At 50.7% G+C, this 101,302-nt stretch overlaps 4 protein-coding genes across 6 annotated transcripts; 2 read left to right on the top strand and 2 right to left on the bottom strand.

Annotated features, from left to right (window-relative positions):
* The first annotated feature begins 646 nt into the window (after positions 1–646).
* ANKLE2 (ankyrin repeat and LEM domain containing 2) lies at positions 647–24,814 on the top strand. Its single transcript, XM_079941955.1, has 13 exons — positions 647–875; positions 7,804–8,274; positions 10,841–11,047; positions 12,081–12,274; positions 12,352–12,540; positions 15,329–15,451; positions 17,095–17,161; positions 18,364–18,536; positions 19,900–20,006; positions 20,850–21,040; positions 21,341–21,983; positions 22,530–22,661; positions 22,968–24,814. The coding sequence occupies exons 1-13, from the start codon at positions 692–694 to the stop codon at positions 23,131–23,133; spliced, it is 2,847 nt and encodes a 948-aa protein (XP_079798081.1). The 5' UTR covers positions 647–691; the 3' UTR covers positions 23,134–24,814.
* Positions 24,815–26,331: 1,517 nt separating this feature from the next.
* Positions 26,332–33,331, bottom strand: PGAM5 (PGAM family member 5, mitochondrial serine/threonine protein phosphatase). Of its 2 annotated transcripts, none has more exons than XM_079942942.1 (6): positions 32,942–33,331; positions 30,413–30,591; positions 29,333–29,458; positions 29,177–29,265; positions 28,893–29,026; positions 26,332–27,199 (listed from the first exon to the last, which is right to left on the bottom strand). In XM_079942942.1, exons 1-6 carry the CDS (start codon positions 33,130–33,132, stop codon positions 27,049–27,051), a joined length of 870 nt encoding a protein of 289 aa, XP_079799068.1. In that variant the 5' UTR covers positions 33,133–33,331; the 3' UTR covers positions 26,332–27,048. The 2 variants fall into 2 exon arrangements, with proteins under 2 accessions (XP_079799068.1, XP_079799067.1); XM_079942941.1 differs by having other exon boundaries at positions 28,893–29,023; positions 32,942–33,259.
* Positions 33,332–37,461: 4,130 nt separating this feature from the next.
* PXMP2 (peroxisomal membrane protein 2) lies at positions 37,462–45,683 on the bottom strand. Its single transcript, XM_079943316.1, is given in 5 exon segments — positions 37,462–39,065; positions 41,919–42,034; positions 42,037–42,080; positions 43,591–43,707; positions 45,394–45,683. Coding segments are annotated over 5 exon segments (507 nt in total). The 5' UTR covers positions 45,516–45,683; the 3' UTR covers positions 37,462–38,957.
* A 142-nt stretch (positions 45,684–45,825) lies between these two features.
* Positions 45,826–101,009, top strand: POLE (DNA polymerase epsilon, catalytic subunit). Of its 2 annotated transcripts, XM_079943185.1 has the most exons (49): positions 45,826–45,921; positions 51,050–51,191; positions 51,636–51,716; positions 52,148–52,192; positions 52,346–52,438; positions 52,749–52,903; positions 55,530–55,671; positions 55,798–55,878; positions 56,617–56,724; positions 57,045–57,155; positions 57,430–57,515; positions 57,693–57,812; positions 59,281–59,413; positions 59,507–59,620; positions 59,731–59,943; positions 60,220–60,327; positions 64,543–64,671; positions 64,746–64,848; positions 64,940–65,086; positions 65,496–65,641; positions 69,364–69,512; positions 70,565–70,657; positions 70,901–71,045; positions 73,279–73,436; positions 73,814–74,009; positions 74,646–74,860; positions 76,349–76,451; positions 76,885–76,965; positions 77,079–77,201; positions 82,638–82,850; positions 83,070–83,279; positions 83,540–83,683; positions 85,062–85,202; positions 85,405–85,558; positions 85,635–85,741; positions 85,965–86,141; positions 86,248–86,471; positions 86,603–86,823; positions 87,074–87,278; positions 88,398–88,571; positions 89,494–89,619; positions 91,328–91,460; positions 92,942–93,125; positions 94,139–94,270; positions 94,385–94,578; positions 98,689–98,889; positions 99,253–99,378; positions 100,055–100,144; positions 100,268–101,009. In XM_079943185.1, the coding sequence occupies exons 1-49, from the start codon at positions 45,860–45,862 to the stop codon at positions 100,379–100,381; spliced, it is 6,852 nt and encodes a 2,283-aa protein (XP_079799311.1). In that variant the 5' UTR covers positions 45,826–45,859; the 3' UTR covers positions 100,382–101,009. The 2 variants fall into 2 exon arrangements, with proteins under 2 accessions (XP_079799311.1, XP_079799312.1); XM_079943186.1 differs by lacking the exons at positions 94,385–94,578; positions 98,689–98,889; positions 99,253–99,378; positions 100,055–100,144; positions 100,268–101,009 and having other exon boundaries at positions 92,946–93,125; positions 94,139–94,268.
* The last annotated feature ends 293 nt before the right edge of the window (positions 101,010–101,302 follow it).

The raw sequence follows: 101,302 nt of genomic DNA, 5'->3' as shown, positions 1-101,302 counted from the left end.
AGTTAACAGGAGTCACGCTGCGGCTGGAAAGTCGGCTTGCTTCGGCGGAGAAACTCGTTCTCTAGAATCCCAAGCTGTCAGAACCTCTGCTGTTTGAAAGTGTGTCCGTGAGAGTAACATACCCGACGTTCGCCTGTAGGATCTTGGTCGCTTTTACCTGCCGAAGCAGCCAAGTTTCCACCCAGCGCAACACAAAGCTGGTTGTTTCCAGGGAAGCCGGAGCGGTTCATTTGTGGTCCCGCCGAGACCGTAACCTGGGCCCGGCCAGCCTGCGGGCTGAAGCCCCAGCGCGGAATCCTCGCGGACCGCATGGCCGCGCGCCGAAGCCCGCCCGGGACGACCCCTCCCCCGGACACCCCGCCCCGGGCCTCTGGGACCGCTGGACCCACCCCGGGGGGCCGTCCGCCCGCCCGAGGACCCCGCGTGCCGGCTGCCCGCGCCACTGCCTGACAGCGTCCTCACCGGCCCCGCGCCTGCAGGGGCTGCGGTCGCGCTCCTCCGTCGGGCCGCCGGGCGCGGAGGCGAGCGCCCTGTCTCACGCGTGCAGACCCGGCCCCGCGCCGGCCGTCCCCGTGCGCGGCGCCGTCAGGCAGTGGCGCAGGCAGCCCGGCACGCGGGGTCCTCGGGCGGGCGGACCTGGGCGGCGGCGGCGGCTGCGGCGACGGCAACGGCGACAGGACGAACGGCGGCGATGCTGTGGCCGCGGCTGGCGGCGGCCGAGTGGGCGGCGCTGGCCTGGGAGCTGCTGGGCGCCTCGGTGCTGCTGATCGCGGTGCGCTGGCTGGTGCGGCGGCTGGATAGGCGGCCGCGGGGCCTGGGCCGGAGCGGGCCCCCCGACCCGCCCTGCGCGGCCGCGGGCCCAGTCCCTGATCCAGGTAAGGCCGGTCCGCCGGTGGGCCCGCGCCCCTCCCCGGCCTGGATCCTCAGCCCCCTCTTCCCCAGGCCGGGACCCCCTCCCCTCCCCTCCCGCCTCCCGGGGCTCTCCTCCCCGGCCTGAGTCGGGGGTTCTGGGAAAAGACCTGGAGTAAAAGTCACGAGTCCTCCGCGCACAGACGGTGGGAGAGAGTAGAGGGTGGGAGCCTGGGTGCCGCGTCTGTGCGCAGTTTTGCTGGTTTGACCCCCTGATTTGACTGAGAAGACCGTGTGCGCCCTGCGCGCTTCCGGAACGCGCCTTCGTTCAGTTTTCATTCACCCTCTTACCCGCAAGTCTGGTTTCTTCCTGGAGGATAAGCAAGAGCTCCTCAAGTACCCTGATAAGATGAAATTTTATTAGCAGAAAGCATAGTTGATGACCTACCTTGAACTCTGAGGGCTAAAGCTGTCCTTATGGGTGACTTAGTTTTTACAGCTGAGGAAACAGGCTCCAGGAAGGTCCTGCTCGGCAGAAACGACACAGGTCCAAGGCAGAAGCCAGGTGGGGACGTAGGCCTGTTGACACGAGGTCCAGCTTGCCTTCCACCCTGTTGAGATGCTGATTGTCCTACCTTCTCTCATCCCCTTAAGAAAGTTTCAGGTGGTACTTTTAGGAAACAGCATGCTCAGTTGTCCAGTTACACTGTCAACACCGTGCCAGAGAACCCAGCGCAGGACGCCAGAGTCGAAAGGCTTGCAGACCCTAAAGCTAAAGGACGTGTGAGGCCAGTGGGGTCTGGGGCTACGAGATTAGAGTTTCGAGTGACTTATTCATTAAATTCTTTTTTAATTTTTAGCTTTCATTTCTAAGTCATTAATACAGAGCAAATAAACACATGTGAAAAGATGTTCGACATCACCAGCCAGTAGTGAAATACAAATCGAACTTACAGTGAGATACCACCACACACCTATGAGAATGGCTAAGATAAAAAATACCGACGACATTTGGTAATGCTGGTGGAAATGCTGAGAAACTGGGTCTCATTTACTGCTGGTAGAAATTTTAAAGGTGCAGCCATTCTGAGGTCAGACTGCCAGTTTCTCAAATAGTCGAACCTGTACTGCACTCCTGCGCATTATCCTAGAAGGACGAAAACTTATTTTCACACAAAAACCCATATGCGATTGTTTATAGCTTTATTTGTAATTGCCAAAAACTGGAAACAGCCCAGTTGTGTCTCGAGGGGTGAATGGTAAAACTGGCACCTCCGAGCTGTGGAATGCTGCTCAGCAGTGAGGCAGAACTGTTGATCCATCAGCAGCTTGGGTGGAGCTCAAGGGCATCGCGTGAAAAAAGCCGGTCTCAGAAAGTCTGTAGTGTACAATTCCATTTATGTAACATTCTTGAAACGGAAGTATTATAACGACAGAGGACAAGTCAGTGGTTGCCGAGGGTAGGGGACAGTGGCGGAGGTTGGATATGACAGTAAAAGGTCAGCAGGAGGGAGATCTTTGTGGTGATGGAACAGTTCAGGAACCAGTCATGTCCATGTGAAGCTATACGTGTGATAAACGATCATGGAGTTACATACAGAGAGCCACAAGAGGAGAGTGGCTGCAGAACCTGGTGAGGCCACGGTCTAGTTCGCTATGCTGCGCCAGGGTCAGCTGCCTGGTTTGGATGACGCACTGCAGTGTTCACGGTGTGCCACTGAGGGAAGCCACGTGATGGGTCCACAGGACCTCTCTGTACTGTTTTTCAACTTCTTGTGTTTATTATTATTACAAAATAAGCAGTTAATGAAATCCACTTAGGTTCCCCAATGTTAGTATCTTACATAATCACTACAAGTAGGAAAGCCAGGAGGTATTATCCAGTCTGCAGACCTACCTCAGTTTCCTATACCTGTACCTTTACATCTCTGTCTATCTATCAGTCAGTGGATGGAGGTCTGGCAGACACTTCTAATTCCAGCCCAGGGTCAGCAAACTGTGGCCCACGGGCCAGATCCTGCCCGCACCTGTTTTTGGAACACAGCCATATTCTTCCTTCTGTGGCTCTTGAGTGTTTGGGGGGACTTAGGCTCACAAAGACTCAAAATTTACTCCCCAGCCCTTTACAGAAGTTTGCTGAGGGCTTCTCCCTTCTCAGTGAGGAGACTGGCTCTCATTAGCCACAGTGTATCCAATTATTTGCTGGTTCCTAGAGCACACATAAGATAGCTTCGGAATTGCTCACCTATACCACTGTGAAAACCCACCTGCCAGCTAGAGTATAGTGTTTGTCTGTCCTTCCTCTGTCTTTACCCTTAGAGGACGTGGTCACGTGCTGTTATCTTTCAGTTAGTACATTCCTTCTCTCCCACTCATTATGATACGAACTTGTAACACCCTTGAGCGAATTTGTTTTGGTTTGCGTTCCACTTGGGGGTCTCCCCCTGTCTATTTGTTTATCCACGTATTTTTTGTGTATGTGAATTAAACATGCTTCTAAAGGTCAGAACATGTAAAGGCGTATTCAGAAGTGCTGCTCCCCCTGCCCTCTGTCCTTACTGTCTGGTTCACACCCTCCCCTGAAGCTAAGCAGTCTCATTATTTTCTGCTTTATCCTTTGTTTCTTTTCCACACGTGAGCAGATACTTGTTTATTGTATTAAGAATATTAGTAACAGGGTGTCCCTGGTGGCGCAGCGGTTAAGAATCCACCTGCCAATGCCGGGGACGCGGGTTCGAGCCCTGGTCCGGGAAGATCCCACGTGCCGCGGAGCAACTAATAAGCCCGTGCTCCACAACTACTGAGCCTGCAAGCCACAACTACTAAGCCCATGTGCCACAATTACTGAAGTCCGCGTGTCTAGAGCCCACGCACCGCAAGGAAGAGCAGCCCCCACTAGCCGCAATTAGAGAAAGCCCCGCACGCAGCAACGAAGACCCAACGCAGCCAAAAATTAAAAAAAAGAAAAGAATATTAGAAACAGAGTGTACATGTTTGTCTTTATTCAAGTTGACTTTCTAGCATGCTATGTATTCTCCAAGGCTGATAAGTCTGTATTACTTGATAACTTCATAGCCCTAACTGACATTAATGGATAATTTGTCAGTGTCAAACACATCCATTATTTTATCTAATTCTCATTACAAGCTAAGAAGTAGAGCTGTTGTTATGTCTTTTTTATAGATGAGGAAACTGTGGCTTAGAGTTACATAACTTGCCCAAGCTCACCCAGTTAGTGATATAATGTAATGTAATTGTTCCATTTGGGGCTTGCTTGATTACAAGGACAGAACCCCCTCAGACTAGCCTGTCTTAAAAAGGTAGCTTTTAGGACTTCCCTGGTGGTGCAGTGGTTAAGAATCCGCCTGCCAATGTAGGGGACATGGGTTCGAGCTCTGGTTTGGAAGGATATCCCAGGTGCCACAGAGTAACTAAGCCCGTGCGCCACAACTACTGAGCCTGTGTTCTAGAGCCCGCGAGCCACAACTACTGAAGCCCGCGTGCCTAGAGCCCATGCTCCGCAACAAGAGAAGCCACCACAATGAGAAGCCCGCGCACCGCAACGAAGAGTGGCCCCTGCTCGCTTCAACTAGAGAAAAGCCCACTTGCAGCAATGAAGACCCAACACAGCCATAAATAAATAAATAAATAAATAAATTTACTGGAAAAAAAGGTAGCTTTTGAGTAAACACACAGGGAGGGTATGCAGAAGAGAATATTACCAGGATTGGGTGGATTCCTCTCTGTTTATTCCTGGCATCTGCCCTAGTCGCCCCTACCCCTCAGACTTTGCCTTGCATGTGGCTTCAGCCTGTCCTATACCTTTCATATCAGTTCCTTATCACTTCTGTTGCCCTTATACCCAATATTCAGAGACTGCCCTTAGGGGTGCTCCCTGAGTGGAATCCTGTAGTCAGTTGGCCTCCCCCTTCATGTTCTTTGGCAGCTCTAGAGGGTGCTGTGCAATACATTCACTGTTTAAAATAAGTAATAGCCATTTTTGAAATCTTGGAGGGGGGAGGGTGGTATCATAAAAAGTTATTAAAAAAGAAATATGCAGAAATTTCCATCATCCAGCTGCAAGTATTAGGTATTAGTATTTTGAGTCTTGTTTTATCTGTCACTGCCCCCTCTGCTTTGCTCTCCTGGAGTAATTTAAAGCCAATCCTGGGATATCCTATAATTTCATCTGTAAACACCTCCTAAAAGCCTCTACTCTAGCTTCACTGATAAACAGTATTAACACGTCCGGTTCTTTCTTGATCGCCTCTTCAAGTCTGTCTTCTTTCTCACCTGTCTTTCAATCTCTGTTGTTACTCAGATCCCATTCTTGTCTTACTGGCCATGTGTGTTCCTTGTTATCCCTGGGTTATAGCCACCGCCTATGGGCTCATGACTCCCGGAGCTGTTTTTCTCACTCTGAGCTTCTCTTCTGAATCTCAGACTTGAAAATCAGAATGCCCACTTGATGTGCAGTGGGTGTTTCTAATGCTCAACGCCTAAATCCCCATTTGTTCTTTCATATTCTCTGCCTTGGGCAGAATCTCTTTCTAAGCGTCCAGGCTGGAAACCTAGGTATTATCTGTCGTAGGCTGACTGGAATCCCTCAGACACCCCCCCACCCACCGACCCCAGCATCTAATCTGTGGTCGAGACATCCTTTTTCTCTAGTCTGAGCACTCATCTCCAGCCCCATTAACTGCAGCAGTGGCCTGTACCCTGTCATTTCTTACCTTCTCCCCAATTCTGGCTGACCATGCTTAAACCTCTACCCCATAGATTTAACTGCTCTTTCTGTAAATATACTGATTAAAGCTCCAGCTGCAGTTCACATCCGCTTGCTTGGTGGCTGAATAACTTGAACAAGTTTACTTAGCTTCTCTGATTTAGGATCTCCATCTGTACAGCAGGAGTGAGCAGTGGTGAAAAATCTCCATGTGGAGTTATCGTGAATTTTAAATAATTTCGTGCAGGCAGGGTGCTTAGGACAGAGCCAGGCATGTGGGAAGCCCCCCAGACGTTAAACATTAGCTGTTTGTTTTCAGTATTAGCAAAATGACTGTGGAGCTATCTGTACGCTCTTCTGTGTAAATCTTTGCATAATTTCTCATGACTTATGAGATAAAGTGCAAATGTATCCGTAGGATAACTTTCTGCAGTTGGAGTTTTGACGCATATTATCCAGTTGCTTTCCTGGGAATTTGTTCCTAATCACACTGCAGGTGACAGCTGATGGGTGTGCCTGTTTTCCCCAGCATGCTGACCTCCCTAGAATGTTGGTGTGATCAGATCATGTCATGACACTGGGCTGTAAGATTCTTGTCCGAATGAACCAGACACTGCCTATCTTAATCTTGTTTAGATTGTTATAAATCCGGAAACAAAAACCTAATGAAAATTCTCATAGAAAGTTCATAGACTCCAGAGAATATGGGGAAATAGTGGATTGAAATGAAAATTTGAAGCCAGCTTTTTTTTTTTTTTTGGCTGTGCCACGAGGCTTGCAGGATCTTAGTTCCACGACTAGGGATTGAACCCCCTGCAATGGAAGCATGGAGTCCTAACCACTACCGCCAGGGAATTCCCTGAAGCGAGCGTTTTTGCCACTTTTTAAAAAATTGAAGTATAGTTGATTTACAATATCATATTAGGTTCAGGTTACAGCATAGTGATTCAGTATTTTTAGATTGTACTCCATTAAAAGTTAAAGTTATTACAAGATAATGGCTATAATTTCCTGTGCTGTACAATCTATCCTCGTTCCTTGTCTAGTTTATACATAGACATCTCTTAATCCCATACCCCTATCTTGCCCCTCCCCTCTCTTTTCTCCCCACTAGTAACCACTAGGTCCCTAAATCTGTGAGTCTGTTTCTTTTTTGTTGTATTCACTAGTTCGTTTTATTTTTTAGATTCCACACATTCGTGATTACACGCAGTATTTGTCTTTCTCTGCCTGACTTACTTCACTCAGCATAATACCCTCCTTGTCCATCCATGTTGCCGCCAATGGCAGGATTTCATTCTTTTTTATAGCTGAGTAGTATTCCATTGTGTGTACATGCCACATCTTTATCCATTGATCTGTTGATGGACACTTAGGTTGCTTCCATATCTTGGCTATTGTAAATAATGCTGCTATGAACATCGGGGTGCACATAGTTTTTCAAATTAATGTTTTTGTTTTCTTTCTAAGAGTGGAATTGCTGGATCATATGGTAGTTCTATCTATTTATTTATTTAATTTGGCTGCATCGGTCTTAGTTGCAGCACTTGGGATCTTTATTGCAGCATGCGGGACCTTTCGTTGCGGTGCATAGGCTTCTCTCTAGTTGTGGCGTGAGGGCTCAAGAGTGCATGGGCTTAGTTGCCTGGCGGCATGTGGGATCTTAGTTCCCTGACCAGGGATTGAACCCACATGCCCTGCATTGGAAGGCGGACCACCAGGGAAGTCCCTATTTTTAGTTTTTTGAGGAACCTCCATACTGTTATCCACAGTGGCTGCACCAATTCACATTCCCACCAACAGTGCAAGAGGGTTCCCTTTTCTCCACACCCTCTCCAGCATTTATCATTTGTAGGCTTTTTAATGATGGCCGTTCTGACCAGTGTGAGGTGATATCTCATTGTGGTTTTGACTTGAATTTCTCTAATAATTAGTGATGTTGAGCACCTTTGCATGTGCCTGTTGGCCATCTGTATGTCTTCTTTGGAGAACTGTCTATTCAGGTCTTCACCTCCTTGGTTAAGTTTATTCCTAGGCATTTTATTCTTTTTGATGTGATTTTAAACGGGATTTATTTTTTACTTTCTCTTTCTGGTAGTTCATTATCAGTGTATAAAAAAGTAACAGATTTCTGTGCATTAATCTTGCATCCTGCAACTTTGCTGAATTCGTTTAAGAGAAGATGTACTTTACAGCCATCAGACTGATTTTTGTTGTCTTGGGCCTAGGTGAAATGACAATGGATACCATCTTGGCTCGATTGAAACTCCTGAATCCAGATGACCTTAGAGAAGAAGTTATCAAAGCTGGATTGAAATGTGGACCCATTACATCAACCACAAGGTTTATTTTTGAGAAAAAGTTGGCTCGGGCTTTATTAGAGCACAGTACACTGCCTTCGCACCCTCCAGACCACGCCACTGCAGGTGCCCCAGCCCTGGGCCAGGACACACAAAGCGTTGTGAAGTCTGCGGTAGGGAGCCCGGCTGAGCGGGTCAGCTTTTCTGAAGACAGAGATTTTGGTTATAGTGTGGGCTTGAATCCTCCGGAGGAAGATGCCGTGACGTCTGAGACCTGCTCAGTGCCTTTCAGTGCCTTGGCCGGGGTCGGCAGCCACGAAGCCATGCTGCGGGCCTCTGCAGAGCCGCCTCTATACTATGGGGTGTGCCCAGCGTACGAGGACGCCCCGGCGAGAAATGGTAATGTGACCAGCGCCGTGGTTCTTACACAGGTGGTGCGTGGACAGCAGGGGGAGAGGGGTTTTGAAAATCACAGACTACAGAGGAGAAGAAAGAAGACTTTAAACACCATAATCTTATCACTCCAAATTAACCATTGTTAGCATTTTTATATAGTATGTTCCTGAATTTTTTGTAAATCTATATAGAAAGTTTTAGAAATTAAGAAAATTGGATTCTGTGGAGATATACTTCACTTACAGATATTTATGGGCTGGTTCCATTTTTTGATTAACCATCTCCCTCCCTTTTTTTAAAAATAAATTTATTTATTTTTGGCTGCATTGGGTCTTTGTTGCTGCACGCGGGCTTTCTCTAGTTGCGGCGAGCGGGGGCTACTCTTCATTGCAGTGCGCGGGCTTCTCATTGCGGTGGCTTCTCTTGTTGTGGAGCACGGGCTGTAGGTGCACGGGCTTCAGTAGTTGTGGCTCGCGGGCTCTAGAGCACAGGCTCAGTAGTTGTGGCACGTGGGCTTAGTTGCTCCATGGCATGTGGCATCTTCCTGGACCAGGGCTGAAACCCACGTCCCCTGCATTGGCAGGCAGATTCTTAACCACTGCGCCACCAGGGAAGTTCCTCTCCTCCTTTCTCCTTTTTCCTTTTTTTTCAAATTCACTGTAACCTGACCACCTCTTATATTAATGAATGCAAATGGCCAATGAAGGTATAAATAATTTTCAACATTAAAGAGTTGTAATTTTAAACAAGACTAAAATAGATAGGATTGGAAAGAAGTAATGAAAGCTTGATGTTGATCAGAATGAAGTTGCATTTTGTAAAACAAAGTATATATGATGTATACATTTTATAGTCTGTAAAGTAAAAGTGAAATTTCTTCCTCCCCACCAGAATCTTACTCTGTAGAAGTAACCACTTAATAAGTACTTTTGTGTATCATTCCTCACCCTACTTACTCTGTTTTATTCGTATATATAAATTTACATTATTTTTATTTTTAATATATTTAAATTTAAGAAAAAATATATCTGTATGTATGTACATTGTTTTTATTTTTATAAAATTGGTAACTATAAGTGTCCGGTCAAAAGGTATGCATTTTTAAAACTTTGAGGGCTACTGCCCTCCAAACGGTGTTACCATTCACTGTGGATGAGAGAGTAACTTTTCCAGTCTCTCTGCTATACAATATGGAATGTACATTCTTATCTATCTAAAAACAGAAAACGGGCGTCTTGTTTCTATTCCATCAACCATACTGCATGTTATTAAACTTCCCTTTTTGTCTTTCAAATAAGGGAAATCTCTATCTTGATTTAGGTCTATTACCTTTTTTTTTTCTTTTTTTCCTTGTGTATTTCATTCCTGTGACTCATGTATTTTGTAACTGGAAGTTTGTGCTTCTTAATTTCCCTCAACTTTTCCGTTAATCCACCCACGCACCTCTGGCAACCACTTGTTTTCTGTATCTGTTACTCAGTTTCTGTTTTGTTTGTTTTGTTTTTTAGATTCCACATAAGTGAAATCATATGGTATTTGTCTTTCTCTGTCTGACTTATTTCACTCAGCATAATACCCTCCTTGTCCATCCATATTGCCGCAAATGGCAAGACTTCATTCTTTCTTTCTTTCTTTATTTGTGGCATGCGGGCCTCTCACTGCCGTGGCCTCTCCCGTTGCGGAGCACAGGCTCTGGACGCGCAGGCCCAGCGGCCATGGCTCACGGGTCCAGCCGCCCCGCGGCATGTGGGATCTTCCCGAACCGGGGCAGGAACCCGTGCCCCCTGCATTGGCAGGTGGACTCCCAACCACTGCGCCACCAGGGAAGCCCCTATTGACCTTTTTTTTTAAATAAGTAAATAAATTTATTTATTTATTTATTTTTGGCTGCATTTGGTCTTCGTTGCTGCGCGCGGGCTTTCTCTAGTTGGGGCGAGCAGGGGGCTGCTCTTTGTTGCGGTGCACGGGCTTCTCATTGTGGTAGCTTCTCTTGTTGCGGAGCACGGGCTCTAGGCACGTGGGCTCAGTAGTTGTGGCTCGCGGGCTCAGTAGTTGTGGCTCATGGGCTCAGTAGTTGTGGCTCGCGGGCTCTAGAGCACAGGCTCAGTAGTTGTGGCGCATGGGCTTAGTTGCCCCACGGCCTGTGGGATCTTACTTCCCTGACCAGGGATCAAACCCACATCCCCTGCATTGGAAGGCAGATTCTTAACCACTGGACCACCAGGGAAGTCCCTAGTCATAGTTTTTTACTTACTTTTTAAAATTATTTTTATTTAGATCGTTAGTCCAAAAATTTTACTTTTTGGTATGGAATAGTATACTTGGATATAAAAACTACATATACAGGTACAAGATATGTATCACTTATATCCGTGTACATACATATGATCAAAGTTATTGTGTTCTTTTCACTAAGTAAACCCTTTTTTCTTGAAGATTAAAACTCTGAAATATTAATAAGAGAAAAACCAGACCACTGGCTAACAGTCGTTAGTTACCAAACCCAGGGCTTCAAGTGTGAACTAAGTGACGGTGGCTGCAGTTCCTCGTCTCTGCTTTTCCCACACAGAAAGGATTCATGTTTATGAAGACAAGAAGGAAGCCTTGCAAGCTGTCAAAATGATCAAAGGATCCCGATTTAAGGCTTTTACAAGCAGAGAAGATGCAGAGAAATTTGCTAGAGGAACTTGTGATTATTTCCCTTCTCCAAGCAAAACCTCTTCACCACTTTCTCCTGTGAAAACGGTGCCGCTCTTTAGCAGTGGTGGGTTAAGAGGTAAATTGTCTGGCATTACTGTCAGATTTACTCCTGGGTATTTTGTTCCCTCTTTCCTGGTAACTAGTTCTCTCCACCTTTGAGAGCAGCCTGGTTTGCTGGGAACAGAGAGCTGAGGCCCAGGCCATGGAGCAGCTGGAGGAGGGTGGGTCAGTAGGCTGGTCTGGGTGGAAGTGGCAGGGGCCAAGTGGGTCAGGCAGCTGCTGAGGGGACCGTGGGAGAAGCCGCAAAAGGGCCTCCATCGCCTTCTGTCCTGTCCCCTTTGTCACACTCTTGTCCCTGTGGCCTGTTGGGTTCAGGGCCTTTTTAGGTGCTGAGACCTTTCTACTTCCCCCCGTGAAGCTACACTTCCTTCTAGGACTGTGGCACCTGCTTGGCTGCAGACGATTCTGCGGTGGCTGAACCGTCCAGCCAGAAAGCTGGCCAGCGCCACTCCTAGCTCAGGACCAGGGTCTTGTGAGGGGCCTTTGCTGTCAGCATCGTACAGAACCCCGGCATCCCAGCCTCGTCTGGTCCCCTCCACTCCATGGGCTCACGGCTGCTCTGCTCCCCAGGCTGGCTGGGGCTCCCGAGGATGCGCCTTTCCTTGCAGACGGTTGGCCTTGGATCGAGAGTCCGTGTGCCACCTCACGGAGGCCAGAGTGATTTGGGGCGCTTAGAGGCCCCTCACACTTGGTGAAGGTTCCTCAAGATAGCCTTCCTACCTCCGCAGGTGTCGTGATTCGGCAGAAGTCCCTCCTGGCTCCCTGCCTTTCTGGGGGGCGCTCCTGGCTCTTGGAAGGCCCCTCGCGAGTGTGGGTGGCGTCCTGGCCGCGTGCCCTCGCACTCCTCCCCCGCCTTCTCCGCAGAGCCCTCCCCTCGCTGCCGCGGGCTGGGACACACGTCCGTCTGCTGTGGATCAGCTTGTTTCTTACTTTTCACTACAAGGAGATCGTCAGCCTCCGTGGGAAAGATTTTCTTGCCCTCAGTGAAGCGCATAGTGGATGATGAGAAAATGTGAACTTAAATGTTCTTAAATTCTGTCTCTTAACAGATGGGTTGTACTTGTCTGATTCAGAAACAGCAAGCAAAGAGCGAGCAAACAGTTACAAAAGTCCTCGTACACAAGATCTCACGGCCAAACTTCGGAAAGCTGTGGAGAAGGGAGAGGAAGACACCTTTTCCGACCTTATCTGGAGTAATCCCCGGTATCTGATTGGTTCGGGGGACAACCCGACCATCGTACAGGTAAGCCTGCTTCCAGCATCATAGCATCAAGACTGCGGTGATGAAAGTGAAGCCCAAAATCTGTGGTTTTGTTCCAGGAAGGATGTCGGTACAACGTCATGCATGTTGCTGCCAAAGAGAACCAGGCTGCCCTGTGCCAGCTGACCCTGGAGACGCTGGAGAACCCCGAGTTTATGCGGCTCATGTACCCGGACGACGAGCCGCATATGCTGGAGAAACGCATCTGCTACGTGGTGGACCTGTACCTCAACACCCCTGACAGAGTGGTGCGCCTCGTAGCCGGGCTCAGGGTGGAAACAGTGTTTGGGTGTTTATTTACCATGTCTCTGCACTGCGTCAGCTCAGAGGAGATGTGCGTTTGTTGAGGTCAGAGAACTCAGAAAGATACGGTTGGACCCAGACCCGCTCACACGTGAGAAGTGCACCCCGCTGGCTGGCGCGCCGGGGTCCCAGCTGGGGTGGAGCCGTCCCCAGGACACGTCCCTCCTGGCCTTTGTTCAGAGAGTCCCAAGCTGATAGGAGGGTGGGCGAGTGCCACAAAGCTAAAGGGAGAAGGACGTAGGAAGGTTTTGGTGCCTTGTAGTCTAGTGTCCTAGATACGTCTTTCTTTAAATTTTTATTTCATTTATTTATTTATTTTGGCCGCGTCAGGTCTTAGTTGCGGCATGCGGGATCTTTCGTTGCGGCGCCCGAGCTTCTCTCTAGTTGTGGCATGGGGTTTTTCTCTCTCTAAGACGTGTGGGCTCAGTAGCTGCAGCATGCGGGATTAGTTGCCCCGTGGCACGTGGCATCTTAGCTCCCCGACCAGGGATCGAACCCATGTGCCCTGCATTGGAAGGCGAATTCTTTACCCCTGGATAACCAGGGAAGTTCCAGTGGGGAGATGGTGCACAAAGCTTAAGTAAGGATTCTTGAAACAGAAGAGTTTTTACATATTTATATGAGGGAAAACCCAGAGATGGCTGAGAACCAAGGATTGTTTCTGAGAGAAACCTAGGGGTGTGAGAAGTCGTGGTGGGCAGGAGAGGGAATTTTAAAAAGCCTATTGTATTATTTCGTAACATACTGAATATGATACATTGAACCCCAGAACTGCAAGCAAGAATAACTTCTCAATTAGCAAGAAAGAAAAGGGGGAATGGAGATAAATTTGGCCATGCTAGCAAAATTAAAGAAGGGCATAAAAGAGAAAACGGTAGCTACATGAAAGCAATAGTAAGTGTGAAATAGGGCAGAAGGAACCAAATCCAAGTGTATGAGACTAAGTGTGAACACAGTAAGGCTGTGCGACACTTCAGTCGGGAAGTGGAGCTCCTACACGCGATGCAGGACATTTGCCCGGCGGGAAATACAGTCTTCTCTTAACGCCGGCAGCGCTTGTTGAAAATACGCATCTGTGGATCCACAGAGACCGCTGAATAAATTCTGGAAACTAGATGTTACAGGTCACGTCCCCTGACCATAGGCGCTAAGAGTAGGAATCGCCTCAAGCGCCTGGACTGTGTAGCAAGGCCGGGGGCTCCCCAGAGGGTGTGGTGTGGAGGAAAAGCGGGGTCACCAGGCGTGGCGGGAGGGCCCACAGCCCGCCGGCTGCGCGGGAATGGGGCAGAGGCTGGGGTCAAGTTGGCGGGGGCTCGGAGCAGGTTAGAGAAGGACGTTGTGTGGGTGAGGGAGAGGGGTGGCCAGGAGGAAAGGGGTGTGGGGGGCATGTTGCGGTCTGATGCCCTGAACGCCGAGTGGACGCGGCCGCCCCGATGTGCAGCGGCCCCGGCCCCGTGGGGCTGGCCGGGAGCTGTGCCGATGCTGGAGCCTGGGCCGCAGGGCTGGAGGCGACTCAGGTAGACCATGGACCAGGAAGCGCCTGACTGGAGCATAGCTCTGCTCGTTCTTCCTGTGCCGTCTGCAGCTGTGGAAGGCCGGCCGGAGGTGCTGACAGGGCCTGGGTGGCCCACGGAGCCCCGGCGGCTGACTGTGTGGGAGAGGGAGTGGTGGTGCCGACAGGATGTTGAGGTAGCGAGATGCCCCTAGAAGGTGTGGAGCAGGGATCGGAGCCGGCCTGAGGGTATTTGCTTGCACAAGGCCCCGGGGTCGCCTAGTGGAGTGGGGGCTGGAGCTGGGGGAGAAGCTCTGGGCGAATGCAGCATGGCGTCCGGAGGGAGGGACCTGAGGGCTGGAACGTGCGGTGGCCGCAGGTGGACTTGAGCGAGTTCTGTTTGGGATGAGCTGCCTCTGAGCCTGAGGCTGTCCAGGTGAAGGTGCCGGAGGTGGTGGTTCCACAGCTCGGGGGCTGCTGGCCTGCGGGCAGCCCGGGGAAGGATGCCACCAGGGACAGGTCCGCACTGGAAAACCTCGTGAAGTCAGGAGGGGAGAGTTTCGTTTGCTGCAACACTAGCGACTAGAGAAAGTTCTCAGCACAGACCGGATCGTGGTCTTTGCTTCATTCTGGAGGTTGTCTTCATCTGTTTATTTTGCTTTTGTTTGTTTGTTTGTTTTTGTTTGTTTTTGTTTTTGCGGTACGCGGGCCTCTCACTGCTGTGGCCTCTCCCGTTGCGGAGCACAGGCTCCGGACGTGCAAGCTCAGCGGCCATGGCTCACGGGCCCAGCCGCTCCGCGGTATGTGGGATCTTCCCGGACCGGGCACGAACCCCTGTCCCCTGCATCGGCAGGCAGACACTCAACCACTGCGCCACCAGGGAAGCCCTATTTTGCTTTTTGAACATTGATTTTAAGACATTGTACAGGGCCCTGAGTTGTTAAAGCTGCCGTTTGCTGAGCAGGTGTTACACCCTAGCTCTGTTGTAAGCTTCCCACAGGCACTAGACACGCAGGAACTGGGACGTTGTGCCGGGCTCACGCCCTGGCATGAAGTGGGTGTGTGCCAGCATGCCAGTTGCTTTTCAGTTATAAAAGCACTGTCTTCTTATAGTCTTTTATTTTTGAGTGTTTTTGTTTGATTGTTTGTTTTACTAAATACCTATTTTTACCTTAAAGCAACCTTAGGAAGCAAAAAAGTATGTATAAGAAGTAAGTGTTCTTCCTTTTCATCTCTCTCAGGGCTACGACACACCATTACATTTTGCTTGTAAGTTTGGAAACGCAGATGTGGTCAATGTGCTCTCTTCACACCCTTTGATTGTAAAAAACCCAAGAAATAAATATGATAAAACACCTGAAGATGTAAGTACCTATTAAAATGCTATTACTACATAGTGTTAGAAATGAAAATACATAAAATTACAGTCTGCGATCACAGCTGTTGTGACCACGCAGGTAACTCTGTGTGACTGTGTGTGCCTTGTGGCACACCTTAGAGCCCTAATTGTTGAGTAAGATGCACTCTGTGAAGACGCTGCCTCTGTAAAGCCCGGAGGGAGTGAACTGCCTGTTTGCTGATTTTATTTTCCTGAAACTGGTGGTCAGGTTGTTCTCAGCAGCTCACTGTCTTTTGTCAAGTTCCCTCTGTGAGTCCTTCAGCTGACTAGGGTCAGAGAGAGCAGAGGAGGTGGCACTCACGCTGCTGCTGCTGCTGGTGAGGATGGTGGTGATGAGGATGGTGCTGGTGAGGATGGTGGTGACTGACTGATGGATGGTGGAGATGGTGATGATGGTGGGGTAACGTGCTGGTGAGGATGCTGCTGCTGCAGGTAGCTGACATGTGTTGAGCTCAGTGTGCACCAGGCGCTGTCCTGAGCCCCTCCCCGGTGTTCTCACCTGGCCCATACAAGCCTTAGGAAACAGGCCTTGTCATGATCTGTCAGCAGTTGGGCACATGTGCCTTAGAGAGGGCAGAGGTGCCTCTGTGCAGTGAGGTGGAGAGGAGAGTGGGCCTGAAAAGAACTGGAAGATGGTTAATTTGTACCAGGCATTGGAGTTGTGAGCTGGCCTGGACCTGCCAGCCCTTTGGAAGTAGAATCTGTAAGGTCCGATTCTGGCAGTGCCACTTCCTCTGTAGTTGCTGGGATTATGTAAGTCGTGCCCACTTCTGTAGAAAGTTTAGAATACAGGTAAAAAGGATAAAATTTACCGGACAATTCCGCAACTCAGAAATTACCATTATTTTGCATAAATCTGACTCAACTTTTTGTGTGCATGGGTATGTGTATTTTCTCAATATAAAGTGCTATTTGGTAACACGTTTTTAGAGCGTTGGACATCTCTCACAATCAGTTACAGAATTTAAAAGAAAATACTTGCACTACTTGAAGGGTCCACTGTGCGGCTGTAGTTTGTTTCTGTCACAGGCTGGCAGGAGGTGGTAATTTTGTGGTTCCTTCCTTCTTATTTTAAGGTTATTGGTTCTTTTGTTTTTTTTTATTGTTTGTAGCTAAAATGTTCACAGTTCTCTAATGGCTGAGAACATCGATTCCTGTAGTTGCAAGAATAAAACTTGTGTTCGTGTTAGATGCGAGTTGTATATCAACCCAGCCAAACCATAGCGGACAGGCTCCTAGCCAGGGAGGCGCCCAGACCGAAGGTGCGGGCGTGTCTGCATCTCTGCTCTGACTTGATGGTGTACCTTAAGATTTCCTTTCCTTGCAGAAAATTAGGAAATGGAGAGCAGCATGAAGAAAGAAGACAAAATTCGCCTGTAATCTCAGAGCTGGTTCTTCTTTGTCCTGGCCCCTCGAAGCCGTTACAGAACGAGAAGGAGGGCTCCGCTGTTCCACACGCGTTTTTATTGTGGGCTTTATGAGATGCTCAGCGTTAGGACACTACCCTTGTTTCACCGACTTTACAAGTTGCCCTTATGAAATCATTTTAATGATAAGATGTGATCAATCAGATTTAGAGCGTTTACGTACTCTGTTTTTTTAAAACAGGTTATTTGTGAAAGAAGCAAAAATAAATCTGTGGAACTGAAGGAGCGGATTAGAGACTATTTAAAGGGTAAGTGGGGAGTGGGCGCCCGAGGTGTGGCCCACGGTGGGGCAAGTCCTGGGCGGCATCTAGGCCAGGCCTTGTGTGCAGGAGTGAAGCAGGGGCTGCTGGGAGCCTCCGAGCTACCCTGTGCTGCACCTCCCGCTCCTGGGAGACCGACTTGTCTGTCATTTGTCTGTTGCTCACGGCCTTGCCCCTCGACCTCCGCGGCCCTCTTCCTCGGGCACAGCCTGCAGGGTGGCGGGGAGGTGGGAGGGGCCTGCCTGGAGCCCCTTGGCCAGCCGGTCCCCCGCCCTGCGGCCTCGCCGCCCCGGATCGCCACACTCCAGGCCGAGGGCCTTTCAGACCGTGGCCTGCGGGGCAGCGCTTCGCACTCGGCTTTCGGGGCCTGGCGCCTCTGGACCCAAGCTCCCGGCTCGCAGGCCGCAGGGGCGCGAAGGCAGCCAGGGGCGGGAGGCATTTCCCAGCCCTTCCTCTGCCTTGTTTCCGGGCAGTTTGAGGAGTTGGCCCCGCGCGCTGGAGGGCCTGGCCTCGGATGCTTGAGGCTCTTCGGCCTCCCCCGTCTGCCCGTCCTTACTTCTCTCTCGGCTGCCATTCCTACCCGACTCCCCGTTGGTCTCCGTTTAGTGCAGGGGTCGGCCAGGCCTGCGGTGGCGCCCAGCGGCCACCACTGTCGCTCGCCCGATGTCTCTGGGCCTTTCCTGCCCCCCGCCCCATCCCTGTGGCCTCGCTGCCTTTCTTCTTTCCAGGTTGTGATTCTAGGTCTGTTTGGAGACGGGTGTTCAATGATACAAAACTGTAACGTACGAAACAGAAGAGGGAGCTGGGGAGGGAGGGGGTCAAACGTGTCTTCTTTGTAATGTTCCTCTGCTTGGCTTCCGCTGCTCTGGTTCACAGGTCCTGCCTCATAAGAACCTGGGGGTGAGCAGGTGTTTGCCGCCCCCCCCCCTCCTTCTTTTTACTTCCCTGCAGAGGAAGAACGCAGGGCTCGTTATGTGCAGGAGTCTGGCGTGGACTGGCCTCTTGCCCGGGTCCTTTGGCTCCGGGGCTGTGGCGGCCTTTTCATTCACCGTTAGCATCGCTGACTCACGTGCAGAGCCCGTGGGGTAGCAACCGCGCTGTTGCCCAGGCTGGTTCCCAGGTGCCTGGCATCCACTGGGTGTGGGGCTGTCCACGCAGATGGTCCAGCCCTGGTGTGTTTCCTCTCCCAGGTCACTACTACGTGCCCCTCCTGAGGGCAGAGGACACGTCTTCTCCCGTGATCGGGGAGCTGTGGTCTTCAGACCACCCGGGCGAGGTCTCTCACATCAGCCACGGTGGAGGTGGCCCCAGGGACCCCGTTCTGACCCTGCGAGCCTTTGCAGGGCCCCTGAGTCCGTCCAAGGTGAGCATCTGTGGAAGCTTCTGGAATAGCTCCTGGCCATCCCACCAGCATGCTGGGTTGTTCCAGCCTTTTGCTTTGTGTTTGGTCCTGGAGACCAGGACCCCAGAGAGTTGTCAGTGAGGCTTCAGAACTTCCCTGGAGAAACGAGTGTCTTGACCCTGTTCTTTCTTTCTTTCTTTATTTTTTAACATTTATTTACTTATTTTTAAATTTATTTTATTACTTTTATTTTATTTTTGGCTGTGTTGGGTCTTTGTTGCTGCACATGGGCTTTCTCTAGTTGCAGGTAGCGGTGGCTTCTCTTGTTGTGGAGCACAGGCTCTAGGCGCTCAGCCTTCAGTAGTTGCGGCACGTGGGCTCAGTAGTTGTGGCTCGTGGGCTCTAGAGCGCAGGTTCAGTAGTTGTGATGCACGGGCTTAGTTGCTCCGCAGCACGTGGGATCTTCCCACACCAGGGCTCAAACCCATGTCCCCTGCATTGGCAGGCGGATTCCTAACCACTGTGCCACCAGGGAAGCCTGCCCCTGTTTTCATTAGCCAGGGCAGGTATGTGATGAGCCGTGCTTCTGAGAAGCGAGGTTTACCTGGGCTAACGCTCCTCACACCAGCGTCACCTGACTCCCCTCCCCCAGGTGCCCATGGCCCTTCGCACACCATATTGCCCAGGTGGCTAGGCTGTCCATTCCAGGGTCCTTGGATTTGTACTGTCACTAGGAAACTTCCATTTGCAGACTCCGGTGTTCACCTTCCAGACTGAGGTACTTCATACACTGACCTGTATATAATCTTTCCTCTTAAAAGAAAGTTGTAGCTTCCCTGGTGGCGCAGTGGTTGAGGGTCCACCTGCCGATGCAGGGGATGTGGGTTCATGCCCCGGTCCAGGAAGATCCCACATGCCGCGGAGTGGCTGGGCCCGTGAGCCATGGCTGCTGAGCCTGCGCGTCCGGAGCCTGTGTTCCACGACGGGAGAGGCTGCAACAGTGAGAGGCCCGCAAAAAAAAAAAAGAAAAGAAAAGAAAGTTGTAACTATCGATAGTTAGTTCCCTGAAACTATAAAAACGTTAGGATTAGATTCAGCTGCATGAAATACCGAAAGCACAAATATTTATTTTCCTGTCATGTGATGGCAAGGTGACTCAAGGCCCTTGGGGTGACAGCTCTGCAGTGTCTCCCTCGGGGCCTCCTGGGTCAGCTCTGATCCTCAGCCCAGCCCAGGCCTTGCCAGGGTCCCTCCTGGCCTCACCGGGACGCAGCCACGGCCCCTTAGCTCCAGGGCAGTGGGCATGTTGCGCGCGCTGGGTTGGTGGGGGAGGGCTGCCTGGTGACGTGGATGCCTAGCGCAGCTTAACACACTTCTGTTCTAGGCAGAAGATTTTCGCCGACTCTGGAAAACCCCGCCTCGAGAGAAAGCGGGCTTCTTCCACAGCGTCAGGAAGTCTGATCCGGAGAGAGGCATCGAGAGAGTGGGAAGGTACTTAAAGGGCACGAAGTGACAGAGGGCCAAGTGCTGGTGTCACCTCGCGTGCTGTGCCCTCGTGTGCTGACTGGGGCTTTCAAAACAGCAGTTCCCAGAAGGCGTTGACTGGAGACTTTTAAGGCCTTTTCACTAAGGTCTAATTCCTTGCGAACGTGCCCCCTGCAGCTTGTGCAGCAAAAGTCTCCGTGAAAACAGTCCCTCCCGGGGGTGGGGTGGCCGAGGGGCATGACAGTGTGTGGGAGAAGGCGCCGCACCGCCATGGAGAAGATCAAACGCAAGAGGGGGGCGTGGCCAGAAGCTGCTAGTGAAAGAGGCCCCTGAAAAGTGTTTTCCACAGTTCAGAAGCTAATTTACAGTGTGAGCAAATAAAGCTCAATTGAATCATTTTAGAACTTTTTCTCAAAATATGTGCCCAGCCTTAGGTTTACGACTTGAAAGTGAAAAGGACCTCTAAATGTTCATGTCTGGCCCAAACCCGAATCATCTCCGACTTTGTACGGTTTCATGAGAACCGAAATGTCCTGTTAGTGGAGTTTCACCGTTTGCCCTTTTTTCGATGCTCGTGAGTGTCGGTGTGAGCACTACACTTCGGCTGGCGTCTCCTTTCTCCCCGTGACCCTGGCTTGCTCTGTAACAGGGTCCTGCCCAGTGAGGGGGTGCTGCTTCAGGAAGTGGAGTGCACTGATTCAGCCCCAAATTTAGGATAACATGGAACTGTAGCCAAGGTTGCAGGTGCCGTTTTGGCACTTCCAGTGTCAAATGGCCCTTTTCTGTTTAGTTAGTTCTGTGAGTTTTTCTTCTGGTCTCACAACTGGTTAATTTGCTTTATTCTTACAGGCAGCTGGCTCATGAGCTGGGGTATCCCTGGGTCGAGTACTGGGACTTTCTGGGCTGTTTTGTTGATCTGTCTTCCCAGGCGGGCCTGCAGAAACTAGAAGAATATCTCACCCAGCAGGAAGTGGGCAAAAAGACCCAACAAGACATGGGGGAAAATGCCGCCTGTCTGCAGGAGGACGCCTCAGCCCTCGGTAAGAGCATGCAGTGCGTCTGCGGCCGGCGGGACTGGCAGCCCGTCCTGTGGCCGCATCCGTGGCAACCAGCCGGCTTCCTTCTCCTTTTCCTGCCTGTGAGGGGGAACAGCTGGGCCTGGAGCCTGGCATTCTGTCTGCGGGCTCCTGCTTGCCTTTCCCAAGGCATGTTGCAAGTGGTTTTCTGTCGTGGAATCTGAGGAGGGAGGAGGCTTGGAATGCGGGAGTGACTCGTCGCAGGGTTTGCGCTGTGCGGGGTGACACCCCACAGCCGCCATCCATACCGTCTCTCCCTCACAGGCCGTCACAGGAAGTGCAGCAATTCCATCTCCGTGAGGGCGTTTCTAGATGAAGATGATGACATGAGCTTGGAAGAGATCAAAAACCGGCAAAACACAGCCCGAAACAACACCCAGCCCACGGTGGCTGCTTTTGGAGACTCGGGGTGTGACATCCTTCCCTTGGAGCAGAAGACAGACCTCATAGAAGCCTCAGCCCCGACCAGTCCCCGCAGCAGCAAAAATGGGTTTTGCAGCCCCCCGAGTGACAGCAAGACCCTGGGTGGGAAGAGGCCAAAGGCCCCAAGTGGGGAGGACGCCTTCCTGTCACCTGTCTCCGGCTTGACTGTGGAGTTTGATAAACTGAATTTGCAGAATCTACAAAGTAGCTTTTCTAATAAGACACCCCGTCCAACTGTGAAAACTAGAGATAAGAGGATCCTGACATCAAGAGTGAACCCAGCAGAAAGTGACATGTTAGGACCTCTTGCTGCTGACAAACTCGGGAATGACCAAGGAAGGACAGAGCACGGAATGTCAGCTGGAATGGCTGACATGTGCCTGGACCCCGACAGTCCCACGCAAGAGGCCCGTCACGGTGGCAGTTCTGAGCCCTCGGGGGTCCCTGCCTCGAAAGAGTCCGTCCAGAGCCTCTTCCTTTTTGGGTATGAGTCGGGAAGCACACACGTCGAGGGGCAGTGGGCACGGGCGCCACTCTGTGATTCCCAGACAGTTCCCTCCACGCTGGCCTGCCTGACGAGCACTTGTGGTTCCGTCTCCCTCGCGAGTCTATGTGGCTCCTCGGGTGTCCTCCAGGCCGGTGGGAGATGGCGGTCTCCTTGCTCACTCGTCCTTGCAGCCTCTTTGCTTCCCACAATCACTGAGCTGTCCTGTGGGTTTAGTTTGTTTTTGGAAGAAAGGTCGTCTTGGGGTCGGTCTCAGTTGCCCGGCTGATGGCCCGTCCCACCTTCTGCTCCATCATCCTGGAGGGGGGGTACGCAGAGCGCATCTTCCCAGCAGGGCTGGGGCCGGAGTCTCCTCCTGCGGGCAGTGCGTCCCCCCGCTGCCTGGATGTCGGCCGGACCGCCGGAGCCTGCGGTGGCGGTGCTGGGGCCTCACACACGCCTCTGTTGCTCTGCTGGTTCTGAAGGGGGCGGTGGCGCCAGGTGCGTGTGTGGTCACGGCTGTTCTGCTTCTCTCGCACCTTCTAGAGAAGAGCCGTCAAAACTGGATCGCGATGTTCTGGCGGCCCTGGAGTGTGCGGACGTGGACCCTCACCAGTACCCGGCCCTGCACAGGTGGAGGAGTGCCGTGCTGCGCTACTCGCCCGCGGACAGACAGAGGTACCTGCAGCCCGGCGGACGGTGTCGCCAGGTTCACGGGGGAGCTCCCCGCCCTTGGCCGGGGGTGGCGGAGCAGAAGGAGTGCTGCTGAGAGCTGAGGGGGGCGGGGTGGGGCAGCCAGGGTTCCGCTCCGGTCCCGCGCCCCCCGTGCGGGACGCAGTAGTGTGAGCTTGCAGTCACGTGGGAGGCGTCTCTTCCCGGAGCCCCAGTGGTCCCCGGGTCGGGGGCGCGGCTCTGGTCTGTGGCCTCCGCTCTCCCCACCCCGCCCCGCCGTCCCTGCTGACCGCCCGTTCTCTGTTTCCTCAGCTGGCCCAGCCCCTCGCTGAAAGGGAAGGTGAAGTCTCAGCTGCCGGACATCGGTGGCCCTCCTAGCGGCGGCAGCCCCGGGCGCTGCAGCCCCGGGCGCTACAGCCCCGCTCGCAGGGGCCACCTCCACCGGATGGCGCGCCTGGCCCAGCTCGCCACCTTGTAGGGCCCGTGCGCGCTGCTGGGGCGGTCGGCTTTTTCTTTGGGTTTAAAAAAAAAAAACAAAAGGAAAAAAGGAACAAGGAAAGGTAATGTGTTTATTGCTAAAGTTTCACCCAGAGAAAGAATATCAGTCCTCATTTAGAGGGTGAAAGAATTTTAGAAGATGCAGGTGTCCTGTATAAAATGTCGCTTTCTGATACTTGGAGAGAAGTGGGTGAAAGCGAACTCAGACGCAGATTTCCTGGAAACCGTCAGTGTGGTGGCGACAGGCTCGTTAGCTGCCCCAGGGGCACAGGAGGGCACCAGAGAGGCCGGGGCGCCCCGCGGGCCCCCGTCCCCCGAGAGTAGCTGCATTCACTTCAGCTTTGTTCCTAAAACACAGGTGACTTTCGTGCCTCTTCCTTTCCTGGGGAGGGTCTTTGACTTCCTGGCTCGTGACAGAAAAGCCTCTCTGCTTTGCTGCTCGGCCCCGCTGGTTAGACAGTGGCGAGGTGAGCATCCAGGAGTGAACGAGCCTTCAACGTGTTGGGGACTTGCAGCGACACTTACAAGTTGAGTCATTTAAGTGAGTGACCAGAGGATGAAACTAGCTTTTCTCTTGGAAAAAGTCTAGCCGTTGGGAGCCATGCAAAGAGTCACACACAGCTCCCTCACCAGCGGTCACTGGAAGGGGATCTCCTTTTCACCAGCACTTGGCCTTTCACAGTGCACCTTATTTAGCTGCCAGTGCAGTGGTAACAAAATAATCTGCAAGGCGTTGCCTAGTTTCGAGATGTAGCCCGTAGTTTAGGACACGTTCCAGCTGGGTTTGCTTTATGAAAGAGCATTGCGTGTTGGTGCAGAAAAGAAAGGTTTACTTTGGAGGACGTATCTGATGCCAGCTCCGTTCCTTTAGTGCAGTTTGTCGTCCCTCCCCCTTGGCTGTACCTGCTGGAGGGTCTGCGCACAGAGCTTTCTGTGCCAGGACGCTGCAGCTGAGCCGAGGGCTGTTTCTCTGGGTGTCACCAACGACTGCTCACAGCGGTGTTCTGGGGACACTGCCAGTGTTTTATCCAAAGTGAAAACTTCTAATGCTTCTGCGGAGTCCAGTGCCTTTTGTAAACCGCTTCTGGTTTTCCCGAACTTACTTTTTGAGAATATACAGTGACAGCAAGTAGACGTGAGATTTTTTAGTTGTAAATATTCTGAATTTAAATTTATGTAAAAAAAAACCCAGAAACTTATTTCTTTCACACGATAATGAGAGGCAGGTCAGGAATATTGGAACCAAGATTTGGATTTTAAAATTCAAAAGGTTGTTACACAGGGTGTTTTCACTTGTGTAGCAGATGACTTAAGCCTAAGACAGAAAAATACATTCTGTTCTAAAAACCAAATGGCATTTAAAAGACATCTCTATTCTCAAAGAAATCAGAACACAGATGTAGTCATAGTGATGATCTGTTTTGTCTAAAATTTGACCGTGCCGTCCTATATATTTTTGTAAATATTCAGATGGAAGCTAAAGTGATTTGCCCGTATTTTGCAGACTTCTGCTCCTGTTTTCTGAAGTTTAGGCCTTCTTTGATTGTTTCTCCATTTGTTTGTATAAGTTGGCCCCGGTTCCACTGAATGCATAGTCATGTGTCCTGTGGTGATTTTGTCTTTTTAAAACTACTTAATGAAATAAATTATTTTTAAAACCATGTGATCATCATTCTGAGCTTTCAGGAAGACCTCTCTCGCCTGTGCCCAGGCAAAGTGTCCTTTTTAGCAAACTTTTAAGCAGTGTTTTGGTTAAACGGAACATTGATCTGAGAGTGGTTTATCTGCTGTTTGGGGCCCTTTCCTTCCTAACAACACGGTTGTGAAAAACCTTGGCATCAGTTCAACTATCGAATATTTTATAACTGCCCTGGGAAATGGGGAACCTTTTTCTGACATTGACAGTGTGTCGCTTCTTCAGTTGGGAAGAGGTGACAGGAACCGTCTGAGCGGGGGGCAGCGGCTAAGGTGCCACGGGCTGCATGCAGGCGGCTCCGGAAGGTTCCCCGCTCCTGGATCCAGACGGACCCTCCGGGATAGTGTTTGGAGGTTTCCAGAGGCCTTTGCGGCTCAAAGGGAATAGCTGTGGGGTGACTGCCTCGTCAGGCGTCCCCAGCCGGGTTTGCCCCCCAGGCTGCTGGAACCACACAGGTCTGTGTGCGCGCAAGGCCCGCAGGGAGGGGTTTCTTCTTACACGTGCCCTCGGCCTCCTTCCTCAGCCGTCTCAAAAGAAAGAAAATATTTTGGAACAAACAAACAGCAACACGGTCAGTAGGAACCACTACTGTTCCCACTGCTGTCAGCTCAGGATCCCTCCTGTCACACGGGCTCTTGGGGTGGTTTTCCACCTTGGTCAAGCTTAGGATGACGTTCCCGACGTTTCAGAAGTTCTCGGTCATCTGTCCTACCTCGGGGCGGTTTCCAGTGCGACCTCCCTGGGCCCCTGTAACTAACTGACCCCGTCCAAACACCACTGTCCTGCTCCTGGGCTCCTTTCCTGTTTCTAAAATGCTGCCTTGCTTCTCAAAGGTCAAGTGTAAAGGGTGGACACGCCACGGAAAAGCCAGGTCTGCAGACAGGACAGCAGGGTGGCCGCGCAAGCCCGAGGGTCCAGGGGCCCAGGGCCCGGCCGCGGGGCCTCACAGCGCCCGGGGCCAGACACGGTGCCGCCTCTGGCTTTTCTGGTCTCAGCCGTTAGCACAGCCCCTGGGTAACTTGTCTCAACTATTTCGCAGAATGGTGTGTGTCTGCTGCTTTTACTTACCGAGCTCACTGTCCTGGGTCAGGGCCTCTCACTGAGGCCCCTGGCGGGCAGACACCCTGCAAAACTGTCAGCCCAGGGCGCACAAAATACTGGGGAAAGAGCCTTCTGCCCAATCTGTCTCAGCAAGTTTGCGGCTGTTATGCTGCACAGGCTTCCTGCTTCCTTTAAAACACTCACAATTAGTACTTTGAAAAACCAGTAAAACACAATTTCATTTTGTAGGTATTTCCAAAATTGACAGAAATGGATCGAATATCCCAATTAGTTGCACTGATTGCAAAAATGTTCACAACCACTTCATAGAAATTGTACTTCCGTCTAAATAAATGGAGATTTGGGATGGACGTGTTGTATCTAAATATTTTAATCCACAAGCATAAAAGATTAATAGCCACAGGTAAACAAGGACTGAACTGTCAGCCAGACACTTTATTGAAACAGGGCCCCTCCTGGTCCGTCACTGCCCAGCCCCTCCCACGAGAGCAGCTGGTCGAGTCACCTCCCTCACCTGCTAAGGTGCCCCTCCTCTGTGTCGGAAAGGCCTAGCAACACACGTGAGTTCAGATCCAACAGTGTCAGGGCTGTGTGACTCGGGAGTGAGAAATGGGTTTTCAAAACAAGAACCAGATGAGGAAAATCTTCAATCGATGAAAACTTAAGTGACAAAGAGTTCTAGGAAATGAAAAGAGTGTAAAAAGCAGCGAAATAAGTTACGAATGGAAGAGCGCTGGTGCCCACCTCCTCCTGCCTGACGGGCTCTACTGACGGACAGCTCTCTGCGGCGTCTGCCGCGGCCCCTGTGGGGACGGCATCTGGGGGCCTCGTCCAGTCCCTGAAACAGGCCTGCTCGTTCCTGTTCCTGAAACAGGCTCATCCTGGTGGACAAGAGTGAGGCAGAGACACTGCGAGATACGAAGCTGATCTGACCTGAGTGCTTCCCTTCTGCATCCTGGGCCAGAAGCTCAGCGCTGCAGCACTGCTTCGTGGATCCTTCTCTCCGGCTGCTGCGCCCTGGAGCCCTGGCCCTGCGGCGCGGCCTGTGTGGGGGCAGGGGAGGAGCCCGCGGTCTCGGTGGCACCCACACCAGGCCGGCATGGGGCTGAGGAGGAGAGCGGGGCCTCGAGGTGGCCCTCAGGAGCGAGAGATCTTGTCAGGAGGCATGAATCCCGTGTCCCCGAGGGTCCTGAGCGCCACTCGGCCATCTGGCCGGACTACCAGGTGCGTAATGCTGCCGTTGTTGAGGGAAAGGCGGAGCCAGCCTTCTGGAGGGAACTGCAGCGCCCTGGAGGAGAGAGCACAGGCTGGGAAGGGGCCCACCCCAGATGACAAGGCCTCAGGGGACTTCCCTGGGGCTGGGGCCAACACCTGCAAGTCCCTCCCATTTTCAAATGGGGTTTCTCAGAGGAAGGAACTGTCTGGGGTGGATGCCAACCCATCAATCAAACAAGGGGGAGGTGACAGCCCAGCCCCTCTGGGACGGGGGATCAACCCAACTCAAGGCTTGCATGTGAGTCACAAACACTAGTTAACAAATGCATGCAACTGAATTGTTCTTCCAGTGTCACCAAAAGTGGACGGGGGGCAGCCAGAAGGTGCGGCAGGGGCAACCCACAACCCCGGAGCATTTCCATGCGCTTAACGCTTCTTAGGCACAGTTGGTATCTGCTGAAGAGCCCAGCAGGACTATGGCCTCCGTCTGAGCCACCGGACCCCTTTGTGCCCCAGGACACTGGGGTGAACAAGCGGCACCCCTGTGGCTCGCCTTCAACTGGCACGCCCTCTGTCGAGAGTTTTGCCGACTTGAAGGATTAACTACCTACACGCTGATTTTTCAAGGCTCGGCGTCACCCTCACCGCTTTCAAAACTGCCCTAAGTTAGGGAGCAGAGCGCCCTCACGTGTCCTGGGGGCACAGGCCACTCCCAGCCCTGACGTCTCCGGCCGGCCCTCAGCACTGGGGTCAGTGCTGTCCCGGGATATGGGAGGACGCGTGTTCACACAGCCCCGAAGTCGCCCTGAGCGGCACACGGGCTGGGGCTGCCCCCGAAGCCCAGCCCCTCCTCCCAGCAGCTCTCAACCCGGCCGGGAACCTGGCGCCGCAGCCTGCTCCTCCGGCGCAGGGCTGCTCGCCCCGGGCCACGCGGGCGGCTTCTGAGGGCAAGCGAATGGGCCCTCGTGAGAAGGGGGACCCCCTCAGCTCCTGAAGCACCTGCGGAGCACCTTGAATGGCCCCGGGGGAGGCTGGGTCCCCACTTGCACTAAGTGGGATATGGTCAAACACACTAGCACCCAGCTGGCCTTCCCAGGTCCAGGGCCCTCCGTGACTCTGCCCGGGGCTCAGCGCAGGCATCACTGTGAGGGCCCTGCACCTCTGGTGCCAGGACGAAGGGACCTGGTTGCCCCACGGACACAGGAGCCCCGCAGGAGCAGCTGGAGCTGCCAGGGACTAAGGCGCTCACAGGTTATCACCCTGCACAAAACAGATCCGTGGGTCCTTCGTCACACACGTTCCAATTAACAAACAAAGGGACATACGAAACCATTAAGCGAACACCACGCACAACCACGGGGGCAGGAGCCATCGACAGGTGCTGAAACCAGCTGGGGGACCTCAGGGAAACGGGCGCTCGCGTTGCCTCCTACAAAGTGGGACTTCGCGTTGGGAATGGCAGCGCACAGCGCCTAAACCAAGCGACCACGGTCAGCATCGCCCGGGAAAGGCCGCCCACGGGGGGCACCTCAGTCTGGTCTGTTCCCAGCAAAAACATGCAGTCGTGAGAAAGCCGTTCTACCAGACCACCGGCTGGGCCTGGCGGGCACCATCAGACAAGAGGAAGGGGAGCCGCCCTGGGGGCACAGGCCGGCGGGGGAGGGGGGAGGCGGGGCCGTGATGGGGTGGGGCAAGGCGGGGGGCGGGGCGGGAGGCCGGCGGGGGAGGGGGGAGGCGGGGCCGCGGGCGCCCCGTTGGGGCCTCACCTGCACACGATATAGCGGATGACGTTGGCGTGGCAGATGAAGATCTCGTAGCTGTCCTCCTGCTGCTTGGTGTCCGCCCGGTGGATGTAGTTCCGGAAGGCGGCCTCGATCCGCGCCCCGTCCTCATAATACTGCTGGGGGCAGAGGGAGGGATCGTCCGTATGGAGGCAGTGCGCGGGCCCGCCGCCAGGAGCCCAGGGGCCGCCAGGAGCCCGGGGCCGCCAGGAGCCCAGGGGTGGAGTGGAGGCCGCTCCCGGGGAAGGCCGCCCGGGGGGAGTTTTTACCACAGCCTCCGGCTTCCAGTGAGACACGGGGGGGTCAGGCTCGATGGGGGCGCCTTCCCTCAGCAGGTCTGTGCTGACCTTGCAGACGCCTGCGGAGAGACACAGGACTCAGGGCCCCTTCAGGAGCAGCCGGCCCGGGGGGCGCCTGGCACTCACCTGGCAGGTGTTTGCTGATGATGTCAGTGGTCTCTATTGCACGGGTCATGGAGGAATGGACGATTTTATTAAACTTCAACCCCAAGCTTGCAAGTCGGAGACCGGTTAGTTCAGCCTGCTCACGACCTTGAAGGTGGAATACACTGGAGAATTACACGTCGCCGGAGTCCCTGTTTGTTTACTTCACAAATACTTCAGTCCTTACCAAGCACCACTAGGTTTGGGGGACAAGACGGGCAGCCCCTCCCGGGGCTCAGGCCTAAGGAAGGGGTCAGGCTTTCAACAGGTAAAATCAATGAGACAAACCAGCCACCTTCAGCCCCATAAGGAAGAAACATTGAAGACAACGGCCATGGTGGAGGCTGGCTGAAGTTTGGGTGGGGTCCTGTTTACTATTTCTGGGTCCCCCACACCATTCCTACTCAACTTTGTCCAAAGATTGGGTGTCAGTGCGCCAGTGACCACCTGCCGCTCAATCACCACCACCAGGTGTTAACACGTGAGGACGGACAGCCTCAGCACTGCTGCAGCCTGGGTGCAAATACAAATGCTTTTCCTCAAATGTATCTTAGAATCCAGTCGAAACGCCCTTGGAAAGTCAGTCTCAGCTGGATGCACGATACCACAGATGCAGCTTTACTTCCACCCGGGCCTGAGGACAGGCCAGCAAGCCCCTTCACACAAGTGGCTGCTATCTCATTCACCAGAGAGATTTTTTTAAATGTAAACTCTATCTCCAACCTCCCTGCCGTTTCCTTGCTAGGAATTTCTCCTACAGACACATGAGCACAAAGACCGAGGCGGTCCCGCCCGGCGGGGGCGGCTGAGACCCGCCACCGTTTATGAGGAAGGCTCTCCAGCAACGAGGTCAAGCCAGAAGGAGCACCGGGCGGGGCGCCTCCGAGAGCCTCGGGCCTGCGGGCAGGATCCACCTTAACGAGGACGTTTTCAAAGCCTGTGTCAGATTTGGCTGATTATTACTAATAATGACAAGGCTCGCATCTGGGTCGAGAACACCCGACACAGGTCCAAAGATGCCCAGCGCCCCAAGGGCACCTTCAAGGAGGCCCAGCCACGTACCCAGGGGCGTCAGCGTGCGGTCCTTCTCCAGGGAGGCGTCCACGTGGTACTGCGAATGCCTGATGAGGAAGATGTGCCGTGTGGCCTTGGCCTTGTAGTGGTCCAGCCTGGACGCCAGCTCTTCTTCTCCAGGCTCCAGGTTCCTCTTCCGCAGGTTGACCAGGGACAGTGGTTCTCTCCTGATGCAGAAATACGAGATGGTGTGTCCTGTGCCCCTGCTCACAAGTCACCCCCAGTCTTTCTGACAGAGGGGCTTCCTGGGTTGGTGAGGCACAGGGGAGGAGCCAGCGCCCCCCTTCTCTTGGCGCCAGGCCCGCCCTGGGCGGCTGGATGTGAACAGGACAGGCGAAGCTATTGTGCTGCCCACGTCCTTGTGAGGAGACTGACAGTCACAGCAAGGGGACCAGGGACGCAGAGAGGAGGAAGGAGTGTCTGTGGAAGGGCAGGTGGGAAATGCCCACAGGGTGGCCTCACTGACGGGGACGCTGTGCTGCCCAACAGTAGCCGCTGACCATGTGGCTACTTAAATTCAAAATCATGAAAATTAAATACAATTAAAACTCCATTTCCCCAATCACACTAAACACATTTTCAATGCTTGGTAGCACATGGGATAGTAGGCATCACATCGGACAGTGAGGAAAATGCTCCCGTTACCATGGAAACCCCCTGGATGGCCCTGCTGGAATGCTGGGAGGGAGCTGCAGCAGAAAAGATGCTGAGACACCAGCAAGTCTGGTGAAGACAGGCACTCTGACGGCTCATTGGCCTCAAGCTAACAGAAATTACATGCCTGTGAGACCGGCAGAGCTGGGAAAAGAATGTACTCAGCTGAGGCAGTGCTGGAAGAATAAGTTTTGAGGGGAATAATGGTGAATTCACGGGTTCTGCTTGGGCCGTGCGAACCTGGGGAACCTGGGGTGCCTGTAACATGGCCAGGCCGATGCCACACTGGCGGTCACGTGGGAGCTGGGGCTGAGCCAGAGCAGACATCTGGGACCTACAGGCACAGATGCAGGAAGCCTGGCTCCTCAGAAAGAGGCTGGAGATTTCACTGGATGAGGCCCTGGAACTTTCTAGCATGGACACCACCCCCCTCACCCCCCCATAAATCTAGACTTGGCAAGTAAATACAGCAATGTTGGCCTCATACAAGGCTGGAGTCCGGCTCTACCTCAAGTCAGTCCTTTAACCTGAGTGACTCTGTTTCCTTAAAAAGGCCCAAGAAATTCACAAGATTGTACTGATGTTTGAAAAAGAGAATATGACCCCAGTCTTATCCCAATTGAGGAACATTCTATACAATCCCTGATCAGCCCTGCTCAAAACTGTCAAGGTCATCAAAACAAGTCAAGTCTGAGAAACCGTCAAAGCCTGACTGTCCTGTGGGATCCGGGAAGACACAACGGACAACATGTAAAAACTGAGGAAATTTCAATAAAGTACGGACGTCAGTTAAAAATATCGTATCTATACTGGTTCACTGATTGTGACAAGTGTCCCATAGTAGTGTGAGGTGTTAACAACAGAGGGAATTAAGTGTGGAGTATACAGGTACTCTATCATCTTTTTCTGTAAATACAAGATGATTCTAAGGTAAGTTTACTTTTCAAAAATTAAAGGTTAAAAAGAATACCTATTTAGTTCCCGATACAACTAGGCCAGCAATAAATATTGGATCTGTGCCCCACACTCAAGATCTTGTGTCAAGGAGTGAAGAGCTGGGACTGGGTAAACCATCCCACAACCCAGAGCAGGGCTGTCCAATAGAAACAGAACACCGGCAACATACGTAATTTAAAATTTCCAAGTGGCCACATTTACAAAGCAGGAAGAAACTGGTGAAATTTCAGTAACTCACTTTATTTACTCCAGCATACCAAAACTACTATCGTTTCAATACAGTATTTTAAGATCTGCACTGCTCTGGCTTTTAAATTTAATTAACGTTAAGTAAGACTAAAAATTGCTTCCTGATCACAGGAGCCACACTCAAAGGGCTCAATAAGAACACTGACAGCGCGCGGCCAGGTGGGACCGGGACCCCTGGACCTCACGTTCCTACTCAAGATGGCTGCTGGTCCTGTCCCCGCGAGGCCGCCTCGCGGAGGCCCCTTCCAGGGCCCATCTCCACCTCGCCGTCTCAGCTGTATCGCAAATATGGGACCAACGTGCCGTCACCCAATCTGAGGATTCAGAAGTTGGGAAACGGAAACAAGGACAAGAGCCCTACAAAGGTCCAAGCCCTCCGTCTAGGACTGAAAACGACCACTTTGGGCTTCCCTGTGCGCCAGGCACTGTCCCTGGCATCACGGTGCTCCTTCCTCAGAACGACTCCCTGGGCAGACGAGGAAACTGGCGCTCAGAAGAGGGGTCGAAGGACGGCCCACGTCCACAGCCACCCTTGTGGCCAGAACCGAAAGAGAAACCCGCACGCAAGCCTGCCCCGCCCGCCCCTCCGCGGAATCGACCACACCGACCGGCCGGGACGGCCGGGGCCCGGGAAGGCTCCCGCCGCCGGCCCCGCACCTGTCCCAGTTGGGGTCCCAGACGCCGGGCCCGGGGCGCGCGGCCCCCGCCCACGCCGGCGGCTCGACCACGCGCGGCTCCGCGTCCCCGCCCGCGCGGGGCTTCCCCACTGCCACCGCCGAGAAGAACACCGCGGCCGAGCCCCCGGCCAGGCCGCAGGCCGCCAGCTGCAGCGCCTGCCGGAACGCCATGCCGGCCCGTCCCACGCGGGGCCGCGTCGACTCCGCGCAGGCGCCTTCGGGCGCGGACGGCGCGCCGCAAGGGACAGGCTTCGGCGGGCGCGCGCTTCCGGCCGCCGGGCTGCGCGGGAGTCGCCGGGATGGCCCTGCCTGCCGCGGGCGACTTCCGGGAACGAAGGCGGAGCCCGGTGGTAGGCGGTGGTTCTGAGACCCTTCCTTCGACCCGCTGCGGGGGGCCCGGGGCGGGAGTCGTTCCTGCCTTCGAGCAGCTACTGCTTACGCGGCGCCCCCGGGGAGCCGCTTGGGCGGGGGCGCAACGGGAGGACCGAAGCCGGCGCCGAGCGGCTGGGCCGAGTCAAATGCGGGAAGAGCCCATGGGGAACCCGTGCCCCGCAGATGACTTGGGGTTCTGGTTTAAGTGAACTGGGAAACTCCCGCAGGGTTTGCTGGTTGCCTTGTTTTTACTGTGGCAAAATACACATAACGCAAAATTTACCATCGTAACCGTCTTTTAGGTGTACAGCTCAGGGGCATTAAGGACATTCTCTTTGTTGTGCAAGTGTCACCACCATCCCTCTCCAGAACTTTCTCATCTTCCCAAACTAAAATTCTGTCCCCGTTAAACACTTAACTCCCCATCCCCTTCCCTCAGCCCCTGGCACCCACCACCCTACTTCCTGTCTCTATGAATTTGCTCCAGGGACCCCAAAGAAGTAGAGTCAGACAGTATTGTCCTTTGCGGACTGGATTATGTCACTTAATGTCCTCAAGGTTCATCTGAGTCGTAGCATGTGTCAGAATGTCCTTGCGTTTTTTTTAAGGATGAATAATATTCCATTGTATGGATGGACGACATTTTGTTTATGCATTCATCCATCAATGGACATTTGGGTTGTTTCCCAGTTTTAGCTACTATTGTGAATAACACTGCTGTGAACATGGGTGTGCAATATCTCTTCAAGTCCCTGCTTTCTGTTCTCTTGGGTGTATACACAGAAGTGGAATTGCTGGATCATCTTGACAGACTTTTAAATGGGGAAGTGATACGATCTGATTTACATTTTTAAGTCACTCTGGATTTTGAAGAATAAATGTATTCCACAGAAATACCCCGACCTCTGCTTAAGCATGGTGTCTTGAACCCATATATTTATGTCTCCTTCTTCCAGAAGGTCGCTTATTAAAATGATAGCAAAAAAATTTAAAAAGACAAATCTACAAGGACATACTTGAGTCCACAGAAGGAACAAAGCCAAGAGATCAGCTGACAAAATTTTGGAAGCTGTAAATCAGATTGTTATTGATCTGAGGAGATGGAATATCTGTCGCCTGCACTGAGGGAAGCCAAGAAGCAAGTTCATCTATTCCGGTGAGTCTGGCAGAGCCTGGCCAGTTACAGTTACTAGCCCCACCTCTGAGCTCTGAGGACACAGCAGGACTGACTGAAAACCTGAGAGGTTGCACTCTTCGTCCCCTCCATCACCAGTGTATTCAGGTGACTACCTCACCTCCAACATGGCAGAAGACTAGAGAACTTTCATTACAGAGGATCTGAACCAGAAGGCCTCTGGATCTGAGAACACCTGACAGGTGAGACTGGGCTGCAGTAATAAAGATGAAATTATATGAAGTTCACATACTAATAGTAGGACTCTAACCCCTTTTCTCCAGTTAGCCACAAGAATGTTGGCCACTGTGCTTATACCATGCTCCCCTACAGCCACCACTCTCCCTGCCCCACCCCCCAACCCTGGGCAAGAAATGAAAAGATTCCTCTCTGGGTAAACTGACCAGCCCAGGAGAAAATACCTCAGTTATTGAAAATGGGTGGTCCCCAACAAAACTGGGTCCCAGGCTTCCCTGGTGGCGCAATGGTTAAGAATCCGCCTGCCAATGCAGGGGACACGGGTTCAAGCCCTGATCCAGGAAGATCCCACATGCCGTGGAGCAACTAAGCCCGTGCGCCACAACTACTGAGTCTGTGCTCTAGAGCCCACTAGCCACAACTACTGAAGCCTGCACGCCTAGAGCCCGTGCTCCGCAACAAGAGAAGCCACTGCAATGAGAAGCCCATGCACCGCAAAGAAGACCCAACGCAGTCAAAAATAAATTAATTAATTTTAAAAAAAGAAAAAAAAGATCAACATGGACTTCCCTGGCGGTCCAGTGGTTAAGACTTTGACTTTCAGCGACTTCCCTGGTGGCACAGTGGTTAAGACTCTGCACTCCCAATGCAGGGGGCCCGGGTTTGATCCCTGGTCAGGGAACTAGATCCCCCATGCTGTAACTAAGGAGCCGGCAAGCTGCAACTAAGACCCGGCACGCTGCAACTAAGACCCGGCACAACAATGACGACAACAACAAAAACTTCGTCTTCCAGTGCAGGGGGTGTGGTTTTGATCCCTGGTCAGGGAGCTATGCCTCTCAGCCAAAAAACCAAAACATAAAACAGAAGCAATATTGTAACATATTCAATAAAGACTTTAAAAATGCTCCACTTCAAAAAAAAATCTTAAAAAAAAAAGAGAAAGAAAAGGATCGATAGACATTTCAGGAAATCCCGATAGGGTAACACAAAGATCAAACAGGGGAAAAACAAAAAGCAAAAAACCCTGAGAAAATAGAAGCAGCACGCGAGACAGAAAAAAATTCAAAAAATATATAATTAGGATCCCAAGAGATATTGTATCCATGAAATAAGGATGGGAGGCAATCAGGAAGCAATGTTCTAAGAATGAAAAAGCAGGGAGGGAGGGCTAAAGTAAATGACCAACGGGAAAGCAGACCCCGCTGCTGAAAGGGTGGCATACAGGGCCGCTCAGCAGGTCAGGGCAAGCCCTGGTCTAGAGGGGCCCGCGTCCTATGGGGCCAGGTAGCCAAGCAGTAGTACTGTGATATATGTTACCACAATTTCTTAAACGTTTTAAAAAATCTGAGGGCAGCCCTCTGATCACCCATTTCTTTCAAAGCAACAGCAATTATTCTGAGAAATTAAAATCACCACTGAAAAAACTACGTTATAGTTTATTGTGATCCTAATTCAATCCAAGGTGAGAGGTGAAATCATCTCTACTGTATTTTAAGTTTCTTAGGGGAGCACCACCTGAGGACAGGGACCACCTTTTTAAAAACGGATTCTGACATTCAGAGATTTCTGTTTCTCCATCCGTCATTTTAGGGTCATCTTGAATCACATGATCTAGAGGCAGGCTGGGTTGTTCCTGCTCTCTCACCCGCACCCCCCTCCCCCCTCCCCCCACGTCATCAGTGTGTCTGAGGACCTCTCCCGGTCATCTGCACTTCCGCAGAGAGGCCAGGTAGGTGTGCCAGAACAGAGCTGCCAAGTCGGCACAGAGCACCCGGAACTGCCGGAGAGAACACGGGCTGCAGCAAGAGCAGGGCCCTGGGCACACTCATCAGGCACCCACCCCCCAGGACAGAGCTCAGTCGCGGGTCAGTCACGCACCCACTGCCGTACCTGCTGAGCCTTTACTGCGTACAAGGCACTGTGATGGGGCCCAGCAGAGAGGGGTGAGGACAGTCCCTGCCTGATGGTGTTTACGGGACAGCAGGGAAAATACTCCTTCACTGAGCACTTCGGCTCCTGGCTCAGCCTCTCACCCCAGGACCAGTCATGCAGGCGGCCTCACCCGGCTCCTCCCTGACAACCCCACGACCTGCTCTTCACCCTAACCCATCCTATGCCACTACCCTGCTTCTATGATCTGACAGGCATACTCCCACCTGAAATCACCTGTAGTCAATTACTGGGTCTCCCAGGCACATAAGCTCCATGAAAGTAGCAGTCTGGTCTATCTCATTAGTCACTGTAGCCCCAGAGTCTAGAGCAGCAGGGCATACAGCAGGTGCTCAATACATATGTGTTGAATAAACTCCCTGCCCCTTAAGCACGCGCCGGCAACCACCTTTTAGGAAGGTCTCTAACCCCAGGCTTGCAGCACTGTCCCTACACTAGTCAGAAGGACTCCATTTTCCAGCCTCTCTACTTTCCCTGCCATAGACCCTTCCACGTCCTCAGCCGGTCTGTCTTCTCATGTCTTTACTTCATCTTCTATATGCCTTAGAACCACAGTGCATAGCCCTGGTTTCCTTCCCTTCTTGTTCCTCAGATGCACTCCCTGGAAAAACCTAGATCCTCCTGCCTTCTCACCTGCCTCAGGCCCCAGGCCCCTGCACGTAAGTCTTCAGCCTCTCCTGGCTCCCCCGTCTCCAATCAGCTTCCTCTCCTATCCTCCGCAGCACCAAGGTGACCACTTCTTTACTCCCCTCAAAATACCCATCCCCCCAAGCCTCCCCACCCCTCCCCCTCCCAGAGGGAAGACAAGGTGTGGCCGGGGTCCCCAGTGAACAGTGACCTCCTCTCTCTGCTGTGCTCACAGGGGAGGCGAGCCTTCCACCTGAAGTGCCTCTCTGCTTACGCTGCAGTCCCACGCCCACCCCCGGCACTGGGGCAGCCTGGGGTGCCACCTGCATGCAGCGTGGCCACTCTTCTCCTAGCTGCAAAACCTTCTCCTCCCCTGGCCCACGGCTAACTGCCATTTTCCCCTCCGCTTCCCAACAGTCCGAGAGACTTTTTGAGACTTGTAGTTTATCTTCTACCTCCCCACCCACTCATCAGTTCTCAGCCATCTGGCTTCAGCCCCATCGACCCACTGAAGCTGCTCTTGGGAAGGCCATTTTTAAAGCCAATGGAAACATTCCGATTTTTATTTTGATTTAACTTCCTGCAGCATCAGCTATTGCTGTCCATCGCTGCCTCTGGTTTTCTGCTACCCCTTGGGGGGTGTGTGTGTGATTACCAAGCCCGTCCCCTCCCTCTTCCCACCCTTGCAAGGTACCGCTTTCCCAAGGGGGCTCCTGCCCCAGGTCTCTTTCTCTCCTCTCCCTAAAGCAGGATGGAAATCAGCCTGTATGAGCTAGTTTCAGGTAGGTCACTTAAATGGTGTGCAGAAAAGGGTTAGCACAGCAGGCCTGAGGCCTGGGAATCCCTGGAAAGGCCTGTTTGAGAGGCTGGTGCTCGGCTGGTGTCTAGGAACTTGGATTTCATGTGGGGTTCCGCCTTTCCTCCCGGGGTGTAGGGAACTCTGGTGCAGGGGGCGGTGCCCATGTGTCCAGCCCCCATTAAACCCTGGGCAGAAACGCCACGTGCCTGCGTTTTGCGGGTGGGTGAGGGCTTGCTCTGTGTGGTCCTCAGGGGAGGGAGGGAGGGAGCACAGGATGCCAGCAATGGATTCCCAGGATCCAGCTGTGCATCCTGGCTGCGTGGCCCTCATAAACTTAGGCTGTGAGCCCGTCCACCCGGCAGTGGTCTTGGGACCCAGACACACAGATGGGCTGTACTGAGTGTGGAGGCAGTGGACACCGGCAGGGCCTTCAGCAAACCGGAGGGCGGCCTCACCGCAGCCTGCCTGCGGCCTGCGGTCCCGCTTGCAGAGGTTCCCCACCCAGACGCTCCGACCCTCAGCTCAGAGCCCCTTGCCCCGCCCCGCTGTGGCCCTGACGTCCCTGCAGGGGATCCTGCCCTCCCGCAGCTTCGTGGGCACGCGGGCTGCAATCCAGCCCTAGAAAGCCGAGCGCTGCCCGGGAGGAAAGGGCGCAGCGTGGACGCCGCTTGGGAGGCCCCTCCTTCTATGTCACTTTGCCTGCCAGAATCCAGACCGGTAACGATTCCGGGCGAAGAGGAAAGCCCCAGGAGGAATCCGGAACGTGGGGTGACCCTGAGGCTCGAAAAGAAGGCTGGCGGGGGTGGGCTTTGGGGGAGCTCGAAGCCCCTCTCTGGCCCCGCGGTGCCGGGCTGGCCTTACTTGCAAAGGGACTTAGTTGACGTTAATAAACTGCACTGGAGTCCAGACTCGCCAGTTCATCTGCAGTGCCGGCCAGAATCCTCTCTTCATCTTCGCAGTGAAGGCGGCCGCGTCCTTCCCCTGGAGAGTGGGGAACGCAGGGGGAAACGCAGACCGTGAGCAATACCGGGGCCCCAAAGCCTGACACAGTGATTTCTTTAAAACTGCAGTTTGTTCCATTTACATGGACACAGCACACACGTGTGCTTGAGCGGCGGTGCAGCAAGGAGCTAACAATCCAGCAGGAAAATCATCAGAACAGCGCTCACACTGTGCGCGACCTTCGCCCAATGACCCCTGAGAGCTGAGCTGACGATGTGATTCACGCTGCTGGTCTGGGCACCAGAACTGCTCTGCTGATGGCTCAGCTGTCAATTCTTTCCAAAATAATCTCCAAAGCTGATGCATTTCCAATCGAAAGTTGTCAGGAGCTTTTAAAAAATGGACCCCAGTAAATTGATTCTAATTGTCATCTGGAAGGATAAATGCATAAGAATAGCCATCTTGAAAAAGAATAAGAAAGGAAGGCTTACCTTACTAGAAATTTTTTAAAATGCTGTAAAATTATGGCAATTAAAAAGTCTAGTAGCAACAGCCCAAAACAAACCAAATCATGGAAATGTGGAAATGAATAGAATCCAGCAAAGAACAAAGAGCCCAGATAATGGCCTGTACACATGGGAATGAGAATATGATAAAGTTAACATTTTCCTATACTGGGGACTGTTCAATAAATGGTAACGAGACAGTTTGCTATCTAAGTGGAAAAAACTAAGACTGAAGTATATCTCTCACTATATTAAAAGCAAACACATAATACTAGAGGAAAGTATAGGGGAATATTTCTATTATCTTTTGGCCTATCAAAATGTACAAAAAAAATCACAAGAGTAGAAGAAGAAAATATAGGAGAATATTTCCATTATCTTCCTTTAAGGAAGCCTCCAAAGGAAAAGAATGACAGATTTGAATGCATGAATTTTTTAAACTCCTGTATGGAGAAAGCCACCATAACACCCTTTATTTATATAACTTATGCAAACAATTTAACTTTATATGAAGTTAAAAGACAAACACCTGGGACTTCCTGGTGGCACAGCGGTTAAGAATCCGCCTGCCAATGCAGGGGACACGGGTTCGAGCCCTGGCCCGGGAAGATCCCACATGCTGTGGAGCAACTAAGCCTGTGCACCACAACTACTGAGCCTGCGCTCTAGAGCACGCGAGCCACAACTACTGAAGTCCGCGTGCCTAGAGCCCGTGCTCCGCAGCAAGAGAAGCCCCTGCAATGAGAAGCCCACGCACCGCAACGAAGACTAGCCCTGCTCGCCGCAACTAGAGAAAGCCTGCACGCAGCAATGAAGACCCAACGCAGCCAAAAGTAAATAAATTAATTAATTAAAATAAAAAAGTGTAGGGAAACAAACTTCACACAGAGGGAAAAGCCACAAGGGTTAGGAGCTCTCAAGAGTCACAAAACCTGTGTCTGAATCCTGACTCACGGACTCGTTACACGACCTCAGGCCAGTGTTTACCCTGCAAATAACTGAAGGCCTCAGCTTCCTCAACGGTCAGGTGGGGTTGATGTGAGGCTCAAAGACCTGAAGCACTGGATGCAGAGCTTGGAACAAGGCAAGTGCTCAATAAATGTCTGCTGATGCTATTATTCTGCACCACTGCAGGGAGGACAGAAAACGACAGCCTTTTTGGGACAATTCTAGGAATTAACCAAGCAGGAATCCTTACACAAAAGGGACAGGCATACGGTGGGTGGAACGGTCTGCAGTCTGTAACACAACGTCTGCATCACAGAATGCTGGATGCAGAAGCACCTGTAGCGTGTGTGCCGTATGGATAGTGTGGTCCCACGTGTCTCATGATGTGGTGGGTACTTTATGCACTTTGGTAACATTTGCCATATACGTAGAGGCAAATGTTTTTGTTCTTTAATGGAAATATACTCCCTTCCTATTTGGAAGGAAGAAAAAGGGAGAAACTGCTGTGGTACCCTCACTCCTAATATGGGCACCCTCTACTTTCTCCTACCTCTGATTTCCCAAGGACTTCCCAAATATTTCTTTTTACTATCAGGGATTTATTAGCAATCACAGTGAAGTTTAAACATCTTTTCTACTGCCCACCAGGGTCACTTTAGACAGCATGGGCGTTCTCCTTACTAATAAGAACTTGAGGTGAGGTTTCAAAATAAAACCCAAGTGAGAAGCATTCACCTGCTGTGACTGGTTGAACGAATTACTTTCAGGGCAGAACATGACACGTCTCGGGCACGGAGGTGGAGAGGGGATGGTGAGGGAGCCAGTTAGTGGAGTGAGGTTGGGCAAACACACCTCCCAGGTCTTCCGTTGTGATGTTAAGTCTACACTGGTAAGTTGCCTCTTCAGAGCACTTGTGATGTCCAGACCCTGAGTGACCACAGGCTTCTGCAAGGCCACTAGGGGGCTGGAACTTCTGTGCCATGGATCTCTCTGGCAGTCTGGTGAAGCCCATGGACCCACTTCTCAGAATCATGTTTTGTAACGTATAAAATAAAATATGTGGGACTACAAAGAAACCAATTATACTGAAGTACAGCTATCAAAATATTCAGAAAAAATTTTATGACAGACCAGTATATATGCTTCTTTACTAACACATTCAGTGCTGAGACTTGCCAGCAGATGTAAGGAGTGATAAGCATCACTGATACTCTGGGCTATAACTGTGACAATGGACGTGTGACAGCCCACTCTCTGGGACGGCCACCGCAGGCCAACAGGTGCTGCTAATACGACTGTGCTTTGCTTCTGACGTTCACAGAGGACAATGTGAAACTTAAGTTTGAGTGTAAAGTTCACAGAGCCTCTGCATTCCAAGCACAGCATCCCTGTCCAAAGAAGAGCTGGCCTGCATGAGTGCTATATGGAAGAGACCAACCTCCAGGGAGTTCACGATGAGGAAGAACGATGACAGGAAGGCGGGTGCGAAGAGGAGGCGGCCCAGCAGCAGCCTCGTGACGCCTGCCGAGGGGGCCTCGGGAGGGATCCAGTCCCCACGAAGAGGTGGAAGGAGTGACCCAGCGGCCCTGTGAAAAAGAACCTGAGGCCTGCGGTGGGGCTGAGCTGGACACACCCATCCTGGGGCCAGCTTCACCCCCAAACCCCAGACCCTAAACCCTGAGTCCCTCAGCACTGACCACACAGGTCTGTGTGGCCCTTCTAGAAAATACGCTTTCTATGACTCCTCTCCAGGCATTCTTTTTTGCCTCTGACAGACCAGGCTCGTTCCTGACCCCAGCTGTCACATGGCTGGCTCCTTCTCAACACGTTGGCTTGGAGAGTTCCTTCCGACTGTCCTGAATAATGAACCCACCACCATCACAGCCACTCTCTACTCCAGGCCCTGTCTCATTTTCTTCAGAGCACTGATCACTGACTGTCACGGTCTCATTTGCTTAGTTATATAGTGCCCTCTCTTCACCCCTAGAAGGTAAACGCCACAAGACAGGATCGCGTCTGTCTGTCCACTGCTGTGTCTGCAGTGCCTAGAACAGGGCCTGGCTCAGAGAAGGTGCTCGGTAGATAATGGGAGCATCCCTGGTGTCAGAACTTGTCATCAGTCTCTCTTGGATCATTATCAGGGCTGAAACCTGGTGCTGTGCACTGGCTTGTCTGTATCAGGATTATTCATTGCAAAGAGCACAGAGCACTCAGGAGAGAACTGAACCCAGCCACCACGCCTACAGGGAAAACAGACCTGAGGCCCCACAGAGTCCAGAATCAAAAGATGGGCGAGGGCCCAGGGGCCTCCCAGCTCGGCAGTGAAGAGTCTTTAAACGAGCAGTTCTCCCCTGTCTTTCCCCACCCTTTCACGGAATGTTAAGTGGCCCAGGGCAGGGCTGCTCAGGAGGAAGAGAACGGAAGTCTTGAGGATGGAAGATTGTGATTGGATGACCTCCCAGGTGATTCTGATACACTCCCCCTCTCTGGGGGGATTAGGACTTTAAATATGTTATGGAAAAAGCTGAGGTAACTCGAGTTAGCATGCTTACAAAATGTTATTTGTGAATTCTGAACTGAAAAAAATCACTCTTGTTGCAAAAGACTTCAAAATAATCCATCTATACAAACACTACTGTTCGGCAGAGAACTCAGGGTGGATTTAATAGGTAAAGCTTCTGAATCTCTGTGCTTCTGCGATTCAAAAAGTGGTTCAGAAACGACAGTTGTCAGGATACGTACGTATTTCTCTTCTGGATGTTTATGCCATGAAAATAACAACAGAAACTAACTGGCCATATTCGAGTCTGTTTTCCTCTTTCAGGGTCTTTGGGTCTTGAAGTCTGATTTTAGGTTCAGGTGACCTATCTGCTCTCAGGTTTCTCAGCCCAATTACAATGGCCACCCTCACCCATGCAATTCAAAACAAAAACCAAATGAAGCTATAAAATAAGTGAAGCTAATGTTATCCACCATTCTGACTTTCTCCCATGATGACTTCGATGCTTCTTAAAAAACTTTTTCTGAGGTAGATAATTCCAGGTCTTGATATCCTAGCTTTGTCACACTTAGCCTGCTACTGGGTAAACCAGCCCCTTTATGGAACTCACCTGTAAATGGCATATCTGAGAGGCCCTCTGACATCTACCTTTTGAGAGCAGTCTTCTTTTTCCTGATTCTTCTCAATCAACTGGGCCAGGAAGTTCCCAAGTGCTGACAAAATGCCACTGTGGACAGAGAGGTATTCAGAAAACGTGCAGGAGGGCATCTGTTCTTGCACGTAATTAGCATGGCGGTTCTAAGAACATGCTGGGGAGGGGTAGAGATGAACCCTTATCAGAGCAGCCGAAATGTGAGGTCCCTACATGAAAAGGTGGAGACGGCAGAATTTAATATACACACACAGGAGCACAGTAAGATTTCCATCTGGTGGGTGGTATCAGTGTCATATCCTGATTGTGATGTTATCCTATAATTTTGCAAAAGGTTACCATGTGTGGTTATAAAAGGGCAACAGGAGGGATCCTTATGATGAAACTTTTCTGTATTTTGACTATGGTGGTGGATACACAAACCTATACATGTGATAAAACTGCATGGAATTAAACACACAGTCACTCATGGACGAGTACAAGAAAAGCTGGGGGAATCTGAATATGACCTATGGGCTGTATCCATGCCAGTGTCCTCGTTGGGATACTGTACTACAGTTTTACAGAATGTTGCCAATGAGGAAAACTGGGAAAAGTATACAAGGGATCTCCCTGTATTATTTCTTACAACTGTATGTGAATCTACAATTATCACAATAAAATTTTCAAATAAAAAGGTGGAGACAGGCCCAGTTGCTCAAAGGCTTGGTCTACAGCTGCGTTCTGAGAAGCTCTCTAAGCTATAAAATCCAAAATTCTTAGAAGGGACAGTAAGGAGCCTCTTGATCTGGTCCTTGGCTACTTCTTTCTCATCGTCCCCCTTGCTCACTGTTCATGTTCTCCAGGGACACAGACCCACCTTCCACTCCACCATTACTAGCTAGCTCCTCCCTCAGGACCTCTGCACCCGCTGTTTAAATGTCACCTCCTCAGATAAAAACTGCCCTGACCACTTTATCTGTGTTATACATTTATCTGCTTTTTGTCTAGTTCTTTACTAGAATACAAGCTCCGTCAGGGTAGGAACTTACTTACCTTAATCACCGCTAATGCTCCCCACACAGGAAGCAGCTGTGCACAAGTATGAACGGCTAAATTAATAAAAGGGGACAAACTTATAAAGTCGACTAATTGAAAGTAATGAAGGGGGGATGTCTCACAAAAAGCTCAGTACTCCAAATCAAAGGGCCGACCTAACCGAGCACCGAGAGCGCTGTGTCGGCTTTCTCCCACGTGCAAAGCTGCCAAAGAAAACAAGCCTTAACACCTCCCACCCCGTCCAGGCTTCCCGCGCACTTCCTAAAGGCGTTCACCTCAACCCATTCTAGTTCATTCTAGTGCTCAAAACAAGAGCAGGTACTAACAAGCCTGAAGGTAGCAGCGGACGCCGCGCAGGCTGGCGGGTGACAGACCTCTCCCCCGGGGCCCCATTCACCCCAGACGGCCGTCACCTCCGGGGCAGAGGGGCTGGAGGCCCCGAGGTCTGCAGGGTCCTTCGGCTCGTGCACTCCTTTAGTCTGGTCCCTGGGTCCACATTTTAGGGTGTCTAAGAGTTACGGTTCGGAACCGAATATACAGTACGGCACGTGCTGAGCTTTCTGGTTAATTTAAGGCCTCTGGAGGGTCGTTTTGACGCACCAGATTTTGCCTTTCACGCTCAAACCCCCACGTTGGATGCACCTATGGGGCTGCGTCACCGGGCCGTCCGAGCTCCGGCCCCCCCGCCCAGGCCCGTCCCCTCCGCCGCCGCTCCGCGCCGACCTGGTGGTCGCCTTGGTGAGCACCGGGTAGAGCCGCAGGAGGCGCAGGTACTGGGCGAGCGCCCGCCGCGGGAATGCCCCGACGTCGGCCTCGGCCCTCAGCTTCGACGCCGCCGGCGCCATCGCCTTCCCGGCGCAGCGCGGGCCGGGGACACCGACCCCACTGGGCTCCGGGTGCGGGGCAAGGGGCTGGGACGGCCGGACATTTCCCGCCCCGCCGCGAGCCGCAGGGGCCCCCGGGACACACCCCTCGGCGCGCCGCGTGAGCACCCGCGCACTTTTCCGGGAGTTCCTAACGGGCCACCTCCGCCTCGGGCGCCGGCGGCGATTGGAGCTCGGCGGGGCGGGGCGCATCGAACCTTCTGATTGGGCGATGGTGTGCTTCCGGTCTCTCGCGAGAGTTGGTGGGAGCGCGCCAAATTTTTACGGGGAAGCTGCGGCGGAGGAGTTGGCGCCAGCTCGAAGCTATGGTTCTGAGGAACAGCGGGCGGCGGCGCGCGGAGCCGGGCTCGGACGGCGAGGCCAGCCGGTGAGGGGGGGGCCCGGCCTCCCGGGCGGGGGGCGGGCGGCACGGGAGCGCCCCCTCCTCAGCGCGCGGGGCTTCCGCGAGCAGCGGCGAGAGCGCCTGCGGCGCTCCCCACGGCCGCCCGACGTGGGCTCCGGATTAAGAGTCAGGCGTCTCTCCGCCGCCGCCCCTCGTCCCGGTGGTGCCGCCTTGTCGGCGCCGTGTCCGGGGCCCTCGGCGAGCGGCCTGGCGGCGGCTCAGCGGGGACTCTGCGTCTCTGGGACGGGGCCGTGGGGAGGGACGCGCCGGAGCGGGGCTCGTGCGGGGCTGCGCTGCGGGTGCGTTCTCCTCGGGGGAGAAGCCCGGGGCCACGCCAGGAGCGCGCCGAGGCGGTGTAGCCTAACCTGGGGTCGGCGCCCAAGCCCCGGGCGCGCGCTGTGGTCGGCGCGTTGTGTGCTCGAGTCGCGGCGGTGGAGGCGCGCAGCGTCGGCCTCCCGGTCCCGCCCGCTGCCTGGCGCGGGCCCGGCGGCCCTGAGCGCGGTGTGGCGCCGCTGCCGAATAGGAAGAGCCGCTGTGGACTTTGGGCGCAGCGCTCGGACAGTGTCGGTCCTGTCGTAAGCGGTCAGTAACGGTGGTTGTCTTTGTTACGGTTGCCTCCGTCGTTCGGGTTTTGTACTGTCACGGGGTTAAAAGTGAGTTATGCGGCTCCTGAGAAAAGTTTTGAGAGGCGGTGTGGTCCAAGTGAGCAGTTTTCGAGTCCACTTAATCCAACACTTGATGCCAAGATAGAACCCAGGGTATATTGGAGGAACGTATTACTAGTACAGAGCGCCGCACGCCCGGGAGCAATTCTCCGTAAGTAGCACTTCATTCAGTCTTGACTGGGTAAAGATCTGGGCCTCAGACTGAAGTTACCTGTGTTCTCTAGCAGGGCCTGGAATACAGTTTTTCTGCGGTTTTGATTGAAGGTGGATCCAGAGATTTTAAAGCCATACCGTGCGGTGGTGTGTTGGTTTCCCACTGCTGCTGTAACAGACGACCACTTAGTGGCTTACACTGTACCAGTGTATTCTCAGGTCAGAAGTTCTAAAACTCAAGATGGGGCAGGGCTTCTTTCGTTCTGAAGGCTTGAGGGGAGAATCTGTTCTCTTGCCCTTTGTAGTTCGTAGAGGCTTCTTCCTCCACCTTCAAAAGCAACACTGTCGGATCTCCAGTCTCTCGCTCTGATTTCTGGCTCCCTCGCGTAAGGACCCTTTATGATTGCAGTGGGCCCATCCAGGTGATCCCCATCTCAAATTCCTGCACGTAGTCACACCTGCAGACTCCCTTTTGTCACGTAGGATAACACAGGTTCCTTGCATTAGGACATAGACGTCTGAGGGGGGAGGGTTGTCAAGTGTCCTGCCTACAACAGGTGGCTGTAATCTTTTGTGAAAAATAAGGATCCTAATCTTGAAATAGGTCATTCTGTTCTTCAAGTGGAGGTGATAGACCCAAGGACTACCTTCAGGCAAAGGAGTTTTTCTTAAACAACTCTCTGACCACTTTTGTTTATAAGTTAATAACTAGTGAAATGTGTTACAGTAATTAAAGACATGAATTCTGCACAGGCTTAGTTCAGATCTTTTTTTTTTTCTTTTTAATCTGGTCTCTATTTTGTATATTTAGCTTTCTTAGACTGCTTCCTTTTTTGGATTGCACATACATATTTTTCTCTGCTCACTGGTTTATAAAGTAGCTCATTTATTTACATTAAGACAAAAAGGCAGGACTTCCCTGGTGGTGCAATGGTTAAGAATCCACCTGCCAACGCAGGGGACACGGGTTCGAGCCCTGGTCCGGGAAGATCCCACATGTCACGGAGCAACTGAGCCTGTGCACCACAACTACTGAGCCTGTGCTCTAGAGCCCGTGAGCCACAACTACTGAGCCCTCGTGCCACAACTACTGAAGCCCGCGCAGCTAGAGCCCATGCTCCACACAAGAGAAGCCACCGCAATGAGAAGCCCTTGCTTGCCGCAACTAGAGAAAGCAATGAAGCAATGAAGCACAGCAATGAAGACCCAATGCAACCAAAAATAAATAAAATTAAAAAAAAGACAAAAAGGCAAGGGATATCGATTCTTAGCTGTACATTTTTGAGGAGTGCAGAATATAGTTGGCTTAGCTAATAAATAGGCCTTCTGCCAAAAATATATACGGTCCAGAATCTCAGAACTGCAGTTTAAAGAAGAGACTAGCTTTTTTTTTTTTTTCTTTTTGGGCTGTGTTGGGTCTTTGTTGCTGCACGTGGGCTTTTCTAGTTGCAGAGAGCGGGGGCTACTCTTCGTTGCAGTGCACGGGCTTCTCATTGCGGTGGCTTCTTTTGTTGCGGAGCACGGGCTTTAGGCACACGGGCTTCAGTAGTCGTGGCACGAGGGCTCAGTAGTTGTGGTGCACAGGCTTAATTGCTCTGCGGCACGTGGGATCTTCCCGGACCAGGGCTCGCACTGGTGTCCGCTGCCTTAGCAGGCCGATTCTTAACCACTGCTCCACCAGGGAAGCCCTAGCATTTGTGTTTTAAGTTGGGATGCTAATAAAATAATTGTTCTGTTTTGAAGATAGATAAGCCATAATTACTCTGGTCGATCTAGATGGGATCACACCTGTGGAGTTAAAGATTGTGAACAATTTGGGATCATCCCAGCCTCTGGAATCAGAACAGTTTTGGATAGTTCTGTTGGTGGAAAGTCTTCGTCAAGTTCTTAATTTAAGGTTTATGATCAAATCTGTATGAAGAGTTATTTACAAAATCCTAACCAGAGAAAGGCTTGGGAAGTTTGAAGCAGATGTACTGAGCTGAGAAGTGATTTCCCTTCTCAGTTGAGATAGTTCCTCTCACACAGAACAATATTATATCCCCACTTTTATCCATATGTGGTTCTACTGACATCTAGACTCAGGCGTCCCAGAAGATACATCGTGTTTTTAAGTTACACTTTATTCTGCCACAACAGGTGAGCTTCTGTAACCCCAGTTTGCTCATATGTAGTTGGTAAACAGGAGAATATCAGTAACATGTGGAGATTATATTGGTTCATTTGCAATTTTCTCTAGGCAAGGGGGTTGGAATCCGCAGTAGGGAAGGAAAGAGCTCTTGGTTGGAGTGTTGCACAGACATGTGCACTGTTGGCTCTGTTTGAAGAAAACTTCATCTGAGCGCCTGCACCAGGGCCTCCCTCCCATCTCGGGTGGCAGGCTACACTTTTCTCCTGTGCTCAGCAGTCATAAACCAGGACCTCTCCTCTCATGTTGTGCATTTAAAACAAACAGCTCTTTAAAAACGTGGTTAATGACGTTGCTGTGTAGAAATTAAAGCTACCTTACAATGTTTATAAACCAGGTAAAAGAGAAAACGGCCTAGCCTGGGTCACTGCTGTCTCTATACACTCAGGCACTGCAGACCTCCCTGTTGCACTTTGCTAGTGTGCAATGCGCTTTCCCAGATGTGCTGTAGCCACCTCAGTGTGTGTAGGAGTACTGTGCTTTATTTACATGTGCCTTGCACAGGGTAGTACCTGAAAAGCGTTCAGGCAGTATTTTTCCAACTCAAATTACACGACTTGAAAACACAGATGAATTAGTTCATTCAAGTTATTTCAAATAACTCTGACATTACAGAATTTTACCTTGTAGATGACAAAAAACAGATATTCCCCTCTGTTTCTATTGATCTTCAGTAAATATCACACATACTATATCAAGCACCCACTCAGCTACAAAAAATCCTATCCTCACATCATATGCATCATGTGATTTAATCATCACTGCTCCTTTTTGGTAGAACTAGACTCCCCTCCATTGGTCATTCATTTTTTCATACATAATACTGTGCTGCCAACTTGGCACTTTTCAAAGTGCTTTTACGTTCATTGTCTCTAATGCTCATGAAAATCCTGTGTGGTAGATACCGTTAATTGCATTTTCCAAGAAACAAACTAAATTTGGGAACTAACATTTAAAAAATAAAGAAACAACTTTTTATTTTGAGATAGTGGTAGATTCTTATGCAGTTGTAAGAAATTACACAGAGATCCCTTAACCCAGTTTCCCCCAGTGGTAACATCTGATGTAACTAGAGTGCAATGTCACAACCAGAAAATTGACATGATACAACCATGCATGCACACTTATCTATGTGTGTGTGTATTTAGTTTTGCGCCCTTTGTGTATTCATGACCACCGCCACCGCAATCAAGACGCAGAACAGTTCTGTCCCAAGGATCCCTCGTGCTACCTTCTTATAGCCACAGCCACCTCCCTTCCCCCATTCGTGGCAGCTACTAATCTGTTCTCCATCTCTAATTGTTATTTTAAGAATGCTGTATAAGTGGAATAAAATAAGCAATTTGGGGGAGTTGGCTTTTTCACTCAGCATAATTCCCTTGAGACCCATCCAGGTTATTGCATGTATCAGTAAGTTTGTTATCAATGAATTGTATTCCATGGGAAGGATAAAACATGGGTTAAATATTCACCTGTTGAAGAATATCTGGGTTGTTTCGGCTTTTTGTCTGTAATGAACAAAGCTGCAATGAACATTCACATGCAAGTTTTTGGTATGAGCACGACTTTTCTCTGGGATAAAAGCCTAGGATTGCAGTACTGGACTTTGTGCATTTTTTTTTTTTTTTTTTTTTTTTTTGCGGTACGCGGGCCTCTCACCGTTGTGGCCTCTCCCGCTGCGGAGCACAGGCTCCGGACGCGCAGGCTCAGCGGCCACGGCTCACCGGCCCAGCCGCTCCGCGGCATGTGGGATCCTCCCGAACCAGGGCACGAACCCATGTCCCCTGCATCGCAGGCGGACTCCCAACCACTGCACCACCAGGGAAGCCCTGTGCATTTGTAATATCCCACGAGGCAGCAGTGTCCAGCCAAGATTGTTGTTTTTATTAGTGTTCTGGTTGCACAGGTAAACAAGTTTTGAGGGTTCTGCCCCAGTCATCTTTTTCCTGAGACCTGTTATCTTAATGAGCTATTTTGCCAAATGTGAGGTTTTTCAGGGATGCTCCTACCATGTCACAAACGAAATTCTTACACTAGGCAGACTGAGGGCTGCGGGAGTAGATAGTGTCATGATCAGCGGAGACCGGATTTCTCTCCTTTCACTCAGGGACGATGGCCCCTCTACCTCTGTCTCGGCACTCAAGCGCCTGGAGCGCAGTCAATGGACAGATAAGATGGATCTGCGGTTTGGTTTTGAGAGACTCAAGGAGCCTGGTGAGAAGACAGGCTGGCTTATCAACATGCACCCTGTAAGCACCTGTGCTTTTCCTCCATCTTCCTCTTTCCATTCAGGAGGGTGGCTGCACCCCTTGTGGCATAGCCCTTGTCTGAAGAGTAGGTGACCCCCAGTGGGAACCTGTTGTCTGGGCAATACAGGTAGAGATGGGATTGTTCGTAGCTCTCCTGCTTTCCTCTCTAACTTCTTTGGGTCATAAAGAGGCCACTGGGAAGACTGAGGTAAGGGGCATCCCTGTTACCCATAAGAATAAAGCTTTCAAAGATGAGGGGGGAACAGAAATTCCCATTTGGAGGCTGTTATGATGCGGTTCTTGTGAATGGGGCCAGTAGTGTTTATGCAAAAGGGTAGAGAAAGATTTTGTTTTTAAAGTGCTCAGTTTCCCAGAGAAGGAGGAAAAGGCTCTTGTGCTGTGTAGAGGATAACTTTGTGCCCATGTTGACTGCTTCTCTTGTAGACGGAGATTTTAGATGAAGATAAACGCTTAGTTAGTGCAGTGGATTACTACTTTATTCAAGATGATGGGAGCAGATTTAAGGTAAGCCCTTGACATCCAAGAAGCTAACAACCACTCAGTAATGAGGCATAGCTGGGCTCAAAATGGCAAGTGTCCTTTTAGCTCTGCAACTGTGAGGAGAGGGATTGGGAGGCTTGCGGTGTGCAGCTTCCTGAAGCCCTTTAGGGACATGGGCCCCTTGGAGCCGCATTAGTCACCACTTAAGTTGTCCTAAGAGAAGCTAGCTCAGAAAGACTGAAAGATGAGCAGCATTGTGTCTCTTAGACTCTTGCCCCTGTGATATGTGCAGGTCCTAATTTTCTATTGCACTGTCTCTCTTAAGATATGTCAAGGTCAAGGATGCATTGGATCTAGGCTAGGCTATATCACGGGTATAACGGCAAACAGCCTGTCTTCATTTTTCTTCCTTTTTTCTTTCTCATCACCCCCCTGAATGGGTGTGACTCTTGCAGGTGGCCTTGCCCTATAAGCCATATTTCTACATTGCAACCAGAAAAGTAAGTCTGTGGTTCATGGCATCAGGTCAAACGACCTGTGCCTCGTTTTGTGGGGGGATTTAAAACTGGAAATAAAGAGGCTTCAAGAGAAATAAGCAAGGAAGGAAATAGATTTTACTAATGGGAAGTCCTTTCATTCTGATCCTGATTTAGGGTTGTGAGCGAGAAGTTTCGTCTTTTCTCTCTAAGAAGTTTCAGGGTAAAATCGCTAAAGTAGAGACTGTCCCTAAAGAGGATCTGGACTTGGTGAGTATCACCCAGCCCTTTCAGGGTAAATGAGGCCGGGTCCACCCTGCCCATGGGGTGAGATGGGAAGAGGACAAGTTCCACACCTGTGGGACAGTATAGATGATGGGCTTTGGTGACTGTCCCTGTATCCTCTTAGAGAACTCTAGTGGCATAGTTGGTGCCACATGCAGAGTTGAACACGGTGCTTTGGAGTTGCCAACTCTTCAAATCATTTATTTACCTTTGAATCATCTCGCCTTATTTCCTCTCCCCAATGTAGTATTTTTTTTCTCTTTGAATTCATGAGCACCATCTCTTCACTCTGTAGCCAAATCACTTGGTTGGGTTGAAACGAAATTACATTAAGCTGTCCTTCAACACCGTGGAGGACCTTGTCAAAGTGAGGAAGGAGATCTCCCCTGCTGTGAAGAAAAACCGGGAACAGGGCCACACCAGTGATGCCTATACGGCTATGCTCACCAGGTAAGCTTCATTCACATAAGCAGAGCAGCCAGTCAGTCCACAAAGACTGTTTCCCATTTTTCCTACGTTTACAAGATGGGTAGGAGGTGGGAAAACTCAGCAATAAAATTACCTTAATGATTGGCTCCATTCAATGTGGAAACAGTTTTGAGCAATTAGGTAGACTTTCTTTCTTTTCTTTTTTTTTTTTTTTTTTTTTTTTTGCGGTACGCGGGCCTCTCACTGTTGTGGCCTCTCCCGTTGCGGAGCACAGGCTCCGGACGCGCAGGCTCAGCGGCCATGGCTCATGGGCCCAGCCGCTCCGTGGCATGTGGGATCCTCCCGGACCAGGGCATGAACCCATGTCCCCTGCATCGGCAGGTGGACTCTCAACCACTGCGCCACCAGGGAAGCCCTGGTAGACTTTCTTATATGTTCCCTTTGTGTTAAATAAATGGTGGATTCCCAGGCTGTATTTTAGATGTCCCTTTTATCTTACATAGAGGGTAGATTTGTGGCTCCAAATTTAGTTGCTGTAACAGTAGACATTTTAGATTTCTAATCCCACCATCTTAACACAGTCTGTTTTCATGGTTTTTAGTAAGTGTTAAGATGTCTGCAATTTTTATTAAATACCCATATTTGCATAGCACATCTTCTCCAGAGATCCCTGGGTATTATACAGAGAAATTTAAATATAGGACAACAAACACTGTTCATTAAATATTTAGACAGCAACTGTAATAAGAAACAGGGTAAGAGATTAAGAAGAAATCTTGGCTAATTAAAAGTTGTGATGACTTCCACATACAGATGGCCAACAGGCGCATGAAAAGATGCTCAACATCTCTATTAGGGAAATGCAAAGCAAAACTACAGTGAGGTACCACCTCACACTAGTCAGAATGGCCATCATTAAAAAGTCTACAGGGCTTCCCTGGTGGCGCAGTGGTTGAGAGTCCGCCTGCCGATGCAGGGGACATGGGTTCGTGCCCTGGTCCGGGAAGATCCCACATGCCGCGGAGCGGCTGGGCCCGTGAGCCATGGCCACTGAGCCTGCGCGTCCGGAGCCTGTGCTCCGCAACGGGAGAGGCCACAACAGTGAGAGGCCCGCGTACTGCAAAAAAAACAAACAAACAAAAAAAACTACAAATAACAAATGCTGGAGAGAGTGTGGAGAAAAGGGAACCCTCCTACCCTGTTGGTAGGAATGTAAATTGGTGCAGTCATTATGGAGAACAGTATGGAGGTTCCTCAAAAAACTAAAAAATAGAGTGCCATATGACTCAGCCATCCCACTCCTGGGCATATATCCGGACAAAACCATAATTCCAAAAGATACATGCACCCCTATGTTCATAGCTGCATTATTCACAATGGCCAAGACATGGAAACAACCTAAATGTCCATCGACAGATGAATGGATAAAGAAGATGTGGCACATATATACAGTGGAATACAACTCAGCCATAAAAAAGAATAGAATAATGCCATTTGCAGCAGCATGGATGGATTTAGAGATTATCATACTAAGCGAAGTAAGTCAGAAAGGGAAAGAAAATACTATATATCACTTATAATGTGGAATCTAAAATATGACACAAATGAACTTATCTACGAAACAAAAACAGACTCATGGACATACAGAACAGACTTGTGGTTGCCAAGGGGAAGGTGGGGGGGGAGGGATGGATTGGGAGATTGGGGTTAGCGGATGCAAACTATTATATATAGAATGGATAAACAATAAGGCCTACTGTATAGCATAGGGAACTATATTTAATACCCTGTGGTAAACAATAATGGAAAAGAATTTTTAAAAGAATGTTTATATATGTATAACTGAATCATTTTGCTGTACAGCAGAAATTAACACAGCATTGTAAATCAGCTCTACTTCAATTTTTAAAAAAGGCACACAAAAAGTTAAGATGACTTCAGAAGAACTAATTGTATCCTCTGACAAAAGTTGATCAGTTTGGGACCCTGAACATTTCTGCACACTACCCCCCCACAGTGGCCCATTAATTACTTTTCAGAATATTGCAAGTTGTAACCAGAGACCGAGTCCCCAGAGGCCTGCCTTCTCTAAAACCCATTGCCTTTCTTTCCCCCCTTAATAGTCCATTCGGTATTTGAAAGCTTAGTGGGCTAATATTGGAGTGAATATTCTAATGACAATGATTCCCTCTTTGATATGGTAAGAATAATTATGATACAGAAATAGTCACTGTTTACCTGTCACTTCACCATGCCTACAGCTTTGTGGCTAGTACCTCATGACACTCTTGCAGGGTGGGCCTGTTACTGTCATCCTCGTTTTCTTGATGAAGAAATAAGCTCAGTGAGGGTGGGTCACATCTGTAGACATGCCTCCCAAGTAACAGTTTCCTTTCTTTGCTCTTTTAAATGGGGTGTAACTTACGTCCTATAAAATGAATGTCCTAAGTATACTGAATTTCCTTGTGTCTGTGGCCTGCTGCTTGGTGGGGTGGGGTTCATCCAAGGTCATTCCTTACGAAGGGCCTGTCCTGATCATCTCAGCCACGTTGTAAAACTTTAGTGTTTTCATTGTATGGACACTGGTCTTCCCCCCTCCAGCCCCTAGCGGAGCATAGTTGAAAAAGCTGCTGTCTTTATTTTGCAGTGTTCTACAAGGGGGCAGTGTGATTACTGACGAAGAGGAAGCCTCTAAGAAGATTTCTGACCAATTGGACAACATTGTGGACATGCGAGAGTACGATGTGCCCTACCACATCCGCCTCTCCATTGACCTGAAGATCCATGTGGTGAGTGGGCTATTGCATGTGGGCAGTTCCTGATAGCCAGGAGGTGATACTGAAGGATAGATCCATAGAGTTGACTTCCTTGGACAGATGTAGAAGTCTTTAGTTAATGCACCACACGTCCTGCAGGCTCACTGGTACAACATCCGGTACCGAGGAAGTGCCTTTCCAGTGGAAATTGCCCGCCGCGATGACCTTGTTGAACGACCCGTAAGTACTACTTGTATTTCTTCCATCTTAAACTTGCCAGTTGTTTTTGGAGAGTGAATTCTGCGCTGAAAGGTGAATTTGATTCAAAGGTTTGTTTGCTTCTTTTTCTTCAGATACCTTCTTAAAAGAATTATGGGGTAGTTGTTTTTTTCATCAGTTTCTGACCTGACAGTATAATTTGACTTTGCACACAGACATCATCACGTGATGTCAGTATTTGAGCTAGGCTGGATCGGAACATTTGAGGGAAAGCTCTGACTTCCATTTTGGGTGGTTAATAGTAAAGTGATACGTTGAAAAGTGGATTCATAACTGGTTTGGGGACAGCTTTGTGATCTTGGGAAAGTCTATATACTCTGTTTTCTCACATCCAAAATGAAGTTGTCAGTTCTGTATCATAATCTCCTGTCAGGGTTGCCATAAAGGACAAAATGAGTGATGCATTTTAAAGAGCTTTGAGACTCAGGTGTTCTGTAATTCTAGACTTTTCCTGTGAACAGCTACTCTAGCATTTTTTCATATGTTTAAGTTTTCATATCCTCATGGTATTCTGGACATAGGTCATTCATCCCCAAGATGCCAGTCCCACTTCCTCCTGAACCTTTCCCGGCAGCAGCTTGACTCTTACTTTTAGTAACTGGCAGTAGAGGTGGAGGTGGTGGGTGTCAAGAGGACCACAGGGTCTCCAGAGCTCAGCTTGGTTTGTGGCCGACTTAATGCTACATTTTGTCCCTTCAGGACCCTGTGGTTTTAGCATTTGACATTGAGACGACCAAACTGCCCCTCAAGTTTCCCGATGCTGAGACTGATCAGATTATGATGATTTCCTATATGATTGATGGTCAGGTGAGTGGTGCCTTCTGGGATGTAAGCTCTCTGTGAACAAGGACCATAGCCGGTCCCCAAACCAGAACAGTGTCCACCCTTGGTTAGTACTTTTTTTGTGAATAATGAGTGAGTGGAGTCCACAGAACCTGTTCTGACATCCAGCCACGCCCTGCCTTCCAGGCGAATCTGAGGATTAGGTAGAGTGTCTCTTCTTGGGAAAGCCAGGGCGCTTCAAGCTGCTGCAGAGATTTCGTAGCGAGAGTCTCTGGGCTGCGTGTGAGAGGTGTGTCTTTGGCTTTGTGCCTCTAACCCATACTGACTGCTAATGAACTTCCCAGGGCTACCTCATCACCAACAGGGAGATCGTCTCAGAAGATATAGAAGATTTCGAGTTCACCCCCAAGCCAGAATATGAGGGGCCCTTCTATGTCTTCAATGCGCCTGATGAGGTAGAGGTGTCACTTGGGAAACTGCCTGATGTTTGGGGTAGAGTGGGAAGGGGAGGCAGGCCTGGTGACCCTCTTAGGCCTCAGCATTCCTCTAATCATAGCAGCAGCTGGACTCAGTCCCCAGTGGTTGGTCCTCGTTCACCTGGAGGCCCTGTTGGGTTGGAAATAACAGGCTTACGTGAGGTTGCTGCTCCTCAGCTTTGGAGAGCTGCCTGGAAATCGCTTGAAGGAGAGTAAAAGCAACCCTCTGACTGCTAAGATTTGTTGAATTCAGGTTCATCTAATCCAAAGATGGTTCGAACACATCCAGGAGACCAAACCCAACATCATGGTCACCTATAATGGGGACTTTTTTGACTGGTGAGTCAGAACGGGGGTGGGGGGTGGGGGGGGAGGAGCACCGCTGGGTGGCGCGGGCGGGCTCCGCACTGTGATTGAGAGGAGCTCGCGTGAGGCGTCCCCTGGGGGCAGTCTTCCCGGTCTCTTAGGAATTAGAGACTCACTGCCCCACGTGCTTGTCCATCCTCTCGTCATTAGGCCGTTTGTGGAGGCCAGAGCAGCGGTCCATGGACTGAGCATGTACCAGGAGGTTGGGTTCCAGAAGGACAGCCAGGGGGAGTACAAAGCACCCCAGTGCATCCACATGGACTGTCTCAGGTAGGCCCCACAGCTCACCTGGCAGCTGGTCACAGTGTCTCATGAGGGCTTCCTGTGAGTGAGGTCCAAGGTTCCCTTCTCGCACACGCTGGTCCTGTCCACAAGAAGTAGCTCCCATCATCTGAGAGAACAGTGGCTGCCGGCTCTGCCCAGGTCCCGGGATGTGTCTTTCATCATTTGTTCATCCTTCATTCAGTCAGCACACACGCTGAGCACTGGTCCTCAGGGTGTGGAAACCAGACCAGAAAGAAAGACCTGGTAGAGTGAGGCCCGGTGCTATGGGAGCTCGTGGAGGGGCCTTGGCTTCCCACATGAGGTTGGGATGTGGTAGTCAGGCTCGTGCATGGTGTCCAGGCAGGCTGGGGTGTCCAGGCTGAGGACAAGTGTGCAAAGTGGCCCAGAGTGCTGAGGGGCAAGGCTGGAGTGGAAGGAGGTCTCGTGGGCTTTCTGTGCCTGGTGGGGAGGGGTTTTTATCTTGGTGGTCATGGGGAGCCATTGATGCGTTTTCTCTTTAGCCCTGGTGTTACGGCACGTGGATTGAAGGGGCAGGCTGGGTCATAACGTGCACAGGAGTGAAGAGGGCTGGACTAGAGATATTTGAGAGCCGAGGACTTGGGGATCTCTAGATTTGGGGACAGGTGCAGGAGGCATGGCGAACTCTGGTTCTCAGGGCTTGGGGTGGGCTTATGGGGGAAGAGAACACAGCTCGGGTTCCAAGTAGCAGCAGGCCTGGGAGCCCTACCCACGTGGAGGGCCTGGAGACTGTGGGGCACTGTGATGTGGTAAAAAAAAAAAAAAAAAAAAAAAAAAGGTGGTAGTTGATAGATTCTCAAGAAGAGAAGTAAAAGAGAAGCGGGCACCCTCAGTGGAGGCAGCAGCGCCATGGAGGCCCCAGTGGGGCATTTCTGAGGGAGAGGACGGCCCACAGGGCAGAGAGGCCAAGGAAGGTGAGATTGGATGCTGCCAGTAAGAAGATGTGGGTCCTAGAGAGACAACGGTGTGTGTCATGGGGGAAGAGGTGGAGATGGGCGCGAGGTGGCCTGGAGTGTTTCTGTGCTAAAGGGATGGTGCAAGAGGATGAGGAGAGTTTGACGACAGGGTGTGAGGGGCGGGGAGAGCAGGGCAGAGCCTGGCTGTAGAGGGGACAAGCCGTGGAGGGATCCAGAACGCCAGAGGGCGCAGGTTCCTGCCTGCCCCCCTTTGTGTTTCTCTGTGAGGCTGAGAGGAAGGCCGTGGGGCTGGAAGGACTGGCTCTGGCATCTCCTTGTTGGTGGGTTTGTCTGTGAAATTGACTGGATCCGGGTGAAAGCTTTTTACAAGGGGCCTGCACCACGTGACGCCTTGGAGATCTTTGGGTGCCCATCAGGACCCTGCATCTTCCTGTGGTGTGTCCGGCTTTGCAGCCTCTCACAGGTTCCTGGGCTTCGTCTCAGAATCATTTCTGGCTTTTGCTCTTTCTCATTCCCAGGTGGGTGAAGAGGGACAGTTACCTTCCCGTGGGCAGCCACAACCTCAAAGCAGCTGCCAAAGCCAAGCTGGGCTATGACCCCGTGGAGCTGGACCCCGAGGACATGTGCCGGATGGCCACTGAGCAGCCCCAGGCACGTGCCCTGCCTCGCTGAGTCGCCCTTCGGCTGGCGGTGGTGGCCTGCTGGGCGCCTCATTGACCTTACTCTCTGATATTCTCTCCTTAGACGCTGGCCACCTACTCGGTGTCAGACGCAGTGGCCACATACTACCTGTACATGAAGTACGTCCACCCCTTTATATTCGCCCTGTGCACCATTATCCCCATGGAACCCGATGAGGTCAGTGCCTCTCCTGGCCCGCTGCCTGCCAGGGGTGGTCCCAGGCAGCTGATGCGGACGCAGCCGTTGGAGTTTGGTGTTTGGCTTAAAGCCTGGCGTTTCCCCCGTAGGTGCTGCGGAAGGGCTCCGGGACGCTGTGTGAGGCCTTGCTGATGGTACAGGCCTTCCACGCCAACATCGTCTTCCCCAACAAGCAGGAGCCAGAGTTCAGCAAGCTGACAGATGATGGCCACGTGCTGGATGCCGAGACCTACGTGGGTGGCCACGTGGAAGCCCTGGAGTCGGGCGTGTTCCGCAGCGATATCCCCTGCCGGTTCCGGATGGTGCGCCCCTCCTGAGGCTCCTGAAGCTGGGCCTCTTCCCGCCAGTGCTGTGGGCGGACCCAGGAAGGACCCAGCCCACAAGGGCTGAAATAAAGCCCTTGCCCCTTGGGCCCCTTGCCAGCCGTCCTTTGTCTGGCCTGCCCTTTAGGGTGCTGTAGGGCGAGCACTTGGCTCCTTCTGGAGCATTCTCTTTGTAGCGTCCCACCTGAGGCAGGTTACTTGGTGCGAGGGCATTTTCCTCTCTTACTCATGTCCTCTCTTGGTTGTTTGTGTTAGAATCCTGCTGCCTTTGACTTCCTGCTGCAGCGGGTGGAGAAGACCATGCGTCACGCCATCGAGGAAGAGGAGAAGGTGCCCATGGAGCAGGTCACCAACTTCCAAGAGGTGACGCACGGGGGGCTGGAGGGGGGACAGTCCGCTTACACGTCTCGCCTTGCACATTGGCTTCTTTCATCGGCATGTTTATTGTGCACCTATTGTGTGGTGGCGCTTGGGCGCCGAGACAGAGGACACGGGGCCTGGTCTGGTCTAGTTAGGACAGGAGAGCGTGGTGCTCGCAGTGAGTGACTCGATTTGGTGAGGTGGGAGAATTTCACAGAGATGGCGAAGGCTTTCGGGACAAAGTGGTGTGATGTGGGAGAGAGGAAGGCAAGTGAAGGGTTTCGTGCCAGTTTACCTGAACTGTATTTTGTAGGCAATGAGGAGCCATTGGAGGATTTTAACTTTTTATTGTCAAGAGACTTTAAAAAATGATGGTAGGAGTTCCTACAAATTACAGGGCAGAATATAGTGACTGTAAAGTCCATCACATAATGGTTAGAAAATGCCATATGCAAAGCGTGTCACATGACTGGAGGCCCCAGGCGCCTCCCACTTCGCTGTCCTGTTCCTTTGGATGCGGCACATCTTGGGTCTCTGTCAGGTCCTGCTCAACACTTTAACATATTCAGCTACTTTAGTACTTTGCAGTTCTTACCATTTCTAGGATTGATTTCAAGAAACGCCTTATAACAGATTCACCAGGCAAAATTCAAACAAGAACGTGTGCACATGCTCTGCAAACTATGAAGTACTGTGCAGCTCTTGTCAGCTGCAGCTATCATGTACTTTGGGAACTCTCTGTGAACCAACCTGAGAAGGGAGTCTAGGTTGAATAACAAATAGGAGTTAAAGAACAACTTGAAAGGAACAAAGTTACTACTTTCTTTTTTGAGGGGTTGGTGTGGGTGTGGGCGCAGTAGGTGGGATCTTAGTTCCCAGACGACCAGGGGTCAAACCCAGGCCCCTGGCAGTGAGAGCACTGGGTCCTAACCACTGGACCACCAGGGAGTTCCCAAAAGATACTACTTTCACGTCCAAGAACCAATGAAATGAGTGAGGAGTGAGGCTTAAGGTATGCTAACTGGAGGGACTCCAGACACCTTAGTGAATCTGGATGTGAACTCTTTCTAGGTGACAGGTAGTATGTCTTAGTAGCTGTCTCCAAAGTCCCTGAAACTTCTCTATAGGGTGGCCCAGGGTCTTTAGGGGAAGGGCAGCAGGTTCACCTTTTTGTTCCTGAGTGATCATCCAGGCAGTGGTATGATGACAGCTGGTGGGAGGTGTCAGCTGGGGGCTCACAGCGACGTCTGGCCTGTCCAGGTGTCATCCCCTGTCATCCCAGCCTTCCGCCCCTTATTTGGGTCGCCTTCATCTTCCCTCCAGAGTAGCATTTCAGATCTTGCCTTAGCACAGAGATGGATGGGGGATTGTTCTCCAAATGGCTCATTTGCCTGAGATTCAGTTAGAAACAATAAGTATTACGTTTCTGGTATTTCCTGTTCTACTTGATAGATGTTCCTTTTAGTCATTTTTTCCTTACTAGCTTGAGTTTGACTTCTTTGGAGGGTTTTAAGGAATTTTTTAATACTAAGGGCAATTTTGCATTCAAGTGATTTTCTAATGTGACTTTACCAAAGTTAATGTATTTCATAAAATATGGCTACCCTTCTGATTGATGTTTTTCTTCTGGTTAATTTTTGCATAATTTAGATGTTTTCCAGTTTATACTTGAATGTCTAGAGATTGGCGAACTATAGCCCATAAGGCCTGTTTTTGTACAGTCAGCAAGCTAAGAATGGTTTTCATATTTTTTAAATGTTGTAAAAAAATATGTGATAGATTGTGGCCACAAAACCTGAAGTATTTATTATCTGGCCCTTCACAGAGGTTTGCCGACCCCAGATCTAAAGGTTTTTTTTTTAGCCAGCTTGTCTAAGAATGCCAGTGTATTCAATTAAGTTATCTAATGAGTGTTAGATAACTCCTAAATACAGTAGTTCTCAAATTTTAGTGCTGCATATACATTTTGGATCGAATAAGTACATACCTAATGTTCTGGTTTAACTAGGTGTTACATTTGGGGAGTGAATAAAAATAAAACAAAAATACGCGGCTATCAGAGCCTGTTTAGCCTTTTATAGTTTCAGTGACTTTTTGTTTTTTAGGACAATATTTTTATTTCTAGAAGCTCTATTGGTTCTTTTTCAAATGTGCTTTATTTCTTTAAAGTGGACTTTTTCTCTTGCTGTTTTATTTATTTTCTAATTTTAATTTTTTTTTGAAGTATAGTGATTTATGTTTCAGGTGTACAGCAGTGTGATTCAGTTATATATATACATATATATATATATACACACATACGCATACGTATGTACATACATATGCATATATTCTTTTTTTTTTTTTTTTTTTTGCCTGTGCCGCGTGGCTTGCAGGATCTTAGTTCCCCAACCAGGGATTGAACCCATGCCCCTGCAGTAGAGGTGCAGAGTCCTAACCACTGGACTGCCAGGGAATTCCCTATATATATATTTTTTTTTTTTTCATATTCTTTCCAATTATAGGTTATTACAGGATATTGAATATAATTCCCTGTGCTATACAGTAGGTCTTTGTTGTTTCTCTTCCTGTGTTTTAGATTTTTGGTCTTTATTGTCTTTAATTAGCCTCATTTTAGCATGTTTACTCCAGGAGGTTACTTCTCTGACGTTCTCAGGGGTCTCCTCCCACTGTGTCTTCTCTCAGTCACGGTGGGTGTTTTTTCCCCATGCTCAGCAGTTTTGGAATGTGAATTCCTCTTCAGTAGGAGGACTGTCAGGTAATTTTACAGTTTCTTCCTGGTTCCACAAAAGTGACACAGGCCTGATGTCCCTTCTTATCTGGTTCCTTGGCTGGAGGGTCTCAGTCTTAGTGGAGAGTTTAATGCAAATCACAGACCTCTTAGCACCCGTGATGACAGATGCTCAGGGAAGATGCTTTCTTTGCCCAGAGCCCACAATGCACATGGTTTTGGTGAGCAGACTTGTTCTAGTTTATTCTTTTATGGAGGTGGCCTTTGAGAGTCCTGCCTTTATTTGGGGCTCTGTGTTTTGTCTCCCTGTTGTGTGTAGCCTGCCCCTCCCTGAGGAGGCATGAGAAGTGTGAAGGAAAGAGTTCACAGCACAGGCCTGAGGCCGCTGACCTCGGAAAGGCCTGCTGCTCTGCTGCCCTTGGCGTCTGGGAACTCGGGTTCCAGCAGGTTTCTCGCTTCCCTCTGATAGGAAGGCCGCACGGAAGCTCAGTTGCTTGTGCAAACAAGGTGGTCTGTGTGAGCACCTGCTTTCCTTCTGGGATTCCGGGTTTTGGTCCATGCAGGCAGAGCTGCCTATGTGAACGGCCCCCAGTAAGAACCCTGGGCAGTGGGTCTCCACGAGCTTCTCTGGGAGACAGCGCTTCTCATGTGTTGTCATGGCTTGATGCTGGAAGAATTCAGCTCATCCAAGCTTGAGCCTGGGCTCTCCCCAAGCGTCTTTTTCCTTTGCTGATTGAGCTCTGTGTCTTTTCCCTGTGAGTCACCAAACCTGGGGATGGTCTTGGGGACCCCAACAGAGGGCCCGGCCCTGCCAGGCACCCATTGAGTCAACTCACTGCTCTGGTTTTGAGTCTGCTCATCACTTTTGTTCTCTGGGGATGACTTAGAAGCTCAGAACTGCATTTACAGGGATATTTTTCACATTTCATTTAGGATTTCTAGGTGTTTGGCATTAGGAGGGTTTTTAAGCTAATAGCCTTGGCTGGAAACAGAATCTGATTCATTGGTTTATAAAGTAATGCTGGAAACAGTCTAGCATCACAGTTCAGAGCAGGTGTTTGGTCTAAGAGGGCCCGTTCTTGAGCCCATACTCACCTCTTGAAACTTCTCATCCATCAGATGAGGGATTGCTGGGATGTTGGTGTTGTGTCACACACCTGCACCATGGGGGCACTCGGGGCACCCAGGAAGTGTGGCTCTTGATGATCTAGCTGGGTCCCCTACCTGCTAGCAGATGGGCCGTGCCATGTGAGGCCACAGGCTCTGCACTTTTCTCCCGAACCCCAGAGTTCTTTGGGGTGGAGGCTGCTGCTTCCCGTGATGCTGTCCTGTCTTTTCTTGCAAGTCCCCTGCACATCCAGGGCCTGGTGTTGGTGCCTGTCATCTGTCGTCCGTCTGCAACCCATGGTGCTTTCTCTGTCACTCTGTACAGTCTCCAAGTTTTCGTCTTGGTCGCCAGCCTCCACTTCTTTCCCCTTTCTCTGTAGGTGTGTGATCAGATTAAGGCCAAGCTCATCTCCCTGAAAGATGTTCCTAACCGAATTGAGTGTCCCCTTATCTACCACCTGGACGTGGGGGCCATGTACCCCAACATCATCTTGACGAACCGCCTGCAGGTGAGAGAGATTCTCACATCAGAATCAAGCTCTTTTGCCCAAACCCTAATTGCTCCCTTCCTGTCCCCTCACAGCCCTCTGCCATGGTGGATGAGGCCACCTGTGCTGCCTGTGACTTCAACAAGCCTGGAGCAAACTGCCAGAGGAAGATGGCCTGGCAGTGGAGGGGCGAGTTCAGTGAGTGTCCGCCCTGGGTGGTGCTGCTCAGCAGGGAGCCCAGCAGGGGCTGGGTCTCTATCACACACTCTCTTCCCATCACCCCTCCCAGTGCCAGCCAGTCGCAGCGAGTATCATCGGATCCAGCACCAGCTGGAGTCAGAGAAGTTCCCTCCCTTGACCCCAGAGGGCCCAGCCCGGGCCTTTCACGAGCTGTCCCGCGAGGAGCAGGCTAAATACGAGAAGCGGAGGCTGGCAGGTGAGCAGTTGGGACAGCGCGCATCTCCACAGACTGCGTTTTCTCTGACTTGAGTCTTCGTTGGGCTGTGCTGGTGTGTCACCCCTTGAGGTCAGTCGAACCAGTTGTTGAACTAGATGAGACCACTGGGAACTAGTTCTTCCTATAGGCTTCTTTTTGTCATTTATCCTTCGGTGCGTGTTCAGCTACCAAACCCTCCCTGTGGTCTTCATGTGTTTGGTCCGTTCATACGAGGCTGCCGTTGCTTTGATATGCTTCGCTAGCACGTCTTTCTGAGCTTTCTGCTCCTTCGCATTAACCTAAAAAGCCACGTTTGTTGGCATCCATTGCCTAGCTTTCTTGGCTGTGTCCAGGAGGCCTGTCTGCTGTGTGGAGTCTCACGTGCCCCCTACTCTCAATTGTGCCTCAGATTACTGCCGGAAGGCATACAAGAAAATCCACGTGACCAAGGTGGAAGAACGTCTTACCACCATCTGCCAGCGGGAGAACTCCTTCTATGTGGACACAGTGCGTGCCTTTCGGGACAGGCGCTACGAGTTCAAAGGTCTCCACAAGGTGAGGCTGACCTTTGTGAGGTCGGAACAGAGTCTAGTTTCTGAGGTGAAAATCCTTGCTTGGCGCTGTCTGGATGTGTTACTCCCCACCTCTGGGCTGGTACCTGCATTCAGACAATAAATGTGCAGTTGTTCTTAACTTTGAAGAATTAAGGGCCTGGGGCCTCGCAACTATTCTGAATGATTGCTTTTAAAGTAATTGTCTAGAGCAGTGGGTCAGCAAACTATGGCTGGGCCAGTCATTTTTATAAATAAAGTTTTATTGGAACTGAGCTGCATTTGCCCGCAGCAGAAACTGAGGCCTGCATGTGTACAGTACACACCATGTGGCCCTTTACTTTGCCAACCTCTGACCAGGAGGAGTGAGGGGGGTGTTTTTACTGACATGTTTGATCCAGGATTAGGATTAGGATTAAGGGAAATACATAGAAATACATAGCAATACCTCAGTTGTAATATCAACAAATAATTGTGTTCTATTTAAGCAAATCATTTTTTTCTGAGAGACCTTCCTTCACTGCTAGACTCAGTGAGTCTTCACATCCTACCCTGCCTTGATAGACTGTCATCATTGTGCTTTATTATCATTTTTAACTTTTTTGGCTTTTTATTATGATAAAATATACACAACATGAAATCTAACATTTTTAAGTGTACAGTTCAGTGGCATTAAGCAAATGCACATTGTTGTGCAGGTATCACCACCATCCCTCTCCAGAACTCTTCATCTTGCAAAAATGAAACTCTGTTCTACCTTAACAATAACCCTCCATTCTGTACCTTCTGTGGACTTTGGTCACTCTAGGGACCTCATATAAGTGGAGTCCCACAGGATTTGTCCTTCTGTGACTAGGTTATTTCTCTTAGCCTAATGTTGTCAGGGTTCATTCACGTTGTAGCTTATGTCAGAATTTCCTTTTTAAGGCTGAATAATATTCCATTGTATGGACATAATACATTTTGTTTATCCAGTCATCCATCGGTGGACAGTTGGGTTGCTTCCATGTTTTGGGTATTGTGAATATTTCTGCTGTGAATTATTCACCCATGGTGTACAGGCATCTCTTTGAGATCCTGCTTGCAATTCTTTTGGGTATATATCCGGAAGTGGAATTGCTGAATCGTATGGTAATTGTATTTTTTTTCTTAAAGGAGAAAAATTTTATTTTACTTTCAAATTTTTTAAAAAATATTTAATAAGAGCTTCAGAACTCTTTTTTCTTTTTTAAATTAATTAATTTATTATTTTTGGCTGTGTTGGGTCTTCGTTTCTGTGTGAGGGCTTTCTCTAGTTGTGGCGAGCGGGGGCCACTCTTCATCGCGGTGCATGGCCCTCTCACTATCGCGGCCTCTATCGTTGCGGAGCACAGGCTCCAGACGCGCAGGCTCAGTAGTTGTGGCTCACGGGCCCAGTTGCTCCGTGGCATGTGGGATCTTCCCAGACCAGGGCTCAAACCCGTGTCCCTTGCATTGGCAGGCAGATTCTCAACTACTGCACCACCAGGGAAGCCCTACTTCTAAATTTTTAATTAATTTATTTGGTTGTGCTGGGTCTTAATTGAGGCCCGCTGGCTCCTTAGTTGCGGCATGCGTGTGGGATCTAGTTCCCTGACCAGGGATCGAACCTGGGCCCCCTGCGTTTGGAGTGCGGAGTCTTAACCACTGGACCACCAGGGAAGTCCCGGTAATTGTATTTTTAATCTTTTGAGGAACCACCATACCTTCTCACTTTATTTTAATTAAACTATTGAGTTACTTGTTCATCTGTCTGCCTCCTCAGAGTGCCGAAAGTGTAGTGACTGTCTTGTTCTTTAGAGTCTAACATATTACCTGGCACATAGTAGGCACTCAATAAATTTCTTAATTTTTTTTGTTCTTTAAATACCAGACCTTTAAAAGAATTTCTTCTCACATTGGACGGGGAATTTGCTGAAATATTTATGACCTTCTTTGCATTTCTTTATCAGTTGCTCTTACTAGGGACCTCCTGAGTAGCTCTTGTTTCCCTAGTTAATAAGACACAGATGGGCCTGGCTTCTTGTCCTAGGGTACCTCAGGACGGCCATTCGCATCGCGGAAGCTTGGCAGTGCGGTGTTGCCGGCCCCCCACACTTCCTGTTAGCTGAGACTCGCTTCATTTCGATGGAGCAGGGGGAGCTAAGCTGCCAAACGCCAGCCTCACAGCTGCTGGGGCTGAGCTGGGGGAGCTGAGCTGCCTGTCGGCCTCCTTGAGGCTCAGCGTCCCGGGAGGTACAGCCTGTGTTGACACGAGGGCCAGGTGTCACCGTGTTGAGCCTCCCACCCCGACCCCGGCTGGCACTGGGCGCTCCTGGAGTCCTGCGTGCCCCCTCCCCACCCCCTCAGCACTAACAGCCTGATGTCTTCCCGTGTGATACAAATCCTGGGAAGCCTTTCATTCGCTCAGCACGTTTACGGAGTGCCTGTTATGTGCCCGACATTCTTCTAGGTACTGAAAAGGTATCAGCTGGGGGAGTAAAGGTGAAATGTTCTGAGATGCAAGGAGAATGTCCGGTGTTTGACCACTGTGACAGCATGTAGCCTAGCAAACGGAAAGAAATGCTGCTCGGGCAGGAAGTGAGTTCATACGCCCCCGAGCGTCCATGTCTGTCACCGTCCCTAGTGGCTGTGTCTACTTTATTGAGGTAACATTGACGTGGGATAAATCTGACCCTTTCAGGTGGGCAGTTCTATGGATTTTGACAAACGCATACAGCTGTGTAACCACCACCACAGTGATGAGAACATTTCCTTTGCAACCAATTACAGTAGCACACGGTCCTGGTTAGTGTTGCGGTGTCCATCTTCCACCGCTTGGTCTAGTGTCTGGTAAACAGTTGTGTGTTCATAAGTATCGGCTAAGGGGTAAATTGTTATTCTAAGATGTTGCCTCTAATGACGTGCACTTTGCTTTCAGTCAGTGGTTTGTGAGTTACGTAGTTTGAGAGACCCTGTCACTCAGCTTGTCCAGTCTATTAATAAGAGAGTAAATGGAATAACAGGACTTGGACTGGGAGCCCCTGGGCCTCTAGTGGAGCGAAACCCCTGCCTCTGTCACTGGTCTTCAGGCGTGGATTTCATCCCCTTCTCCAGGTAGCTGCCGGGTTCTGGGTTCTGTCCCAGGAGGCTGAAGTTGCCCCACGTCTGAGGTGTCCAAGTGAGTTGTTGCTGTCATAGAGTATTTTCTCCTAGGCCATAGTCTCACAAGAAATAAAAATGTAATATCAATATATTCCTTTGTGTTCAGCATTCCTTTCAGGATATCTGTCTTACATGGGGCAGTTCTAGATTGAAGGTGATTCTGGATTGGTGAGAACCAAGCGTGCCGACCCTGTGAGGAACAAGTTGACGTTTCCGTGTTAAGTTTCTCGGGTGTGATAGCAGTATTGAGGTTCTGTGGGAGAGTGTGCTTGTTCCTGGAAGTTGTATGCTTAGGTATTTAGGGGGCTCTGGTCATGAGAGCTACATCTTCCCATTGTTTGTGCTGAGAGAGAGAGAGAGAGAGAGAGAGAGAGAGAGATGGAATGGAATAAAGGAAATATGGCACAGAATATCAACAGTGGCCCCTCTTGCATATGGTCTTCACTCTACTTTTTTTCAAGTTTCCTATAGACTGGAAATTTGCAACATAGTAAACCTTGGGCCACTGGCCATAGAGAATGTGAGCTGTAAGAGTGGGGGATGATCACCTTGTGTGGGTCTCAGGTGTGGAGAAAGAAGCTATCTGCGGCGGTGGAGGTGGGAGAGGCAGCGGAAGCAAAGCGCTGCAGGAACATGGAGGTCCTGTACGACTCCCTGCAGCTGGCTCACAAGTGCATCCTCAACTCCTTCTACGGCTACGTCATGCGCAAGGGGTAGGCTCCTGCCCGGGTGCCTGGTGGGACCGGTGGGGCTAGTGGACGAAGGGAGGAGCTGAGATGCGTGGGGCCCATGGGCACGAGTGAGAGGGGAGAGGCAGGGCCCCAGTTCAAGGAATGTGGCAGAGCAGGTTGGGTAGGGGTGGAGGTCACGCTGGCTCAGAGGGTCCTGGGCATCAGCGGGGTCAGTACTGCTGGGCGTGTTCTTCTGAGCATCCTGGGCTGCAGACAGCGGTGTGGTAGTTTCTGGCATACGACCAGTGAGGGGTGTAAATAAAGCCTTCTGAGAAGTCGAGAAAGCCAGGGCCGGGTGTCCTAAAGCCCCATAGAGACTGTGCCCATGATCAGAGGCCAAAGAGAGATGAGGCAAGGTGGGGCCTGTGTCCATTGGACCGACAGCCAGGTGGGTGGGGGCCTCGGGAGAGCAGGTGATCGAAGGTGAGGCCTAGCCCCTGTGGTTGGAGACTGGGAGGGTCGGCATGGTGGCCTGGAGAAGGGGAAAGGTGGTGATGGGGCCAGGGACTGGTCTGAGGGGGAGAGGCCTTGATTCTCTGTTGCTGCTTTTTAATGGCAGAGAGGGAGGGGCTGAGAGCAGGGCTAGAACCGGAGCAGAGTTCCCTGGGGCAGGAGGGCCTGGCCTCAGGTCGCTTGACACCTCTGAGACCCGGTGTGAACACTGAGCCAGGTGGGCTGGTGTTTTCCCTGAGAAGTCAGAGGATGAGAGTGGGCTTTGGGAAAACGGAGGAGGCGTGAGACGGTGCTGGGGAGAGTGGGAGGGGACTCAGGGACACACGGCCATCTGGCTGGTATTGAGAGTCCTGCTGAGCTGAGGTTGTGAGCTGTTGCAGTGGCAGCATGTGGCATCCTTCCAGAACTTTCCTGAGCGGAGCCCTGCACCTTGAAGTAGGAACAGAGGAGTGTCCTCAGCACAGAGCTAAATTCAGCCTTAGTTCTTCCCTGCTTCAGATGTCCCCTCCTCCCAGCCCCAACTCTAATGACCCTCTAGAGGGAGCCCCTCCCACCCCCTCTGCTGTGACTGTCCCTCCCAGGGCCCGCTGGTACTCCATGGAGATGGCTGGCATCGTCTGCTTCACGGGGGCCAACATTATCACCCAGGCACGGGAGCTGATTGAGCAGATTGGGTGAGTGCTGCACCTGGTCAGCTGCTGAGGCTGGGTGGGCCGCGGCCTGGTGGGGAGGCCGGATGGCTGGGGGAGAGAAGGGACAGGTTGATGAAGATAGAGCTGGAGAGGGGCAGGTGTTTCGTTCTGTGGGTTCACGACCGGGGGAGCCTTGTCCACCGTAAGGACTTGACAAGGGGGTTCTTGCTCTGTAGGCGTCGATGTCCACCATCCATGTGGTCTCATTTCTCTGTTTCCCTGAAGGAGGCCCTTAGAGCTGGACACAGATGGAATATGGTGTGTCCTGCCCAACAGCTTCCCGGAAAACTTTGTCATCAAGACGACCAGTGTGAAAAAGCCCAAGGTGACCATCTCCTACCCTGGGGCTATGTTAAACATCATGGTCAAGGTGAGCCTGCGTCTCCAGTAGGGGGCTACCGTCTGGGCTTGGCTTCCTCGTGCCACTGCTCTGACGGGGATTTGGGAAAGGGGGCTGGGCTGGCTGTCACTGACATGCTCCCATCCTGACTTCAGGCCTCCCTGTCTCCAACGTTCAGATTGTTTTTCTCTAGCCTGAGCATCTGTCCAGAAAACGCTATGCTCAAAAGTTACCTGAGTCTACATTCGCCTTCAGCGTAATACCCAGACTTACAGAAAAAATGCAAAAATAGAATAGAGAATTTCTGTATATCCTTCAGCCTGCTTCCCTTAATGTTAAGTAAGATCTTTTATAAACCGCAGTGTAATTGTCAGAATTAAGAAGTCACCTTGGCACCACACTGTAACTCAACTACAGCTGTATTTGGATTCCCCACTTTTTGTGCACTGCGTTTGGGTGTCCTGTCTCCTTAGTCCCCTCCAGCCTGGCAGCCCCTTGGTCTCTCTGGTCTGTTATGACCAGGACACTTCGATACTGGTCAGGTGCTTTGCTAACTGAGCCTTAATTTGAATTTGTCTGTTGTTGTTTGTTATTAGACTGAAGTTATTTGGGGTTTTTGGAGGAACACTCCAGAGTACATGCCCCGTGTTGGCATTCTGTCAGGGCATGGTGTTGGGACCTGCACTCCCGCTGCCTGCTGGCTTCCCAGTGTCGCGTTATTGGAGTGAGCCAGTGAGTCCACACTCCCAGGAGGAGTGGCAGAGTCTGGCCACATAGCAAAGCCACCACTGTAATTAGTAAAGACAGTGGAGGAGATACTTTCGAGATTCTGCAGATGTGCCGTTTCGCTTGGAACCTTCGCCCCCTGGTTTTAGCGCTAGCAGTGGTCTCAGCAGTGGTTACAGCAGGCATCACTCTGCCCAAGGCGACTCTAGTTCCCTCATTCCTTGAAAATTATTCATCGGAACCTTCTGTAAGGAAGAGCTGCCACCCTTCCCTCCCACTTACTCCCTTGCTTGTCTCTTTATTGAGTCATTTGTTAGGTCAGTGTGGGTTTGCGCATGTTTGTTCTGTTGGGCCACAACCCAGTTCTGTCCTGGCATGTTTTGTTACTCAGCTTGTTCCCCTTTGGCCGCTGGGGGCTCCTCCATATTCACCCGCGTGTCCTTGAGACATGCCCCATTCTGGGGTTTGGGTTTGGCTTTTTTTGGAGTACTTTCTTACTTTCTGGGACTACAAGACACTCCAGCCTCATCTTGTATTTCCCCTGTCCCACCCTGGAATCAGCCATTTCCCCAAGGAGCCTGGCTTCCTTTTATTGGAGAGTGGTGTTAGAAACCGAGATGGGGTCTGAGGTGTCACTGCTGCTCACAGCAGATTGGCTAGGAAATGTGTGTGTGTATAATAACCCTGCACGCATGAATGTACGTTTATTTCTCTCTTTATCTGCATATATATTTAAAAATATATAACCTGAGTCTATTGATATATCCAGCTCCAATCTATTCTCTTTTCCTTATTAGTAACTTCTTTCTCCTGTTTCTAGTTTTCCTAATGTATTGATTTATTTGTTCAACCCTAGTATTTGTGTAAAATAGGTTCAGAACCATGTGTCTGTGAGCAGTAAGCTCACCAGCTGCAGTCGAGCGTTTTATCTTTAGTCTTACACCACCCAGGCAACACAAGGTTTGCCAGAGTTTCTTAAGCCAGCCCTCTGGCAGGGTTCTGTCATGCAGCGATAATGAAGTTAAGCTCGTTTGTCCCAGTCTGCAGGCTCTCTTGGGGTCACCCTAGATCCTGGTTGAATGTTTTTTAATTTGCTTACAGTAAAATTCACTTTTTACAGGGTGAGGTTCTGTGGGTTTTGATTCACACATAGAGGTGTGTGTCCACCACCACAGCGCAGCACAGAATAGCCCACTACCCCAGAGGTTCCTGGGTGCTGCCCCTTTGTTGTCAGCCCTTCTCCTTACACCCAAGCCTGGCTCCCCAGCATGTCCTTTGTGTGCTAGTTTTGCCTTTTCCAGCGTGTCCTATGAAAGGAAACATGCGTGTGACTTTCTGGACCAAGCAGGATGCACTTCATTTTATCCACGTTGGACACGTGTCAGAACTTGATCCCTTTCTCTTGCCAAGTGGTGTCCATTGTATGGAAGAGCCCCAGCTCTTGGCTGATCTGTCCACCCCTTGGAGGGCAGCTGGTGGTTTCCAGGTTTGGACGATCACAAGTGAGGCTGAGCCCCTCTTCATTCTTGCTGTGCAGGAAGGCTTCACCAATGAGCAGTACCAGGAGCTGGCTGAGCCTTCCTCGCTCACCTATGTCTCCCGCTCAGAGAACAGCATCTTTTTTGAGGTTGACGGACCCTACCTTGCCATGATCCTTCCAGCCTCCAAGGAAGAAGGCAAGAAACTGAAGAAGAGGTAGGAATCCCACAGACTTTATGCTTAGGAAAGGAAATGGATAGACTAGGTTTAACAACTCCTCCAGGAAGTGGACCAGGAGCCAGGATGGGAACAGACCTCAGTTCTAGTTTTTTGGCCTTTTTGATTCAATTTGGAAAGCTGTTCTCGACACTGATGCTACCAACTCTGTTCTCCACCTGTTATATTCTGGTTCTACAGATGGCAGGCCCTTAAGTCATTTTTAGTTTGGAGAAGCATAAACCTCAGGATGGAGAGATGTTTGCTGCTTGATGGATGCTGGAGGGGTGGGTAAGAGCAGGAGGAAGGCCGAGGGCGAGGAGAAGCAGCCAGCATCCCAGGCTCTCCCTCTCTGCTGTGCTTGCCTGTGTTTCTAGGTATGCCGTATTCAATGAGGATGGTTCCCTGGCTGAGCTCAAGGGCTTCGAGGTCAAACGCCGTGGGGAGCTGCAGCTGATTAAAATCTTCCAGTCCTCAGTATTCGAGGCCTTCCTTAAGGGCAGCACCCTAGAGGAGGCGTATGGCTCTGTTGCCAAGGTGGCCGATTACTGGCTGGACGTGCTGTACAGCAAGGTAAGGCCACCGTCCTCACCTGGCTCTGAGGGTCCTGCAGTCAGAGAGGGTCCTGGTGAGCAAGGTGACAGGTGGACTCAAGGCTAATAATTCTGATGGGCTCTCACTACTTCCTTAGTTCCAGGGCCTCTCAGAATCCCCCCTTAACTTCTATAACCAGTGACAGAATTCTGTGAAGGAAACAAATAGCATGATAATGAACGAATTGTAAGCTGTTTGTCCTCAGATAGGCCCCTGGACTCCTCATCGCTGAAGGAAGCTGCTGGCTCCTCAGCTGTTCCAGGTGCTGTCCGGCTGGCCTATGCCTCTTCTCCCTGCTGGTTTCTCCTTTCCCCATCTTTCTTTTCCTTTTAGGAGAAAAATCAATTCTCTGTCTTTTCTCTTTTCTGCAGTCTCTGTGCTAATCGCTCAATAAGCGTTTCTTGATACTTTTCTGCACACTTTAATAAAAGGCACGGTTTTGTGTGTGGTGTAAGTGTTGCTGTGTGCTGGTATGAGACAGCCCTATTACACTGCTGCCTTCAGCTCATCAGGCTGGAGAAACGCAGACTTTCACTTGGAGGAAAGTCTCGGGTAGCCTCACGGTGGTGCTCCCTTCCTTCTGCGTGACGTTTTGCCCACTGCCTCTTTCTCCAGGCAGCTAACATGCCTGATTCCGAGCTGTTCGAGCTGATCTCTGAGAACCGTTCCATGTCTCGGAAGCTGGAAGATTATGGGGAGCAGAAGTCCACGTCCATCAGCACGGCCAGGCGCCTGGCTGAGTTCCTGGGGGATCAGATGGTGAAGGATGCAGGGCTGAGCTGCCGCTACATCATCTCCCGGAAGCCTGAGGGGTCTCCGGTCACAGAGAGGTAAGGGTTTCCAGTGTTAAGGAAGGAATTCCTTAAGGGTCTCGTATGCTCACATTGAAAACCTGCATCTGTTGTGGAACCTCTGTCCTTCCATAGAGAGATGAGCTTCCTTAAACAGTACAGGGAGGGATTTCCCTGGTGGTGCAGTGGTTAAGAATCCGCCTTCCAGTGCAGGGGACCTGGGTTCGATCCCTGGTCGAAGAACTAAGATCCCACATGCCGTGGGGCAACTAAGCCCGCATGCCGCAGCTACTGAGCCCGTGCGCTGTAGAGCCTGCTCGCCGCAAGAAAAGATCCCCTGTGCTGCAACTAAGACCTGATGCAGCCAAAAATAAATAAATATTTAAACAAACAGTGTAGGGATAGTCTGGATTTAGAAAAGGGAGGAACTAGGCCTCAGACCCCCTGCAGATCAGATGACAGGAAGGCTTTCTGGGGCCCTGGTGGGACCCCTGAGAGAGCATGGTGAGCCCATCCACCTGGAGCTCGGAGAATCTGGGTTCTTGGGAGACCAGACTGAGAGCACCCTCTCAGTCAGGCATAGGGGAGTGGGGATGTCTTGGAGGGTCTGCTACGATGGGCCCCATCACAAGGTCCATTTCAGGTTTAGGACAGGACTCCGGATCACTCACACCCCCGAGGAGACTGATGCTGTGCTTTTCGAGTTGGGATGATTGAATCACAGCTACGTGTTACATCACTGATAGAGCAAGAAAAGCAGACTGCAGGGCGACACATGCAGTGTACTTCCACCTGTTTAAGTTTACACACATAGAAAGTACTCTTATTTTTTTATGGGTACACAAAATAGTTCTATAAAGCATGCATGGGATTGATAAACACCAAGAAAAATATGGTGTTTACTTCTATATGAGGAGGGTCAGGAGAGCTGCACTGGGGACTTCATCGTCATCTTTATTTTTTCATCCGTGAAATAAAAACGGCAGGGCCAGTTTGATAGGACTGGGTGGTGGGTGCACAGGTGTCTGTTGTGTTCTTTCTAAGTTTCTTCATGATATTTCACAATAACAAATACTTCCTCCAATGAAAGAAAGGGGTGGTGACAGTTGCCCTATTGCTTTGCTAATGATGTGAAAACTGGCTTCGTTTTCGGGTGAGCAGGTGGCTCTCTAATATTTTACCCAATGAATAATTACATACATGCACATGAGTATATAACTTATGTAAGGACGCTTGTATAAATAGCTCTGTTAACAGTGGCCAAACACAGACCAGATGGCCAATGGTAGGGGATTGTACATTAAACCGTGGTATTTTAATATGATGAAGTATTCTTTAGTTATTAAGTATGATAAACATCAGATACAGGTGTAGTTTATACAAATAACTACAATGAATAGAAACATAGGTTACAAAGTAGGTCATAATAACTTATTTCCATGTAGAATATGTGTGTACTTGGTAAGTGCTATGACCTGGTTTAGGGAGGTTTTCACATTGTTGAGTTTTGTGTCTCTTCTTGCCCAGGGCCATTCCACTCGCCATTTTCCAGGCAGAGCCCACGGTGAGGAAGCACTTTCTCCGGAAATGGCTTAAGAGTTCTTCCCTTCAAGACTTTGATATTCGGACAGTGAGTGCTGGTTTTTTCCTACTCTCAGAAGTTTAGGAGGAAAACTAGACAGGGCAGAGTATCCCTGACTCAGGTCTCCTTTTTGGCTGGAGACTTCACTCTTGATTTCCTCCTTTCTGTTATGTAATGAATGAGGAAATAGTTACATTTTAGGGCAAAACTGGAGAAGCTAAATGTTGGGGAGGCCCGTTTAACTGTTCTCTTGGATGGACCAAGGCTTGGGGTCTGGCACAGGCTTCCAGTGCTGGCTTGGCCCCCTACCAGCTCTGATCCCGGGAGAGTCGTTTACACTCTCCACTTCAGTTTCCTCCTCTGCGAAATGGGACCTTTACCTTAGAATTTCTGAGAGGGTTAAGTAAGACACGTGAAGCATGCCGCCGCTGCTGCTTTTCTCTCGCACACCCCGCTTGTTGCTGGCTTCCTGCGCGCTCAGATTCTGGACTGGGACTACTACATCGAGCGACTGGGGAGTGCCATACAGAAGATCATCACAATCCCTGCGGCTCTGCAGCAGGTGAGGTTGAGAACTGGTGGAAACAGGGCGCAGTGTGACCTAAAAGCTACAGAAACCTGGGCCTGGCCCAGACTAACAGCATCAGACAAGTGATCGATCTCACCTTTATGTAGGTGAAGAACCCAGTACCACGTGTCAAGCACCCTGACTGGCTGCACAAAAAACTGCTGGAGAAGAACGATGTCTACAAGCAGAAGAAGATCAGTGAGCTCTTCGTCCTTGAGGGCAAGAGACAGGTAATGGGGCCTGGCCCAGGCCAACAGAGGCTGTGACGGTTGGTGCTGGGCAGTGTCCCACGGGCACACAGGGCACCAAAGTCTCCACACTGCTGTCCATAATTTTGGATGCTTCCTTCCATTCAGGCATTTACAATGTTTTTTTTCTTTCTAAAAATGTACACATTGATACTTTATCCTTTAATTCCTCCCAATGTTCTTCTTTTGTGATAAGAAACTTTGTGAATCATCAGTTTAGGGTGAAGAACTATGTGTAAATGGAGGATATACTAATTAGACTCAGTAACTTGGAATGCATCACTATACCTTGAGACCTCAGTTGTCTAAACTGTAAAAAAAAAAAAAAAAAAAAAAATTCTGTTAGAAACTCCAAAAAATACTGAAGACAGTATAATGAAAAGCACAGCTAAAATCAGAAGAGCAAGAAGAAAATTCTGAGGTGCTGAAAATGGAAAGTGAGCTTCAACCAGAGCAGTAAACAAACTCACCTGCTAAAAGCAGACTCTCAGGTTGAATTTTTACAGTCTAACTATCTTATTTATAAGAGCTATACTTAAAAGGGCTCAAAATGATTAAAAGGATGAAAAAACATACATATCAGGTAAACATTAACCAAAACAAAGCTGATGGAGCTACATTAATGCCAGACCAAAAAACTATTTAGGCCAAAAAATACTAGTAGGGATAAGGGTGGAATCAAACTATACTGAAAACCACAATTCACTAGAAATATATAGCAATTCTAATAGCTTAGTTTCAAATTAATTAATGTAAAAATTACCTAAGGTAGAAGAAATTGACATCTAAGCAGTTTGGGATTTTGACACATCTCTCTCAATTGATAGATCTAGCAGACCAAAAACTAGTAAAAATGTGTACAGTTGGAATGACACAATTGCTAACTAGATTTAGTAGCTAACTAGATTTAGTTAACAAATAGAACCTTGCACCCAGTAATTAAAGGATACACATTCTTTTCAAGAACACCTAAAATAAGACTGTCTGTATGCTGCAAAGTGCATTGCGACAGATTCCAAATAATTTATATACAGACCATATTGTTTGGAAACTAAAAAGAAACACATTTATAAGTAACTCATGGATCAAAGAAGTCACAATGGAAATTAGAAGTACTTACTGAATGAAAATACTATCCAAATTTGTAGTATGCAGCTAAAGAGGACTACAAATAACACATAATCTATTTAAATGCGTATAATAGAAAAGAAAAACCAGTAGAAAATTAAGTAAGCTTATAGCTGTGAAAAATTCGAAAACAGTAGAGTAAACCAAGAAAGTAGAAAGAAAGAAGTTATAAAGGCAAGAGCAGAAATGAACGAACAAACAGTAAAACCAAAACCTTGATCTTTGAAAAGACTTATGAAATAGACAAATCTTTGTCAAGATAGGTATTTCAGGTTTTGTTTTAATGAAAACATTATCATTGCAGATATAATAAAGCCTGAAAATAAATAAGTAGTTACCTTTCCTAAACAATTGGAAAACTTAGATGGAATGGATAGTATCCTAGAAGAATTATTCAAATTAACCTAAGAAAAAAAGAGAAAAACTGAATAGAACTTTAACCATTAAAAAATGAATCATAGGGCTTCCCTGGTGGTGCAGTGGTTGAGAGTCCGCCTGCCGATGCAGGGGACACGGGTTCGTGCCCCGGTCCGGGAAGATCCCACGTGCCGCGGAGCGGCTGGGCCCGTGAGCCATGGCCGCTGAGCCTGCGCGTCCGGAGCCTGTGCTCCGCAATGGGAGAGGCCACAACAGTGAGAGGCCCGCGTACCGCAGAAAAAAAAAAAAAGAATCATAATTAGAAAGAAACAAACACTGGACCCAAATGGTTTCTCAGAGGGATTTTACCGAACTTTTTAAACAAATTATTCCAGAGAATAAAAAAAGAGGCTCCTTAGCTCATTTGGTAATCTTGATAACACTTGTTACCTTGGTAACAAACTGACAGGCCAGGAAAAGGAAGGAGTGTTATAGGCCATTGGCAGTAACAAACAACAGGTACAAAAATAGTAACAAACTAAATTTTGCACCGTATAACAACAGTAACATTGTGTACAAGCAGGACTTATGCAAGGAATGGCAGGTGTTAACTTCAGAGATCTGCTAATTCAGTTAATTTTAGGAAAAATCTGTTCATCATCATCATCAAAAGAGAAGACTTATGGGATCATTTCCAGTAGAGGCAAGAAAGAACATTTGATAAACTTTAATGTCTGTTCGTGATAAAACTTTGAGCAGGCAAAATCATAAAAGATGAGATGTTTCTCTGATAAAGTCTCTGTCGAAACTCAATAGCACACATCATATTTAATGGCACATTAGAATCATTAAAGTTGAGGAACAGGAGATGGATGCCTGTTACCATCACTTCTATTCAAAATTGTTTGGAAGTCCTGGCCAGCATAATTCAACAAGGAAAAGAAGTTAAATTTTAAGGATAGAAAGGCATAAAACTCGTCATTTGCAGGTGATATAATTGTTAACACAGAAAATGTAAGGAAACCCAGGAATTGTTTTAACTAATAAGACATTTCAGCAAGATCATTAGATACAAAGCTGATATATAAAAATCTGTAGCTTTATCTTATACTAGAAACAATTAGGATTTTGTTGTTGTTGTTGTTGATTTTTGGCTGCGTTGGGTCTTTGTTGCTGTGTGCAGGCTTTCTTTAGTTGCAGTGAGCGAGGGCTACTCTTCATTGCGGTGTGTGGGCTTCTCATTGCAATGGCTTCTCTTGTTGCAGAACATGGGCTCTAGGCGTGCGGTCTTCAGTAGTTGTGGCGTGTGGGCTCAGTAGTTGTGGCTCTTGGACTCTAGAGCACAGGCTCAGTAGTTGTGGCACATGGGCTTAGTTGCTCCGTGGCATGTGGGATCTTCCCGGACCAGGGCTCAAACCCATGTCCCCTGCATTGGCAGGCAGATCCTTAACGACTGTGCCACCAGGGAAGGCCGGCATGCAGGATCTTATTTCCCCAACCAGGTATTGAACCTGCGCCTCCTGCAGTGAAAGCCGGATTCTTAACCACTGGACCACCAGGGAAGTCCTGCAAAAAGTTTTTTCATGTAACTTGAAAGTCTAATCCTAAAATTCATATGAAGAACAAGTATAAGAAAAACAAAAACAATTTTGAAGATTAACAAGAGGAAGCTTGTCTTAGTATGTAACAAGACACACAAGAAAGTCTTATTAAGGCAAGACCATACAGCAGTAGCGCTAATAGGTACCCTAGAAACAGATCCAAATACGTATGGGAGCTTGGTCTGTCACAGAGGTAGCGTTATACATTATTAAGGAGAACGGAGTGCTTATTCAATAAATGATACTGGGGGAAATGTTTTTTCATATTTCAAGAAGTAAGTAGCTATCTCACACTGAGTATGAAAACAAATTCCAAATACAGATCTAAACTGAAAAAGAAAACAACTGTTTAGAAAAAAACACAGGAGGCTATCTTTATGATGCTGAGGTAGAAAGAGCTTCTTAAGGCATGCATAAAAGACGATCACAAAGGGAAAGACAGATACATTCAATTAATTAAAATGTAAATTTTCTGTAGTCTGAAACAAGAATGGCAGAACGTTGGTATTTATTGAATCTGAGTTATAAGAACCATGGATATTCATTACTTTTGTAATTTTTATAATAAAAAGTAAAAAACACACACTTTTACAGTACAGAAGTCACCATAAAGAGACAAGTCATAATTCGAAGAAGATATTTGGAATGTACGAAAGTTAGGAATGGTCCATAAGCATGTGTATATTTTTCTGTTGCTATGTAGCAAGTAATCCGAGAACGTAGCAGCTTAAGTAACACAGGTGTTTTTGTTTTTTGTTTTGGCTGCGGCGGGTCTTTGTTGCTGCGTACGGGCTTTTTCTAGTTGTGTCGAGCGAGGGCTACCCTTCGTGGCAGTGTGCAGGCTTCTCATTGTGGTGGCTTCTCTTGTTGCGGCATGCAGGCCCCAGAATGCATGGGTTTTAGTAGTGTTTGCAGCGCGCGGGCTCAGTAGTTGCAGCTCGCGGGCTCTAGGGCTCAGGCTCAGTAGTTGTGGCGCACGGGCTTAGTTGCCCTGCAGCATGTGTGATCTTCCTGGACCAGGAATCGAACCTGTGTCCCCTGCATTGGCAGGTGGATTCTTAACCACTGCACCACCAGGGAAGTCCCACAGGTGTGTTATTATCTTGCACTTTCTGTGGCCTGTGGTTCTGGAATCTGGGGACAGCTTATCAAGGTCCCCTGGCTCAAGGTCTCCCACAAACTACAGTCAGGTGTCATCAGGACTGTGGTCTCATCTGAAGGCTTCCCCAGCAACTGGGTAAGGAGGTGCTTCACTCTGGTAGCTGGTGGCAGGATTCACGAGTGGAGCCGTCCTCATTTCCTTGCTCCATGGACCTATCCAGAGGGCAGGTCACAGCCTGGCAGCTGACTTCAGGGCAAGCACTGGATAAGAGCCAGAGTGCCAGCAGTTCAGAGGTCACTGTGTTTTATAATCTAATCTCAGAATGACATCCTGTCACTTTCGTTGTAATCTGTTCATTTGAGGCAGGTCACTGGGTCCAGCCCACACTCAGGAGGGAGTCATACAGGGGCATGAACAGCTGGAGGTGGGGGTCATCAGGGCCATTTTAGAAGACTGACTGCCCCAGGGTCAACCCCACTGTCAGGTAAATGAAAAATGAAGTATTTAGATACCACATCACACCAAAAAATGACTATGGTGACACCAACTATTAGCACATGTGGGAAAATAGGAGCTTATCTGTATTTCTGGTGGGAGTGTGAACACAAGGTCTTCAGGCAGCATGTGGAAGGATGGTTGTTGACGAACCCAGTTTCTAGTTCTGAAAGAGTAGAAATTAACCATTCTTCATTTTAGAATGTCATGGATAGGTAAGCTGATTTATTTGCATAATGGAATATCCTACAGTTAGAATGAATGGACAATGTCCACATGCATCATTAGGGATCAATTTCAAAAATACGTTATTGAGTAAAACAAGTTGCAGTGGGTTGTGTACCATGTGTCTCTGTTCATATAAAACTGCAGCTTAAAGTAATGGTATATGGGTTTATAGGTACGGAGTAAAAGTTCAAAATGTGTGGGGAGTGGTAGGCACTGTGCTTGGGGGCTGGGAGGGAGAAACAGGGGGCCTTTACCTATTCTTTGCAGTATTTTATTTCTTATGAAGAGGAGAGAGTTCTGAAGCAAGCACAGAAAAATGTAAACATTCACTTCATAATGGTGATGCCTGAGTGACATTTTCTGTCTGACCTTTTCACTCTTAAAAGTTTAAAAATAGATTAGTCTGTAAATGAATACGTTTGCATACAAGTATTTTACCTTATTCAGAGGTGCACTTACGGTGATTTCTAGAGAGAGCTGTTCTAAGGCTCCTTTGGCTCTTTGCAGGTGGGCGTGGCACAAGCTTCAGAAGGTGCCCAGAGCCTTGGCGCCCCCGACATGGAGGACTTCGGCCTTGTGAAGCCGCTGCACTCGGCAGTGCCCGTTGCTACCAAGAGGAGGCATAGCCACTGGGAGAGCCAGGAGGAGTCGCAGGACCTGGAGCTGACGGTGCCCTGGCAGGAGATCTTGGGGCAGCCTCCGGGGCTTGGATCCACCCAGGCAAGAATCCTCAGGGGGAGGAAGCAGGGACGCTGGTCAGGCCTGACCTGTGACGAGCCGTCTCCCTGCAGGGTCTGGGCCCTGAACTGGGCCTTGACCCCTGAGCAAGTTGGCAAGATGTACCCAGTTCTTACAGAGCACTTGGGGACTGTGGAAGGGTGTTTCTGTTTCACTCGTGCTCAACTGTATTTCCCGTCTCCTCCTCTTGCCCTATCCCAGGAAGAGTGGCTGGTCTGGCTCCAGTTCCACAAGAAGAAGTGGCAGCTACAGGCTCGACAGCGCCTCGCTCACAAGAAGAGGCGGCGTCTGGCGGGGCCAGAAGGTGCACCGAGGCCTGGGACCATCCGAGAGGGGCCCTCCACAGGGCTGGGGGGCTTCTTGCGAAGAACTGCTCGCAGCATTCTGGACCTCCCGTGGCAGATCGTGCAAGTGCGGACAGCTAGCAGTGGGAGGGCGGGACACCCCTGAGGGCGGGAGCATGGCTTATGGGAACGAAGGGGTATCTGGATGGCTCACGATCCTGGGGACCTGGTCTGGAATGGAGCAGGAAGGGCAGGGCTTTACCTTTGTGCCTCTGTGACAGGGCCTGGTGCTGGAGGCCACCTGGGAGATGGCCTGTCCACAGGTATTGAGTGCCTTCTGTGACACGGTGAGACACGCACTGTTGTGCGACCTGTGTTTCCTTTCAGATCAGCGAGACTGGCCAGGCTGGCTTGTTCAGGCTGTGGGCTGTCATCGGCAGTGACCTGTATTGCATCAAGCTGAACATTCCCCGGGTATTCTACGTGAACCAGCGGGTGGCCAAAGCGGAGGAGGGCCCTTCCTATCGGAAGGTACGGGGGGCAGCTGGCGTTGCTGATCACTGAGGTCAGCTGTCTGCTCAGCCTCTGAGGTTGTCTCCACTATGGAGGAGGCCACGCAAAGACCTAGTGAGCTTTGTGACCTTGAGCGAGGTGTTCTGGAGCCTCCATCTCCTGAGAACCTTCTTGGGATGCTGTAAAAATTAATTGAAATGGTGCTGTGAAGCGCCAAGTGAACGCTCAATGATGGAAGCTGTGGGTGTCATTGTCCTTGCTGCGCCGTCCTCTTGCATCTGACGTCCATGTAGCAGGGGAAGGACTGGGTGGACATTAGTCAGAGGCTGCAGGCTCTGTCTCCATAGGCTCTTTTGATGTTAACGGCTTCATTGGGGTCTAATTCACATGCCATACAGTTCACTCATCTAGTGTACGATTCGTTGGCTTCTAGTGTATTCACAGAGTTATGCAGCCATCTCCACTGTCAATCTTAGAACGTTTTCATCACTCCCAAAGAAACCCCGGGCCCCTTAGCAGTCTCTCCCCTCTCCCAGCCCTCAGTAAGCACTGGTCCACATTCTACCTCTAGATTAGCCTCTTGTGGACATTTCACATACGTGGGGTCCTACAGCAGGCGTCCTCCTCTCAGCTGTGGTGTCTTCAGAGGCCGAGCTCCCAGTCAGCTCCACCCAGAGCTCGTTCACTGAGCAAATGAGCACGTTTCTTGGTTGGGTGCTAGGAACCGATTAACAGGTTGATGTCTAGTTGAGGAGATGAGATTCGAGTATTGGTAACTGGCAACTAGACAGAGGAGCCTTCTGGAGAAGGTGAAACTCGATTCTGACCAGAATGTTCAGCAAAATATGGATCTAGAGAGAGGACAGGGTGGGTGTTGGGCAGCAGAGGACAGATGATCTGGAATTCTGTAGCTTTCTTGGATGTGATGTGATGTAAGTTTGTAGGAGGACATCCTTCCTTGTAGGATATTTTCCCCTTTGGGCACCCCTCTCCTGCTCCCTCCTCGCCAGGATTCCCACACTCCTTTCCTAGTCTTCTGTCCAGGAAAACATGGCTTCTCTTGCGGTTTTTGCTTCCTGCACCCTTAAGGTTAAACCCAGGAGAGAAAAGAGGAATATAAAGCGGGAACACCTGCCCCTCACAGTCTGGGAGCTTGTCTGCTTTTTAGAAGCCTCGGGCAGCTTCTTGAAGTTATGCCCAGACCTTTTCATTTTACTCATTGGGAGAGATGGGCTGTAGGGGTTTACTCCATGGTTGTGGGCACCAGAGGTTCTAGGCCTGTTTAAACGATGCATGGCTGTAAGAGTGTGCGCACGTGTGTTTGCCTGTGCATTGTAGCACACATTACGACTTAGCTCAGTTGTGGGGTGAGATCTTCGCCATATTGTGTCACCAGGTGAATCGGGTCCTTCCTCGCTCCAACGTGGTCTACAATCTCTATGAGTACTCGGTGCCAGAGGACATGTACCAAGAGCACATCAACGAGATCAACACTGAGCTGGCGGCGCCGGACATCGAGGGCGTGTACGAGACTCAGGTAACTGTTTTCCCAGCTGAACTGTGCAAGGATCTATCCGGATGGAATAGAGGGAAACAAACCCCACAGAGGCATGGACAGGCTAGCAGCATTGGCTGTGGACTTCATGGACACAGTGAATTTCAGCAGCATGTCTGCCGAAGATGGCCACGGGCCTGTGCTCTCCCCCGTCAGCCCTCACACCACTCTGCCCCCCTTCCAGGTTCCGTTATTGTTTCGGGCCCTGGTGCAGCTGGGCTGTGTGTGTGTGGTCAATAAACAGTTGGTGAGGCATCACTCAGGCTGGGAAGCAGAAACCTTCGCTCTTGAGCACCTGGAGATGCGCTCTCTGGCCCAGTTCAGCTACCTGGAACCAGGTATGGCATGTGCCAGCCGCCCTTGCTTGACCCACCTCCTGCTTATCTCAGGGTGACAGGCCATATCCTCCTGCAGGGAGCATCCGCCACATCTACCTGTATCACCACGCGCAGGGCCACAAAGCTCTCTTCGGCATCTTCGTGCCCGCACAGCGCAAGGCGTCTGTGTTTGTGTTGGATACCGTGAGTTCTGGGCTAGGCTGTGGGCGAGCCTCGCTGGGGGAGGAGCATATCCCTGGGCACGGAACTCTCGCACCCCTGACCCCACTGCTGCCTTGTTTCCAAAAGCCTTCGCCCAGCAATTAGAAGTGGATCCGCAGAGGTAGCCCGGCCACCCATGTCCACTCCGGGCTGCCCACTTCCTTCCCTGTAGGGAGAGGCGCCGACCCAGCCCTTGTTTGTCTAGGTGCGAAGCAACCAGATGCCCAGCCTCAGTGCCCTGTACTCAGCCGAGCACAGCCGTCTGCTGGAGAAAGTGGGCCCTGAGCTCCTGCCCCCCAGCAAACACACTTTTGAAGTTCGGGCTGAAACAGACTTGAAGGTCATCTGCAGAGCCATCCAGCGCTTCCTGCTGGCCTACAAAGTGCGTGCCGTCGGGGTCCCACACTGCGGGAGCCCCCTCCCTCCTTCCCTCCTTCCCTCCCTCCCCCGGGCCGGGTCCACTTAGCTGTCTCCTTCCCTGCGCCCAGGAGGAGCGCCGTGGGCCCACACTCATCGCTGTTCAGTCCAACTGGGAGCTGAAGAGGCTGGCTGGCGAAGTGCCCGTCTTGGAGGAGTTCCCGCTAGTGCCTGTCCGTGTGGCTGATAAGGTCAGCTACGGGGTCCTGGATTGGCAGCGCCACGGAGCCCGGCGCATGATCCGGCACTACCTCAACCTGGACACTTGTCTGTCACAGGCCTTCGAGATGAGCAGGTGAGCCGAGTGGAGGGGTGTCTCTGCCCATCTTGGTCGTGGCTGGCCTCACGGGTCTCTGGTGGCAAGTCAGCCTTCCCCGCTTCCCTGCGTTGTCCCCTCTGGGGCTGGCTGACCCTGTGCCCCTGCAGGTACTTCCACATCCCCGTTGGGAATCTGCCAGAGGACATCTCTACGTTTGGCTCCGACCTCTTCTTTGCCCGCCATCTCCAGCGCCACAACCACCTGCTCTGGCTGTCTTCCACATCACGGCCTGACCTGGGCGGGAAGGAGGCTGACGACAACCGCCTTGTCGTGGAGTTCGATGACCGAGCCCCTGTGGAGGTCAACAGTTCAGGCTGTTACTCCACAGGTGGGTGGGTGAGGCGCTTGGGGGCCTGGGCTGCTGCCTCTGCCGCTTGTTGCCGTTCTGTGCTGCTGGGAACGCTCAGCCCTGTTGGGCCGAGAGCCTGGGAGCCGAGCCTGCAGGGCTCTGCGGGTGTGTGCTCTGCAGTTGGCCGCCCCCAACAGCAGCCTCAGGGATTTTTCTGAGATAGTGCTTGCTGGGGTCAGGCTCCGCACCCAGGAGGGGTCAGTGCATAAGCGGTGGTGTCTGTGTGCAGTGTGCGTGGAGCTGGACATTCAGAACCTGGCTGTCAACACCATCCTGCAATCTCACCACGTCAATGACATGGAGGGGGCCAACAGCATGGGCATCAGCTTCGATGTGATCCAGCAGGCCTCCCTGGAGGACATGATCACGGGCAATCAGGCTGCCAGCGCTCCCACCAGCTACGACGAGACGGCCCTCTGCTCCAGCACCTTCAGGTACCCAGGGGCTTGCGACCCTGAGAACATCACCTGACCTTTTCTTCTTCTTGTGCCCTCTCCTCTCCAAAGGCCGAACAACAGTTTGGGTTCTAGAAGGAGCAGTAGAAATCCTTTTATCTTCTGTCCTTGTTTCGGAAACTAAGAGCTAAGACAGTGTCAGTGGGGTTTCCCTCCGCCTTGCCAGAAACCAGCATAGGGCCAGGCTCCTTCCTCTGCTCATGGGTCTTTTGCTGCCCTCCAGGTATGGGTTGACAGTTCCTGTGGCCAGAGGCGTGCCTGCAGGAAATCGCCAGTTTACTTGGGGTGCGGGTGTGTATCGAGTATCTGCTGTGGGATGCACAGCAGGACATGCACAGTGGGTTAAGCCACACAGAAGGGGGTGCGAATTGCAGCGGTGACACGGGCAGGGAGCACGTGTGCTCTCCACAGCCCACCGGGTGATATGACTGTGGCCCGTTGTAAAGATGAGGAAACTGAGGCCCCGTGCTTGTGGTCGTGCTGCAGTTGAGGGGAAGGGTTGGTGCTCAGGAGCAAGTCTTGGGATTCAAGAATGGTTTTCTCCAACCGCCACTCCTGTTGCATTCTCACAGAAGGCGGGCAGAGCTGGAAGGAGCAGGCTGCAGGCCAGGGGGCTGGTGGAGAAGAGGCTCAGGGCCCGAAGGCACGGTGTGGTCAGGGCCGAGGGCTGCTGGGCAGGGAAGCGGCCGCTGTGTCCCGAGAGGTGCTGGCAGCAGAGCTGCCACGGGGCGGGGATGGCTGCGAGCCACCTGGGGCGACACAACCAGGGCAGTCGTGGTGAAGCAGATCGTTAGGCCCATGACTGGCCCAAGGGAGGAGGGCCCTGCAGGTCTCTGTGGTCAGTCTTCTCCTGGTTCTCCCAGCAGGTGAGGTGCCTTCTTGTGGGGCACCCCCGTCTTCTCAGCTCTGTCCTGGCACCAGCCGTAGGGAAAACTTGGAAGGTTGTGTTGAGTGTGGTGGTGTTGAGGGGTGCAGATGAGTCACAGAGGGCCGAGGAATGGATCTGAACAGTGAGAAGGGAGGGGGCAAAGGTGACAGCAAAACAGGGAAGAGCTGGTGCCAGCAACAGAGGGGGCGCCCTCTGAACCCCTCCTGCAGGATCCTGAAGAGCATGGTGGTGGGCTGGGTGAAGGAGATCACGCAGTACCGCAACATCTACGCCGACAACCAGGTGGTGCACTTCTACCGCTGGCTCCGGTCCCCGTCCTCGCTGCTTCACGACCCCACCCTGCACCGCACGCTGCACAGCATGATGAAGAAGCTCTTCTTGCAGTGAGTGCTGCCCGTGGCCTTCTCCGGGCTATGCTGATCCCTCAGTCCCCAAGCCAGAAAGATGGCAGTCAGCACCTCTGGGAGTCAAGAGCCCACTTGAACCATAGCGATCAGATGGGTCCCAGGAAGAGCTTAGCTGCCATCGCAGCTTCCAGAGACACGCTGTGCGATGCATAGTCTTTGTTGCTTTTTCATAAGTCATTGTACACTGTGCTTACTGTTCTGCACCTCGCTTGCCTTCGTTAACAGTAGATCTTAGAGAGCTGTGTGTGGATGTACCACGCTAACGGACATTTAGGCTGCTTCCACAACTTCTGCTGTCACAGTGACCAACGTGGAGTGCAAACATGTCTGTAGAATAGTCTTCAGGAAGTGACGCTGTTGCAGATCTGATCGATATTATCAGATAAATCTAGATGGGTGAACACCAATTTGATCAGTATTATCAGAGAGCTCCCTGTAAAGGTCGTACAGTTCATTGTGCTATTAGATATGATTGGGAATGTATGTCCCCACTCCAGGCCACGCCGCCATGCGGGGTATTATTGCCAACCAGATGGGATAAAATGCTCTCTTGGTATACCCTTAATATGCAGTCCTTATTATGAATGAAATTGGACCTCCTTTTCATATCCTTCGCCCATTTTTCTGTAGATTTGGGGTTTTTTTTTCCCTCATTAATTTGTATGAGTTCTTTCTAGATAAAAATTAGCCATTTTTCTGTGATGTGAGTTGCACACTTTTTCCTCAGTCTTTGTCTTTGGTTTTGTTTACGGTAGGGTTTTGCAATGCAGACCTCTTTGTTCTTTGTTGCTTCTGGGTTCTAAGTATGTTTTCTGCTTCAGGACGATCAGCTTTTTTCTCACAGTGTCTTCTGGTCTTCTCTGGTGTCTTGACCGTTGATTCTGAACTTGGTCTGCAGGCTCATTGCTGAGTTCAAGCGCCTGGGGTCATCAGTCGTGTATGCCAACTTCAACCGCATCATCCTGTGCACCAAGAAGCGGCGGGTGGAGGACGCCCTTGCCTACGTGGAGTACATCACCAACAGGTGTCAGCATTCCTGTACCCTTCATTCATCTGTGTCTTATCTGATCCATTCACCTGCTGCTGACAGCCTTAACGTGTCTCGTAGCATGGCTCTGTTGGTAACGAATGCTTTCTGCCTTTGGGTATCTGAAAAAGCCTTTATTTCACCTTTGTTTTTGAAGGATATTTTTGCTGGGCATAGAATTGCAGATGGATCTTTTTTGAAAGTCTTTTTTTTCCTCTTTGTTTCTTTTTGGATAATTTCTGTTGTTATGTCTTTAAATTCACTGATCTTCTGCAGTGTTTAATCAGCCATTAATCCCATCTAGTATATTTTTCATTTCACACTGACAGTTTTCATCTCTAGAAGCTTGGTTTGGGTTTTATACATCTCTAGAGTCTACTTAACATGGTCAGTCTTCCCTCTGGTTTAACACATGCAATACTGTTCTAATAACAGGTTTTTTGTTTTTGTTTTGATTAATTTATTATTATTTTTGGCTGCGTTGGGTCTTCCTTGCTGCGTGCGTGCTTTCTCTAGTTGCGGCGAGTGGGGGCTACTCGTCGTTGCGGTGCGTGGGTTTCTCATTGCGTTGGCTTTTCTTGTTGTGGAGCACAGGCTCTAGGCACGCGGGCTTCCGTAGTTGTGGCCCGCGGGTTCTGGAGCGCAGGCTTAGTAGTTGTGGCGCACGGGCTTCGTTGCTCCACGGCATGTGGGAACTTCCCGGACCAGGGCTTGAACCCTTGTCCCCTAAATTGGCAGGCGGATTCTTAACCATTGCACCACCAGGGAAGCCCCTAATAACAGGGATTTTTTTTGTTTGTTCGGGTTTTTTTTTTTTTGCGGTACGCGGGCCTCTCACTGTTGTGGCCTCTCCCATTGCGGAGCACAGGCTCTGGACGCGCAGGCTCAGCGGCCATGGCTCACGGGCCCAGCTGCTCCGTGGCATGTGGGATCTTCCCGGACCAGGGCACGAACCCGTGTCCCCTGCATCGGCAGGCGGACTCTCAACCACTGCGCCACCAGGGAAGCCCCCTAATAACGGTTTTAATTCCTGTTCTGCTCGTTATTACGTCTCTGTCAGCTCTGATTTGTCTTCAGTTGATAGATTCTTCTCCTTATCATGTGTTGTGTTTTCTCTGCTTCTTTGCACACCTGGTGATACAGGATGGGATGCCAGACATTAAGAATCTTGGCTTGTCCGCTGGGTACTTTTGCATTCCTGTAAATATTCTTGAGCTTTATGTTATGTTACTTGGAAACAGTTTGATCCTTTGGGGCATTTTTTGAGATGTATAGGCAGAGCCAGAGCAGTGTTTAGTCTAGGGCTCATTATTCCCACTGTTGAAGCAAGACTTTGTGAGCACAGCTGCACGTGCCTCTGAGTTACGAGGTTCTGAGAGCGGCGGGGAGCAAGCACCCCAGGCCTGGTGTGGTTTTCTCACACTTGCGCGTGATCCATGCTCTGCTGAGTGTGGGGTTTGCTCTGTGCCGCTCTCGCCTCTCAGCCCTGCGGCGCTGGCCCCTCGTGGCTGGACGCAGATGCCTCCCTAGTATCATGTTTCCCGTGTTCCCTAGGAACTTTGAGGGATGGTAAAATGTGCGTCTACTTTATATTCCTCTTTAGATAAGTAGAGGGTCAAACAGATAATAAAAGAAGTGGGGAGAGTGGGAAAAAAGGGGAAAACTGTTGATTTCATTTAAGCAATTTCTGTTTTGCTTGTTTTAGCATCCATTCTAAAGAGATCTTCCATTCTTTGACAATTTCTTTCTCTCGATGCTGGGAATTTCTTCTCTGGATGGATCCCTCTAACTATGGTGGAATCAAAGGAAATGTTCCACCTAGTATTCACTGTGGACAGGTAAGAGGTAACCAGTCTTAGAGAGCAGAGGTTGGAATCTGAAGCAACTTTAGGGGTCCACATTGGTCCCTTCAGTGCACACTTGAGGGTCGCAGGCCGAGTGCCAGGCACACGGTTCTAGGCCCCGGTCATGTAGTCCTTGCTTTCACGGAGTCTGTGAGGGCAAAGATCACGAACAAGCAAACAAGTAGATGTATACGCCAGTGTCAGCAATGATGAGGGCTCGGAGTAAACAAAAAGCAGGGTAGAGATAGAGAGTGAGCCACGGGGGAGGGGCCGATTTGGATGGGGAGGTCGAGGAGTCCTCTGAGGGGGTGACGGAACTGCAGTGTTAGGCTGCCGTGAGTTACAGGACAAGCAGAGACAGTGGTCACAGGTATGGGCAGAGAGCTGGCCGGGGCCAGGCCACTTGGGCCTGAGGGCTGTGATGGACACTTGGCTTTCAGTGATGGGGAGATTCTGAGTGGGGGAGTGTCAGGGCCTGACTTCCACTTGGATCCTGAGTGGACAGCACCGCAGGAGGTCAAGGTCTGAGTGGAGCCCGGTTAGTGTCGGCCCAGGGGAGGATATGTGGGGCAGGGTGGAGTCAGGGAGAAGGACTCTGGTGGGCATTGCAGGTGGAGTGGATGGGCCAGCAGAATGAATGTGGGGTGACGCCCGGGGGCACAGGGGCGATGTCTGGGCGAGTAGGTTGTAGGTGGGCCTGTGCTTGGGTGTGTGAACCCCGATGGACGGGACAGGAGAGCGAGTATGGGGAGAAGGGAGCTGTGCTTGGCTGCGGCGTGTGGTGTTTGCCGAGCCTGACGTTTGCTTGACGTGCACAAGGTGGAGATGCAGAGGTCAGGTGGTGGCAGGGGCGTCAGGGGAGGGGCTGGGGGTGGGAACTTGGGGTCATCCCAGCTGCTGAGCCTGGCAGCTGGGGCTGGTGAGAACACCTGGGGGTGAGCGTGGGTTGAGAGGCCTGAGTGCCCCCAGGGCAGGTCCCCATGGAGGAAGCTGCCAGTGGGTAGGGGAACTGGGGGGATGGGGCCTCAGGCATCAAAGGGAGAGCGGCCCCAGAAGGAAGGAGCCGTGCTGCTGAGAGCAGATAGGAAACAGAGGCTGCCCTTGGTGCTGGGGTTGGGAGGGCCACTGAGACCACGATGGGAGAGAAGGAAGTGCAGGCCATGTAGACGAATCAAGGGAAGGCAGTGGTGACTGCTGCTCTGAAGGATGGCGGCCGTCAGAGTTCAGATGTTGAACATTCTTGCCTTCCTGGGAGGTGGGAGTTGAATAATTTTAAAGTGAATCCTCTGAAAGAGCAAACGAGAGTAGCAATCAGCTGTGTACTGAGTGCTTCTGTGCACCAGGCACGTTCCATAAATGACCTTATTCTTAAAGCTGTCCCGCAGGAATCTCACCTGGGCTTGGGGGGCGAACAGGGCACCTGTTGGGCGGTGCTGCTGTGTGCAGACGTGACTGGGGTTGTCTCTGTGTCCCAGCAAGACTCCCCCGAAGAGGGCAGAGCGGAGGGGGAGGAGCCTGAGGAGGAACCTGAGGAGGGAGAGGAGGAGGGAGGTGCACAGGAGCTGGATGTCGAGGACCTGCTGGAAAACAGCTGGAACATCCTGCAGTTCCTGCCGCAGGCAGCCTCCTGCCAGAGCTACTTCCTCATGATCGTTTCAGGTGAGTCGTCCACACTCTCCATAGCGCCTGAGCCACGCACTGGGAATAACGTGGCCCTGGTGGGAGCACGCCCAGAGTCGGGGGCCCCTGAGGGGCGCCCTGGCTGCACAGCACTGTGAGAGGCAGGGAGGAGACCCTCGGCCCTCGCAGAAGCTCACCGTGAGGAAGGCTGCCCTTCCCGGGGCGTCACAAAGGCTTCGTGGCCCTGCCCCCGAGGTTTGTGCGCGTGCACGTATAGTGATCAAGGTAAACCCCAAGTAGAAAAGTTTAGACACTTCCTGAATCGACTGCCCCACTGGCTGGTCCTTGAGGCTCAACTTACGGTGTAAGAAACGCCTATATTTCATCTGGGTCTAAAGGTTTAGTGTTAGTAACACAACATTTTAAATCAACTATACTCCAACAAAATTTTTTAAAACGAAGGAAAAGTTTTAGTGTTACAAATCAAATTATTTAGCTTGATGTGTAAACGAAGTGTGTAGATTAAACACCTGTTATAATTCAGAGCTAATCATTACAACAGTTGATGAAGAGCATCATAAATTAAATCATAAATTGTCAGCAGACACATAGACGTAGATATAGGTGCACCCACGTACATAGCGACAGAGGTAGTTCCATTGTGGTTATTTTATATTTTATATTTATATTTTGTCGACTTGTCTTTGAGCCCTTTGCTTTCTTAAGTTCTCTTCTGGAATGTGTGGGCCTGGTGGAGACTTTGGAGAAGTGTGCTGTGCCTGGGGGTCGAGGCGAGCCCTCTGTCTTGCCGTCCAGTGTGAAGGTTGACACGTGTTGCCTGAGCTTGGGCGTCAGCGAGTGCCCTGCGTGTCCCCATTTCTCTGATTGACTTTGGCTCATCTTAGTGCAGCAAATAGAATCATCGCTACTAATGACATTTCAGCCAGTCTGGCCGGCAGTGTGACTAGCCACAGGGTGCCCCCGGATTCTGGGATGTTGGCGGCAATGGCAAATCTCGGGGCCTGTGGCCTGAGCCTGCCCTCTCTCTGCAGCGTACATCGTGGCCGTGTACCACAGCATGAAGGAGGAGCTGAGGCGCAGCGCCCCGGGCAGCACCCCTGTGAGGAGGAGGGGGGCCAGCCAGCTCTCCCAGGAGGCCCAGGGAGAGGCCGGAGCCCTTCCAGGTGAGCGCCCTTGCCACGGGGGGCCACCACTGTGTGCTCCTCAGGGGTCCTTCCCTCGGTGTCGCGATCGCCGTGCAAAATAGGGAGCAGGCATCGTGTTGCTTCTCTTCCCAGGAATGATCACCTTCTCACAAGATTATGTGGCGAACGAACTCACTCAGAACTTCTTCACCATCACACAGAAGATTCAGAAGAAAGTCACAGGCTCTCGGAACTCGACTGAGCTCTCAGAAATGTTTCCTGTCCTCCCCGGTTCTCACCTCCTCCTCAATAACCCCGCTCTGGAGTTCATCAAATATGTGTGCAAGGTGAGGACACTCCCATTGACGTGTGTGCAGGTCACTCCTTTCTTCCAGAAACACCCACTGCGCCCACTCCATGCAGCCGCTGTGGGAAAGACCTCTGTTCTCACTCCACTGAGGGGGCACAAGTCAGTGAGGGACAGGTGAGCTCAGAGAGCACAGGTGCTGAGAGGTGGGCTCAGGGGTGGGGCAGGTGAGGAAGGCCCTCTGATGGGGCCTGGGGCTGAGAATGAGACCACTGTGGCTAAGAGGGTCTGGCCATGGGCAGAGGGGATGCAGAGACCCTGGGGAGGGATGACCTGGTGGTGCTGGTGAAAGGTGAGTAGTGGAACGGCAGGTGCTCATGGATCACGTGGGGCTGGTGGGCCAGACTAGGAACTGGACAGGGCTCCCAAAACGTCTGGGCTGCTGTGAAACCTAAGAGGAGAGCTTGCTCGGATGCTAAATGCCTTTCTGGGAAAGGCAGGCTGCATCAAACGATGGCATAATATTACCAGATGAGGACCAAGCCGGTGTTATCCCTTACGGAGCATTTTCCTGTCCGTTAAATTACCTCCCAGCAAATCACAGTTTCACAGTGATCAATTGGCTTCTGATTGTGGTGAAGAAATGGTTTAGTGTACCATTTTAATTCCTTGGTAGACTTCAGAATTTTTAAGTTTTATTTTTATTAAAGTATAATTTACAGGGACTTCCCTGGTGGTCCAGTGGCTAAGACTCTGCCCTCCCAGTGCAGGGGGCCCGGATTCAGTACCTGGTCAGGGAACTAGATCCCACGTGCCACAACTGAAGAGCCCACATGTAGCAACGATGATCCCGCGTGCCGCAACTAAGAGCTGGCGCAGCCAAGTAAAGAAATAAATACATGTTTAAAAGAATAAGTATAATTTACATACAGGAAAATTCACCATTTTAGTGTGCATTCCGTGAGGTACCCAATCACGCCTTCAGGATACAGAACCAGAGTCCCCACCCCTGGCACGCTCTGATCTGTCTGTCCCTGTGTTCATTTACTTTTTGAAAGTTGCATGCAGTAAAAGTCACTCTCCGTGCAGTGCAGTCGTTCGAGTTTTCACACATGGATAGGGCTGGCCAGCAGCAGCCAGGTAGGTACACAGCGGTCACCACCCCAGAGGCTCCCCCACGCTTCCCCTCAGGCTCAGCTCCTTGCGCCTGCAGCCCTGGAACCGCCGATCTGTTATCTGTCCCTGCGTTGTGATCGCTTCCAGAATGTCACACGAGTGGAATGGTTGGTCATGTAGCCTTTTAGGTCTGACTTCCTTCAGTCAGCAGAATGCACCTGGGGCTCCTCCATGTCATTGCTTGTCTCAGTGCTTCGTTCCTTTCCATCGGTAAGTCTTTTTCTCCCTTGTTGTGTGGGAGAACCGCAGTTCCCCGGTTGAAGGACATTCAGGTTGTTTTCACGTTTTTGGTGACTGTTAGTAAAGCTGCTGTAAACATTCTCATAGAGAAGGTTTTGGGTGAACATAAGTTTCATTCTTGATAGAAACCTAGCAGGGGACTGGCTGGGTCATGTCGTGCTTGTTTCTAAAGTGGCCCCGTTTTGCCACTTTTCAGGCCTCTCATCAGCGGTGTATGGCTACAGTCCAGCTGCTCCACAACGCGCTAGAACTTGGTGGTGTTGATTTTCAAGATTTTATCTGTCCAGATAGGTGTGTAGTGGTATATCACTGTGGTCTTAACTTGCATTTCCCTAATGCTAATGATGTGGAGATTTTATGCATGTGCTTGTTTGCTCTCCATGTGTTTTTGGTGAAATGTCCAGAGCTTTTGCCCATTATTAAAAACTGTTTCTTTTTAAAATAATTTTCATTGGAGTATAGTTGATTTACAATGCTGTGTTAGTTTCAGGTGTACAGCAAAGTGAATCAGGGTTGTTTTTCTTATTGTTGAGTTTTGAGAGTTCTTCATATATTCCGTATATAAGTCCTTTATCAGATCTGTGACTTCCAAATACTTCCTCCCAGAATTTGGCTTGCCTTTTCAAAATTCCATTTTTCAGTGAGCAGAGGGTCTTAACTTTTATCTAATTTGTCACTTTTTAAGGGTTGAGCTTTTGGTGTCATATCTGAGAAATCTTTGCTTTAACCAAGGTCACAAAGTTTTTCTCTTATGTTTTCTTCTAGATTCTAGAAGTTTTATAGTTTTAGGTTTTATATTCAGTCTGTGATTCATTTTGAGTTAATTTTTGTGCAATGTGCATGTTATAAATTGAGGTTCATATTCTGCATAAACATATCCAATTATTCCAGCATTATTTGTTGAAAAAATCAGCCTTACTCCATTTAAATATGTTTGTGCTTTTTTCAAAACTTAACTGGCCATATATATGTGTGTGGGTCTGTTTCTGGGTCTCCATCAATCTGAATATCTGTCTGTTCTCCAATACCACACTGTCTAAATTTCTGTAACTTTATCAATATGTCTTGAAACCAGGTAGTGTGAATGCTTTAACTTTATTCTTCTTTTTCAAAATTATTTTGACTATTTTAGTTCCTTTGCCTTTCCTTATAAATTTCAAATCAGCATATCAATTTCTACCAAAAAAAAATCCTCTTGGATTGTTGATTGGAGTTGTTTGGAGTCTTGGATTAATTTAGGGAGAATCGATATCTTAATGTTCAGGCTTCCAATCCATGAACCACTATATCTTTCCATTTATTTAAGTTGTCTTTGACTTCTTTCATCAGTGTTTTTGGAGCTTTCAGCATAAAAATAGTGCACATATTTGCACCTCAGGTTTTTATGGTTTGGGTGCTATTGTAACGGCACTGATTTTTCTTTTTTTTTAAATTTCGCTGCGCTGGGTCTTAGTTGCAGCACGCCGGATCTTCATTGCTGCGTGCGGGATCTTTAGTTGCAGCATGCGGGATCTAGTTCCCTGACCAGGGATCGAACCTGCGCCCCCTGCATCAGAGGAATGGAGTCTTAACCACTGCACCACCAGGGAAGTCCTATCCTGAGAGTTTTAATCATGAATGGATGTTGAATTTTGTTAAGGGCTTTTTCTGTGTCAATTGAGATGATTGTATTGGTTTTTATTCATTAGTCTCGATATGGTGAATTACACTGATTTTCAAATGTTGATCCAGCCTTGCATTCCTGGGGTAAATCCCACTTAGTCGTGATACCAGTGGGTTCAATTTGCCAGTATTTTGTTGAGGATATTTGAGTCTGTGTGTGTGACAGTTTTTTTTTACTGTAGTTGTACTGTCTTTGTCTGGTGTTGGTATCAGGGTGATACTGGCCTCACAAGATGAGTTAGGAGTGTTCTCCCTCTTGTGTTTTCTGGAAGATACTGTGTAGAATCAGCATTACTTCTTCCTCAATGTTTTGGTGAATTCACTTTCATTTTTTTCTGTCTCTTAATTACATCCAGTGTTCTCCCTATGTAAAAGACATGTATAATGTATATATTTTAAATAATACTGCCCAGTAGGCTGTCGATCCTCATTATAAATGTGCTTGCAAATCCACCCACTTTGTTTCAGATCGACCATAAACGCTCCTCCTAAAGAAGTCTTCTAAGTGCCGTTTGGTTCTGTGCTCTTGGCACTGTGCTAGGACAGGAGTTGTAGGGCTGGGAGAGGCCAGTGAAACATGCCAGTGCTGTCTTCTCTTGTTTACAGATGGGGGGTTAACGAGTCTCCTGTGGCTCTGCAGGAGCGACTTCCAGTGCCAGCACTGCGGGCACTGACACACACGTGTGCTGCAGAGGCGTTTCTCGGCTGGCCTGGGAGCCCCCCCACCGTGGAAGGTTGAAGTCAACCCCTTTGCAGTGAGACTGTAGAGCTCTGGTAGACTTAGGACTGCCTGTCATTGAGGAAGAAGGGGCCAGTAAGGAGAACACGTAGAGCACACTTCGGTGTGTCCCAGAGTTCCCCGGAGCTGACAGAGACCACAAGGCCTGGGGGCAGGGCCTCCACTCCACTCTTATGGCCCCGAGTCGGGGAATCACTGATGTACAGAAGGCAGGAAGAGTTGAGATGATGCTGAGAAACAGTAGCTTAGAGAGTTGGCTGTGGGGTTTTCTGGTCCAAACAGCAGCAGGGAGGCCCCGGGAGCTGTCCCTGATGTGGGCTCTGTTCTCTGCAGGTCCTGTCTCTGGACACGAACATCACAAACCAGGTGAACAAGCTAAACCGAGACCTGCTTCGCCTGGTAGATGTCGGCGAGTTCTCGGAGGAGGCCCAGTTCCGAGACCCCTGCCGCTCCTACGTGCTCCCTGAGGTCATCTGCCGCAGCTGTAACTTCTGCCGGGACCTGGACCTGTGCAAAGAGCCCTCCTTCTCTCAGGTGGGCCAGCTCCGTCAGGCCCCTTGCTGGTAAAGCCAGAATATCCAGGCATCAGTGGATCAGGGGGTCCTGCAGTACTCCCTATCAAGTGACCCCAGTCTCCACCTTTACTGGGCTACACCTCCTGGGCCCCCAGCTAGCTTTGATGTGAATTAGAAACAAACACCCTTTTCAGGCCACTCAGCTGCCACATGCCAGAGTCTTGTCCTGGTAAACACGTAAGTGATGACAGTGGTGATGTGAGTGTGCCCTGGAGCTGTGAGCAAGCAGTACCACAGTTCTCACCACGAGCTTTTCTCTTTCCATCCCTTCTCAATACTGGGGCTGAGGAAGGTGACCTGGTCCCTTTCCTTCTCTGCCTAGGATGGGTCTGTGCTGCCTCAGTGGCTCTGCTCCAACTGTCAGGTAGCCTACGACTCGTCAGTCATTGAGATGGCCCTGGTGGAAGCCCTGCAGAAGAAACTGATGGCCTTCACCCTGCAGGACCTGGTGAGCAGCGGGGCCTGGTGCTGGGGCTTTTCTGCACCCAGCCCGACCGCCCCTCCAGTTGGTGGAGGGTTTGTTGATAAGCAGTTCACACCCACGGGAAACTAGAGGTGTACACAGGTCTCAACATCGTTACCTGGTCCTCCAAGGTAACCACCTCTTGGGTCAGGCCTTGTCCATGAGCCCAGGTGACTCATTCATTCCTACAGCATCTGTTAGGCACCTACAGGGGCCAAGTGCTGGCTTCATGGACCTTTTTTATTCTAGTGGAGGGAGATACACAGTAAACAGGACAACTAAGTGATGGTAAGAGTAAAGAGAACCAACAGGCAGTGTGTGAGCAAGAGGGAAGCTTTCAGCATTAGTTGGAGGAGTGGTCTCACCAAGAGGGAACATCTCAGCAAAGACCCGAGGAAGGTGTTGCGGTCCAGACAGGGAACAGCTGGTGCCTGGTGTGATGGATGGGGGAGCCCCAGACTCAGAGTCAAGGGTAGGGTGTCCACCGGGAGGGTGTTGGGAAGCAGTTGGGATGTTTGGATAAAGCCCATTATCGAGTCTCAGATTTTATTCAGAATTGAGGTGAAGGCCATGGGGGAGGGAAGCCTGTCAGGTGCCAAGCGACTGGCCAGCCCTGGCCTGGGCCAGGGAGGCTCCTGACTGGGGCTGCTTCTCATTGCAGATCTGCCTGAAGTGCCGGGGTGTGAAGGAGACCAACATGGCCACGTACTGTAGCTGTGCCGGGGCCTTCTCCCTCACCATCCACACCAAGGTGGGGCCTCCCGTGGACAGCCAGCCCTGCTGCCCCTCGGCCATTGGCCCTTTCTGGGTCTCGGCCTTGCATCTCTGTGCCTCCTCTGGGACTAGTTCTCACTGTGACTGGTCATTCCTGTAGGTCTTCATGGAGCAGATCAGAACCTTCCAGAACATTGCCCAGCACTATGGCATGTCGTACCTCATGGAGACCCTGGAGTGGCTGCTGCAGCAGAACCCCCAGCTGGGACATTAGCAAGCTGGGCAGCGTCCCCATTCTCTTCTCTGACTACCCACATCCAAGACGGGCACCCAGGAAGACGACCCTCAGGGAGCAGGTCATGCAGCCCAGAAGAAGCGTGAACCAGCCAGAGCAGGAAGTGGCTCCACCTCCAGGTTCCCGGGGCCCAGCCTCGGCCAGGGCAGCCCTCTCTAGGCCCAGCCTCGGTCGGGGCAGCCCTCTCTAGGCCCGAGAAGCGTCTCCAGCGAGGGGTCCCAGGGCTGCCTTCTCGCTGGATGAACACCCCTCTGCTGCTGCACGGCCCTCCCTGCCCACTCCTCTGCTGCCCTGAGGTGCCCTTGGAGGTCTTCTGTTTGAGCCGAGCCCCTGAGGGTGTCTGGAAGCCAGACGCAGGGCGAGGGGCACCTGAGTGGGAGTCTGCAGCCCCAGCTCTCCAGTTCCTTGCTTCCGGGAGAGGTGGCTGTCCTACAGTCCACGCCAGCGGCATGCGGGCCACACCCTGGGGACCCTGGCTGAACCTGTGGAGACCTGGGCGTCTCTCACACACTGAGTTCTGGGGCTTGGGCCCCTCTGTCTGTGGAGATTCCCAGTCAGAGCAGCCTTTGCCGGAGTGTCCGTATCATGGCGTAGTCACCTCGTCGGCAGCAGCGAGACTGGGCGGGGGGCGGGGAGGCTGAGGAAGGGGAGGATCTCAGGCTGGGGCTCAGCCGCAGCGGGGCGTGGCACCTCTCCCTCTGAATCTGCCTGTGCTGTGAGGGGGCCACTGCAGCAGGAGGCCTGAGGGCCCCGGGGAGGGAGGAGGCGCGCCATTATCGCGGACTTCGACATGATATGTTAGCACCTGGATTCTAGAGAAGTATTTCTTCACATGCCAGACTAGGTTCTTTCCTTCAGGTCTAAGAAGTGGTTGGGAGAGGATGGAGAAAAGGGCAACAG

Source organism: Stenella coeruleoalba (genome assembly GCF_951394435.1).
Source record: "Stenella coeruleoalba genome assembly, chromosome: 14".
In the NCBI taxonomy this organism is placed as follows: domain Eukaryota; kingdom Metazoa; phylum Chordata; class Mammalia; order Artiodactyla; family Delphinidae; genus Stenella; species Stenella coeruleoalba.
The sequence above is the reverse complement of the archived record's forward strand: the minus strand, read 5'-3'. Positions and strand labels throughout refer to the sequence as shown.

What these genes read in the sequence shown, in the direction of transcription:
- PGAM5 (XM_079942942.1), bottom strand. Translation starts at nt 33,132, where the DNA reads ATGGCGTTCCGGCAGGCGCTGCAGCTGGCGGCCTGCGGCCTGGCCGGG. An exon ending in TGGGACCCCAACTGGGACAG is followed by an intron (nt 30,592 to 32,941) that starts GTGCGGGGCCGG and finishes TTTCTGCATCAG; the next exon opens with GAGAGAACCACTGTCCCTGG. An exon ending in CCGCACGCTGACGCCCCTGG is followed by an intron (nt 29,459 to 30,412) that starts GTACGTGGCTGG and finishes TCCACCTTCAAG; the next exon opens with GTCGTGAGCAGGCTGAACTA.
- POLE (XM_079943185.1), top strand. Translation starts at nt 45,860, where the DNA reads ATGGTTCTGAGGAACAGCGGGCGGCGGCGCGCGGAGCCGGGCTCGGAC. An exon ending in AATGGGGACTTTTTTGACTG is followed by an intron (nt 57,516 to 57,692) that starts GTGAGTCAGAAC and finishes TCTCGTCATTAG; the next exon opens with GCCGTTTGTGGAGGCCAGAG. An exon ending in ATGAAGAAGCTCTTCTTGCA is followed by an intron (nt 88,572 to 89,493) that starts GTGAGTGCTGCC and finishes CTTGGTCTGCAG; the next exon opens with GCTCATTGCTGAGTTCAAGC.
- ANKLE2 (XM_079941955.1), top strand. Translation starts at nt 692, where the DNA reads ATGCTGTGGCCGCGGCTGGCGGCGGCCGAGTGGGCGGCGCTGGCCTGG. An exon ending in GGCATCGAGAGAGTGGGAAG is followed by an intron (nt 20,007 to 20,849) that starts GTACTTAAAGGG and finishes TTATTCTTACAG; the next exon opens with GCAGCTGGCTCATGAGCTGG. An exon ending in TCGCCCGCGGACAGACAGAG is followed by an intron (nt 22,662 to 22,967) that starts GTACCTGCAGCC and finishes CTGTTTCCTCAG; the next exon opens with CTGGCCCAGCCCCTCGCTGA.